Here is a 144179-nt window from a genome sequence, read left to right as displayed (position 1 = left end):
ATTAACTCTAACTAAACCCCTAAAACCCCCAATACAAACTATCCCAAAAGACAGACACCCAAGACATAACAGTACCCTTTACAAAAAACTACACAAATTACACACACAATTGGACACAAAACACACAACTAGGACAGCAGACACAACACAGCTACTCCACAAACTCTCCTGCTCCACACACACCACCACTTCCCAGCACAGACAGATAAACTGTGAATAAATGTGAAAGTAACTTTGCAGTTCCTGATTTCCTGCTTGCAATATCCATTACATCACTTCCTTTACACAAAAAACTACACAAATTACACACACAATTGGACATAACACACAGAACTAGGACAGCAGACACAGGAAAGCAAGTCCACAAACTCTCTTGCTCCACACACACCACCACTCCGAAGCACAGACAGAAAAACTGTGAGTAAATGTGAAAGTAACTTTGCAGTTTCTGAATTCCTGCTTGTAATATCCATTACATTACTTCCTTTACACCATTACATAATTTCCTGTGTGGATGCTGGACGTTTTCAGGCTATGCGTGATTTCTTCCCCCCAATAGCGCACTTTACCACTATTGCACTTAAGGGCTTGCTATGTTTTTCACAGTAGAAATTACGTCTATGTGGCATAATGGCTTTTTTGTGTATAAGCGGCGGGTATAAAAGTTCCTGCAGATTTGCTGAGCGTGATTTTTTTCAGTGCTAGAGCAAATTGCTATAGTAAATTTTCAGTCTGATGTGTCATTCATGCCCCAATGACAGTGCATGTTGTGTGATGTGTGTTGTTGGACTGTTGCCATTGTCAGCTCATGTGTGTAATGTGTGTGAATAATCGTATACATGTGTTTGATCATCCGTGTCATGGTTCCAATATTGAGACATGATCAGACACAATGATAAAACCTTTGCACACTTTTTTATGGACGGTATGTGTGGCTGTTAGCTCAAGCCTACCTATGAATATGTGGTTCCACCTATGAAGCAACTGTCAACCAAGACAATGGCCACCATATAATACATGTATTAAAACTCTTTGCAAGGGAAAAATGGGCCATGTAGCACATTGGAGTCCCAAAGGTGAAAGTGCAGAACGTTTGCCTGTACACACATGTACGGGGGTGTATGGATGGGGCTATGTGAGTTATTGCATGAGTCCCAAATGCGTCTAAAGCCCAAATCCCATACAACAGTGACAGTGTGGACATTTGTGGGCAAAAAGAGCATGAAAAATTGTGTTTGTCACCATAAATGCCTTGGTAAGTTCGAAACTTTTAGATGACAATAAGTCTGCTTACATGTCTCAAGATCTCCAGTATTCAAAGAGATGGTGTATCTTGTGTATTGCATTGGGAGTACAGATGCATCACCGTGGCCTAGGCGACGTTAGATAGTTACCATTCCTCAACATCAATGGAGCTAAATATCTGATCGTGACATGTAAAAAAAAAAGTATCATGAATGGCTGTTGACTGTAGTTGTGTGAGTGTGGTTCCATGCACAACCTATGTGGAATACTGCAATGTACTCCAATTAAAAATGGCCTCTACTGGTAAGCACAAGTAGGAGATCAAACACATGACTAGCAGCTGGGGTGGCATACACACAATTGGGGCCCACCATCTATGTGATGATACAAAGATAATAGTTAGGCTTTCCTGTTTTCAGTTTCTATTTTTAGTAAATTCTGGTGGTGTATTTTCAGTTTTTCCAGTAATTTCAGTACCTTAAAAAAACAGTGTTTATCAGTGGTTACACATTTTCGCGCCATTAAAAACAACAGAAACAGTGTTTTTTCAGTGTTTATGGAACATTTTGCTTTTATAATTGCTTTCTTTCTGCTCTGATAGTGCCTGGTATATAGACAGTGTACATACAGTGTATATGAGGTCCAAATACATTTTTGCAAATCAAACTTATCATGACACACAATACAATACTTCTTCAGTGAGTATTTGGTCATGCTCGTTCGATCTTTCCTTCCCATGCAAACTTTATCCGTGAAAAGGCCCTCTCAACATTGGCACGTGGGACGGGCAACGCCAAAACAGACAGTACACAATTTGCTAACTCTGGCAACTGGCATGGCTTTCTATGCTAATACTGGTGCACCTGAAGATTGTGATTCTCTGAAACAGGTTCTGCAATATATGCATTGAACTGGGCGCATAATCCCTCAGAGTTACTGAAGCGGTCAAAAATTAAGCAGTACTTTTCAAAGTCCAGAGATAATTCTCCTTTATGGAATGGATAAGAACTTGTGCAGAGTACCACAGTGAGACTTCATTGACTGCAAATGCCATGGTTGGTGAAGGGATATTTTTTATGCATCATTGGAAGCCATTTCTCATGCACTGTTAAATAAAATTTCCTGAATTGCTCCTCAACATTTCTTTGCTTACCAAGTGGTAAGCATTCTAACATGGAACATGTTGCAGTGCCAACGTCACTAAAAGTTTTGCCCAGCTCCAGCCTACACTCAGGAGATGTTTCACATCTGGAGTAAAAGGAGGTTGAGTTTTAGATGGAGAGTCGGAATCCTTCTTTGATCTCTTGACTGAAGCAGAGATCTTTTTGGAGATAGCCACAGACGTTGAGGTAGAACCTCTCAATCCGAGTTCACTAGAGCTTTCCATAGGGGCATACAAGGATTTAGTGACAGGGTCCCATTGATGAATTTTAGTACAAGTAAGGAGCTTAGTAGAAGATGATAGAGGTGGGGTGTTGTCCTTCTGACTACAAGATCTGCCCATAAAGTTAAACTGTAAATATGACACCATAAACTAATCAATCTGAGACACCAATCTAGAGGGGCTATTGTGCTGACATTTCCTTAAGGAGACTTGTGTAAGGTTGAAAGCACGTTGAAACAATATATCAGAAGAACCAAAAAGCTTGCCCTAAAACTGATTTGAAAGTTTAAAGAGCTCTGACAGTGTTTGAAGAAGCCAACAGAACACAGTCAATGTGATAAAAACCAATTTGTGGAGATATTTGCTTGAACGACTACACTGGAGAGGGTCAAGCGCACTTAGGAAAGGACCTTGAAGAACACAGAAAACCAATGTCTTTAATCACTTTGAAATTGGTTAAATTTGAAGTGATATAGTCTCCCAGATGGTACATCAATAGAAAAACATCAGGTATTGAAAAAGCCCAGAAAAGTGAATGCTTCCTAACATAAAGAACAGCCTACTTGTATGAATAAAAAGAGCCAGCACAATGCAGCAGAAACAATAGGTACCTCATGCAGAAGAAGAAATATTTGAGGAATTGTCAAAAGGGCAGCCTGGAAACCACATAAGGAGATATACAGGTAATCTTCTCAGCCAGCAGGAATTCTGTCAGCTATATGGTACGTCTATAAATGGCGGCTCTTCACATCACATACAGCTTGCCAGGTAGAAAACATACAAGGAAGGTATGAAAGTTGCTCAAAAAAGGTCTGCTATGTAGCGCCGACCTTCCAACCTAATAATCTGATTGCGGGACATTCATTTATGACAATAAGGCGCTGAGTCTCTGTGAAGATGTCCACGCCAACTGGAAGCTTCAGAGTCCAGCAACCATATTGTGCTGTGCTTGCCACACTGCTCCCTGAAGTGCATACTAATTCAAACACACACACCTCATTTGCACTTATCACCGTTACATTGTCATTCAAGCTCCTCTTTCCATATTTAAGCACTCATTATCACATTTAACTCTCTGTTACACACATACACACAAAAATATGCTGAATTCTGTTCAGTAATACCTACTGGCACTCACTTATACTCACACTAACGTCCATGCATGCTTATTAATGCACACTCATTTGCATGCACTTATTCATACACACCATTTATCGTGCCACATATTCTCATGCTAATGCAGTCATATTCATAACAGTGCAAACATTCACGCTCAAAAGCATGCCTACTTATGCACTTTCCATCACACACACAGATACCCACACAGTCATTCACATACTATCAGTTTCACATTTCCACACACACTCACTCAAATGCACATTCCTGTTACAAATGCAATCTATCTGGCTTTAAGCAGATTTATAAAGTGAATGCTAATCCTCGAGAAGGTCTCTTGTCGGTAATATGCATACGTATTATAATAATATTGACTTTCTTATGCCACGCTTTATACAGCTCTTCTGACATTTACAGATGCTATAAATAATAAGTACTACTATTAGTAATTTAATGGTAATCAATGTAATGACCCACTAACAATGAAAGTCTGGGTTGACCTTGTGGGATTCAAAGTCCTGACCTGCAAGTCAACACAGAAGACAGTAGAAAGTTGCTATTTAACTGAGCAGCCTTGCAAGCTTATATATGTACTAAGGCTCACACAGGAAAATCTGGTGTTAATGTGCTCGCACAGGCATGCATATGAACCATTTGTGCCATCTCTCTCTGCAACCTTTCTCTTTCTGTGCTACCTTCATCTGCCCTATTTTTAGGTTTCACTTGCACAGCCTTTGCACTTTGCTTGTATTAAAAAAAAGAAACCTTAAGAGGGACTTAGAACTATCCCATTATTTACCTTTCCTTACCATTGGCTGACTCCCACGTGGCTCCCACATCACTTTACATACAATTTGCTGGCTCCCACGTGGCTCCTTCTTCCAAGATTGCATTGTAATCATGTATTTGAGTTTGAGCGTGTCCTTATCTGCATTCCAAGCAGCAATAATTTGTTCAATGGATAGAGCTTCTAGTGTGCTTGATCTCACAATGAAGTTGTGATACTCTTCAGCCGCTTTGGACGTTGAACTGTGGCAATGTAGTGGCACTCGTGAAAAGTAGTCAGTGAGGTTTTGACCTTTCTCAGGGTTGTGTACAATCACATAGTCGTACTCTAGTAGACACGATCCCCACCTCTCGATACGAGGGTGCTTCTTAGCTTTCGGATTTCTGAAGATTGCGAGCAACTCCTGGTAGTCTGTGATGATACTGAAACATTTCCCATATGAAACCACAAGAAAATGTTTGCAGGCACACACTGCCAGACTCCCCTTCTCCAAATGAGAGTAGGTACGTTCTGTTTCAAACAGGCTTCTACTGGCACCGGCTACATTGTGTCTCTTGGCATTCGGATGGCCATTGTGTTGAGCAAGGATTGCCTCTGACCCCACCAAGCTCGCATCTACTGTGACCTCAGTATGTAAATCAGGTTCAAAGTAGGTCGTTTCAGTTGCATTCTTAATCACATGCTTTAAGTCTTTGAAACTTTGGTTGCATTCAGGAGACCACTGGGAAGGGACATTTTGCTTTGTTAAGTCTCTCAAGTCACTAATGTATCTTGAGTAATAACTAGCCATGCCTAAGAAGGATCGAAGCATGGTTACATCTTGTAGGGGGCACGCAGATGACAATGCATGCACTTTATCTGGGTCAGGAGGAATTCCCTCATCAGAGCATATGTGCCCAAAGAATTTGAGTTTGGTTTTGTGAATCTCACACATTGCCGCATTCAAAGTGAGATCTGTATGTGTGATAGGTTGCACTACTCAGCTGATGACATCTTGAAATATCTACTCAGTGAAGACACCCCAAAACTCAGTCTTTTGTATCTGATTAAACCAACATGAGTTGAGAAAGTAGTAATGTACCTACAGTTTTCTTTCAGCTTAAGTTGATGGTATCCTTGGTTCAGGTCAAGACGGGAGAAGACTTTGGCTCTGTTCAGCTGCATGATAATGTCTGCGATGTAGGGACAAGGATGACATTCTCCCTCGATTGCTTTGTTGGCCTGGGGCATATCAACACAGATGCACACTGCACCTCCACTGTCCTTTTTGACACCATAACTATGAGCGAAACCCACGGCGTAGGACAGGCAGAGCATTCAGTGAGGTCATGCTTCACCAAGGGGGTATATTTACAAGGGGGTTGTGCCACCAGAATGTCACTTTTTTGACGTTCCGGGGGTGCAATGCCCTGCACCATATTCACAAAGTGATGTTAAGCCACTTTTTGTAGCTTAACGACGCTGTGTAAATATGATACCCATTCACGCTGGTATCTGCGTGAAAGGGGCGTGCAATTGGTGTTGCTGTGGGCATTCCACTGCAACACCCATTGCTTTTTTTTGACGCTTCCCCAGATTTACAAGGAGGTGTAAACTTGAGGCAGCACCAAAAACGAACGTCATGCAATAGCCGGCGTTAGAATGGTACAATGAGGAGAAATACTTTTAATTCTCTTCATTTTGCATTTTGCTTTTCCATGTGTGCCTCATTCTGCAGCACACATTGAAAGAGAAAAATGCCATTAATGATTGTTTATGTGCAGGAAGGTGTTCCTTCCTGAACAAAAACAATCATTAAATAATGCAGATTTGAAAATCGGCATTATTGATTGTTTATGTGCAGGAAGGGGCAACTTCCTGCACATAAACAATTGTTACCTGCAACACAGGCACCCTTGTACTATGGCGCAAGGGTGTCTGCGTTGGTGCTAGGCAGCTATTTTTAGCGCCAGTGCAAGGGAAAAGACAGGGATGCGCTTTATTGTTGTAAATACGGTGCATCCATGCGTTTTGAATATGGTGTAGCGTGGTGATGCTAAATTTGCCGCAGCTCCGCGCTGCATCATACCCTTTTAAATATGCCCCAGTGTTTCTAGTTCTTTCTCAACAGCTTCTTGTAAGTAGAATGCAGCTATTGGGCAGCAGGGCAAATGTCCTCATTAATATGAAGTTGCTCTTTCATTATTTTGTGCCTACCTAGGCCATGAAACAATGGGAACTGATTCACAATTTCATACTGAGTACAAATGTTGTAGTTGAGAGATTTCAGTCCCATGTCAGCAGCAGTGACAAAGCTAAGTAGGCATCCACTTGAACTTCCCTGAAGAACATGAATTGGCACTTGCACTGACTTGTTTTAAGTTACATGGTTGCTGTACATGACCCTTGACTCTGTAATGGTTTAGACACAGCCCACGTGAATACCGTTGTGTTCGACTGGGAAAGGCGTGGCACAGGAGATAAGCTGTTAAATTTCTCTACTGGCATGATATTAATCAATGGACCACTGTCTATAATGAAAGTTATGGGGCAACCGTTCAATTTAATGTAATTTATAGGCAATGTCCAAATGAAATATTTTGCTCCTGTTGATGCTTCTCCTTTGACTTTTGATCTGCTTTGCAAGCAGCTCATTCTACATGTGGATGTCGTTCTTTGGTAGATGTCATCAAGACACATCCGTCTTCTTCACTAGAGTTTGATGGTGACATTGAAGAACTTTTCTATGATGAATTTGATGATGATCAACTTTGTTTTTTTCATACTTGTCGTAACTGGTGTTGCCTTTTGGTCTTATGGGCATGGCAAGAATGCATCTGGAACCTTCTGGCACCCATTTTCTCTTCTCGCTGTGACACATTTGGTTTCTCTTTTCTCTGCAGACCGTTATGAAGTGGTTTTCTTTCCTGCATCCTTTGCATGTCCGCCCCATGGCTGGATATTTACCTTCATAGGGAAATGAGAACCCACATCGTAAACAAGGTGGTGTCTTCAGGAATGTAGCCTTGGTGTATCAGTGAAAACAAAATGAGTCCCTATTCAGATTATATGCATGTATGGATCATGTGTTTCACACGTAACTTTATATTATAACAATGGTTATGCAGTAGACAATGCAGATAGTCAACAAGAATGATAAACAAAGTTAATATGACAGTGTTAAAAATATTTTTTTATTACAATTAAAACAATATGATCACATATGGGTTAAAAACATATCATATACTTAATACATTGTTAATGGTAAACATCACAGGAAAACTAAAAGTGTTGATGCAGCGTTTCGGCGAGTTGTATCTCTTTCACCTTCTTCAGGACAAAGTTTTCTAAGTGGTTAGAAACATTTTATTATTATCACTTTAAACATAAAGTGACCCATCAAACAACAATCAATGTATCCAAAGGACTTAGTTTAAAAAACATACATGTGACTACTATTATACATTGTACTTCATTTAGTGAAAACAAATCAACAGTTCTCTGCAAAATATAATGCACAGAGATATACTGCATTTAATTTAACTAGTACATCACTATTCATCAACACATGATCCAAACAAACATGTAGGGCAACGTCAAAAGACATGACCTACCTAAAAATGCTTTGGCATTTAATCTGTTCAACAACAGAAGGAGAAATATTCTTCTGTGGTACTTTTGTTGATAATATACCCTAAAATAAGGTAAAGAGTAGAGTTTATCGATGGTAAATACATGATATCTCACTAGTTCAAACCAATCGTCCTCATTGCATACCTTGGTATTGATAACCACTCAATGAGAGTTGTATTAGTTGGCGCCACCGATAACAAATCAATCGGGATAAATATTAAAACATGAATCTAGGTAAAAGAAATGAGATGATAATCCTAAATTAATTACCAAATGTGGTATAAGCTCCCATTAGATATACCCAATGTATAGTTGGGCTCACCGTATCTGAACTGCTACATTCATAGAGCAAACAGATGTGCCGTGACTTAGGATACGATTTTATGATGATATCTGAGTTATTCGTCGTTTTCAATAATTGGCGAAGAAGTAAAGCACTAAAGAAAAACATGATGGATTACTAGGCATACTGATCAGAATCACAGCTATTTGATATATAACCGTTAACACCTTGTAATCTGTTTATAATTACCTGATGCGGTTGCTCTGAGAATAATGCAACAGACAGAAAATATAATCTGTAATAACAGAAAAGGCAACGTTTTACTCATACGTGTCATCAAAAGTTCTTGTTTTGACTGAAACCGCCTATTTGGTATTAAGTGAAGGGAATCTACATGGTATAGCCACTAACTTTACCTACATTTTGAAATAGGAGTTATAGTAATAGAATTGGTGGAATAACTAAGGAAATATCCTATATTGCCCCTCAGTTAATCTTTGTCGTATGCGACTACCACTTGTTCCAAATTTAGTAGCCTTTGTCTTCATCTTTGTTATTTATGTGAAATATGTCAGGAAGGTGCTAGAATTTTCAACCAATAATAAATCACACAAAGTACACCATATTTTACTCTCTTACTCATCTCTGTGTCTATGTTTATTTTTTACGCTCAGAAAAGAGAAAAGGAACCGGTAAACAAAAGGCAGTCTTCTTGTATTTACCCCGTATATAGGTCAACAGAAAACTTCAATGCCTAACACCAATGAATGGGGCAGTCAAGTTTGCATTGCTATATCATAACCCTACCAAGGCGGTCAATCTAGTTGATAAACAAAGCCTGCATATTGCGACGAATATCCTGTCGGCCCTCACCTTCTAAAAGCACTTTGGTCTCCCTGCTACCAACAAAGAGCTTCCGGGTCGGGATACACAACAGTGACGACCCGGAAGGTTGTTTGAGTACGTTTTTGACGCACCACGTGATACGCGCTGGGAACAATGAAATTTATTGAAAAACGAGTTTCTCTCTCGAGTACTATTGTTGTTATCAACAAATTGAAGATCAGATGTTTTTTATTTTATAAATTCTAGAAATATCTGTAATTTTAACTATATAAACTAAATGTTAAAGGCCATGAGTCATAGTGAACATGGCGGCCATATTGGAAAAGGAATATAAAAAAACATTAATCCCCAATTTCACCCGGATTACGCTTATCACTTTGTTAGTTTTAATGTTATTCATATAGAATTTACATACGGTTCTTTCTTATATCATACTCCCTTAAGCCAAAGTCATCAGAATACTATGTAACTGCCGTCTGCATGTGGCAGATAGTAACAACCAGGGTAAATTCCTAATTTAAGTACAAATATTCAATGTTCCTATTAAGCGCCCCACATGAAGCGTGCCAAACATAAAAAAAAACATTGGGCATAGAATTAATTTTGCCGCTTGGTTATCAGCCTCTGTGGTGTATCCAGCCTCTGTGTTTTAACCTGGACCATCATGCCCAATCCAAGGTCGTATAGCATTGTCTCCGCACTTGATGATGAGTAAATGTTCTGTTTTTCGTACATGGTTGTCGTAGCCTTTGTCTTCTTGCATCATATGAATAATCGCTTTGTGTTTTGGGTGCGACCCAGTCTCTCTGTCAGCAGCCTTACCAGCAGGTTTCTGGCTGGTTGCTTGAGTGTGCTCCTCTGCAGGGCCTTCAACTTCTTCAATGGACATGTATGGGCTGGAGCAGGGCTTTGACTCCACATACGCCAACCACAGACTGCTTTGCATGGATTTAGGGTCCATGTGGCATGCATGAGCAGTTTGCTATACCATTCCTAACTCTCAGGGAGAGCAGTCTTGTTTCTTTGGGGCATGTATCCATTACTCGTGGTCAGTTGTAGCATCCTCCCCGGCCCGGGAGCATGCAAATGAAATACACCGCACACAGCTCAACATCTAACCACACACTGCACGTATTGTGTCATAACTTTTATAGCCACACCTTAACACCTCCCAGCAGATTACATAATTCCTGTTTAGAGTCTGCTCAGAACCACAAGGTCCTAGCACACTTAATCTCAAGACACTACAGGTGCGTTGATTAAACCGGGTTCATCATAATTACCTCCTTTTGTTTTCTGACGCATCAAAGCTTTTATCACTGTACATTTAGTTGGACACATTTATTGTCAGATGATCCTAACTATTACTGAGGGGCTGCTTTTTGATTCGGATATAACTGGCTAGCTCATTTCTTAAATGAAAACATTATTTTGCAGTGCACCATTTCTGGTGTTTTGATAATCATCTGGGGCGTATTCATTTAATAGGAATTCTCAGTGTCCCAGCACTCACTGGCCATGTTCTGATCTTTTTCCTTGTTCGCGCCTGCAGACTACCAGAGCACGATCTGCAAGCCCCAATGACCATCTAATAACACTATGGTTCCATGAACACTCACAGGGACATCATGAATCCTCACTTTGGTAGCTACAGGAGGGGCGGGGATCTTTATGGGCCTATTCTGTCTGTAACTGGCAGACAAAATCTCATAATTAACACTATGAAGGAATACAGCATTAAACAAGCATTGGCATAGCCAATAGGTCTCGCCTTTGGTACCTTTTAAGTGTTTAGATAGAGCTATTGGCTATGCCAATGTGTTAAAGTTATGGTGTAGAAAAGTTTGGCTGCTGTCTAGCATATTGAAAAATTGTAATAGATAAAAATGTGTTGGTTCCTCTCATCCACTTCGTAAATGGAGACCCTGACATTGTCCTTCTGGCTTATGCTTATGTTACAGTACACTGGTGTACATTAGTGAGAAAATTGATGGTGCAACAGCAAAATTAAATATTGTCTGTTGAAGCGCTCCTTTTAACAAAACAAGCAACCTTTGCAAGACCAAAGAAATTGACATGGACCACCTGTGTGAAGCACTTCGTCATTTCCAGAACTCGGGTCCAGTTCTGGTGAGACCACTGCATTTCTTTGATGTCATAGAACCTAATGTTATTTGTTTTCAAACTGCTGCTCACTGACCTGCCTTTCACTGTGGATTCTGGCTTTGGGAGTAGGCACTGTGATGTGATAACTCAACTCTAATAACTTATTAGAAATAAGCATCTGTGTCAATTTTGTCAGTGCAGATTATTCCTCGACTGGAATAAGGAACTGAGATTTGGATTTATCCAGGAAGTTATGCTCCAGCGAATTATGAAATAAATAAATATTAATAAAACAAATTTGTTGCTTATCGTTAATTAGTATTTGCCAGCGAGATAATATTCTAAGAATGAAATAATTTTTCCATGTTTTTTTACATGTTTATTTATTTTTAAATAGCACAAACTTGACCCGAATCGGGTATCAGAGTGCTTTACATAGCACCAGTTGCGTTACATTAGGACACATTAATTTTTGTTAGGCACGGGGAGATTAAGTGATTTGCCCAGAATCACAGGATGTTCAGAGTCATTGCCGAGACTCAAACCCAGTTCCTAGCCGTTAGGCCAACTCCTCTCCCCTATTATTTATTATTACTAAACTCGATTAAATAGAAGTTTGAAACAAGTCTAAAAAGGCTACAACACATCTGCACTCGAAAAGATTAGTAAAACAAACATTGATTTGGCATTAAACAATGCTTTTCAAACACCAAACTGTAGAATGTTCCAGACTAAGTTGCAGCCAGGAACATTCCTGCGCAGCACCTAGTCTGTCACTTTGGCCATCTTCGGCGGGACACTTGGCTGCAGAAAACATGTGACCGGATATAGGAAACTCCATCATGCCAGGGTGGGAAACGTTGCCAACGTTACTTTGCCAATGTTTCAAAGAAGAACGTTTTCCAACTTTGTGGGTATGTTTTAATTTTGCACAGCCCTGCTAAAGACTAAAGAAGTGAATGACATTTCCTAGAAGAGAAAGAATAAGGCAGAGGTAGCACCTAGGTCAATATCTCAGAGTGTTGCAGCAGAAAGAAAACAGGTATCCTAAAGATAGTGCAACACTTTGGAAATGCGGAGGGCCCGATTCACAGAACTAACTTAAGACAAAATCCTAAACTTACTACCATTTTCGTATTGACAGAAGGCACTTACTCATTTTGGTATTCACAAAAGACACTTACTCACTTCGGTATTCACAGAAGTTAGGAGTCCTAACTTTAGGACTCCTAAATGCCTTCTGTGAATACCGAAAGTCTTAAAATTAGGATTTTTCTCAGTTTAGGAGTCCTAAAGTTAGGACTCCTAACTTTACTACTACTAAACTGAGAAAAATCCTAATTTTAAGGCTTTCGGTATTCACAGAAGGTATTTAGGAGTCCTGAAGTTAGGAGTCCTAAGTTTACTACTACTAAATTGAGAAAAATCCTAATTTTAAGACTTTCGGTAGTCAGAGAAGGCATTTAGGAGTCCTAAAGTTAGGAGTCCTAACTATACTACTACTAAACTGAGAAAAATCCTAATTTTAAGGCTTTCGGTATTCACAGAAGGCATTTAGGAGTCCTAAAGTTAGGAGTCCTAACTTTACTACTACTAAATTGAGAAAAATCCTAATTTTAAGACTTTCGGTATTCACAGAAGGCATTTAGGAGTCCTAAAGTTAGGACTCCTAACTTCTGTGAATACCGAAATGAGTAAGTGCCTTCTGTGAATACCAAAATAAGTAAGTGCCTTCTGTGAATACCAAAATGGTAGTGAGTTTAGGATTTTGTCTTAAGTTAGTTCTGTGAATCGGGCCCGGAGACTTTAATGGGCACCGGGACTGGCTGCATTGGACGATCCATCGTTCACCACTTGAAGTGGCCTCTTGGGAGAAGTCAAGGAAGAGGATCAGAAACATGTAGAAGAAGAGGAGCAGCACCTAGAAGGCCTTAAAGATGAATTAGGCGAAAGCCTATGACATCAACACCATGTGAAATACTTTCCATACAAGAAACAATAAGCCATGGCAGGAGGATGCCAAGACTCGAATGGTCTCCCAGCAGATCCCAGCATGGGAAAGCACGCCGCCTTCTGCACGCCACGAGGACCAATGCAAGACTGGCCCTCTGCATTGTTACGGAAAGCAGGCTACAAGTAACGCGTGACCTGCAGCCTGCAGGTTACAGAAGGTTCTACGCAGCAGCAGCATTAACACACTCGGCTAACAACAGTACTTCTCTTCTATGCAAACTGGCATGCTACTAAGGCGCAGATGGTGGGGTGGGGAGGTTCAAAGGTTGGATGCAGCAGAGAAATGAACTGGTCCTGCACTTGAAGGCCTGCAGTGGGCACGCCGATGTGCCCGAGCTCGCCAGGCGCTGCCAATCGATGACCTCTTGATTGTGGCAGTGTGAAAGGGCAGCTACATCGAAGTGTGGGGGGTAAGACCTGCAAAGCCCGGGCAGTGGCAGGGGGGAGGGCTTGCTTGTATAACAGGAAGCAGCGCACGCTTGTCCCCTTTATTCACACATGTTAGAAATGCAAAACAGGGCCTTTGTCTGGGGATTTTTATCTTCAAGGATGCCTTTGCTTGCCCTGCCACCCGCTGCAGCCTCCTGCAGGAGCTTAAATGGCCCTATCACCACTGCAGTTAATCACAGACGAAATCTCGGCAGCAGCTCACCCACTTCGACACTATCTGCCTTCAGACACCGGGTGCAGAGGGGCTGGCATGGCTGGGGCCCCGGGACTCCAGAAGGAGAAGGGAATGGGTGGGACTAGCTAAGAGTAGTGCCAAAGAGGGCAGAGGTGGGACAGGTTGGGGCACCGGACGCAATGTGATGAGGCAGAGGGGCAGAACTGGAGCTGGGAGGGTGGCCACTGGCCAGACCTTGGAACTGGTAGGAGGAGGGACTCCCAGGTGCAATAGAGCCTTAGTGAAATGGTAGGGGGAAGCATAGTCAAATGAAGAACTGGGGAAAGATGAGTGGTAGAGTTGGGCCTGGCACGCGGCTCGAGAGGGAGCTGAGGCTGTCTGGGGTCACACACCTCCTCTCCAGACACTGCCCAAATGTAAGGTTACTGAGAGGGGGCTGCCCAATGCTAATCGAGCCTGGCATATAGCCTGTTCCCGAGAGCAGTAGTCAGTCCAGAGCTCACTGCTGCCCAGCATACAGGCATCGCCCGGGGAGTGTGTGTGTGGGAGTGGGGGTGGGGTGCACACTGCACCTCATCGGAAAAACTTTGTGCCATACGCTAAAAGGAGGCAGATCTCAAGCTGCACCACACGCACACAGGACAAGAAAACACACACCCTTGCCACAGTCTAGCAGAAGCACACGTGCACAAGACAAACCGTAGTAGCAACCACCCTGGGAGCCAAACAAAACTCGGCAACTTTCTCACATACCTTCAAACAATAAATCAAGCGGCAACGCATTGTAAAACTAAGGGAAACAAGGAGTCACTGCAGCTGCTCGCCCCCACAGGAAAAATGCAGTGGGATGCGAGGAATGAAGCTGCAGCATCCCGCGAGTGGTGCACACACGCTGGTGGAGGCCATGGGAGGAAACCCGCCTTTGGCCAATTGCATACTTTCATTTTTGAAAGCCACATGCAATGGGCAATACAATCTGTGCAAAAAAAACACACACACGAGTTTTCTGAAAAGCTGGAGTGATTCCAAGAGGTCATTTTCTAGAGCAGCGCATGCGTGCTGCGCTAGGCTCGACCTAAAAAGCTAGAGCAAGGAAAACCAAAAGATGTGTTAATAGGGAAAGAAGGAAGGAATTTTGTATAGAAGGAAGGGTGAAAGGAAGGATGGAGAGATGAGTAGGTAGATGAAGGTGTGGGTGGATTAATGTGTGGGTAGATGGATGCATAGTTGAAAGAATGAGTGAATGGATAGGTGGATAAACAGGTTAAAGGATGGCCCAGTGGATGGATGGATGGTTGGATGGTTGGATGGTTGGATGGATGGATGGATGGATGGATGGATGGATGGATGGATGGATGGATGGATGGATGGATGGATGGATGGATGGATGGATGGATGGATGGATGGATGGACGGACGGACGGACATATGAGAGGATGGTAGAATAGAGGGCTGGATGGACGAGAGGGTGAAAGGACGAGCAAATGGATGGCAGTGGACTGATGACAGAAAGGATGGTGGATGAATGGCAGAGTGGATGGATGATGGCAGAGTGGATGGCTGCATGGATGGATGGATGGATAGATGGATGGATGGATGGTACTGTAGATGAATGGATAAGTGGATGGATTAATGGAATGGGGAACGATTGCCTGATGCATGAAAAATGAATGGATGTAAAAATGTAAAGGTGAAATTGTGGCTATCAGATGGAAGGGTGAAAGGATAAATGGAAAAATGTCTGGATGGAAGAGATGAGAAATTTGCATTAAGAAATGGACTATAGAGTGAACATAAGTAGCATCCATTTTGTCTTTGGGTCGACATTTATTTAAATCGAAGCAACCTGAAATTTTCCACTTCACAAGAAATGGTTTTGCCCTTAAGTTTGTTTGTCTCAGCAAAGAGCTTTGTTCGTTTGCAACTTGCTGACATGATGGAAAAATGACCATTGTGCCTCAATTTGCTTATCTGTTTGTGACAAGCAAATGATAACCACAGAACTAGGAGAAGTTCTTATCACTGATGCTAAACACATATCTTGTAAGGTGCAACCTTTGTTATAGTCACAGGTTCGCACGGGGAATTTCCACTGTTAAGCAAATGTGTAGGAAGTCAAGTAGCCCTGCTTTGAGTTTGGTATAAATATAAGAGGCTAAGTGTTGATCTTTGTCCAGTCTACACAGGCCATCTTAAGTGCTGTGTTGTACATTATACCCACTAAGCGTGTAGAAGTGGACATCAGCTAGGCCTACTAGTGCAAGGGGTTCGCCTTTCTCTGCACAGAGTCCTCAGACCAATAGGAAGAAGTTGGCACAGAAATTGGAATAGAAAATACAAAGTTTAATAAACCTCATGAGGTAGAACTACATTCACACAGCACCCTTCGGTAATGAATGAAGTAGCACACCGAACAGAAGGAGCATGGTCCTTTTATACCCACACAGGGGCCCAAAAGAAGGCGGTACAAGTACAGAAGAAGGTTTTAAGTACACATAAGGTCATATAGAAATGCACAGTCGACAAGTAGGAGGAGTTAACAGTTTGCCAATGCTAGTAAACACATCCTGACAGTTACATACTACTAACAGCTGCAAGGACAGCTGCAAACTCAACTGGGCATGTGCGAAGGTGGAAGATGCTAAATATAGTTTGTTTCTAGGCAGATTACAAGAGCAGTCAACACTGAGGGAGGACAGAGCACATGGTGAGCACGTGGCAGCACATGGCAAACAAAATGGCTGCCAGAAATACAAAATGGATTCCACAAAATGGACAAGATAGCCTCTAAATACAAAATGTTTTTCCGCTAATGCTAACCCAATCGCTGCCAATTTACAACAGACGACCCTTTTAGCATTAGCTGAAGACATTCGTTCCTCTGGGGTAATCTAAATATGCATCCCGTACATCTATTAGCATTATTTCGGACACCTCTTTATTCAACATTTGTTGGGCCTTTGTTTCTGCAACATTCCTTTTGACAGGTATACAGACAGAGATGCAAATGGAGCAAAGCATTGGACCACATTGGATACATACACAGCATGTAAAAAGTATCGTAATCATTACACACAGGATAGTCAGTAGCTTCCAGCCCCTAGCAGAAACAAGAGTCCAAAACCATCCAGCAAAAGTCCAAGTACCAGTTTCTGGATGAATTTCTGCAGCAATCTTATGCAGTTTTGATATTGTGTCATATACTGAAGGTGAGTGATCCAGTATGAATACGCAACAGCTGCTACCGATGATGCGACATGCACCACCTCGATCAGCTAGAACCACAACTAGAACCATTCGGTTCTGGAGAGCTACAATCCTTGCAATTTGCAGTTCCTCCGTAATGTTCCTAAGTGCCATAGCTGTCTGATTGGTAACAGCTTCCACAACTCTAGTCAATCGTCTTATTTTCCTACTGTTTATGCAGCACCCACAAAGAGGAACAAACCTAAATTAAAATCGACATATTGTTGCAGAGTGGTATCAGTTTGGTCTACTTTGTCAGCACTTATTGTCCTTTTGTATCTATTTCTAGAGATATCGTCGAATAATTTAAGGTCCCGGTGGTATGATGCAGGTGCCAGAAACACAGGGGGCAATAGAAAGGACACATAGCACACACCTGACCACCCACCAGGTAGTTGATAATATCCTTGGCTACCACAGATAAAGTAAGTATTATGTGAGGCTATAAAACTACTGTTATTTACACCTTCAATAGTCAGAATTACAGTACATTCGCTTTTCCCCACTGGAATTCTCCCAATACTGCTTATACATAGATCTGCTTTAGCTCTAGTAACAGAAATCACAAATTGTTCATTACTGGTAAAAGTTCTCATATTTGTGAAGATATATGGTGTTGAAATATTGTCCGGTTGATACTCTCCCCATTCCCATTTGGTCCCTTTGGCTTGAGCATAACCATCTTTATCTTGGTAGCATACTTTATTAAGGCGAAAAAGAAGCCCGCCTACTGTATGTCTTCCAGATGCAAACAAATGCGCATACCACGCTTGACAAGAACCATTATGAGAAAAAGGAAGAGGAATAAAAGGTGTTCCTCCTTTCTTTTGATGTGCAGGTATCATCCCACACACCCAACAGTTGGTAGTATTTGTGGCATTATGAGTATGATGCAACATCTGGATAAAGGTATTATTTAAGTAGGATTGTGAATGCTTCTGCTCATGGTAGGGAAGCGTAAAGTAGTGGTGTTCAACTGATACTGGAGTAGTGGTGATCAAAAGCTCTCGAGCAGGAGCCATTTTCTCAACGAACCAGGTTATTACTGCTACAGCCACCATAGCAACCTATAGCACAAATGATCTTTCTCTTAGCAACAGTTGATCTCATTGTGGACATGATCAGCTTGTCGTTGGAAACACACGTTGGAGCTCTTATCCCTAGGCAGCCGTTGGTTTCTTCATCGAGGGTCAAGACGGGTGTCGCTACACTATACAGGACTGATCCCCCCCCCCTTGCCACATCGGCATTCAGTTTCACTAACCCAGGGCGGTTGCTCAACCAGTCTATTTCGACGACGCAGGCTCTTTCCGTTGTCTCAGTTGGTATTGGGATACTCCAGGAATCGTGTGGTCCGGGAAGACTTCCCCAGGTTCGTCAGGTGATATGGCTTGGCCTCTCTCTGTATCCAGGATGTCCCAATGGTCGATCAAGGCAGCAGGATCCACCAAGGTAGACGGCACTTTCTTGCAGTGGGAGGAGTGCACCCAGTTCCTCCTGTTCGTCACTCGGACCGCAGTTTTCGTTGAAAGGAGCACCTGCTCCGGGCCGCGCCACCTCGGCTCCAAGCTGCTCGACCTCTGGAAAGATCGGATCATCACCTGGTCTCCAGGTCGAAGTCCATGGCCTTCACCTGCAGACCTATCAGGAAGAGCTTCTCGAACCTGTTGATGAATAGAAATCAAACTGTCAGTCAATTGTGATAGGTAGTCACTCATCAATACACTTGGTACATCATGTATGGGACGTGGTTTAGGAATTCCCCAAATGTTCATAGGCCTTCCGAATAAGGGTGGGCATAGTGGGCGTAGTGGGGCTACGTGAAGCAGCGCGTAGTGTGCCCAAATCTACGCACACTACGTGCTCCGCGTAGCCCCACTACGCGCCACCCGCCTCCCGCCCGCCCTCCTTTTAAAACATACCCTAATTGTAAATTAAATAAAAGTAAAGACACTTACCCGAAGCGCGGCGTCTCCGGGGCTCCCTCTTCCTGGTTTCCAACTTCTTCTGACAAATGCGCATGCACGGGCGTCCGCGCATGCGCATTTGTCAGAAGAAGGTGGATGGAAAGCAGCATGAAATTTCTGCTTGATCCCTAATCCCTTCAGGACATATTCGACAACTTGCCCAATAATATGGGGTCCGTTGTCACTCCATAAAAGTTTACAAATACCAAATCTAGGGAAGACTTCCTTCAAAAGTACCTTTGCTGTAGTGAGAGCTGTATTGTCCTTCGTAGGGTATGCCTCTATCCATTTACTGAAGGCACATACCACTACCAAAACATACTTTAAGTTGTTACAGCGCTCAAGCTGGATGTAATCCATTTGCAAAACTTCAAAAGGTGCGGTTTGTGTCCCTTTACCAGGATTATGCTAAAGACAAATCAGACAAGACTGCACCATCTTTTTAGCTGTGCCGGCAATTTCTGGATGCTCCCAAACATGCGTCAGCAATTTCGTTATCGAGGAGGCTCCAACATGTGCCGGCCCATGTGCCATATGAATCATAGGTTGTAAATAGGCTGTAGGCAATCTCCACTTGCTCATCTCTTTATTCCTCCAACAGCCCTCATCGTCCAATGTTCCCTCCTTAGACCATTGCTCAATTTCTTCTGCAGAAGCAGATCTCTGCATATCTAGCACTTCCTGTCTGGTATCATGCCAGCGTTCAGCCTGTGACTTCACTACGTACATAGACGTGGTGCTTCGCTGCATGGCAGTTTCACGGGCTGTTTGGTCTGCAAAAGCATTGCCTTGTCCTATCTTATCAATTACTTTCTTATGTGCTCTACATTTAACAATTGCTATTCTCTTCGGGTATGTTAAATCAGTCAAGAGATTATGTGCTAATTCTCCATGCATTATTTGCATCCCGTGGGATGTAAGAAAGCCCCTCTCCTTCCAGAGTTGCCCAAAATCATGAGCCACTCCGATGTTCACAGATAAGTCCGTGCTAAGTTCACATGCTCATGTCAAAGCTATTAGCTCAGCTGCCTGAGCTGACTTCTGTGGAATACGAGCTGTCTCAACTACCATCTGAAGTGTTGTAATTGCATATGCAGCTGACGTTGTACCATCTGGTAACTTCAAACAGGACCCATCAACCCATAGTTCCCATCAACACTTGAAAGGGGCGTGTCTTGCAAATCGACACAACCCTTTGTCTGTTCCTCAGTAAGGAATATACAATCATGAGACTCCTGTGACTGAGACTGAGTCACTGGGTATGGCAACAAAGTGGCTGGGTTTAGTGTCGCACATCTCTTCAGTGTAATGTGAGGGGCCAACAATGTCAATTTGTATCCTGTCAGACGAGCACTAGTTAAATGCTGCGTTTTCATCTGATTTAAAAGGGCATCAACCGCATGGGGTACTAGCACCAACAGCTTATGTGACAAAACTATCCCTTCACTCTGACGTATTGACACAGCTGTTGCTGCAACTGAACGGAAGCATCCAGGCAACGCACGAGCAACAGGATCAAGTACTGCTGAAAAATATGCACAGGGACGCTGTTTGTCACCGTGTGTCTGCACTAAAACTGAAAGTGCGCAACCATCTCCTTCGTGTACATAGAGTGTAAAAGCCTTGGTGGAATCCGGAATGCCTAATACTGGTGCAGAACATAGGGCTTGTTGCAATTGTTGGAAAGCATTCTGGCATTCAGTCGTCCATGGAAGGGGCATTGGAGTATCTTTAGTCAAAAGTGCCAACAGAGGTTTAACAATATGTGAAAATACTAATATCCATTGCCTATAAAAAGAAGTAAGACCAACGAATGCATGGACATCTTTCTGAGTATGGGGTACTGGTGTGTCTAAAATAGCTTGAATGCGATCTGGTGTGAGTGCACGTCCCTCCTTAGACAAAAGGTGACCTAAGTAGGTTACCTTCGGTCTACAATATTGCAATTTCTTTTATGACACTTTGTGATGATGGGAAGCAAGATAAGAAAGTAAGGACAAAGTACATTTTTCACACTGTTCAGGGGTATCGGCTGCCAACAAGATGTCATCAACATATTGTATGAGAGCCACACCTTCAGGAAAAATTAAAGAATCAAGTTGTCTTTTTAATGCTTGACTGTAAATACTAGGACTCAGTATAGCCTTGAGGAACTCTACAAAATCTATACGATCGATTATTCAAAGTGAAACCGAACAAATATCGGCTATCAGGATGAATAGGGATCGAAAAGAAAGCATTCTTCAAGTCTATCACAGAGAATGTAGTTGTTGTCGGAGGAACAAAAGTAAGAAGTGTCGTTATGTCAGAAACCACGGGGTATTGTGGGACTACAATCTTGTTAACTTCTCGCAAATCAATAATGAATCAGTAAATCCTAGTGTCAGTATCTTTTTTCAGAATAGGAAGAATCGGACTGTTACAAACATTGTAAGGAACTTCCTCAACAACCACCACGTCAATGAGATCATGGACAATACGTATGAGTGCTTCTTCGCCTTCCTGTGAAATTTTGTATTGAGGCAAACGTGGCAGCACAGCGCCCTACTTGACACTAATATGTACTGGTGGAATAACCATTTGCCCTCTATCAGTGTCTGAAATAGCCCACAAAGTACTAGGGAGTGAAGCTGATGCAATATCCTCTTTAACAAGACAAGCTCTCTCCGTCACAGGATGGTTGTCATTCAAGATAACACGTACACCTTCTGGAGAACATCGTATCATAGCCCTGAAATACTTGAGCATATCAAGACCCACAATATTGTCTGGTGTATTCGGGGAAAGCAAAAATGGACATGGAACAGTAAATTTATCCACATGGAATGCAAGTGGTTGCAACAGTGGGCTAAGGGAAGGGGTTCCATCGAAACCTATCGATGTAATGGTTAAGCCAGACAGGGGAGCCCTTGGAACCAATTGTTTAGACAAGGCGCTACGAGTAGCTCCTGTATCAACCAGTAACTGATCAGTAGAACCCAAAACATGTGCCGTAACATAGGGACCCCTCTGATCTACTGGAACTTCAACGGATTCCTTACCCCATCCTAGGCAATCCTATGCATAAGTAGTATCTTGAAAATCAGACGGCACATAGTCGGACATTTGATATTGGTTCCTTCTATCAAAAGTGTTAAACCCATCCTTCCCACATATATTAGCATTAAACCTAGCACGATCACCTGTGCTTCCTCTAGGCCCTGAATATCCTGAACGATTTCTCATTTGTCCCCGACCACGTGGACACTGCTGAGCACGCAGTGCTGGACAATCGGAAGCCCAATGTCCAAATTTCTTACAGTACGCGCACTGGTCAACAGACAAATTCGAACGAGTATAAGAAGGGAAAGACAAACCATAAGACCCACGTCCACCTCTATCACTACCTCTAAAAGGCGGACCATAAGCCTGAGCCAACATAACCTTTGTTTTTAATTCTTTAGTCTTCTTATCCTCATTACCCTTTGCTTCGAATTCCTGGCGTTCATAATACTGAGCCATAGTCAAGAGAGAAACCGGAGAAGAGGTAGTCCATGAACTCTCACTGGCTTTTAGGCGACTAGCTATTCCTGGCAACAGGTTTGCAACATATTTATCGACAAACAGATGTCTGCCCGTGTCATCTGTCAAGGAATGGCCACTAAAATCGTGGAATGCTTCTTCAAAGCGTGTAAAGAAATCAGAGACCGATTCATCTGCCTTTTGCTTACAAGACGCTAAAACAGTCCAATCTATCTTTTTAGGGGGAATAATCGTTTTTAACTTAACTAATATAGCTGCGGGAAGATCTAAAATTAACTGACATGGCTTCTGTGCGGGTTCCCTTTCTACATCCATTTGTTCTAAGTCTTTCCATAATGCCCCAAAAGCTGCACGATCATCAATTTTACAAACAGTTCTCCACATCAGGTGGTAATATCAATCCGAAAAATAAATCAATATCAGGCAAAGTCATAGTACAAGAGCTAATAGCACCCTCAACTTCCTCATAAAAAGCGGCTGGATTTTTCGGCGGATCAGGCAATGCAGCGTTAAGTGCCATGACATCCGTCCTATTCCAAGGAGTGTAAACCCAATTATAAATAAAATAACCCTTTGCATCGATAGAAGCCTTATCATCACTTGTACCCATTCCTTTAGGAGGAACATACAAAGGCGAGGCCTCCCGCATAGGTTTCGCATGAACTATCATAGTCTTATCTGTCCCGAAGATAGAAGCTCGTGCCATGCCGGTCTGAGATGTCTGTGCAGCTATGTCTGCAGCCTTTTTCTCCTCTCGCAAACGGACTGCATCAACACGCAGTTTAACCAAACGCCTGATTGTATCAGTCACCTGGGAGAAAACAAAAAGACCATCACGGAATTGCTTACAATTATCTGCTACATTTTCGGGCTCTAACTCCTCAGAATATTTCCTAAACAGCTCAAGGACCTCTGCGGCAAGCACCTTAGTAAAATACAGCTGCTCCCTTTCCTGCCACCCTTTCATACTATCTAGAAGTTCAGAGGCGGGGGCAGTGCTATGAACTGCTTTACGAGCAGCAAATCTAGGCTGGGATGCACGCTCAGCGGTCAACATAGAACGAGTTTCTCATGCCTGGTGTTCCTCCGAACCAGAGTCCTCATCTGACTCATGAGGGGCAGAAGGAACAGTATATGGAGGTGGAGGACGATCTAATAACAAGAAATCATCTTGTGGTTTATTAAGTATAGGATAAACGGGCCGTCGAACAGCGTATTGGCCAGTTACCTGTAAATTGCGCTCCCTATCTTCTCTCTCTTTTAACTCTTTTATTTCTTTGTTTTTCAACTCTAATGCTTTCGCATAAATGTTCTTTCACTGTTCTTTTTCAATCAAGGCTTGCTCACGCTTCATTCGTTCACGCACTTCTTTCTCCCACATTCATACACAGTCAAACATATCTTGCCTAGTCTTTCGCTAAAACATACATTGTTCCACATCCTCAATCTTTCGTAAAATAAATGACCCATACATAGGCCAACGCAACTCAGAATCCTTACGAGTGTATTTATTCCATAATGTGCTGTACATTATAGAAGAAAGACCATACTTAATATACATATCCCGATTAGGCGTCCCCACCGGTGGGGCCGGTTGTGCTTCATCGAGTCTCAAATTGGTATCACTACAAAAGCAACACATCCTATGAAGTGTGCTAAAAATTGGCATGCCAAAAATAGTGCAGAATATGCAGTATTATAATCAAAGTAGCACCTAAGGTACCTTTAGTACGATGTGCCGTTCAAATCAATTCAGATAGAGAAAATTCTCCTCATTACCTGCCTATCTAAATTGCTATTTATACATGAATCCCATAGAAATCCAAGTTGGCCAATACAAATTCCAAAATACAAAAGCTGCAATAAGTGTTACTAAACTACCTTACCAATCCCAGGCATAAAAACCAACAGCAAGCGCCGCAGAACGACTCTTACCAATCACTTGGTGTCCAGGTTCCAACTGCCAAGTTCTAAAATCGACCAAATGGTCCCTACACAGCGAATCAACAGAAGAGATCTCAGTTGAGGACCGGCACCACCTGGATGGTCAGATCAGAAAGAAAGGAAAAACGCCGTGGTTGCCAAGACTGGGGTCTCATCGGGCAGCGATCACGTCCAGAGCGAGATTCCAATCCTTCGTCGCGACCAATCCTTCGGGCATCCGAGTCGCTGATGAGCCCCACGTGTCGTGCGCCAATTTGTAGAAGTGGACATCAGCTAGGCCTACCAATGCAAGGGGTTTGCCCTTCTCTCAGACCAATAGGAAGAAGTTGACACAGAAACTGGAATAGAAAATACAAAGTTTAATAAACCTCATGAGGTGGAACTAAATTCACACAGCACCCTTCGGTAATGAAGGAAGTAGCACACCGAACAGAAGGAGCATGGTCCTTTTATACCCACACAGGGGCTCAAAAGAAGGCGGTACAAGTACAGAAGAAGGTTTTAAGTACATATAAGGTCATATAGAAATGCACAGTCGACAAGTAGGAGGAGTTAACAGTTTGCCAATGCTAATAAACACATCCTGACAGTTACATATTACTAACATCTGCAAGGACAGCTGCAAACTCAACTGGGCATGTGCGAAGGTGGAAGATGCTAAATATAGTTCGTTTCTAGGCAGATTACAAGAGCAGTCAACACTATGGGAAGACAGAGCACATGGTGAGCACGTGGCAGCACATGGCAAACAAAATGGCTGCCAGAAATAAAAAATGGATTCCACAAAATGGACATGATAGCCTCTAAATACAAGATGGCTTCCGCTAATGCTAACCCAATCGCTTCCAATTTACAACAAGCGCAATAAATGGCTTTTGTTAAAGCTTGTCTCCGACTACTTACACTTTAACCCCTTGAGTGCCCATGACGAGATGGTCTCGTCATGGGCCGCGGTTGCGCTGTGCCCATGACGAGACTATCTCGTCATGAGCCCCGCCCGCTAATGAAACGCCCGGCACAGGGCGTGGAAAGGGCGGGGCACTCAAGGGGTTAATCATAGATGGACAGAGTGGTATTATCCAGAGCGTAGGGGTACACTTTCCACAGATGGCGACTCCGGTGGGAACTCTACGTGGGACATGCAACAATTCTTGAGTCTGTGGCTGAGGTGACCAACCTGATTGTGGGGGCCCCTGCAAAAGAGAGGCAAGTTTCTCGCAGCTGCCATCTGATGTTTCAAACCATTGTCCCTCAGCAGCAGGATTTTCCTGGTAGAAGTCCCGAACAGGTTGATTGAAGACTGACACATTTGTCCAAGTGCAGGTTGGACGCCCCCACATTAACTTCGTGAGTTTGTTCTGAATGCATATTTGCACAAATTGATTGAATTGAGGAGATAATTGTCGTTTTGGGAGATTGGAGATTGGATTATTCGTTTTCTCATGTATTGAGGGTCTCCAATATTAGGGGACAATGAGTAAACTAAGGAAATGCATTTCTCGTTGTTGTTTTTTTGGAAGTCCATTTTTGGACAGGTTGCTCCACTCCCTACCACTGTGGAAGGGAGCTCGGCTTGGAGAATGTTGGCTTAATTTGGAGTTGGGGTGAATATTTGGAATAAAATAGAAAATTCAGAAAACAATTAAGGATTTAAAGTCTAAAGTGTTATTGCAACAGTCTTTTCCAGATAGGAGAATACAGAGAGGAATGGAAAATATAAGAGGAGCAGAATGTAAAAGAGGTGCTGGTCACGCCTCATCAGCCCCGGCGCAGCAACATAAGGCAGTATTAGGCCAAAATCAGTGCGCCTATTGCTTTCGGAAAGGTCATTGGAAGGATGAATGCCCTAATTTACAGGGCCAAACAACAGTGGCGAAGGGAAGGGGAAATTCATTGACAAGGGGTACAAACAGAGGTGGGGTGAGCAAACAAGATTTTGCCCAATGGTTTAATGACAACAGACGCCAGAACTATTTTGATAGTATACAAACAGAAGCTTTTACAAGGATGACTATACTGACATTGACTATAATACCTTTGAATAATCTCATTAGGACAGTCAAGGAAAGGGCGGAAGGAAGTTCATGATACCAGGCAATGAAGCTGGCCCCTATATTACTGTATAGCTGGGGGGGGGGCAGGAGTTCCTGGTAGATATTGGTGCTACTCGCACCTCTCTGGTTCATAATCACTTTCCTAGGGCTCCCCTCTCAGGTAAATCTAATACATCTGTGGGATATTCTGGCATCCCCATTGGAATCCCTATTTCACAACCACTGACCTGGGTCTCCAACCTTTTCTATAACAAAAGCTACTAGTGATGTCCAAGTGAACACCCTGTCCAAGAGTGTCAGCAGTGATCACATTGGCATATTAGGCAGGGTTTCCAGCATCAATGTAAAAAAAGGCACCCTAAAACAAGGAATAAATATGAGTAATAAATATCTCCAACTCAAATAATAGCTTTAAGCACATTTTGAATATTCAACTCACAGACATCACCTTGTGAGTCATAAAAATACTAACATTTTTGTCTTCAATACACGCTTTTTAATTTTGATATACATATAAAAATTCAACCAAGCACAAGCTTTGATAGTCATAGACTGGGCTGCACACAGGAGAGCTACTTACAAGTACCTGGTGAGCTACGGGTAGCTCACGAGCTACTCGTTGGAGACACACCAATACAGAAGAAGGTTGTAAACAGAATACAGTGAAATTGTTGCATCACTTAGCCTCCTTGGGACATAAAGTCTCTCTTTCCAAAGTACAGTATTGTCAACAGAAGGTTACCTATTTAGGTCATCTCCTGTCGAAGCGGGGTAGGAACCTGCACCCACAAAGGATATGATTGGTGTAGAACATTCAAAGACCATGGACTCAATCTTTTTTTTGTTTGTTTAAAAAAAATATTTTTAATGAGAGTTCATGCAAATTACAAAACTACAGAACTGTCAAGTAAAGTGCATATTGCGAAATAATCAGAATACTCAAGTTGTTTTACCAGTAGACAACGTACAGAGAAAAAATACAGCATTGCATATCAGAAACAAATACCGTATAAAGTGCGAAGTACTAAACATTTAGGAGTAAACATATCTCATCAATCTTTCACATCGCCCTGTTGCAGAAAATAGATACCGTATAAAGTGCAAAGTGCTAAACATTTAGGCGTAAACATAACCCAACAATCTTTCCCAATGCCCTGTTGCAGAAAAGAGACAAAGCAGTCGTGTAAAACAATTACAGATCACAATCGGATAAAGTGCAGAGTGCAAAGTGCTAAATTTTAGGAATGAACATAACCCAACGTTCTTTCAATATCCTTATTGCAACCAAGAAAAAGGGGGCAGCAATATAGTATAAGCTAGAGGATGTATAAAGTGCCTGAGAACGTACGATAGGGTAAGAGTTGGTTGGGGAGCTGACCTTGCGGACTAGGCTTAGCTATTCAAATTGCCACCGCACCTTCTCCTCAATAATAATAAGCATTCAGATAAAAGCCAGTTTTCCCTATCTCTAATCTATATCCCCAGTAAACTCCAGCGTTTCTCGTACTTTTTTATTGAGCCTGATCTTATTGCATATTTTTTTCCTATTATTTGATTTTGCTTAATTTTGCTCTCCATGCTTGAAAGGAAGGTACCCTATCGGTTCACCAGCATTGTAGAATTAGGGATCTTGCTACCAATGCTGCGATGTATAGGCATTGTTCTTGTGTAGAAATATCGGGGGAGCAACCCAGAACTGCAATAGATGCATCAATAGAAATGGAAGGGTCTAAGGTGGATCTGAGATAAATTTCAATTCCTTCCCACAAACTACTAATTTTCGGACATTCCCAAACAATGTGTGACCAGGTGCCACCACCCTATTTTGTGCAGCGGAAACACCCGTTCTCGTTTTGTGGGTATATCTTATGGAGAAAGAAGGGGTCTATTATCATGATAATCAAAACTCCCTCTCATGTTGAATCTGCTCACCCCTTTTGATTCCATTGTAATGGCCACTCGTGTTCATTCACCTAGCTGTGCATGGTTCTCATTTCTCTTGGCATATGTATGCCTTTTAATTTCAGAATGTTGTTAAATATGTGATAAAGCCATTAAAAAATAGCTCAAAACATCAAGAGGTCCATGAGATTGATGGAATAATGTTTATCGTAGTAACGTTTTTTTTTAAAAAGCTGCCAAAATGCATATTTACGTTTAAAATTATTGGTGAAAACACTCTGCACGTTGTTTGAACTAAGACTTGCAAACCACTCCTAATATTCACGTGTGAGGCCTATGCTGGCTCTCACGTTTTAATGGTAAAAATTTGCATTCACATGGAGGATTGCTGCAGGGCTCTCACGTGGCATACGCGAGTGGCTGAGAGTATTTAAAACGCTCGCGTACATCACCCCGTGCTTGGTCTCATCTAGCAGCCATACCTTTTTTTTTTGTTTGAAAACTCTTTTTATTGGCATTTGTAATAAAAACATTGCATACATTATCACAATTGGAAATGCAGTAGGTGTGGGCCCATGAACAGGAGTGTACAGACACTTCATTTGTGGTCAGCGGAACTCGCAGGCCTAGGGTGTTATGATCCCCGCTTTGTCTCTGAGTTATAAACAGGCTACCGATGCCTGGGCCCAACCCACTAGTGTGCACTATGGACGCCATACCATGCGGGGGCTACTAAGTGTATCTATATCCCCTTTGTGGTGTATCACGTAGGTCATAGCAGTGCAGCCACCTGGTAACTGTTAACAAACTAGGGGTATGTAAACTGGGGAGTGCACCATATCTTGAATTAGAAGCAGTGAGAGTCTGGCGTCTAGCAGCCATACCTGTTGTTTCCTCCTTGGATGTTCCTCTGTTCTCCTCCGGGCTATTCGTCTTGTTTCTTCTCCTGACTCCTGACACCGGTCTTAATCTTCCGGAACGCCTGCCTAGTTCCCCATTTACGATTCCTGTACAACAAAGAGATAAACAGATAAGTGAAGGCTCCGTTAGAAGCTCGTATTTAGAAACTGAAAACGACAAAGATCAGTGAGTTATTTTGACAAATAACTTTTTGAAAAAACATCGTTTTATCAAGGCAAAGAAAGACATTTTGCTTTGAACTTGACTTTGTATTAGAAAGCTCGAACTTCCACAGAGGCTTGAGATAATTAAAAAAAAAAATTATTTTGACATTTTACAAAGACTGCGCATTTGTTTTAAAGGACTTGGTTATTACTGTGTGGTAAGAATAATTACCACAAATCAAAGGTAATGAGGTATTATTGAAAAGGCACCGAAAATTCTAAAATCACTTCTAAGATTGTAGAGATTTATTTAAACCGCAATAATTAATTTTTCTACAGGACAAGAAAATTGAGGCAACAAATAAAAGAAGGTGCTTTTACGAATGTAAAAAGACAGTACAATTTTAGGTAACATTCTGGTGTTTACTGTGTATGTATATATATATATATATTATAATATTTTTTGTGACACACTACGGGAACCAGAATCCTTTGCCTATGGTGGGCGTGGTATCGTATTTGAACAGGTGTGTCCCATTTTGCACTCGGATGTCAAGCCTTTGAAAAAGAAGCGACAGGCTTTGAAACGCGTCAGGCGGAATTGACTTTGAAGCTGCAATATCTGTATACGCAACGTGAGTTTGCCATTAAATGATGAAGGACAGTCTGTGTCCGAGTGCGTTCTTAAACCGAAGGGGCAGTTGAGTTGGATGTATGCACGCGGCAGCCCTTGCCGCGAAGGACGCACCACCCCACCAGCATTGGGGGCCATGGGGCTCGGTATGCAACCTAGCCTCTCCCATGGGACATGGACTATGGATTTATCTCACGTCCGTATGCGGAGGCCCATCCATGGGCTTTGAACTTGAGCAGCGGAAACGAGTGCACCCATTCAGGGAACCCATCCAGGGAATATTTTTTGTGACACACTACGGGAACCAGAATCCTTTGCCTATGGTGGGCGTGGTATCGTATTTGAACAGGTGTGTCCCATTTTGCACTCGGATGTCAAGCCTTTGAAAAAGAAGCGACAGGCTTTGAAACGCGTCAGGCGGAATTGACTTTGAAGCTGCAATATCTGTATACGCAACGTGAGTTTGCCATTAAATGATGAAGGACAGTCTGTGTCCGAGTGCGTTCTTAAACCGAAGGGGCAGTTGAGTTGGATATATATAGATATATATATTACCTACTGGCGGTTGCCAGTAGGTAGTTATAGTTAGGACCCTGTTTCCATAGGAAATCCGCAACATTCTATTTGGAATAACTTTGGCGCCGGTCGACGAATCCTCGCGAAATTTTCAAAATAGGTGGGGCGCTACGCTCCGCTCCTACCCTGAAAGTCTCAGGGGGATTCGTCAAGCGGGGGCTGAGAAAAAAGGGGGGTCCCAAAACACGTTTTTCCCATGCATTTTTCCATAGGACCTTTAGACACAGCTACAGCCCGAACGGCCGAACAGAGTTACTTGAAATTTGGCAGAGAGGTAGTCCTCAGGTCAAGGAAGTGCCTTTTGTAGGTCTGGTGTAAATCTGTTCAGTAGATCCTGAGAAAATAGCATTTAAATCAATATATATATCTGAGCCAGCTTACGGTGCGCTTACCGTGCGCTTACGGTAAGCTTACCGTACGCGTACGGTGATGTGCGCGAGCGCGATTCTGATTGGCTGTTAGATCTTAGTAAACATTTGAATCGGTCGAAACCAGGAAGCGGCGGCCGCCATTTTCTCTCTCGCACTCTGAGGGGGGGGAGGAAAAACAAAGGCAAAAAACATGTAAAGGGGCTGTTTAGACAGCTCCTAACCACATAGCCTTGATGAAGGTGTCCCCAAAGAACCCCCAAGGTCAAAAAGACAATTGAATTTTTTTTTTTAAATCACCGATTACGCTTACCGTACGCGTACAGTAAAAATTATTTAAAAAAAATAAATTAGCCACACTCTCCACACCCCGTGTGCAATTGGTGCCCGAAGTGCACCATTAGCGCATGGCATATTTAATGATTAAAAATTTAAAAGATTATCCACACTCTCCCCACCCTCATATTTAACTAATGAAAATTTAAAAGATTACCTTTCACAACGAAGCGCATAATATGTCCTCCATGTGCGCACAGTGCGCGAAGCGCATCGTGCGTACATGGCCCATCCAGCGTAACGTGGGCACGCGGTGTGCGTAGCGCACCGCGTGCCCACCGTGCGTGCACGGCACTAACTGCGTAAAGTGGGCGCGCGGTGCGCAAAGCGCACTGCGTGCTCACTGTGCGCGCACGGTGCGCTTCGCGCACCGTGCGTGCACGGAACGAACTGCGTTAAGTGGGCACGCACGCCACGAATGGCGTAAAGTAACTTAGCATTTAAAAAAACGTACAAATTCACTGAAAAAACCATAGGTTTCAGACACGTTATAGTTAGGAATTAGCACTTAAAAAACCTTGCAAATTCACTGAAAAAACCATAGGTTTCACACATGTTATAGTTAGCTGGACATTTTACTGATAAAAAACCAATGAAATTCCCCCGTTATAGTTAGTGCAGGCAACTATAACTCATGCGACTGCAATCCTCTGCTGATGACATTTGTGTCTTTATGAAAAAAAAATATTATATGTATAGCTAAAATTTAATGGAAGAAGACATGGGCAAATAAGTGTCTAAATACAGTATTAGCATCAGCAGAGGATTGCGGTCGCGTGAGTTATAGTTGCCTGCACTAACTATAACGGGGGAATTTCAATGGTTTTTTATCAGAAAAATGTCCAGCTAACTATAACATGTGTGAAACCTATGGTTTTTTCAGTGAATTTGCAAGGTTTTTTAAATGCTAATTCCTAACTATAACGTGTGTGAAACCTATGGTTTTTTCAGTGAATATATATATATATATATATATATATATATATATATATATATATATATATATATATATTCACTGAAAAAACCATAGTTTTCATGCACGTTATAGTTAGGAACTGGCATTTAAAAAACCTTTGAAATTCACTGAAAAAACCAAAGGTTTCGGGGCGTTATAGTTAGGAATTGGCATTTAAAAAACCTTAGAAATTCACTAAAAAAAACATAGGTTTCAGGGGCGTTATAGTTAGCTGGACATTTCCCTCATACAAAACCCTAGAAATTCCCATTATAGTTATTTCAGCTAACTATAACTCGCGCCCCCGCAATGCACTGCTGATGACGTCACATATTACATCACTCATGACATGGTCAGTGACATCACTGGAGTTGTCCACAATCTGACCCACAGCAATAGTGGTCTTAATATTGCATGTTGATCTGTTCGTTTCATTTTTAGGTCCAGGAAGAGGGGTGTCAATGGGGTATTAATAGATAGTTTTAACAATCCCGTAAGGAACTTGTTCTCAAGGCTTTCAAATGTACTTCTACATACAGGTCCCCATAATTCTGCCCCATATAGTACCGCTGATTGTACCTTGTACTTAAAAATCTCTAGGGCAGGGGTGACTGCCTTGTTCAAGCATTTATTGTGTCTTTCAAGGATTGGGAAACAGTTTTGTTTAAAGACTATCTTGGTCCTTTCTAGCTGTGATCTCCATGCTAAGGATGAATCTATAGATACACCTAAGTAAATAAAATTCTGCACATAATCAAGCTTCTGTCCATTTAACATTAAGTTTTTCCTAAAATTTTTATCCGGGCTCAGAGCCATGTATTTCGCTTTTTTTAATATTAATTTCTAAACCTTTCGAAATACAATAGGACTGAAACCTTTCCAATAGGTTCTGGAGACCCCGTGGTGTTTGGGAAATGAGGATGGTATCGTCCGCAAAAAGGAGGGACGAGACCCGTTCGCCCCCCAATCTTGGTGAATCATTGTCACTATTCTCCATATAAGACGGACAAACAGGGAGAATAGGGTCAGGGCCAGTACACACCCCTGGCGTACTCCCCTCTTTATCGGAATAGCTTTAGTGAGTTCCGCAGTTGGACCCCACCTGACCTTGGCATAATTATCCGTATGTAGCCCCATGACCAATTTTAATAAATCTACTGAAAGTCCCTGGGTTTTCAATGATTCCCACAAAAGTTCTCGGGGGATAAGGTCAAATGCCGCCCGTAAATCAACAAATGCCACATACAAGTGGCCTTTGCGGAGGGTGACATATTTCCAGTACAAACAACAAAACCTTAGGACTTGGTCAATGGTTCCTATTTTTGCTCTGAACCCAGCTTGATATTTTGTTAAAATTGATTCATCTTCCAACCATCTATTAATGCGATTTAATATATGCCTAGCATACATTTTTTGGGTTATGTCTAGAAGACTTATAGGGCGGTAGTTGGCGGGATTGCTTCTGTAGCCCTTTTTAAAAATAGTAATAATTTCCGCTCCATTCCATGTGTCCGGGATTGCTTCCCCAGCTGCAACAATATTACACAAATGATTAAGATATGGTACCCAGACGTCCAATTCATGCTTGATTAGGTCGCCTGGTACTTTGTCAAGCCCTGGAGCCTTCCTGTGTTTGACTGAATTAATTGCTAATTCTGTTTCCTGTAAGTCAAAAACTATTTGTGTGGGTTCGGCATCTACAAGCGACTGAGCGTGCTCTTCCTGTACTACACCTTCGGCCCCTTGAGCGGCATACAAATTCATGAAGTGGTCAATCCAAGTTGCCTCATCAAGAAAGACCTCTCTTGAGCACTTCTCCCTTTTGTTACCCTTAGCCACTGTTTCCCAGAATAACTTTTGGTCCTTCATTTTGGCTGCCGACAGCATACAGGACCATAATTCCTCGTCCCATAAAGACTTTGCGTTGGCCAGCACCTTATTATATAATTTCCTGCTTTCTTTAACTGCCAGTGGGTTTTTGGTTAAGCGTTTCAATCAAGGTAGATTTTGCTATTCGTCATTCTTTACTAAACCATGATTTACCTACAGGCTGAAAATTCACCCGTCCCTTTTTTTGGTCTTTTTGTCATGAGTTCTAATAATTCACTAAAGAACACTTTGTGTAATTTAAGAAATTGACCAGGTTCACTTTTAGAGGGGTTATAAGTATCGAATATGTTGGTAAGGCAGCTATAAATATTTGCCATTAACTCCTCTTGCTCTAGGATATATGCCCATTTAACAGTCCGTCGGTTATTGCTTAGTATAACATTATCTGGGGCTGCTTGATATCCTCCCTCTTTAGCTTCCAACCCCGTTAATAAACTCTTTACAAAACTAATTTCGAGGGGACGATGATCACTGTCAAGTCTTACTTTGACCATCAGGTCTTTTATATATAGCCACAGGTCAGAGGAAACAATAACATAGTCAATTATACTTTGACAGTTATGTCTCAGAAAAGTAGGTGCCTTGGGACTATCAGATGGTAAACGCCCATTGCATGCCCTCAGTCCATGACTTGTCAATACCCTTGTGATTTGGAAAGCTAGGGTAGAACCAGCAGCAACCCCATTACTAGATAAGGATGGTATACCATTAGCATTATCTTCATCCTCATACAAATTGTTCATCCCTACAATGGGCTCAAAGTTGCAATTCATGTCCCCACATATGATCGTACTTGTTTCCGGGTCCAGAGTATCCAGTATTGACTCTAATTTGTCAATACATAGTGACTCCTTATAAAATGGGCACGGTCTGTTATATACGTTAAAGAGGTGGATCACCCGTTTATCATCGGTAACCATTTCCAGTCCGAGTATATCTAATGAGTCAATTCTTAGTTGCTGGATGGCTATGTTAATAGACACACTAACCCATATTATCAACCCTCCTGAAGGACGGCCTCTTACTGATGGAACTGCATCCAACTGGTAGGTTCTATACCCAACCCTATGCATGGATTTTATAGCCCATGTTTCTTGTAGAACACAGATATCAAAAGAATTTATATAATGGTTCCAATCAGGGTCACTTATTTTTGAGCCCACTCCTGCAACATTCCATGAAACAACCTTAGCTAAAGAGGGGCCATGATTTAAGCTGCTACTACCGGCTGGTGAGGCTTTACTTGGCCTACTAGATGCTCCTGGCCTGGTACGGTTCTGTTCACTCAGCTCTACTTGATCTATTCGGTCGGCTCCTAATATTAGCCCTGGAACTTCCATAAGTTCTTTTATAAATAAGTTATTTTCCCCCTGAATACCGGGCGACAGCAATCGAGGCGGGCTATCATGATGATCTAATGGCCTAGGTGGGCTAATAACAGAAGTGACGGAAGTGACCGGTGAGACAGATGGACAAAGAATACATTTATGTTCCTCCCCATGTACAGTGAGTCAATCAACAGCCTCCAATCCACTGAATCTATTGTAACAGGGGATGAAGGGTTGTACAAACTGCGGGCCCATCCATTCTCCACGGTACTGCATACTACCGTATTGAGGCCTCCCTGCCCTACGTTGTATTACAGTCCAGCCGTCATCCCCCCCCACTTCCCAACTATTAGAATTCGAGTCCCTGTACAACTCACGCCCAATTCCGCCCCTAGCTTGGTTTGTGTCCCTGGTCCAGCTCCATCTATTATCGGGCTGTTCCATTGGCGTATAAAAATAAGCCAGGGATCTTGCCACAATCGATGAACCGTTTTTTCTAGGCACCCCTGAGCAAATATGTCCCACTGACCGAGAATCTCCAAATGATACAACCACGCAGTCCCCTTGTGTTCTTTTTCTATTATAACCTACCCAGGGGCCCTCCCTACCATTAAAATATTACTTCTTATTGTTGGTGGTAATGGGTGATTGGTATTTAGCCAATATGACACTTTATTTTTGAGCGCCACATACGGTTCTATAGTTGTAGGGCCTAATTCCGGAACCCCAGTCAGGATGACTACGTAATCACACGCTTCTGGGGGTAGATTAATGTTCTTACGCTTTTCTATGTGCGTTTTATCAGCATTATGTGTAGGTATACTGTGAAGAGCCGGTTTTTTAACCACTATTCCATGTGCCAAGGGAGACTTTGCACTGGCTTTACCTATATCAGTATTGGTAGAATTAGGCGTAGGGACCTTAGGTACTGATTTTCTGCCTTTTCCCCTTTCGTTATCAGGTATTTTTAATGTCTGCACTTTACTAATAGGGGCTGGTACCTGAATTACCTTTTTTGACTGGCTAGTGCAGTGGTTTTTTATCTCTTTCTTCAATTCTGTAAGTTGTTTTTGTATCCCATCTAATCTTACTTCTATAGGAGTGAGTAGGGTCTTCAAAATTTTTGTCAAGGATGGTATGAGTAGATCTTCATTCCCTATACTTATACCTGTACTATCAGCTGTTGGGCTATCTGATAGAATATCAGCTAGGGAATTGTCTATAAGAATATCATCTATACTATTCAGCGGTAATATTTTGGGGCCGGCCCCTTCTTTCCCAGATTCATGGCCCTGACTTTCCCTTGCTGCCCTTACATTGACTATATCCTTTTCATTACACTCCCCTATCTCTGCAACTTTAGTGGTTTTAATAGAGGGATGTTTTTTATAAGTCCGCTTACTTTTATTTTTGGGGATAGCTCCCTCCCTTTTCCCTCTTGTTAGGATATTAGTACTATCTGCCTGAATGTCTAGCTGTGGGGCTAACAAGGTGCTTCCTATGGTTACCAAACCCTGAGGGTCAAGAACACTACAGTCTTGAAATTCAGAATGTGTACCAGTAGTACTATGGACCACCGCATTTATGTGTAAAGTGTTAGAATTGCTTAAAGTGTTATCAGGGGTTCGCACTGGGGTTCGAGCTGTGGCAATGTGACCCATGGAGGATCTCTTAGCTCAAGCGAGGTCTTGAGAGACCCTTCTCTCCATGAGGACAATACCCTGGTCTATTAGTGTGTTAGTGCGTACTATAAAATCGTCTACTGTTCCTGTTAGTTTTGAGCTACCTACCACAGCTTTACTACTTCTTGTTTCACATGAAGTCATATCTATATGATCCAAAAAAAAAAGAGAAAAATAGCAGTGCCAATTACAGTAGTAGCGATAGGGTCCCTGTAGAAGAACGTGGATAGTACACCGATATCTAGTATCCTCTAAACAGTTCTTACCACATCTAAATATAGGCACTAATGAAGAGCCGGTCCTTTATAGAGTTAAAAAGCTTGCTTACAATATCAGGAGATCATGTGATGGAACAACCAGACTCCCTGGCCCAGTCCAGTCTCTTCAGGCCTCTGAGGGCCTAAGAGGGCCCGCCCTTTGCCCGGGCTTTGCCCGGCGCGTTCCCGCGCGCTTCTCACGGTGCGCGTTTCTGGTGCAGATTTAAATCACCTGGTCGGCTCTGGGCGTTGCCGGCGATGTTCAAGGTGCCCCACTGCCTTATGGGAGATGTAGTCAATTTGGAAATGACTACTCGCTGGTCCCGGTGCGAGCATTTCCCGCGGAGCGGGAAACGTGAGGAGTAGCTGCTTGTGGCGTCCAGTGGGGTTTTTAGAAATCAGCCCCTGTTCCAAGGTCCTGCTTTGGCTGCTACTCTCACGATGTGTCTCGGCAGAAAGAAAGCTTTCCCGAAGGTTGTTCCTCCGGTGCAGATTTAAATCACTTGGTCGGCTCTGGGCGTTGCCGGCGATGTTCAAGGTGCCCCACAGCCTTATGGGAGATGTAGTCAATTTGGAAATGACTACTCGCTGGTCCCGGTGCGGACCGCGGGAAACGCGAGGAGTAGCTGCTTGTGGCGTCCAGTGGGGTTTTTAGAAATCAGCCCCTGTTCCAAGGTCCTGCTTTGGCTGCTACTCTCACAATGTGTCTCGGCAGAAAGAAAGGTTTCCCGAAGGTTGTTCCTCCGGTGCAGATTTAAATCACCTGGTCGGCTCTGGGCGTTGCCGGCGATGTTCAAGGTGCCCCACTGCCTTATGAGAGATGTAGTCAATTTGGAAATGACTACTCGCTGGTCCCGGTGCGAGCGTTTCCCGCAGAGCGGGAAACGTGAGGAGTAGCTGCTTGTGGTGTCCAGTGGGGTTTTTAGAAATCAGCCCCTGTTCCAAGGTCCTGCTTTGGCTGCTACTCTCACGATGTGTCTCGGCAGAAAGAAAGGTTTCCCGAAGGTTGTTCCTCCGGTGCAGATTTAAATCACCTGGTTGGCTCTGGGCATTGCCAGCGATGTTCAAGGTGCCCCACTGCCTTATGGGAGATGTAGTCAATTTGGAAATGACTACTTGCTGGTACCGGTGCGAGCGTTTCCCGCGGAGCGGGAAACCCGAGGAGTAGCTGCTTGTGGCGTCCAGTGGGGTTTTTAGAAATCAGCCCCTGTTCCAAGGTCCTGCTTTGGCTGCTACTCTCACGATGTGTCTCGGCAGAAAGAAAGCTTTCCCCTGTGCATAGATGTGTGAGTGGGTGATTCAGTGGGTGCATGGTTTTAAGAGTGCATCTGTAATGGACTATATGGTTGGGTGACTGTATGTAAGGGTGTGTTAGTGATTGAATGTATATCTCAGTTGTACATGTGTCAGTAACTACATATGTGAACCACAGTGTATATGTGTGTAAGAGTATATAACTATTTATATGTGAGAGTGTGTGATTTTGGGAGTGGCTGTATGGATGAGTGTGTGCTTGTATCAGTAATTGTATAAGAGCGTCAGAATTTGTTAGTATTTTTATGAGTAAGTGAACTTGAGTGTGTTTAACTGAATAGGTGAGTAAATTGGACTGTAATTAATTATTTGCATGACTGACTAGGTGTGTCAGTACCTCAATGGATGATTGGCGGTGTGTGAGTGTCTATATAGGTGTATAAATGCATATGATTGTCCTGTACTGAGTTACTGTAAGGATGAGTGACTGTACAGGTGAGTGAGTGGAGGTGTATGTAGACCTAAGAGTCAATGAGTGGGTATGCAATTATTGGTATTGGAGTATCTATGGTTTTCAAAATGACCATCTGAAATTTTGAGTCGGTGTATCAAAGGTTATATTAGGGTGTTTGAAGATGCACTAATTTATCACATGGATGACGTCATCAGTGATGTCATCAGTGATGTCATTTGAGATGTCGTGAGTGATGTCATCGGTGATGTCACTGACCATGTCATGAGTGATGTAATATGTGACGTCATCAGCAGTGTATTGCGGGGGCGCGAGTTATAGTTAGCTGAACTAACTATAACAGGGGAATTTCTAGGGTTTTGTACGAGGGAAATGTCCAGCTAACTATAACGCCCCTGAAACCTATGGTTTATTTAGTGAATTTCTAAGGTTTTTTAAATGTCAATTCCTAACTATAACGCCCCTGAAACCTTTGTTTTTTTCAGTGAATTTCAAAGGTTTTTTAAATGTCAATTCCTAACTATAACGTGCATGAAACATATGTTTTTTTCAGGGAATTTCAAAGGTTTTTTAAATGCTAATTCCTATCTATAACTTATCTCTAAAGATATCATGTTTAATGATTTTCATTCGATTTCTATATTTTTCAAATTCAGTGTGTCAATTTCATGAATTATGTTTTTTTGAAATTCTTTTTTATCACCATTGTTTAAATTAATTTTTTTAATTAATTCTTTTAAAGATTAAAAAATATTATTTGTTTTTATTGGGTTTTTCAAACATATTTTTTTATATTTTTAAAAATATTTCTTTAACTATATGTTCAAAACTTTATTTTATATATATTTTTCCCATGTTTTTGGATCCGCGCACCCTATGCGCACCGTTCTTGATCCCTACGCGTTAGCATCCGCGCATGGTATGTGTTGGGTACGTGTTTAGTGCGCCACCGCAATGCGACAGGTACGCGACTCCCAGCCTATACGCGACACGTTCGATGTACGTAACGCGACGTTTACGCGCTTCGCCAATGCGTCATCTGCGTCTATGACGCGGTAGGTGCGTGGATGCCGCGAAATATTTAACATTAAAAAAACATATATATATGTATTTCATGTGAATATTAATTGAAGACAAACTCTAAACTAGTCTTAAAACTAATATATTTTTACATCTAATCCTATAATTTTTTTTAATTCAATTTCGCGGATGCGCGCTGGGTGCGTGCTGCCTATGCGCAGGGTGCGCGGATCCCATGTGACCTGCAAAAAAAGAAATTTGATTGGTTCATTACACTTCCTCTTCTAACTATTGAAAGACCCCTCCCAATTCAATCATTCTTCTTTGACCTTCTTTGGAGGAGCATCTCTTTGCAGAGAAGAAGATTTTTTTAGACTAAGTTTACACTTAGCTCTAGCTTTTTTAAACTAAAAATGGCTTCAGGGCAGCAGGCATCACCTGCATCTCCTCTGAGGATGAATTTTTGGAGGAGGCACCACGCAAAGAACGTTTTTCTTAAGTGGTGTGGAAATTTTTTACTTTTCCCGAGGGGCAGAATAAGACCAATGCCACCTTGGTCACATGCAAGATTTGCAAAAGAGTGCTGTCGCGAGGGGATCCTAACAAGAAATACTCATGCGGCATGGCTAGTATGATGAAGCACCTAAGGACCCTTCATCCAAACAGTCTTGCACGAGAAGAATGACGACGGATGAGAGACACTCCTGCTCCTGCGCCTTCCACCTCATCGCAGCCGAGCACTTCAAGAGTGCATCCATCAGCCCAAAATTTGGACATCCGTCCTCAATTTCAATTTTTAAAAGTGCTCTGCACTAGGTGCAATGTGACTTTGTGCTACGGTGAGCAGTCGATCGATCTGATCTGCCGCCGGCAAGAAAGTCACATTTGCTAGTTTTTTTTTGTTTTTTTTAGTGTTCCCTGAAGTTCATTGTTTGGTTCCTCCTGTTTTGTTTTTTGTTTTGTTTTTTGCAGAAAAACCCAAAATTCTTAAAAATTGTTCAGAAAACCCCCCAAAAAATATAAAAGAAGAAAGAAGAAAAAACAAAGTTCTTGTAAGAACTAACTTTCCTGGTTTAAAAAAAGAGCTAAATTTCTTTGTTAGTGTGTGAAAGTTTAGATGAATGTATGTGTAGTACGTAATTGACTGAATGAATGCATTAGTAGCGTATGGTGAATATATAAGTGCAGAACTATGAGGAAGTGCTGCAGCATCACACAGTAACCTCTTTAACTACAGTGTGCTGTAGTACTTCCGAAGCACAGGGATGCAACATATGTACATAAATATGTTGCAAATCTATGCTTCTCTCCGCACGGCTGCTTAAACTGCAGCCATGTGGTGACACAGGCACCCTTGCACCATAGTGCAAGGATATCTGTGTCATGTGATGTTTGTTTTTGTGCAGGAAGACACACCTTCCTGCACAAAAACAATCAGTAAAGGCATTTTTCTCCTTCAATGTATGCTGAGCATTGTAGCATGCATTGAAGATATAAAAATGTGGAGAGATGAAAACAATTCTCCTTGTTGTGCTTTCCTACACCAATTTTAGAGTGGTGCAGCATTCACACACATATCGAGATTTATGATTTCTGACGAATCTAGACATCTGTCTTGTTCTATGAGTATTCAGTGCAATCATGCACAACAACACTTATAGAACACCCTTTCAACGCAAACTGGTGTGCATAATGAGGTTGTATTTACATGAAGTATAAAAAGTGCACAGAGTGCCGTGCCTTTTCCTCTCTTTGTAAATATGAAAGTGTCTTGCGCAATAACTATGTTACAAAAAGTGACATATTTCCAGTTTTAAAATTCCTTGCGAATAATAGAAGGCAAGCACAGAGTTTTGTCTGCAAAGATGTTCAAAGAAGAATGATTGAAATGATTGCGGTCCTTCAATAGCTACAATAGGAAGTATTATGAACCCCTCAAATCTCTTTTTTGCAGGTCACGTGATATCTGATTATGGTCAGATTTTAAAACTACATAGGTATAAATAGAGTGTTTTTACAAACGTGTTTCAACTTTGTAGCTTTTTGCAGACCTCCTCATTCTGCATATTGAGACTTAGTTAAACTTACCTTCACAGTAATAGCAATAAAAAATGGTATACATTTTTTTCAGATTTTAATTACAATCTAAATTCATATAAATTGCTTATTTTAAAATTTGGATCTGTGAAAGAAAAGAAAAAAAAAATTATAACATGTAAAAATACATTTTTAACCACACAGCATAATTTCCACAATGTAATTTGTTTGCCTTATTTGCTGTTCTCAGAATATATTGAATTTCACTAGAAATGGTGATTTCAATCGTACTCATCACTTAACAGCGGGCAAAAAAAACACAATCAGAAAGATTGTTAAAAAAAAAACCAACATGCTATTCTCAGTAAAATACCACAAGATACAAATCACAGATATATAAAATGCTTACGGCTAACAAAATTTTATAAGTTTAACTTATAAAAACTGTAAAAATTGCCGCATTAAAATATTCACCAAATCAATGACCACCAAAAAGTCCATAATTCAAAAATATACCTTTCCTTGAGGCCAAATTGTATTTTTGCACTCCTTCTTTATGTACATTGTCCAATGGTAGTCCTATTAAATTATAATAATAAATTCCTCAGAGAGTGAATTATCTTCCTAAAACTTTGACTTTAAAAATATTAGGTAGGAATTTTGTAATTCCCTAGGCAAACGTTGTTTAAAAACCAACTGGGAATCATTACAAAGTGTCCACCCTTTCTCACATTTTAGATAGGCTATGTAATGTCCAGATGTGGTGGAAGGACCATCATGGAAAATTATTGCAATTGCTACAAAAGTCCTTCCAGATATTGATAGTTGTGCTGCTACAAATTGCTTTATTAAAGTATGCAATTTTCTTCCGTCAGCTGTACAACGTTGCATCATTAAAATTATGTATTTTCCATATTTTGTTAAGAATAATGTGGATAACATTTCTGATTTACATTGGCTACACTCCATGTTTTGATTTGCACCTTTAACTAATTTATTGAAAGACACTGATTTACAGTCTGGTAATGTTAAATACAGAAATCTCTCAGTGTCTACATTGGTGCTACAGGTATACATGCAATGTTCACAATGATGCTCCCATTTGTAAGAAAGGCCAAAAATATTTTCTATTTCTACACCTTCATTTTCAAAAATGGTAAGCATATACATTAAAAATTCCTGAGCATCTTGTTGGATATTTTGTGTAAATTGTGTAGAACCAGAACACACATCCAAAAGACTACGAACATCTGAAACAGATTGTATTTTACTTCTATCTGTTGACAATTTTTCACGAACAGAATGCAAAAGAGAACATCTTTTTTCCTGATTCTGCATAATTTGTTCTTGCAAACCTTCCGGATAAAAAACAACATTGACCACTACATTAACATAGCAGTTGACACCAGAACTATTTTCAAACTGATAACCAACAATCTCTTCAACAGTGTCCAATTTCTTTTTACCTGCAATCACAACATTATCTTGTTCTTTTCCCTTCTTCACACCTTCAGAACAGATATTCTCTAACCTTCTTTTTCGACCAACCACACGCTTTTCAAATACAGGATATTGACCTAAATTTGGTGCATACGCACTTCTTAACCTATTATACTCTTTTACACAGTTTGCATCTGCAGTAACCTTTGTCTCATCAAAATCAATCAAAAACAAACCAGATAATGTTCTGACTCGCGACAAAGCAATATATGCCATACCCTCTTTAAATACAGTAGATCCAATGTTCACCAATGCACTGTCTACACTTAATCCTTGAGATTTATGAATAGTCACTGCATATGCCAGAGAAAATGGAAATGGTTTCCTACGGACATATAAATCTTTAACAAGCAAAAAAACAAACTGAACAACTACCAATTTCTTTAACTTCATCAATCTGATCAAATTTAATTTTTAAAAATTCAATTCCTTCTTTTTTCTGATAATTCACAAAATCCACCACTTTACCCATTGCACCATTAACTAAACCTTTCTCTACATCCAAATTACGCCTTAAAATTACCCGACAGTTTACACACGCATATAGGGCCTCATGTAGGTAGCCCAATACCGGTCGGTAACGGCCGATTTTCGGTAAATATACCGTTACCGACCGGTATTTAGGCTTTTGATATGTAGGGGGATCATTTCTGTATTCAGTAATTTACCGAATCGGTAAAATTACCGAATCGGTAATTTTACCGATTCGGTAAATACCGAATACAGAAATGAGATGTAGGGGGAGTGTGTGGTGGGTGTGGGGATTCGTTATTTACCACCAACTGAAAGTTGGTGGTAAATGACGAATGTCTCAGTTAAGGCATTATTTGGCCCTTAGATGTGTGCAATGTGGCAGACACACATGCCCTCAGGGCATGTATGTGTGCCACATGTGCACACATGCAGGAATCAGGGGTGCAACAGGGTGTCAATGTGACACCCTGCCACCCTTGATTGAGCTCCCCCCATTACCGATTCGGTATTTACCGATTCGGTAATGGTAACTGGCTTCCCATTGATTCCTATGGGCCTCCTGGCCCATAGGAATCAATGAGATACAGGTTACCATTACCGAATCGGTAAATACCGATTCTAAAATACCGACACTTACCGAATCGGTATTTTTTTACCTACATTACATTTACCGATTCATAAATACCGAATCGGTAAAATTCGGTATTTAAGAATCGGTAAATGTAATTTACCTACATATGGCCCATAGTGTCTTTTCTAAACCAGCAGTTTTAGATATTTTTTTTTCTAAGCAATCTAGTTTTGATCTCAACTTTTCCGTCAAAATAATAGTGATTCCTTCATGCAGTATTTTATCGATGGCTTCCATTTTTACAATTTCTTCATTTTCCAGTTTCAATAATTCTTCGTTGAATATGGAACACTCACGCAGTGTTGGCATTAAGCAAATCACGTATTTATTTTTAGCAATTTCCACGTACACTTTTGCAGGAACTGCATTTTTATTTGGAAAGACTTTGCAAAGTATTCGACTCTCCAAAGCTTGTTTTCCTTGTTTTGAAATAATTCCAATTCTTATATCTTGAAGAATACTTCCATATTCAGCATCATTTGCCTGTCGCATATTTGTTGTCAGTTCTTTGTATTCAAAATGAGTCCAAATGTTCACATTACCAACACTGCCAAGAGACTTTCTAGTATCTTCATGGGCTAGTGTTTTAAATACCGGTTGTCCTTTTACCGGAGTTAGTTGCAGTAGATCTCCAAAAACGGTGACGTGTTTTCCTCCAAATAACAAGCCATACTCTGTTTTAAGAATTTGCTGCATTCTTAAATGCACAAAGGCAAGCATCAAGTTTGAGACCATGCTCACCTCATCAATAATGAGAAGTTTCATTTTCTTCAGGACTCTTGAAACTTCACAACAAGCTTCTCCAGATAGCTTGTGGTATTCCAATTTGTTCTCATGCTCTACTGGCAGCATTAGTAAACGATGTAAAGTAATTCCTTTAATGTTATGTGCTGTCAACCCAGTTGGAGCAGTGACAACACAAGACAAATGCGAATCAGTTGTTTTCTGTAGATAACTTGTAATTACTTTAATTAAGAAACTTTTTCCTGTTCCAGCTTGACCACTCACATACATTCGGATAGGTTGAAATGATGTACATGAGCACCCTCTCTTTTCATGAAGTAATCCATGGTCAATCTGCTCTTTCACTTGCTGATATATTTGTTTCTGTTCAACATTTAGTTGTTCTTTCAAGTTTCCTAACTGTATTGCATCTTCTTGTGCTTGATACATTGCTGTTTCCACCTCATTCATTGCAATCGCTGCTTCATTTTCAACAATTGGTTGTCCTAGTGGATCTTGACTCAGTGCAGCAGAACTTTGACTGTCTTGAGAACTGTCTCTAGCAATCTCAGCTGCAATTGTAGCTTCTTGATCAATTTCATCATTCAACATTTTGACCTAATTTGCAAAAGCACTGCATTGTATGCTATCTTTAGAAGCATTAAATGAATCTTCATAGCTGGGAAAATCTCCAAGTAATTCCAGTTCTGAACGCCATGGTTTGAACATTTGCAAAAGGGCTAAATAGTAAAATTTCCTTTTGTCAGCAGTGTCGCAACTCAGTTTCCTGTGATTAATTAAATTTCCTTTCCTTTGTTTCACCAGATATCCTTCGAAACCAATAACTGCATATTTTCCATTGTTGATGTTCTCTGTAGTATTCCGTTTAAAAGTGTAGTTTTGCAGCACTTCATAGAGACACATGTTCTCAAGATGATGACTTCTATTTGGGTAGTATGTGTCCAACATATTCGTTTTCAAAATATCTGTACTTTCTGGTTCATTTTCTGCAAAATATTCAATTTCTTGAACAGATTTCAGTACCCGATTTCGCATTCCTGCAAGACCTAGACTCACCCAAATGATTCTTCTACTTTTGGAATACAGACTTGCAGATGATAACCGATCTGAACATTCATATGCTCCCATTTCACGATGCGATAACATCTTCAAACTGAAACTGTATAATTTCTTACTTAGAGTCTTTTCATGAGAAATCTCTTCCCACATTTCTTTCAATTCAGTCTTTTCTGATTTAGTAATGTAAGACGTTACATATCGAGCAACAGCAATGGAATTGTCCACAACATACTGAATATCCATGTTAGCGTTCCACATGGATAAAATAACTGGATTGTAGTCATTTATGTATTTTGATTCTTCGCTTCTTCTTAAGTTGTAGGTGTTTTTCGGAGACTTTCTTGTGATGGTATGTCGAATAGCTGACATAAAACTGTTCACTCTTCCTTTGGATAATACAGGACGTGGAAATCCAAAACGACATTTGGTATAGAACTTATCCTTTGACTTGTACGATCGTCGACAGTATTTTCCACACCTGTGGCTTTGGAATTGTTGTTTTAAGTTCTCTGCTATTGGGAAGAGCACATGTAGCATAATCTTCAATGAAAGACAAAACAGTTTCATCTGAATCTGTTCCAAATTTGGGGGTGTCCTTGATCCACAACAACATATGTATGTGAGGAGCACCTCTTGCTTGATACTCCTTTCTCCAAAAGATATCCACAGCTTCAAACCTATGATTGAAATATCTGCATACATTGACAGGATCCAAAGAGCACAATTCTCCAGGTGTCTTGTATTCAATATTTTTTATATTGGAATTTGCCTCTCGAAGAAATTCAAGTAAATCATCCCAAGCATACTCAGCACAGCTTAGTGTAACAAACCATGTAGGAGTTCCCAAGTTCTGTAGCATACATTTCAGTTCTCCATGTTGACGGTACCAATATTCATTAGTCCCACACTGACATGCCATCAGATTAATCAACTGAGATTCTAAATGATCATCTCTCTGATGCACTTTATCCATAAAATCCTTTGCAGTTCCATTTTGAAGATGCATTCCAGTTTTTAAAATGTGATTTACTGCATATGAAAGTCCAGACAAGTCACTTTCAAACATAAGATGAAACATATAAGGGATACATTGTCGAAATCTTGGATCTTCTGCATATCATCTTGTTGTCCGATATTCAGATGCAGGAATCTGCACAGGACGTTCATCATATCGTCCACCTTTTCCTGTTGGAAACAACTGCGGGAAACAACGAGCTTCCAAGCTCTCTTCCCATACACTCATGGGACTTCCTGTTGCTTTTGTCATTTGAAACAACTCAATTGTATTTCCCATCACCTCTTTGGAATGAAGTGGATGTACACTGTAATGTTCAAAGATCTCTTCACATCTGGACATGTCCACTTTTTCTATTTGTCCACTTATTGTTTCAGTATCTTCTGCTAAATCTATTTCTTCTTCTCCTGCAAACACATTTCTATAGTACTCATTATTTTTTAACAGATACAATGACGCCTTTTGCACTTTTCTAACATCCACTAACTCTTGCCAAATTTTCTTATTCTTAGTAGGAACACCATTAACTAGAATGACTAGTGGCTCATTTTCTGCATGGTCTACACCAATAGTTTCAGTATTTTTCCTTAAATCTAACGGTAAATACACAACTCTTCCTTTCAATCCTCTTTGCAACTCTGATGGAGGTAATTTACCTGTTTTGGGCTCCATACTAACAATAGCCTGAAACGGGTGAACACATTGTATGCGAATAGACTCATACGTATTTAAATCTATCCGCTCTGGAGGAATAGCAACCAACTCTAGATTATTATGAACAGCTCTAGCAGGCATTTTATTCTCATCTAATTTGTTATAACAATATTTGCAAATACACTGCTCAGATCCCAAATCAAAACAATGCTCCACCAACAAATAAGTTGCAAATTCCATCCACTTATCATTATCCTCTATTTCACTTTTTAAATACAGATTGACACACCTAGTCTGATTTTTATAGTGACTTCGCCGACAACAAATACACGAAACATTTGGGTGCCGATTACGATCCGGTAAAAAAACTCCCCGTACGACTCGTATCCGGTCTTTTTACCGTACGAATCGTACAAGTGCCCCTACAAACTGCCAATTACGATTCGCATGGGAAAAAGACCATACGAATCGCATTGGGAATTATTCCCCACAGGTCCTCGGGTCGGAAAATGTGTCCGACACGTCCTCGGACGATTTACTGTACAAATGTGAAAAGTGAAGTCCGACCGCGGAATCACGATCCATCCCGTGCGTCCGATGTTACAACCGTATGGAAAGAACACCGTCCGCACCGAACTCCCATAGCAACCCTGGAGACATGTGCCCGCATACGTGCCCATCACTCCCCCCAGCCCCCGTACGTTCGAGTCGTACCCCCGTGTATGTACACCCCCACCCGTGTATGTACACCCGTGTACGTGTCGTACCCCCCGTGTATGTACACCCGTGTACGTTAGAGTCGTACCCCCCGGGTATGTACACCCGTGTACGTGTCGTACCCCCGTGTATGTACACCCGTGTACGTGTCGTACCCCCCGTGTATGTTCGTGTCGTACCCCCCCGGTATTTACACCCGTGTACGTTCGTGTCGTACCCCCGTGTATGTACACCCGTGTACGTGTCGTACCCTCCCCGTGTACGTTCATGTCGTACCCCCGTGCATGTACACCCGTGTACGTTGGAGTCGTACCCCCCCGGGTATGTACACCCGTGTACGTGTCGTACCCCGTGTATGTACACCCGTGTACATGTCGTACCCCCCGTGTATGTTCGTGTCGTACCCCCGGTATTTACACCCGTGTACGTTCGTGTCGTGCCCCCGTGTATGTACACCCGTGTACGTGTCGTACCCCCTGTGTCTGTACACCCGTGTACGTGTCGTACCCCCATGTACGTTCGTGTCGTACCCCCCCGTGTATGTACACCCGTGTAGGTGTCGTACCCCCGTGCATGTACACCCGTGTACGTTAGAGTCGTACCCCCCCGTGTATGTACACCTGTGTACGTGTTGTACCCCCCGTGTACGTTCGTGTCGTACCCCCCCCGGTATTTACACCCGTGTACGTTTGTGTCGTACCCCCGTGTATGTACACCCGTGTACGTGTCGTACCCCCCGTGTACGTACGTGTCGTACCCCCCGTGTATGTACACCCGTGTACGTAAGAGTCGTACCCCCCCTGTATGTACACCCGTGTACGTGTCGTACCCCCCGTGTATGTACACCCGTGTACGTGTCGTACCTCCCCCTATATGTACACCCGTGTACGTGTCGTACCCCCCGTGTATGTTCGTGTCGTACCCCCGTGTATGTACACCCGTGTACGTGTCGTACCCCCGTGTATGTACACCCGTGTACGTGTCGTACCTCCCCCTGTATGTACACCCGTGTACGTGTCGTACCCCCCGTGTACGTTCGTGTCGTACCCCCCATGTATGTACACCCGTGTACGTGTCGTACCCCCCGTGCATGTACACCCGTGTACGTTAGAGTTGTACCCCCCTGGGTATGTACACCCGTGTATGTGTCGTACCCCCCGTGTATGTACACCCGTGTACGTGTCGTACCCCCCGTGTACGTACGTGTCGTACCCCCCGTGTATGTACACCCGTGTACGTAAGAGTCGTACCCCCCCTGTATGTACACCCGTGTACGTGTCGTACCCCCGTGTATGTACACCCGTGTACGTTAGAGTCGTACCCCCACCCACGTATGCATGGAGCATACCCCCACCCCAACATTCTCAGTACGGAGCGCACCCCAGGCCCCAACATCACCACCTTCACACAACATCGCGCATGTACGAGTCATACCAAGCCACACACAAGAACAGCACTGTACAACAAAATGGCCCATGTACACACCGTACGCACGCTAAAAACGCACGTACACAACCAGGACAAACCAAAACGACACAAGAATACACCATTCGAATGGCACAAAGCCACAAAACATGTCCAACAACTACTAAAACAACACATTCACTGACCTGCAACTGCCAAAAACAAAAACAGAGGCCCAAAACACAACCACTCCTTATAACACACCCACCCAAAGTTCAAACACAGCCACACCCACCAATGGACCAATAAAAAGGGCCCACACACACAAACCATGAGCCTTTGCAACAGACTCACTGCTGCCAGACCCCACAGACAACCTACAGCACGATACTAGAAGCTTTACCACACCTTACACTTGCACACCTTCACACACACACCTTCACAAACACCCCCTCATCACATTCACACACACACCTGCACAACCACACCCACACACCCACAACCATCCACACCCCCCACCATCCACACCCACACCCCTCACCATGCCCACTAACAAGAATCCAAAGTTCACTAGCCGAGAGTTGGAGGTCCTTGTCGATGAAATCCTCAGAGTCGAGCCACACCTCTTTGGAACATTGGTCAGACAGACCAGCACTTCAGCAAAAACAGCCATGTGGCAGACGATCGTCGATGCTGTGAATGCTGTTGCGGACACCAGAAGGAACAAGCAGGAATGCCAAGCCAGGTGGTACAATCTACGGAGGAGGGTCCGAGCCAAGATGACTGATGAACACAACCAGGCCAACGTCACTGCTGGAGGGCCGTCCCGCAGACCAGTACACTACCATCCCTGGGAGGAGAGGGTGATGGCCATACTGCCGGTGGTGGCAGTGGACGGAGTAGATGGACTCCGAGAGCCGGGTGAGTACACAAACAACTCACCTCACATGGGGGGAACGTCATCCACAACCAAACTCACAAACAGGCACACAACCAACCCAAGCTATCGCATGACTCAACCACACTCCATGAACACGCACATGCCACTGGCGCCACCATGCCCCATGCACCCAGCTGGACAATGTCAAGTCACAGGCCACAGAAGACACCAACACATGACACGGTAAGCCGGATGGCGGGAAAGTGGGCCCAAAAAATCACATAGTGCAACTCAGAAGCAGACAACAATGCCCCCTGCCCATATGGCCTAGGTCACAGCCAGACAAACAGTGTGTCCCAACACAGGAATGACTTGCCAGCAAATGGCGGATGCCTTGCATCAACACATGGGGGTGACGGCACGTTCTTCCACATGACAGCAGCTAATGAACAGCCAACACTGTGAAAGAGTGGCAGCACACACCACCACAGCAGCAGTGCAGACACACACACTACACCCAATGGGTGCCTGGAGATCAGAAACAAACTCACATCAACAATCCAAGGGCCATTCAAAGATCTGCTAACAGTGTGTGCACAGTAAGCTGGGCTGAGGTGACAGAGGGTGACACACAGAGGGAGGGAGAGGGGAACAGAGAGGGAGGGAGACACAGGGAGACGGACAGAGGGAGGAGGCTGACACACAGAGGGAGGGAGAGGGGGACAGAGAGGGAGGGAGACACAGGGAGACGGACAGAGGGCGGAGGCTGACACACAGAGGGAGGGAGAGGGGGACAGAGAGGGAGGGAGACATAGGGAGAGCAAATCAGCCTTGTGGTGTGTGGGAATGTCTGCTCGTCAGCAGGTGGACTGCGTGCATGTAGACAAGGGTGGCCAGTGCCAGAACCCCCCCTCTCCTACATGGCAAAACACAGGGCCATGTCACAACCTGTGCACGAGCACAACGACAGCTACCTGCATCATATAAGTGTGTGGAACAACTCCATTTGCCCACGTACAGTGCTACACAGAAGGCGCCAATGCACGGCTCGCCACACCTGCCCACTCCACTGCTGACTGCAGTCACACTTGACGCAGCAAGTAAGACTGTGCCACACATAAGTCGCCAAAGCTGTGCCCAAGGGACATACCCATGCACCAGTGCACTGTGAGTGGAATGCAAGACATACCCAAATTCCCAGAGGAAATGTTCCAACTTTGAAACGAATGAAACATGGATGTTGCATGGAACAAAATTAACATTGTCTCTCTCACACACAGGTCAACGTCGTGGATCACCCCCCAACACTGGGGGGGAAGACTCACAGGACCCGGCTCGGAGGGATGAAGGAGCCACCGGCAGCGACGACTCTCACCACTCTGTGGACGAACCCGACCCGACCAACCTGGCCCCTCTGGTGTCCAACGACCTGCAGCACCTGCGTCAGGTACAACCGGGCCAACCACCACCCCCACTCCCGCCACATCCCAGGAGACACCCAGGATCCCTGCCCCAACACCACAAAGCAGCCAGGCTGGCCAGGAGGGACACGGTGTCCCGGGCACCCAGGAGGAGGCAGGCGACAACGCCAATGCCACCCCTCAGGGGTCCCGGAGACCCGAGGTGCCCACAAGGGCATGCCAGGTGCAAGTGGGCAGGGGTGGTGGGAGTGGAGGACGGCGGAGGCGCCAGCCTGACCAGTTGGCTGGGGAACCGGTATATTCCCATGTACGAAACATCCTGGACACATACCGGCAGGACACCACGGGCATGGCCCAGGTTGTGTCCATCCTCGAGGAGATCAAGACCCAGCAGGCCCAGCAACATGCGGAGCAACATGCCTGTCTACAGCAACACCAACGGCGGATGGAGGACAGACAGGCTGAGCTCGTGACGGTGTTCACAGGAATTCACAGTACACTCCGTCGGATGGCCGACAACATGGGCAACCCTCCCTGTGCCATCAGGCGTAGAACATCACCACCCACAGGGAGGGATCAGGAGGAGGAGGAGGAAACATCCGATGGAGCATCCCAAACATCGTCACGGCCTGCTTCTGAGGGTCCCCGCAGGAGGGCGGGTCGCCCACGTAAAAGACCGTGAGGGTTGGCGCTACAGCACCATCTCCCAGGACACCTGGCCTGGCACCTGGCACACTGGAGCAACAGCAGCACAGCATCAAAAGACATTCTCTGCCACATGGCCTTGCTGGTCACTGTCTGACCAATGTTGACAAAGACTGTGGCATGGACTCTGAGGATTTCAAATGGCAAGGACACCAACTCCCCTAGTGAACTTTGGATTCCACACACCCGGAAAGCCCCTCATGTCAAACCCCCCCCCCCCCACTAAAATAAAAAGTCACACCATGAAGAGAAGATGCCTACTGGTTGCATTAATACCTTACATGTGTCTTGTAAAGTATAACCATGCCTGAGTTCTCATTTGACTTCAACCATCCACACCCTGGGGCCTGAGTCTGGCACAGGACACACGGGTCACAGTGTATTAGGCAAGACAGACATGGAGCACCATACACACCCGTGATGGGCCCAACCAGCTGAGGGGGGGCCGCACAACCGTGCCGACAGACATATTGAGTACAGCGACAGCCATGCGCAGAGGTCAGGGATCATGTGGAGTGTCCTGGGGGCACCCAGGTATGTGTGGACAGGTGGCAGAACCATGTCCTGCAAGCTTGAGTCAGGTGGATGCAGATAATGGTGGCCTGGCCAACGTTGGATGCATGGGGATGGCACATGTCACAATACCCACACAGTCATGGACATCATGCACAATACACAGTCTAATCCCACACAAACAGCTTGCATCTTGCTACTCTACACATAGACACATAGCCACTATCACGGTAAACCATGCCAGACATGCCGTATGCCCCATGGCAACACACCAGCATTGACTGAGAAGAGGCACCTTGGAGGCATAGGGACACCTTTATTAGTCATGTATTTGGGATTGCAGAGGCAACTCGGAGTACACATGAACAGGTCATGTGGAGTAACATGTGGGTCCAACACTGGCACCCCCCTTCTGCACCACAAATGCGTGATATCCATGGAACTGGCACACAAGTGTCGGCTAACAGCTAAACACCCCCTGCTGCTCACGGAGAGCCTGCCATACACCATTGAACCGCTGATGTGGAAGTCCCACACCATGTCAAGCCAATGCAAACCGTATGTGTCCGAGGGCAGTGTAACACACATTGATGCCATCATCACATTCCACAATCCCATCACTGATGACTGTCAACAAGTCTGACCATCTATTCAGGTGTACCCAGATGCATGTCATGTGTACCATGGTGATGCGACATGTCTGCAGAGGAACCAAACATCCACAGGGGCAGTGTGCATACATCGTGAACAACTGCCACACCCAATACACCCCTGATGCATCCCTTACCCTAAGGAGACTTCCAAACTTGTCAGTGCGTGTAACGCTGAGTCAGCACACAATGACGTGTCCATGAGGAATAGCAGTGCCACAACAATGCAAGCAGCAGACGGCATGCGCAAGTACCTGGGGAAGAGAGACACACAAGAAGTCAGCCACAAAAAGCACAGCCACTTGCATGTACATGTACTCGACACATGTATGGATGACTACATGCTAGGTCACAATTATGACTGGGGAAATACACTCATCACTGGCACCATCACTCCAGTGACACATCCACACACACCTCTGACTCACGTGGCATACATGCAGATGGACACACACATCGCAACACATGCCACACGGGGACCAATGCGTGCACACTCAGACACTGGTACTCACCACTAAGCAAAGAAGTCGCGTATGAGCCGAGTCCGGATGTCCTCTTGCGGCTCCACATCCTGCACATCACTAGCCCCATTGCCAAGCCCTTCGTCCTCTACGGGTGGATGGTCCTGATCATCTTGATCCAGGATGAGTGGCACAGCTTTCTCAACTGCCATGTTGTGCAGCATGCAGCAGACCATGAAGATTTTGCAGACCTTCGCCGGGGCATATGGGAGGGCGCCGCCGGTCTTGTGGAGGCATCGGAATCGGCTCTTCAGGAGGTCAAATGTCCTCTCTATCACTCGCCTTGTCCGGCCATGGGCGATGTTGTAGCGGAGCTGGGCTGGCGTGATGGGGTTGCGGAGAGGTGTGATCAGCCATGGCATGTTTGGATAGCCAGCGTCCCCTACATGGAAAGCACATGGACATAAGTAGGACAGGAGAAGCGGTCGTGCTGGAAGTCTACGCAAAATACAGTACAGACAGAGTGCACCCACCAACAACACATGCTCGTTCGTTGCGCAGCTGCGTCATCATTTCAGGCACCCTGCTACGCCTCATGATGTAGGCATCGTGTGCTGATCCTGGAAAACGAGCACAGACAAGTGAAATCACCATGTTGGACAGACACACCACAAGGGCATTGATGGAGTGGTAGTGCTTGCGATTCCTGTACGCTACCTCCTGTGCCTGTGGTGGTACCAAAGCCACATGTGTCCCATCTATGGACCCAATGACATGGGGCATCCCTCCCAGGGCATAGAATCCACGCTTGACCCCAGTCAACATTTCAGGGGTTGGGAAATGGATGAAGTCATCCAGGTGAAGCAACATGGCCTCTAAGAAATCATGCAGCACACGGCAGAACATGCTCTGGGACATGCCACCAACATGAGCTATGGTATTTTGAAAGGTACCCGTGGCAAGAAAATGTAGGGCTGCCATTACCTTCAGCTTGGGTGTCAGTGCCATAGGATACCTGTGCAGCAGTTGTAGGTGTGGTGCCAGTCTCGCCGTCAACTCCAGAATCAACCGTTGGGGGAAGCGGTAGCACCGGATACAGTCATTCTCCCGCATGGCAGCCAAGTCCGGAATTGGTCGGGGAAGAGGCGGCGCTCTGCAGTAATTTGGAAGTGACAAGGAAGAGTGAGTGCACCACAACAACAATTTATTAGTACTGAGCACATGTTAATCTGTCAATACACATATGCTACATACGGAGTCAGGTATGTGCCACATGCCCTGGATACGTATGGCTGCCAGGTGACACTCCTACCAAGACCCAGCTACACACGGAGATTGTGAACCTCCACATGCCATGGCATGGGATTAGCTGTGTCCCAGTGTAAGTGAACAGCCAGACGCAACACAGGAGTGACATACATCCACACATCAGCAGAAGTAGGATGTCGATTGCAGAGACTGGTAGCGGAACACTAGAGCCACAGGTCACATGACATTAGACTAGGACAGCCCACACACCTTGCCATGAAGGTGTACATGTGATGACTCACCACACATTCATAGAGAGGATGCAGACATGTCCTTGTTACGCTACTCCGTGTCCCATGCATACATACGCACCTCACATCCGATACCACATGTGGCATGGTGTGCGGAACAGTGTGCCATGTCAATCTACACACAGACACATGTTGGTTGCTGCAACAGCTGCAGCTTTTGAGGGAGCTCCAACATCAAGCTAATGGAAATCCCCCACACATACATGACATAGTCACATCGTGCACCGTGGGTAGTGACATGTCAGGTGTGATAACCCCTGTACCGGGCCTCAGGGGACACTTCCGTGTGTTGTTGTCCGTGCCATGCCAGTGACGCTCATCCCAAGTGTGCAGTACGACATGCACACATGTCAAAGGAGTCAAGGGCATGCCTGGCACACATTGCACCGTCACACATTACATGTGTACACATCTCATCATACATCTGGTGCCTTCTCGACTCTGGAGTAATGTGGCACATCACAGCCTTTCACACCTGTGCCCCACACATGTAGTACTGCCCAGACAATGCCTTGATGTCCATCCATGGACAAGTATGTCAGCCCTATTCCTTCCTGTGTGCTGCCTGTCACCACTGTGATGTGTGAAAACCACCGTACTTTCGCAAAGAGGGCCTGTGTACGTTCCCGTATCACTATGGGAGTGCTGCCGTATGTGTACCCATAGTGATGGTGAGCGTACAGGCGTGTGTACGGGCCGTACCACCATGAGTACGCATACGCAAGAACTCCCATAGTGGTACGGACCGTACAGGCGTGCGTACGTTCACTTTCACTATGGTTGTTCGCGCGTGTGCGTACTCGTAGTGGTACGGCCCGTACACACGCCTGTACGCTCACTATCACTACGAGTACGCATACGCGAGAACACCCATAGTGGTACGGACCGTACAGGCGTGCGTACGTTCACTATCACTATGGTTGTTCTCGCGTATGCGTACTCGTAGTGGTACAGCCCGTACACACGCCTGTACGCTCACTATCACTACGAGTACGCATACACGAGAACACCCATAGTGATAATGAACGTACGCACGCCTGTACGGTCCGTACCACTATGGGTGTTCTCGCGTATGCGTACTTGTAGTGATAGTGAACGTACAGGTGTGTGTACGGGCCGTACCACTATGAGTACGCATACGCAAGAACACCCATAGTGGTAGGGACTGTACAGGCGTGCGTACGTTCACTATCACTATGGTTGTTCTCGCGTATGTGTACTCGTAGTGATAGTGAACGTACAGGCGTGTGTACGGGCCGTACCACTACGAGTACGCATACGCGAGAACAACCATAGTGATAGTGAACGTACAGGCGTGTGTACGGGCCGTACCACTATGAGTACGCATACGCAAGAACACCCATTGTGGTACGGACCGTACAGGCGTGCGTACGTTCACTATCACTATGGTTGTTCTCGCGTATGCGTACTCGTAGTGATAGTGAGCGTACAGGCGTGTGTACGGGCCGTACCACTACGAGTACGCATACGCGAGAACAACCATAGTGATAGTGAACGTACAGGCGTGTGTACGGGCCATACCACTACGAGTACGCATACGCGAGGACACCCATAGTGATACGGAAGGTACACACGCCTGCACGGGCCGTTGCTATGCATTTGGGGTGCCCTAGGGCCCCGGAACGCACCGTACCTGTGTGTGAAGCTCAAAATTACATAGGGGACACATGAGGGACAAGTATTAAGGCCTACATGCATGCTGGTTGTCATGGAGACCAAGTTTAAAGTTTGAATTTGTTCTGGAAGGTGCACAGCAGAAGTCAGTTGGAATGAATCTACTTTGTTGCAATGTGTTTGTGGGGTTGACATCATGCTGAAGAAAAAACACAATAAGAACCCACTGACTGCTAGGTTTGAAGGGATTGGAGGAAACATAGGATGCAAATGTGAGTGACCAATCACTCTGTACTCCTGTGCATGAAACAGGCCAGCAAGGCAGATATAAGGCAGCCAGGTCCCATGAGGGAGCACTTGCCTGCACATCTCTGGATTCCACGACCCAGCTGCTGCTACTGATTCCCTGGAACCATGTCAAGGTCTGTGGAGAGGTCACAGCCCTTCACCCTGGAGGAGAACCTGGCTTTGCTGGATGTGATCCTCCCACAGTACCCCATGCTGTATGGGCGATCAGGGTATCAGGTGAGTGCAGAGTCCACTAGCACAGACTGTGTCCCTTTTTTGTGACTGTGACTTCTGCCATTGTGTCCAGGTGTCTCACACATGCTATGTACTGTAGGGGGGTCCCAGGGGGGGGAATGCCTGATGTCTCCCAGCCAGAGCATGCAGTGGTGCATGGCTGCCGTCCTCACTTGCATTGTGTTTACTATGACAATCACTGCATGGTGCATGCCACATTCTGCCTGTCTTATCCTCCTGGGAATGTTGCCTCTACACTCCTCATGTGATTATGTGGTCAGCCCAGTGTGACAGGTGACTGTACCCACAGATGTGTTTTAGTTCTGTGTACCTGTGCTGAGAGTGTCCACATGATGTGTTCGTACCCTGGACATCGGTGTGTGTGTAAGTCCCCTGTCATGTGGGTGGGTGCATATGTGGAGTGTGGCACCCGGGCTGCATGAGGGATGGATATACCCTGCCCATGTGATGTGAGCAGGGAGCAGTGCTGTGTGTCTGACGTGCAGAGCCAGCCCCACACCTGTGAGCCCCCCCCCCCCAGTCTAGTGGCACATGTGCAGAGTGAGGTATGTCGCTGCATTTGGCAATGGCAGGTGAATGTCCTGTGCCTGTGTGTGTCTGTGTACTCTGCTGCGGTAGCGTCAGTGGCCTGTGGCATGTGACTGCTTAGAGGTGCTGCACATTATCCTGGTGTAGCTTGTGATGCACAGTGTGAGCCTGGATCATTGATTGTGTTGCACCCCTCATTCCACCTGTGTCCTTTCAATGGCACGTACTGCTTTTGCCCTTCCCCAGAGGATCATGTCCCTATGACAAAGGTGCAATGCGGTGGATGCATACTATGCCTTGTTGTAAACAGCAAATGTGTTCTAATATGTGTCTCTGTGACATGTGCCAGGTGTATTGATGTAGTGTCACTTATTCATCCTCACAGGTAGGCGCCTCTGCCAAGGAGCAGATATGGCTGACCGCCGTCAGCGCCGTGAGGAGTGCAGATGGTCGGAAGCGGCGCCTGTCCCAGGTGAGGAAACGCTGGCAGGATATCCGGTGCTGGACGCGGAGGATCGCACGGGTCCTGCTGGGGGACTCACCTGAGAGCCATAAGAACCGCGGGCGCCGCCGACTGACCCACATCCACAAGCGTGTGCTGCCGGTGGTCTTTCCAGGCTTGGAGAGGCGCTTACAGGAGATGCAGCAGCAGGAAGGGGGTAGGTACATGTGTGCTTGTTGTGTTTCACCAGCATTTGTAAGTGCACAGTTGCATGGATACACTGCCAGGGTTTAAAGGTGCTGTGCAGATCCAGTTACCCACAGTATAGCTGTGCTCTCCTGCCTCCCTTCCCCTCCTTGCAATGTGTTCCCTGGTCTGTGTGTAGTCACTCCTTCACAAGGTAATGTAGGCTGGTGCTTTCTCCACGTGAACTATGCCTGTAGCATCATGTGTGGGGGTGGTGTGTCACAGGTTTAGGGACCTTGCCTGTGCCCTGTCCAGTTCAGTACATGTGGGTTCCATGTCAGTTGGCACTGATGCTGAGTCCAGACATGGGAGTTAGTCTCTCAAGTGTAATGCCTTACAGCGCGCATGTCCTATGTTGTGGCCTGTTACATGATGTGCATGAGTGTGCGATACGCATAGTGCAGGGATGGTGGCGTGTGTTGCAGTCATTCCCATTCAGGACCATGGAGCTGTGTTGCCACTACTGTCCCCTGGGTCATATTTTCCTAGGTGTCATGTGTGTCATCACAAAACGTGGACACTCTCAGTGTCTACAGCATAGGTTGTGCTCTTTGCCATTGTCCCCTGGCACCATGTATATAGACGTGAAATGTAGTACAAGTGTCCACTGTACAGCCTGACCTGATTTTCCTTGTTCATAGTCACAGTGGCCAGTGCCTGTGTGTCTTGTTACAATCATCTGATGATGGCCATTTGTACATGATTATTTGGACAGGCGCACCTCGGGTATTTGGCGTCCAATCTTGCATTTATGCATCCCCTGTGTATTTCACCCGGACTAAGAGATGTAAGTGCCACCTGTGTCTCAACAAATTGTCTCATGTAGGGGGTGGTTGGTGCGGGGCGAGCCTACATGTCAAAACCTGAAATCTCCTTGCTAGTTCTGGCCAGTGTGTGATGTTTGTCTGGACATACACTCAAGGTGCAGTAAGCCAGTCATGTTGGGCATGTTTTCAGTATTACCTATGCAGCATGTGCCTCAAGCTCATGGATTTGGTCCCTCCTCATCCCTATTTTCGGCAACGCTGTGTGGTGCAGATGCAGTACTGTATTGTCCCCAGGGCCTGGCTCCTATGTCAAACTCCATTTCATGTCATTTGCTATTGTGTCATGCTCTCCATGGATTTTCATTGGCATGGTGGGTCAACCAACTGTGTGTTGCATGCCCTACATCTGTACCTTGTTTTGTAGATGTTACTTAACTTTCTTTGCAGGCTATGCACTGTAACCTATGTAGATTGGACTCATGTGACATATGTATACAGGTGTGTGATTAATTGCTGTCTCTTCACCTTGCCCACAGCATCGTCGGGGGACACGGAGGGAGACATGAGCACAGACGGAGCGGAGGGACCGAGCACCAGTGCCAGCGTTGACATCGTGGCTGGCACATTGAGTGGTACAGAGGCGGAGGAGAGTGAGGCCGAGGACCTGTCCACTGGCACCACCGAATATGAAGCCGACGGGTCCGAGGATGATCTCTCCGAGTGGGCGGAGGCTGCACCACCAGCTGACAGCGGAACAACATCGCACCCCGCCCCCTCCATTGCCATCAGCCGCCTCCCACTTGCTCGTGTCCCTTCCCAGCCTGCCCGGTCACCACATGTCTCCTTCCTGCCAGGCACCGCACCCCCTGCCCCTGTCTCCACTGCTGCCGCCAATGCCGCATCTGTGGACATCCAGCGGCAGTTGCAGGTTGGTCAGGCTGCGATCCTGAATGTCCTCCATGGCCACAGCCAAGTGCTGCACAACATGGAGGCATACTTGGAGGGCATTTTTTCGTCGCAGGCTGACCAACGCCAGTTGCTGAGGTCCATAGACTCGACACTGACTGCAGCAGTGGGTCTCCTGCAGTGCTACGTCCCACCCCCTACCCCTGCCCCATCCACACTTCCCACTCCCATGCCTGTCCCACGTACACCCACACATCAGCATGCACCCACCACAACAGACACAGGCACCACACCAGCAGGGAAGGTCATACGCACACCTCCTGGCACACACACACAGGGTGAGGTAGGCACACCCACTGGGTCGGGGGGCAAACGTAAGACACGCAGCCAGAGTGGGAGTCCGCATTCCATCCAATCCACTCCCTCCAAATCCCCTCCCCTCAGCTCTCCTGGCCACATATCGGGCAAGGACTCCTTCATGGCCGCTCTGTCCCTGAGCCCCACTGTGACACCACCCCTCAAGCGGTCAAGGGAGTCCCCGGTCAGGGTGGTTGAGTCCCCCCCCTGTCCACACCCTCCCCCAGTGGCGCTGCGACCCATCCCTCTGCCCCCCCCCCTCCTTGGGGCCTGTGGTTCCTTCGGGTGCAGGGGAGACGCTGGAGGACCTTGCTAAGGTGTGCAGCGAGATCCTGGCCTCCGCCCCTGCCCCACCCCCTGTGGTGGAGTCCTCCATCCCTGCACCCACAACGCCTACCCATCGCCCTCCTGTCCCTGCGGTGCCTGGTCCTTCCCCCCAACATGATGCCCTCCCCGCTGTGGAAGACGAAGGAGTCTGACTGTGCAGGCAAGCTAGGGGACACGCGTCCCACTGTGTCCCCCGTCCAGCTGTGACTCATGGACTGCCCTATGGGCTTTGTAAATATTGGACTTTCTGCGAACACACTATTTAAGATCATGCTGATTAAAGCCATTTTTGTTTCCTTTGAACACTACTGCTTTTCTGATGTTGCTGTTGGTGGGGCTGCTACATGTTTTTGGGTGGTAATCATGTGTTGGGTGTGTGGGAAATGTAGTAGTGTGCTGGTCATAGGGGGGACCCTGGTATCTGTGTGCCATCACACGGTGTTAGCTAGGTTTCTCTGTTCATGTAAGCAGTTACTGCATGGTGAAATTGTCCCAAGGTGTATTCCTTCCTCTGTGTACCCTGCCATCTTCCCTGCAGGGTGTTCCCAATATTTAGCGCTGAGCTGTGTGTACATTAGCTGGGTGTGTGACGGACTCCTTCAAATTTGCACATGCATGCTGAGCGATGTCTCCACCTGCATCATTCGTGGCATCCTTGGTAGTCATTGTACTTGTCTATGTGGACTATTGACATGACTTCATGTGGACATGTTTTCTTTTTGGCGCTATGCATGCGTATACTCCCAGCCACGCGCACAGGTGGCACATGTACTGCAGGGTCTTTGTGCACCTGACTGACATTTGTGGGCATGGTATCTGTGGCTGCTCCACCCTTTGCATTCCATGGGCACTGCTGGGAGTGTTAGGCACCCACCCCTCCTGTGTCTGGGCACTGCTGGGAGGACTCTGCACACACCCCTCTTATGACTGGGCACTGCTGGGAGGACTCTGCACACACCCCTCCTGTCTCTGGGCACTGCTGGGAGGACTCTGCACCCACCCCTCCTGTCTCTGGGCACTGCTGGGAGTGTTAGGCACCCAACCCTCCTGTGTCTGGGCACTGCTGGGAGGACTCTGCACCCACCCCTCCTGTGTCTGGGCACTGCTGGGAGGACTCTGCACACACCCCTCCTGTGTCTGGGCACTGCTGGGAGGACTCTGCACCCACCCCTCCTGTGTCTGGGCACTGCTGGGAGGACTCTGCACACACCCCTCTTATGACTGGGCACTGCTGGGAGGACTCTGCACACACCCCTCCTGTCTCTGGGCACTGCTGGGAGGACTCTGCACTCACCCCTCCTGTCTCTGGGCACTGCTGGGAGTGTTAGGCACCCACCCCTCCTGTGTCTGGGCACTGCTGGGAGGACTCTGCACCCACCCCTTCTGTGTCTGGGCACTGCTGGGAGGACTCTGCACACACCCCTCCTGTGTCTGGGCACTGCTGGGAGGACTCTGCACACACCCCTCCTATTTAACAATATGTACGCTTAGAACATACACGTGTGTGGGTTTGCTCCATGCATACGAGGTGGGGGTACGTGTCGTACATACACGGTTGGGGTGGGGGTACGCTCCATACGTACGCGGGTGGGGTACGGGTCGTACTTACACTGTTGGGGTGGGAGTACGCTCCATACGTACGCGGGTGGGGTACGGGTCGTACTTACACTGTTGGGGTGGGGGTACGCTCCATACGTCCGCGGGTGAGGGTACGGGTCGTACTTACACTGTTGGGGTGGGAGTACGCTCCATACATACGCGGGTGGGGTACGGGTCGTACTTACACTGTTGGGGTGGGGGTACGGTACATACATACACGGTTGGCGTGGGGGTACGGTACGTACATACACGGTTGGGGTGGGGGTACGCTCCATGCATACGCTGGTGAGGGTACGGGTCGTACTTACACTGTTGGGGTGGGGGGTACGCTCCATACGTACGCGGGTGGGGTACGGGTCATACTTACACTGTTGGGGTGGGGGGTACGCTCCATACCTACGCGAGTGGGGTACGGGTCGTACTTACACTGTTGGGGTGGGGGGTACGCTCCATACGTACGCGGGTGTGGTACGGTTCGTACTTACACTGTTGGGGTGGGGGGTACGCTCCAAACGTCCGCGGGTGAGGGTACGGGTCATACTTACACTGTTGGGGTGGGAGTACGCTCCATACGTACGCGGGTGGTGTACGGGTCGTACATACACGGTTGGGGTGGGGGTATGCTCCATGCATACGCTGGTGAGGGTACGGGTCGTACTTACACTGTTGGGGTGGGGGGTACGCTCCATACGTACGCGGGTGGGGTACGGGTCGTACTTACACTGTTGGGGTGGGGGTACGCTCCATACGTACGCGGGTGGGGTACGGGTCGTACTTACACTGTTGGGGTGGGGGGTACGCTCCATACGTATGTGGGTGGGGTACGGGTCATACTTACACTGTTGGGGTGGGGGGTACGCTCCATACGTACGCGGGTGGGGTTACGGGTCGTACTTACACTGTTGGGGTGGGGGGTACGCTCCATACGTCCGCGGGTGGGGTACGGGTCGTACATACACTGTTGGGGTGGGGGTATGCTCCATGCATACGGGGTGGGGGTACGGGTCGTACTTACACTGTTGGAGTAGGGGGTACGCTCCATGCATACGGGGGTGGGGGTACGGTCCGTACATATCCGTACACACGCTATGGTATGCTTGTGCGGCCCGTACCCAGGCCTTTGCCACGTGGATACAGCCGTCCCACCATTGTTGGGGTGACGTAGGTGTGGGCGTGGTACGACACGTACCCACGCTCTTAAGGCGTGGGTACGGGACGTACCTGTATTGTTGTGTTGTCGGTTCGCGTCGTCAGGCACTTCCGTTGTGGCGGACGCTGGCTTTGCTGGACACGCCCCCACCCCCTCGTAGTGACCAGGGCCTGGGGGTCAGGTCAGGTATGTCCAGGGCATGTGTGCTGTGTGACTTTGGTGGGGGTTTTGTGGCCTGCCCCTGGTACTGCCCCCCCCCTTTCCCCCCTCCCTTTGTTGTTCTGACCTTCTGCGGCGTCTGCGTCCGAACCTGTAGAGGAGGTCTACTGCTATGAGGGCCGGGATGACACGTAGGTTCGGGCCCATGTCTGTCCGTCGCGTACAGGTACTCCTTGTTCGCGTCGTCCTGATTTCCCGGCAGTTTTTGGCAGCCGGAAAATATTGTCCGTGCGGGATGACGTCGGTGCGAATCGTATTTCCTGGTTCGTGAATGGCAGGCTGCGTGCGTCCCGACATCACGTCGGCGCTTTCCCGGATCGCATTTGTATGTTTATTTTCGTCGGTCGGGGTTTTGTACGATTCGTACGGAAATGGAGTTTCCGTGCGAATCGTAATTCCATGTTTGTAAGTTTTGACGACCGGGTACGCGTCGGACGGAGAATATGCTCCGTCCGACGGTTCGTACCCGGTTTTTACAGGATCGTGATCGGCACCTTGGTCTTTCACCTGAAATTACCTTAAACTTTGTGATTTCATCCTCACATTTTTCTGTAATTACGGGTTGTACATTGTTTTCAACATTTTGTTCTACTAATGTGTCACTTTCTTCACTCTCTTGCTGAGGACCAAAGTAACAAAACACAATATCATCACAGACCTGCTTCACATCTGATACTGACCCACGCAAAAGAGCACTGTTCAACTCACTTAACTTTAGTGCTGGACTTTTTGCATAATACAACCTTCTCACTAACTTCCGCATTTGAGTATGATGTACTGCCAGCATTCTGAAATGGTGAAAAACACTTTGACAAACTTTCCTAGAAAGACAAGCCAGAGAATGACCTGGCAAACCAGTATGTTTTCTCACTCTGCAAGGGTCTAGTCCTTGCAACAGCTTAATCTTTTGTTTTACACTTTTTTTAGTATAGGCTCGTAAAAAACGACATAATTTTTCAATAGATTCCTGTCGTACACTGCAAGTACTACTGCAATCCCAAGTGTACACAGGGTTTTTAGCACGTCTCCCTAAAACTTCATCAGCTATCACTTCTTCTGCATTTCTTTCAACCATTTTCTCTTTCTCAATTGGACAACCGTCTCTAACCTCATAACCTCTACCACTGGTGTCAACTGCATACAATAATTTTTCGCTCTGTGAATAACTCTCTTCGTTAAAAAAAGGCTCTGAACTGGAACTGTGTTTCCATTCTCCCAAAAAAACATCACAACATTTTTTTTTATTAATAACTCTTTTCCTCCTACTTTTGGCCTTCATTACATGGATTGGTTTATCTAGTGATCGAATTCTGTTTAATACTAAAATAAACAGTTTCCTTTTTATTTCAAAAGCCTTTTCCACAATGTTTTCAATATGCTTCTTCTTTTTATAAAACAAAGCTCTCTTTTTATATTTCTTCACATCTTTCAGCAAATTATGCACTACTCTCTTGTAAAATATTTTTTTGCGTAATTCCTTATACTGATTTTGTCTTCTTTTACCATACATAGGTGCCGATCACGATCCGGTAAAAACCGGGTACGAACCGTCGGACGGAGCATATTCTCCGTCCGACGCGTACCCGGTCGTCAATTTCTACAAACAAGGAATTACGAATCGCACGGGTACACCATGACCGTACGATTCGTAAAAAAGTCCGACCGAACAAAAAAACACCTACCAATGCGATCCGGGAAAGTGCCGACCTGACGTCGGGACGCTCGCAGCCAGCCATTCACGACCCAGGAATCACGATTCGCACCGACGTCACCCCGCACGGTGAATATTTTGCGGCAGCCAAAAACTGCCGGGAAATCAGGACGACGCGAACAAGGACCACCAGTACGCGACGGACAGACGACGACGCGAACAAGGAGGACCAGTACGTGACGGACACACAGGACGACGCCACCAAGGAGGACCCGTACGCGACAGGACGACGCGATTGGAGTACCAGTACGCGACGGACAGACATGGACCCGAACCTACGAGTCATCCCTGCCCTCATAGCAGTCCACCTGCTCTACAGGCACCGACGCAGACGCCGCAGAAGGTCAGAATAACTAAGGGAGGGGGGAAAGTGGGGTGGGGTGGGGGTGGCACGACCAGGGCAGACCACAAAACAACCACATAAGTCACACATGGCCTGGACATACCTGACTCCCATGCCCTGGTCACCACGAGGGGGTGGGGGTGTGTCCTGATAAGCCAGCGACCGCCACAACGGAAGTCCGTCACCACGCGAACCGGCAACACAACCAGACAGGTACGTCCCGTACCCACGCCTCAAGAGCGTGGGTACGAGTCGTACCACGCCCACACACACGTCACCCCAACAATGGCGGGACGGATCGTACCCACGTGGCAAAGGCCTGGGTACGGCCCGCACAAGCATCACATAGCGTGGGGACGGATATGTACGGACCCTACCCCCACCCGCGTATGCATGGAGCGTACCCCCACCCCAACAGTGTAAGTACGACTCGAACCCTCACCCGCGGACGTACGGACCGTACCCCCCATGCCAACAGTGGAAGTACGACCCGTACCCCCACCCGCGTATGCATGGAGCGTACCCCCATGCCAACAGTGTAAGTACGACCCGTACCCCCACCCGCGTATGCATGGAGCGTACCCCCCATGCCAACAGTGTAAGTACGACCCGTACCCCCACCCGCGTATGCATGGAGCGTACCCCCCACCCCAACAGTGTAAGTACGACTCGAACCCTCACCCGCGGACGTACGGACCGTACCCCCACCCCCACCAGTGTAAGTACGACCCGTACCCCCACCCGCGTATGCATGGAGCGTACCCCCCATGCCAACAGTGTAAGTACGACCCGTACCCTCACCCGCGTATGCATGGAGCGTAACCCCCATGCCAACAGTGTAAGTACGACCCGTACCCCCACCCGCGTATGCATGGAGCGTGCCCCCCACCCCAACAGTGTAAGTACGACTCGAACCCTCACCCGCGGACGTACGGACCATACCCCCACCCCCACCAGTGTAAGTACGAGCCGTACCCCCACCCGCGTATGCAAGGAGCGTACCCCCCACCCCAACAGTGTAAGTACGACTCGAACCCTCACCCGCGGACGTACGGACCGTACCCCCACCCCCACCAGTGTAAGTACGACCCGTACCCCCACACACGTATGCAAGGAGCGTACCCCCCACCCCAACAGTGTAAGTACGACTCGAACCCTCACCCGCGGACGTACGGACCGTACCCCCACCCCCACCAGTGTAAGTACGACCCGTACCCCCACCCGCGTATGCATGGAGCGTACCCCCCATGCCAACAGTGTAAGTACGACACGAACCCTCACCCGCGTATGCATGGAGCGTACCCCCCACCCCAACAGTGTAAGTACGACCCGTACCCTCACCTCGAATGCATGGAGCGCACCCACACCGTGTATGTCCCAAGCGTACATATCCAGAAATTGGAGGTGTGTGTGCAGAGTCCTCCCAGCAGTGCCCAGAGACAGGAGGGTGTGTGCAGAGTCCTCCCAGCAGTGCCCTGAGACAGGAGGGGTGGTTGCAGAGTCCTCCCAGCAGTGTCCAGACCCAGGAGGGGTGTGTGCAGAGTCCCCCCAGCAGTGTCCAGACCCAGGAGGGGTGTGTGCAGAGTCCTCCCAGCAGTGCCCAGAGACAGGAGGGGTGGGTGTGGAGTCCTCCCAGCAGTGCCCTGAGACAGGAGGGGTGGGTGCAGAGTCCTCCCAGCAGTGCCCTGAGACAGGAGGGGTGGGTGTGGAGTCCTCCCAGCAGTGTCCAGACCCAGGAGGGGTGTGTGCAGAGTCCTCCCAGCAGTGCCCTGAGACAGGAGGGGTGGGTGCAGAGTCCTCCCAGCAGTGTCCAGACCCAGGAGGGGTGTGTGCAGAGTCCCCCCAGCAGTGTCCAGACCCAGGAGGGGTGTGTGCAGAGTCCTCCCAGCAGTGCCCAGAGACAGGAGGTGTGTGTGCAGAGCCCTCCCAGCAGTGCCCTGAGACAGGAGGGGTGGGTGTGGAGTCCTCCCAGCAGTGCCCTGAGACAGGAGGGGTGGGTGTGGAGTCCTCCCAGCAGTGCCCTGAGACAGGAGGGGTGGGTGTGGAGTCCTCCCAGCAGTGCCCTGAGACAGGAGGGGTGGGTGCAGAGTCCTCCCAGCAGTGCCCTGAGACAGGAGGGGTGGGTGTGGAGTCCTCCCAGCAGTGCCCTGAGACAGGAGGGGTGGGTGCCCATCACTCCCAGCAGTGCCCTGATACAGGAGGGGTGTAACACATGTGTGTGAGGCCAGAATTATCCACATGCATACTGGCTACAAGGGAACATGTCCCCATGAACTCATGTCAACAGACTCCACACACAAGTACAGTGATCACCAAGGATGCCACGATTGTCGCAGGTGGAGACATGGCCCTGCATGCATGGCCAAAGTAGAAGGGCTCCGTCACACACACAGCTCATGTAGACACAGCTCTGCGCTAAACATTGGGAACACCCTGCAGGGAAGAAAGCTGGGTACACAGAGGAAGGAATACACCCTGGGACAAGTGCACCATGCAGTAACTGCTTACATGAACAAAGAAAGTTAGCCAACACCTTGTGATGGCACACAGATCACAGGGTCCCACCAATGAGCAGTACACTACTACACATCCCACACACCCAAACCCTTACACACCACCCAAAACCATGTAGCAGCCCCACCAACACCAATACCAGCATAGCAGTAGTGTGATAATGAAAACAAAATTAAGCTTTATTCAGCATGAGCACAATGTCCGTGGATCGCAGGCAGTTCAATCTTCACAAAGCCCATAGGGCAGTCAATGATTCTCAGCTGGATGGGGGACACAGTGGGATGTGTGTCCCCTACATTGCCTGCACAGTCAAATGGCATCGTCTTCCACACTGGTGAGGGCATCAGGGGGGGGGGAAGCAACAGGCACCGCAGGGACATCAGGGCAAAGGGGCGGCGTTGTGGGTGCAGGGATGGAGGACTCCACCACAGGGGGTGGGTCAGTGCCAAAGGCGGAGGCCAGGATGGCACTACACACCTTTGCAAGGTCCTCCAGGCAGTCCCCTGCACCCGAAGGGACCTCAGGCCCCAAGGAGGGGGGGGGGTCAGAGGGATGGGTCGCAGCGCCACCGGGGGAGGGTGGAGACAGGGGGGGAGACTCAACCACCCTGACCGGGGACCTCCTTGACCGCTTGCGTGGTGGTGTAACTGTGGGGCTCAGGGACAGAGCGGCCATGAAGGTGTCCTTGGGGGAGATGTGGCCAGGAGAGCTGAGGGGAGGGGATTTGGAGGGAGTGGACTGGGTGGAATGCGGACTCCCACTATGGCTGCGTGTCACACGTTTGCCCCCCGACCCAGTGGGTGTGCCTACCTCACCCTGTGTGTGCGTGTCAGGAGGAGTGCGGTGGACCTTCCCTGCTGGTGTGGTGCCCGTGTCTGTTGATGTGGGTGCATGCCGACGTCTGGGTGTACGTGTGACAGGCATGGGAGTGGGAAGTGTGGATGGGGCAGGGGTAGGTGGGGGGAGGTCGCGCTGCAGGAGACCCACTGCTGCAGTCAGTGTGGAGTCGATGGACCTCAGCAAGTTGCGTTGGTCAGCCTGCGATGAATGAATGCCCTCCAAGAAAGCCTCGATGTTGGTGAGGGTTTTGCCGTGGGCATGGAGGACATTAAGGATCGCAGCCTGACCAACCTGCAGTTGCCGCTGGATGTCCACAGACTCTGCATTGGCGGCAGCAGTGGAGACAGGGGCAGGGGGTGCGGTGCCTGGCAGGAAGGAGACATGCTGTGACCGGGCACGCTGGGAAGGGACACGAGCAAGTGGGAGGCGGCTGGTGGAAACTGAGGGGGCGGTGCGAGGTGTTGTTCCGCTGTCAGCTGCTGGTGCAGCCTCCGCCCACTCGGAGACATCGTCCCCGGACCTGTCAGCTTCGTAGTCTGATGTGCCAGTCGACAGGTCCTCGGCCACACTCTCCTCCGCCTCTGTACCACTCGATGTGCCAGACCCGATGTCACGGCTGGCACTGGTGCTCGGTCCCTCCGCCTGGTCTGTGTCCATGTCTCCCTCTGTGTCCCCCGACGATGCTGTGGGCAGGGTGGAGAGACAGAAATAATCAGACATCTGTACACATCTGTCACATGAGTCCAATCCACATAGGTAACATTGCATGGCCTGAAAAGGAAGATCCCTAACATCTACTGAACAGGGTACCGATGTAGGGCATGAAACACACAGTTGGTTGAGCCACCATGCCACTGAAATACCATGGAGAGCATGAGACAATAGCTAAACACAGGAAAAGGAGTCTGACATAGCACCCAGGCCCTGGGGACAATCCAGCACTGCATCTGCACCACACAGCGTTGGCGAAAATACCGATGACCAGGGACCATATCCATGAACTTGAGACACATGCTGCATAGGTAATGCTGAAAACATGCACAACATGACTCTGTCACTGCACATTGCGTGTGTGTCCAGACACATCACACACTGCCCAGACCCAGCAAGTGGTAATCAGGATTTAACACATAGGCATTGCCCGCCCCAACAAGACCCTACACGAGGCAAATTGTTGAGACACAGGTGGCACCAACATCTCATAGTCTGGGTGATACACACAGGGGCAGGCAAAAAGCGAGATTGAACGCCAAACAGCCAAGGTGCGCCTGTACAAATAATGTGGTACCAGTGCCCATCCTCAGATGAGTATAGCAAGACACACAGGCACTGGCAACTGTGAGTATGAAGAAGGACAATCAGGTCAGGCTGCACAGTGGACACCTGTACAAAATAGCACGTCTATATACATGGTGACAGGGGACAATGGCAGAGAGCACAACTTACGCTGTAGACACTGACAGTGGCCACGTTTATGATGACACATACACCACTGAGGAAAAGGTGCCCCAGGGGACAGTAGTGGGCACGCAACTACATGCTACTGAATGGTAATGACTGCAACACACGTCACCATCCCTGCACTATGTGTATCGCACACTCATGCACATCATGTCACAGGCCACTACATGGGACATGCGCGCTGTAAGGCATGACACATGAGAGACCAACTCCCATGTCTGGAGTCAGCATCAGTGCCAACTGATATGGAACCCACATGCAGTGAACTTGACAGTGCACAGGCAATGTCCCACAACCTGTTACACACCACCCCCACACATGATGCTACAGACATTGTTCCCGTGGACAAAGCGCCAGCCTACATTACCCTGTGGAGGAGTGACTACACACAGACCAGGGAACACATTGCAAGGAGGGGAAGGGTGGCAGGGGCACAGCGCTATACTGGGGCAAACAGGATCTGCACAGCACCTTTAAACCCTGCCAGTGAATTCATGCTACTGTGCCCTTACAAATGCCGGTGACACACAACAAACACACATGTACCTACCCCCTTCCGGCTGCTGCATCGCCTGTAAGCGCCTCTCCAGGTCTGGAAAGACCACCGGCGGCACACGCCTGTGGAGGTGGCTCAGACGGCGGCGGCCGCGGTTCTTGTGGCTCTCAGGTGAGTCCCCCAGCAGGAGCCGTGCAATCCTCCGCGTCCAGCACCGGATATCCTGCCAGCGTTTCCTCACCTGGGGCAGGCTCCGCCTCCGACCATCCACACGCCTCACGGCACTGACGGCGGTCAGCCAGATCTGCTCCTTGGCAGTGGCGCCTACCTGTGAGGTAGAACAAGTGACACCACATCAATACACCAGCCACATGTCACAGAGAGACATATGGGTACAAATTAGCTGGTTACAACAAGGCATGTCATGCAGCCAACGCATTGCACCTTTGTCATAGGGACATCATCCCCTGTTGAGGGGAAAAAGCACTACGTGCCACAGTGGGTACACAGGTGGAATGATGGCAATGTCACAATCAATGATCAAGGCTCACACTGTGCATCACACCCACCCCTCCTGTCTCAGGGCACTGCTGTTAGTGATAGGCACACACCCCTCCTGTCTCAGGGCACTGCTGGGAGCACACTGTACCCACCCCTCCTGTCTCAGGGCACTGCTGGGAGCACTCTGTACCCACCCCTCCTGTCTCAGGGCACTGCTGTTAGTGATAGGCACACACCCCTCCTGTCTCAGGGCACTGCTGGGAGCACACTGTACCCACCCCTCCTGTCTCAGGGCACTGCTGGGAGCACTCTGTACCCACCCCTCCTGTCTCAGGGCACTGCTGTTAGTGATAGGCACACACCCCTCCTGTCTCAGGGCACTGCTGGGAGCACACTGTACCCACCCCTCCTGTCTCAGGGCACTGCTGGGAGCACTCTGTACCCACCCCTCCTGTCTCAGGGCACTGCTGTGAGTGATAGGCCCCCACCCCTCCTGTCTCAGGGCACTGCTGGGAGACATCAGGCACCCCCCCCCGGGACCCCCCCGACAGTACATGGCATGTGTGTTACACCTGGACGCAATGGCAGAAGTCACAGTCACAACATAGGGACAGTCTGTGGCAGTGGCCTATGCACTCACCTGATACCCTGGTCGCCCATACAGCATGGTGTACTGTGGGAGGATCACATCCAGCAGAGCCATGTTCTCCTCCAGGGTGAATGGCTGTGTCCTCTCCACAGCCCTTGACATGGTTCCAGGGAATCAGTAGCAGCAGCTGGGTCGACGAATGCAAAGATGTGCAGGCAAGTGCTCCCTCATGGGACCTGGCTGCCTTATATGTGCCCTTCTGCCCAGTCTCATGCACAGGAGTACAGAGAGATTGGTCACTCACATTTGCATCCTATGTTTCCACCAATCCCTACAAACCTAGCAGTCTGTGTGTTCTCTATCGGTTTCATTCTCCTGCATGATGTCAGCCCCACAAACACATTGCAACAAAGTAGACAAATTCCAACTGACTTCTGCTGTGCACCTTCCAGAACAATTTCGAATTTTGAACTTGGTCTCCATGACAACCAGCATGCATGTAGGCCTTAATACTTGTCCCCTATGTAATTTGGAGCATCACACACAGGTACGGTGCGTGTGGGGGCCCTAGGGCACCCCAAATGCATGGCAACGGCCCGTACATGCATGCCTACCCTCTCCATCACTATGGGTCTGCACGCGTATGCGTACCCGTAGTGGTACGGACCGTACACTCGCATCTACGCTCTCCATCACTATGGGTCTGCACGCGTATGCGTACTCGTAGTGATAGTGAGCGTAGATGCGAGTGTATGGTCCGTACCACTACGGGTACGCATACGCGTGCAGACCCATAGTGATAGTGAGCGTAGATGCGAGTGTACGGTCCGTACCACTACGGGTACGCATACGTGTGCAGACCCATAGTGATAGTGAGCGTAGATGCGAGTGTACGGTCCGTACCACTACGGGTACGCATACGCGTGCAGACCCATAGTGATAGTGAGCGTAGATGCGAGTGTACGGTCCGTACCACTACGGGTACGCATACGCGTGCAGACCCATAGTGATAGTGAGCGTAGATGCGAGTGTACGGTCCGTACCACTACGGGTACGCATACGCGTGCAGACCCATAGTGATAGTGAGCGTAGATGCGAGTGTACGGTCCGTACCACTACGGGTACGCATACGCGTGCAGACCCATAGTGATAGTGAGCGTAGATGCGAGTGTACGGTCCGTACCACTACGGGTACGCATACGCGTGCAGACCCATAGTGATAGTGAGCGTAGATGCGAGTGTACGGTCCGTACCACTACGGGTACGCATACGCGTGCAGACCCATAGTGATAGGGCCGTACACTCGCATCTACGCTCTCTATCACTATGGGTCTGCACGCGTATGCGTACCCGTAGTGGTACGGACCGTACACTCACATTTACGCTCTCCATCACTATGGGTCTGCACGCGTATGCGTACCCGTAGTGACACGGACCGTATACTCGCATCTACGCTCGCCATCACGATGGGTACACATACGGCAGCACTCCCACAGTGATTTGGGAACATGCACAGGCCCTCTCAGCAGCAGTACGGCGGATTTTACACATCACTGTGGTGATAGGCGACACACATGTAGGAATAGGGCGGACATACTTGTCCATGGATGGACATACTTGTCCAGGAATGGACATCAAGGCATCGTCTGTGCATTACCACATGTGTGGGGCACAGGTGTCACAGGCTGTGATGTGGAACATGCCTCCTGAGTGGAGAAGGCACCAGATGTATGATGAGATGTGTACATGTGTACTGTGTGAGGGTGCAATGTGTGCCAGGCATGCCCTTGACTCCTTTGACATGTGTGCATGTGGGACTGCGCACTTGGGGTGAGCGTCACTGGCATGGCACCGACACCAACACACGGAAGTGTCCCATGATGCCAGGTACAGGGGTCATGACACATGACTTATCACTACCCACAGTGCACAATGTGACTATGCCATATATGTGTCCGGGATTTACATCAGGTTGATGTTGTAGCACCCTCAAAAGCTGCAGCCGTTGCAGCAACCAACATGTGGCTGTGTGTAGATTGTCATTGCACACTGTTCCCAACACCATGCCACATGTGTTCTCGGATGTGAGGTGCACATGTATGCAAGGGACACGGAGTAGCGTGACAAGGCCATGTCAGCAAACTCACAAGGAATGTGTGGTGAGTCATGACATGTGCACCTTCATGGCAAGGTGTGTGGGCTGGACTAGTGTAATGTCATGTGACCTGTGGCTCAAGTGTTCCGCTGCCAGTCTCTGCAATCGGCATCACACTTCTGCTGATGTGTGGGTGTATGTCACTCCTGTCTTGCGTCGGGCAGTGCACTTGCACTGGGACACAGCTATTTCCATGGCGTGGCATGGGGAGGTTCTCAATCACCGTGTGTAGCTGGGTCTTGGAAGGAGTGTCACCTTGCATCCATACGTGTCCTGGGCATGTAGCACATGCCTGACTCCCTATGTGGCATGTGTGTATTGCCAGATTTACATGTGCTCAGTAGACATGAGTTGTTCTCGTAGTGCACTCACTCTTCCTTGTCACTTCCAAATTACTGCAGAGCGCCTCCTGTTGCCCGAAGAATTCCAGACTTGGCCACCATGCAGGAGAATGACAGGATCCGGCTCTACCGCTTCACCCAACCGTTGATTCTGGAGCTGACGGCGAGACTGGCACCACACCTGCAACCGCAGCACAGGTATCCTACGGCACTGACACCCCAGCTGAAGGTAATGGCTGCCCTACATTTCCTTGCCACGGGTACCCTCCAAAATACCATAGCTCATGTTGGTGGCATGTCCCAGAGCATGTTCAGCGGTGTGCTGCATGATTTCTTGGAGGCCATGTTGATTCACCTGGATGACTTCATCAAGTTCCCAACCCCTGAACAGATGACTGAGGTCAAGCGTGGTTTCTATGCCCTGGGAGGGATGCCCCATGTCATTGGGTCCATAGATGGGACACATGTAGGTTTGGTACCACCACACGCACGGGAGGTGGCGTACCGCAATCGGAAGCACTACCACTCCATCAATGCCCTTGTGGTGTGTCTGTCCAACATGGTGATTTCACATGTCTGTGCTCGTTTCCCAGGATCAGCACACGATGCCTACATCATGAGGCGTAGCGGGATGCCTGATATGATGATGCAGCTGCGCAACGAACGAGCATGTGTTGTTGGTGGGTACAGTCTGTCTGTCCTGTATTCTGTTTGGCCGAGCAGCACTACCGCTTCGCCAGTTCTAACGATATCCATGTGCTTTCCATTTAGGGGACGCTGGCTATCCCAACATGCCTTGGCTGCTGACACCTCTCCGCAACCCCATCACGCCGGCCCAGCTCCGCTACAACACCGCCCATGGCCGGACAAGGCGAGTGATAGAGAGGACGTTTGGCATGCTGAAGAGCCGATTCCGGTGCCTCCACAAGACCGGCGGCGCACTCCCATATGCCCCGGCAAAGGTTTGCAAGATCTTCATGGTCTGCTGCATGCTGCACAACATGGCAGTTGAAAGAGCTGTGCCACTCATCCTGAATCAACATGACGAGGACCATCCACCCGTGGAGGACGAAGGGCTTGGCAATGGGGCTAGTGATGTGGAGGATGTGGAGCCGCAAGAGGACATCCGGACTCGGCTCATACGCGACTTCTTTGCTTAGTGGTGAGTACCAGTGTCTGAGTGTGCACGCCTTGGTCCCCGTGTGGCATGTGTTGTGATGTGTGTGTCCACCTGCATGTATGGCACGTGAGTCAGAGGTGTGTGTGGGTGTGTCACTGGAGTGATGGTGGCAGTGATGGTAGTATTTCCCCAGTCATAATTGTGACCTAGCATGTTGTCATCCATACATGTGTCGAGTCAATGCACATGCAAGTGGCTGTGCTTTTTGTGGCTGACTTCTTGTGTGTCTCTCTTCCCCAGGTACCTGCGCATGCCATCTGCTGGTTGCATTGTTGTGGCACTGCTATTCCTCATGGACATGGCATCGTGGGCTGACTCAGCGTTACAGGCACGGACACGTTTGGAAGTCTCCATGGGGTAAGGGATGCATCTGGGGTGTATTGGGTGTGGCAGTTGTTCACGATGTGTGCACACTGCCCAGGTCGGGGTTTGGTTCCTCTGCAGTCATGTGGCATCCCCATGGGACACGACATGCAGCTGGGTACACCTGAATAGATGGGCTGCCTGGTTGTCAGTCATCAGTGATGGGATAGTGGATTGTGATGAAGGCATCAATGTGTGTGACACTGCCTTCGGACACATACGGTTAACATTGTCTTGACATGGCGTGGGACTTCCACATCAGCGGATGTATGGTGTATGGCAGTCTCTCCGTGAGCAGCTGTGGGTATTTAGCTGTTAGCCGACACTTGTGTGCCAGTTCCATGGCTATCACGCATTTGTGCTGCAGAAGGGGGGTGCCAGTGTTTGAGCCACATGTTACTCCACATGATGTGTTCATGTGTACTTCAAGTTGCCTCTGCAATCCCAAAAACATGACTATTAAAGGTGTCCCTATGCCTCCAAGGTGCCTCTGCTCAGTCAATGCTGGTGTGTTGGCACGGTGCATCCTGCATGTCTGGCATGGTATTCCCAGATTGTGGCTATGTGTCAATGTGTCGAGTGGCAAGATGCAAGCTGTGTGTGTGTGCTGAGACTGTGTATTGGGCATGATGTCCATGACTGTGTGGGTAGTGTGACATGTGCCATCCCCATGCATCCAACGTTGTCCAGGCCCCCATTCTCTGCATCCACCGGACTCAAGCTTGCAGGACATGGTTCTGCCACCTGTCTACACGTACCTGGGTGCCCCCCAGGACACGGGCCAGGTTCCCTGACCTCTGCGCATGACTGTTGCTGTACTCAATGTGTCTGTCAGCACGGTTGTTCGGCCACCCCCTCAGCTGGTTCTGACCATCACGGGTGTGTATGGTGCTCCATGTCTGTCTTGCCTAATAAACTGTGACCCATGTGTCCTGTGCCAGACTCAGGCCCCAGGGTGTGGATGGTTGAAGTGAACAGATGACTCAGGCATGTTTAGACTGTACAAGACACATGTTAGGTAATAATGCTACCAGCAGGCATCTACTCTTAATAGTGTGATTTATTATGGGGGGGGGGACAAAGTGAGGGGCTTTCCGGGATTAGGGAATCCAAAGTTCAGTAGGGGAGTTGGTGTCCTTGCCATTGGAAATCCTCAGAGTCCATGCCACAGTCTTTGTCAACATTGGTCAGCCAGTGACCAGCAGGGCCATGTGGCAGAGAATGTCTCTTGATGCTGTGATGCTGTTGCTCCAGTGGGCCAGGTGCCAGGCCAGGTGTCCTGGGAGATGGTGATGTAGCAGCCACCCTCACGGTCCTTTCCGTGGACGACCCGGCTTCCTGCGGGGAACCTCAGCAGCAGGCCGTGACGACGTCTGGGATGCTCCGTCGTATGTTTCCTCCTCCTCCTCATGATCCCTCCCTGTGGGTGGTGATGTTCTCCGCCTTCTGGCACAGGGAGGGTCGGCCATGGTGTCGGCCATCCGACGGAGTTCAGCGTGAATCCCCTGGGACGCCGTCACTTGCTCAGCCTGTCTGTCCTCCATCCTCCGTTGGTGTAGCTGTAGACAGGCTATTAGCTCCGCATGTTGCTGGGCCTGCTGGACCTTGATCCCCTCGAGGACGGACACAACCTGGGCCATGCCCGTGGTGTCCTGCCGGTATGAGTCCAGGATGTTACGGACATGTGAAAATACCGGATCCCCAGCCAACTGGTCAGGCTCGCGCCTCCGCCGTCCTCCACTCCCACCACCCCTGCCCACTTGCGTCTGGCCTGCACTTGTGGGCACATCGGGTCTCCGGGACCCCTGAGGGGTGGCATTGGCGTTGTCGCCTGCCTCCTCCTGGGTGCCCGGGACACCGTGTCCCTCCTGGCGAGCCTGGCTGCATTGTGGTGTTGGGGCAGGGATCCTGGGTGTCTCCTGGGATGTGGCAGGAGTGGGGGTGGTGGTTGGCACGGTTGTACCTGACGCAGGTGCTGCAGGTGGTTGGACACCAGAGGGGCCAGGTCGGTCGGGGTCGTCCGCAGAGTGGTGAGAGTGGTCGCTGCCGGTGGGATCGGTCTCCTGCAGATCCGGGTCCTGTGAGTGTTCCCCCCCAATGTTGAGGGGTGCAGCACGACGTTGACCTGTGTGTGAGAGAGAAAATGTTAATTTTGATCCATGCAACATCCATGTTTCATCCGTTACAAAGTTGGCACATTTCCTCTTGGAATTAGGATCTGTCTTGCATTCCACTCACAGTGCACTTGTGCATGTGTGTGTCCCTTGGGCACCAATTTGGCCCCTTTAACTATGTGTGGCACAGTCTTACTTGCTGCGTCAAGTGTGACTGCAGTCAGCAGTGGAGTGTGCATGTGTGCCGAGCTATGCATTTGCGCCTTCCTTGTAGCACTGTACATGTGCACATGGAGTGGATCCACACACTCATATGATGCAGGTGGCTGTCCTTGTGCTCGTGTACAGGTTGTGACATGGCCCTGCGTTTTGCCATGATGAAAAGGGGGGGTTCTGGCACTGGCCACCCTTGTCTACATGCACGCAGTCCACCTGCTGACGAGCAGACATTCCCACACACCACAGGACTGATTTGCTCTCCCTGTGTCTCCCTCCTTCTCTGTCCCCCTCTCCCTCCCTCTCTGTCCCCCTCTCCCTCCCTCTGTGTCCCCCTCTCCCTCCCTCTGTGTCCCCCTCTCCCTCCCTCTCTGTCCCCCTCTCCCTCCCTCTGTGTGTCAGCCTCCTCCCTCTGTCCATCTTCCTGTGTCTCCCTCCCTCTGTGTCCCCCTCTCCCTCCCTCTGTGTGTCAGCCTCCTCCCTCTGTCCATCTTCCTGTGTCTCCCTCCCTCTGTGTCCCCCTCTCCCTCCCTCTGTGTGTCAGCCTCCTCCCTCTGTCCATCTTCCTGTGTCTCCCTCCCTCTCTGTCCCCCTCTCCCTCCCTCTCTGTCCCCCTCTCCCTCCCTCTGTGTGTCAGCCTCCTCCCTCTGTCCGTCTCCCTCCCTCTCAGTCCCCCTCTCCCTCCCTCTGTGTCCCCCTCTCCCTCCCTCTCTGTCCCCCTCTCCCTCCCTCTGTGTGTCAGCCTCCTCCCTCTGTCCGTCTCCCTCCCTCTCAGTCCCCCTCTCCCTCCCTCTGTGTCCCCCTCTCCCTCCCTCCGTGTGTCACCCTCTGTCACCTTGGCCCAGCTTCCTGGGCACACACTGTTAGCAGATCTTTGAGTGGCCCTTGGCCTGTTGATGTGAGTTTGTTTCTGATCTCCAGGCACCCATTTTGTCTGCTGTGTGTCTGTGCGCTGCTGCTGTGGTGGTGTGTGCTGCCACTCTTTCACACTGTTGGCTGTTCATTAGCTGCTGGCATGTGCAAAACAGTGCCTTCACCCCCATGTGTTGATGCAAGGCATCCGCCATTTGCTGGCAAGTCATTCCTGTGTTGGGACACAGTGTTTGTCTGGCTGTGACCTAGGCCATATGGGCAGAGGGCATTGTTGTCTGCTTTGGAGTCGCACTATGTGATTCTTGGTGCCCAGCCTCCCGCCATCCGGGTTACCGTGTCATGTGTTGTTGTCTTCTGTGGCCTGTGACTTGACATTGTCCAGCTGGGTGCATGGGGCATGGTGGCAGCAGTGGCATGTGCCTGCTCATGGAGTGTGGTTGAGTAATGCGATGGCTTGTGGTGGTTGCGTGCCTGTTATTAATTTTGGTTGTGGTTGCAGTTCCCCCCATGTGAGGTGCGTTGTTTGTGTACTCACCCGGGTCTCGGAGTCCTTCTACTCCTTCAACTGCCTCCACCGGCAGTATGGCCATCACCCTCTCCTCCCAGGGATGGTACTGTACGGGTCTGCGGGAGGGCCCTCCTCCGGTGGCGTTGGCCTGGTCGTGTTCCTCCTGTCTCTTGGCTCTGACCCTCCTCCGCAGATCGTACCACCTGTTCTGGCAATCCTGCTTGGTCCTCCTGGTGTCCACAACAGCATTCACAGCATCGACGATGGTCTGCCACATGGCTGTTTTGGCTGCCTGGCTGATGCTTCTGACCAATGTTCCAAAGATCTGTGGCTCGACTCTGAGGATTTGATCAACAAGGACCTCCAACTCTCGGTGACTGAACTTTGGATTCTTGGTAGTGGGCATGGTGAGGGGTGTGGGTGGGGATGGTGTGGGTGTGGGGGGTGTGTGGATGTTGGGGGGGGTGTGGATGGTTGTGTGTGTGTGTGAATGTGATGAGAGGGTGTTTGTGAGGGTGGTCGTGTGAAGGTGTGCAAGTGTAAGATGTGGTGTCGCTTGTAGTCTGGTTCTGTGGTGTCTGGCAGCAGTGGGTCTGTTGCAAAGGCTCATGGTTTGTGTGTGTGGGCCCTTTTTATTGGTCCATGGGTGGGTGTGGCAGTGTTTGAATTTTGGGTGGGTGTGTTATAAGGAGTGGTGGTGTATTGGGCCTCTGTTTGTTTTTGACAGTTGCAGGTCAGTGATTGTGTTATTTTAGTGGTTGTTGGCCATGTTTAGTGGCTGTGTGCCTTTCGAATGGTGTATTGTTGAGTTGTTTTGTTTTGTCCTTGTTGTGTACGTGCGTTTTGAGCGTGTGTACGGTGTGTACATGGGCCATTTGGTTGTACGATTTGGTCCTTGTGTGTGGCTTTGTACGACTCGTACATGCGGTTGTGATGTTGGGGCATGGGGTGCGCTCCGTACTTAGGAGGTTGTGTTGGGGGTGCGCCAGGAACGTACTGGGGTGGGGGTACGACTGGAACGTACTGGGGTGTACATAGACGGTGGTACGACACGTACAGGGGTGGGGGGGTGTACATAGACGGTGGTACGACACGTACAGGGGTGGGGGGGTGTACATTGACGGTGGTACGACACGTACTGGGGTGGGGGTACGACTGGAACGTACTGGGGTGTACATAGACGGTGGTACGACACGTACAGGGGTGGGGGGGTGTACATAGACGGTGTTACGACACGTACAGGGGTGGGGGGGTGTACATTGACGGTGGTACGACACGTACTGGGGTGGGGGTACGACTGGAACGTACTGGGGTGTACATAGACGGTGGTACGACACGTACAGGGGTGGGGGGGTGTACATAGACGGTGGTACGACACGTACAGGGGTGGGGGGGTGTACATTGACGGTGGTACGACACGTACTGGGGTGGGGGTACGACTGGAACGTACTGGGGTGTACATAGACGGTGGTACGACACGTACAGGGGTGGGGGGGTGTACATAGACGGTGTTACGACACGTACAGGGGTGGGGGGGTGTACATTGACGGTGGTACGACACGTACTGGGGTGGGGGTACGACTGGAACGTACTGGGGTGTACATAGACGGTGGTACGACACGTACAGGGGTGGGGGGGTGTACATAGACGGTGGTACGACACGTACAGGGGTGGGGGGTGTACATTGACGGTGGTACGACACGTACTGGGGTGGGGGTACGACTGGAACGTACTGGGGTGTACATAGACGGTGGTACAACACGTACAGGGGTGGGGGGGTGTACATAGACGGTGTTACGACACGTACAGGGGTGGGGGGGTGTACATTGATGGTGGTACGACACGTACTGGGGTGGGGGTACGACTGGAACGTACTGGGGTGTACATAGACGGTGGTACGACACGTACAGGGGTGGGGGGGTGTACATAGACGGTGGTACGACACGTACAGGGGTGGGGGGGTGTACATTGACGGTGGTACGACACGTACTGGGGTGGGGGTACGACTGGAACGTACTGGGGTGTACATAGACGGTGGTACGACACGTACAGGGGTGGGGGGGTGTACATAGACGGTGTTACGACACGTACAGGGGTGGGGGGGTGTACATTGACGGTGGTACGACACGTACTGGGGTGGGGGTACGACTGGAACGTACTGGGGTGTACATAGACGGTGGTACGACACGTACAGGGGTGGGGGGGTGTACATAGACGGTGGTACGACATGTACAGGGGTGGGGGGGTGTACATTGACGGTGGTACGACACGTACTGGGGTGGGGGTACGACTGGAACGTACTGGGGTGTACATAGACGGTGGTACGACACGTACAGGGGTGGGGGGGTGTACATAGACGGTGTTACGACACGTACAGGGGTGGGGGGGTGTACATTGACGGTGGTACGACACGTACTGGGGTGGGGGTACGACTGGAACGTACTGGGGTGTACATAGACGGTGGTACGACACGTACAGGGGTGGGGGGGTGTACATTGACGGTGGTACGACACGTACAGGGGTGGGGGGGTGTACATTGACGGTGGTACGACACGTACAGGGGTGGGGGGGTGTACATTGACGGTGGTACGACACGTACTGGGGTGGGGGTACGACTGGAACGTACTGGGGTGTAGGTAGACGGGGCTATGACACGTACTGGGGTGGGGGTGTGGCTCGAACGTACTGGGGTGTAGGTACACGGGGGGTACGACACGTACTGGGGTGGGGGTACGACTGGAACGTACTGGGGTGTAGGTAGACGGGGCTGTGACACGTACTGGGGTGGGGGTGTGGCTCGAACGTACTGGGGTGTAGGTACACGGGGGGTACGACACGTACTGGGGTGGGGGTGCGACTGGAACGTACTGGGGTGTACATAGACGGTGGTACGACACGTACAGGGGTGGGGGGGTGTACATTGACGGTGGTACGACACGTACTGGGGTGGGGGTACGACTGGTACGTACTGGGGTGTACATAGACGGGTGGGGGTATACATATACGGGGGGTACGTGTCGGACGTACGGGGGCTGGGGGGAGTGTTGGGCGCGTATGCGGGCACATGTCTCCATGGTTGCTATTGGTGTTCGGTGCGGACGGTGTTTTTTCCATACGGTTGTAGGCTCGGACGCACGGGATGGATCGTGATTCCTCGGTCGGACTTGGATTTTTACGTTTGTAAGGTAAATCGTCCGAGGACGTGTCGGACACATTTTCCGACCCGAGGACGTGTGGGGAATGATTCCCGGTGCGGTTCGTATGGACTTTTTACCATGCGAATCGTGATTGCCAGTTCGTACGGCACTTGTACGATTCGTACGGTAAAAAGACCCGATACGAGTCGCACGGGGGAATTTTTTACCGGATCGTGATCGGCACCATAGTCTCCTTTGACTGACCATTTGCTTTTTTGCTTTTCCTCTTATTTTGAATTTTTTTCTTACTTGAAAAATTCTCAGTAGTTCCAGCATTATGTACATTCTGTTTGCTCCTACAAACATTTTTAACAAATTGCTTTGTGATCTTACCAGAAGATTTTTTCCTTTTAGCCACATTATCTTGTACATTCAATACTTGTGGTTGATGTTTCTTCAAGTAATCCTCCTGTCTCTGTTCATTTTCTTTTTTTTTCTGGCATGATTTCTCTATTTTAACGTTGAAAAACAGTATCTGTAAAAAGAATCACAAATAAAAGTATATTAATAACCTTCAAATTTATACTATTCTATTACTGTAGAAAGACTTTTTATATAAAAACTGACTAAGAAACTATAGCCCTGAAGCACAAGTGGGACAATGGTTAAAACACTACATGCATAGTGCATACTACTTTGAAGCAGTTCATACCCTAATGCCTACCTCACTAAAAGACTACATGCTAACTGACTGAATGATTACAGTACTATAAGGAAACACACTGGGTGAGTGACAGGGTGTTTGCTAGAAGTGTATGAATACTGACTGGGGAATTGAAGGTGTGAACGACAAGTATGTAGGTGGTTAGAGGACTGCATGCATAGTGGATACGCGTTTGAAGCAGTCCATGTGGTAATGTATGGTTCAGTGCATGAATACTTGGGAACTGACTGAATGATTAGAGTACTGCAAGGAGAGTGCCTTGGTGAATTTATAAGTGTTTGGGTTTTGTCACAGTGAATGGATTAGTACATGGTGCTGAATGGGTCACTAGAGGAGTACAAAAGGAGAGACAGGGTATTTGCTGGAAGTGAATGAATACTTACTGAAGAATTGAAGGTGTGAAAAACAACCGTGTAGGTGATTAGAGGACTGCATCCATAGTGAATAAGCATTTGAAGCAGTCTATGTGCTAAGGCCTGGCTCACTGCATGAATACTTGGGTACTGACTGAATGATTAGAGTACAGCAAGGAGAGTGCCTTGGTGAATTTATAAGTGTTTGGGTTTTGGCACAGTGAATGGATTAGTACATGGTGCTGAATCGGTCACTAGAGGAGTACAAAAGGAGTGACAGGTTGTTTGCTGGACTGTATGGATACTGACTAGAGAATTGAAGGTGTGAAAGACAAGTGTATAGGTGGTTAGAGGACTGCATGCATAGTGGATAGGGGTTTGAAGCAGTCCATGTGCTAAGGTCTGGGTTGCTGAATGAGTACTTGGGTACTGACTGAATGATTACAGTACTGCACGGAGAGTGCATGGGTGAATTTATAAATGTTTGGGTTTTGGCGCAGTGAATGGATTAGTACATGGTACTGAATGGGTCACTAGAGAAGTGCAAGGGGAGTGACAGGGTGTTTGCTGGAGTGTATATACACTGACTGGGGAATTGAAGGTGTGAAAGACAAGTATGTAGGTGGTTAGAGGACTGCATGCATAATGGATACGCATTTGAAGCAGTCTATGTGCTAAGGCCTGGCTCAGTGCATGAATACTTGTTCACTTACTGAATGATTAGAGTACTGCAAGGAGAGTGTCTTGGTGAATTTATAAGTGTTTGGGTTTTGGCACAGTGAATGGATTAGTACATGGTGCTGAATGGGTCACTAGAGGAGTACAAAAGGAGTGACAGGGTGTTTGCTGGAAGTGAATGAATACTGACTGAAGAATTGAAGGTGTGAAAAACAACCGTGTAGGTGATTAGAGGACTGCATCCATAGTGAATAAGCATTTGAAGCAGTCTACGTGCTAAGGCCTAGCTCACTTCATGAATACTTGGGTACTGAATGAATGATTAGAGTACAGCAAGGAGAGTGCCTGGGTGAATTTATAAGTGGTGGTCTTTTGACACAGTGAATGGATTAGTACTTGGTACTGAATGGGTCACTAGAGGAGTGCAAAGGGAGTGACAGGATGTTTGCTGGACTATATGGATACTGACTAGGGAATTGAAGGTGTGAAAGACAAGTGTATAGTATGTTAGAAGACTGCATGCATACTGCATAGACATTTGAAGCACTCTATGTGGTAATGTATGGTTTACAACATGAGTACTTGGAAACTGACTAAATCATCAGACTACTGCTAGGACAGTGCCTGGGTAAAACTTTTACATTTTCAGTTCTGGTGCAGTGAAGAGAATACCACATGGTACTGCACTTTAGTATCAACCCCTCACTCATTTTATAAATGCATAAGCAAAGACAGGCTTCTAATGCTACTAAAACTTGACAACATGGCAGGTTTTAAAACAGTTATCTGTCACCAAATACACAATGTTACCAAATGCTTCTCTCACAGTGGTTCCCAAATGCACACAGACTCACAGTATGATTCTAGACAAGCACCACTATCCCTAGGAGTTTACCAAACTCATTCACTACTGTGGAAGTGGTAAGGGAACTGCACACAATCTACATATTTCAGGACTGCACTTTTGTGTCAAAGCCTGACTCATTTAATCAAAGCATAAGCAAAAACTACCTTCTAATGCTACTAAAACTTGACAACAAGACAGGTTTTAAAACAGTTATCTGTCAGCAAATACACGATGTTACCAAATGCTTCTCTCACAGTGGTTCCCAAATGCCCACAGACTCACAGTGTGATTCTAGACGGTAAACACCCAAAATATCGATTCCAAAATATCTACTGCCCAGAATATCGAAGTTAAAATATAGAGTGGACAGAATATCGACTCTACAAAATATAGATAGGGCAGAATATCGAAATTGGGGTACAAAATATCGATTACCAAAATATAGACCTTAAAAATATAGATTACCAAAATATAGACCTTAAAAATATCGAATACCATAATATCGAATTTTAAAATATAGATTACCATAGTATCGAAAAAAAATTGTGTTATGTATGTTAATATATGTGTTAAAATGATGTATTATTGTTGTAATGTATGTTTAATTTATTTAAACAAATAAATGTTATGTAATTTAATTATTGCGTAATTTAATTCCGTAGCGGGTTGTGGGTTTATAGGGGAATAGGGTGGGAAGTAATTTAATTATGGTTAATTAAATGTTAATTATATTTATATGTTTTGATAATTAATTAATTGATAAATAATTATTAATTGGTAATTTATTTTTATTAATTGGTAATTAATTTTTATTAATTGATTAATTGATAATTATGTTAATTGTATTTGTTAATAATAGGAGCGGGTTGTGGGTTTGTAGGGGAATTGGGTGGGAAGTAAATTAATTGTAATAAAGTAAATAATTTATTTTTTATTTATGTGTATTGATAATTAATTGATATTTCATTTATTATTTTGTAATAAATTTGTATTAATGGGTAAATAATTTGTATGAATTGCTAAATAATTTTTATTATTAGCAAAAATATTTTTATTAATTGATTAATTGATAATAATGTGAATTGTATTTTTTATTATTGGGAGTGGGTTGTGGGTTTGTAGGGGAATTGGGTGGGAAGTAAATTAATTGTAATAAAGTAAATATTAATTTTTTTATTTATGTGTATTGATAATTGATAATTAATTTGTAATTGGTAATTAATTATTATTAATTGGTATTACATTTTTATCAATTGATAATTAATATTTTTAAATGGTAATTAATTGTTATTAATTGGTAATTATTTTTAATTAACTTTTTATCAGTATTGATAATTAATGTCATCTTATATTTAATTTAAATCATTACTTTTCCTACTATTGCACTCTCTGGAGTTGGAATAGTAATTTTTACCCCTACGCTATCCAACGTTTTCCCTACTATTGCACTCACTGGAGTGGGAATAGTAATTTTTACCTCTACGCTATCCAACGCTTTCCCTACTGTTGCACTCTCTGGAGTGGGAATAGTAATTTTTACCCCTACGCTATCCAACGTTTTCCCTACTGTTGCACTCACTGGAGTGGGAATAGTAATTTTTACCCCTACGCTATCCAACGCTTTCCCTACTGTTGCACTCTCTGGAGTGGGAATAGTAATTTTTACCGTTACGCTATCCAACGTTTTCCCTACTGTTGCACTCACTGGAGTGGGAATAGTAATTTTTACCCCTACGCTATCCAACGCTTTCCCTACTGTTGCACTCTCTGGAGTGGGAATAGTAATTTTTACCCCTATGCTATCCAACGTTTTCCCTACTGTTGCACTCACTGGAGTGGGAATAGTAATTTTTACCCCTACGCTATCCAACACTTTCCCTACTGTTGCACTCACTGGAGTGGGAATAGTAATTTTTACGCTCTCAGTATCCAACAAAATCTCAACTTTTTAAAATTACTTATATTATGTTTACTTTTTAAGCTATTTTATATTATATTATGTAGGTTTTATTTAATTGTTTTTAATATTTAATTAATTTTATATTATTTTTAATACATTTAAAAAAAATCGATATTTTGGCTAACTATATTTTGACAGTCTATATTTTGGAATCGATATTTTAGTACTTACCTGTTTGTAGATAGGGAGTCGATATTCTGTCCCTCGATATTTTAGTGTCGATTTTTTGTATAGTCGATATTTTGTCCCTCGATATTTAGTCATTGAACCATTCTAGACAAGCAACACTATCCCTAGCAGCTTACCAAAACTCATTCACTACTGTGCAAGGGGTAAGGAGACTACACACAATGTATATATTAAAGTACAGCACATTAGTGTCAAAGCATGACTCATTTTATCAATGCATAAGCAAAAACTGGCTTCTAATGCTACTAAAACTTGACAACATGACAGGTTTTAAAACAGATATCTGTCAGCAAATACCAAATGCTTCTCTCACAGTGGTTCCCAAATGCACACAGAATCACTGTGTGATTCTAGACAAACAACACTATCAGTTGCACTATACCAAAACGCATTTCTTCATCTAGAAGGAGTACTACATTTTAGTGTAGAAACATAACTCACTTCACAAATTCATAAACAATGACTGGTTTCTAATTCTACCAACAGCACAGTTATCTGTCTGCAACCACATGAAAAACACAAATGCTTATCACAGAATGGTTTCTACATGCACACAACCTGTCAATAAGATTGTAGAGAAAATAAGTACTCCTTACCCTTTAGCAGGAGAATTACATTAGTCTGATTAAAATCAAAATAGTCTACATACATCCCCTCACAATTAAATAACTCACCTTTCAAGTTGTTTTGTAGATTAAGAAGTATATCAGTCACACACCAGATATCAGTCACAAGTTCAGCACACAATGTTGCTAATCAAGACAGCAAGTGTGCTTGACTTTTCAACATATCAGCTTATCATATATAATGTTCCTTACAATCAGTTTTTGTTAACCAATAAGAATCATACGTTTAAAAAACTGAAATATGCACCCTACCTTTCAGTGTAGAAGGTTGTCAAACAACCAATGATTACTTGTCTTTTTTCAAAACTGCATCTTAGCCACCATTTTAGAAAAATCTTACTTTCCAAACTGCCATTTCATTTACAGAGACCATCTGAGTGCATCCAGACCTCCTTTCAAGATGCTTAGAGTGTGGATTGTGGGACACAGCTATGTTTTCTGGAGCCAAAGGTATGCAGAAAACAAAGGCCTTCACAAAGACCTAGGTTTGCCAAATGTAGACATTAAATGGATTGGACAGAGAGGGTTAAAGTGGCACCAATTGATGCCATTGGTGAAATCCTTCATGCATATCCAACACACTGACCTCATAATAGTGCACTGTGGTGGCAATGACCTAGGCACTTTGACTGGGGTAGGTCTGGAAATGCTTATGAAGGACACATTTGCAGAACTGATTTCACTTTTTCCCAAAACTGCCTTTGTGTATTCTAACATATGCCAAAGACAGAAATGGAACTGCTCCGATCATTTTTGTCACACAAATTGAGAAAGCTAGGAAACATGGGAATAAATCTGTTTCTGCTTTTCTCCGAGACTATAGAACGGGGTCCATTTACAATAACAATTTGCGCTTTCATATGCAAGAGATGTATAGGAGAGATGGAGTACACTTTACTGATGAAGGAAACAGAGTCTTCCTCAACAACTTTAGACTCTGTATAGGTGCTTACTTATAAGTACCAAAAACTCTCAATGAACACAACAGCTCTTTTTAGAGCCACTCAAGAACAAAACACTTAAGCTTGATCTTTATCTCCCAAAAATGTAATTTTTTTTTTCCTTGGATCCGCACACCCAACGCGAGAGAATCCGTGCACCCAACGTGATAGGATGCGCGCACCGTGCGCGCATTTCGCCATTTAAAAAAAAAAAAGGGGGCCCCAGGGGGTCCTTCTGGGACCCCCTAAGCACCTCTAGAGGGTCAGAGTATTTCCACTCTGCCCCCTTTCTATGTTTTACACACTTATTCCCCTTGCTTCTTTAGCCTCGCTTCGACCGAGGCAGAAAATGGCCGCCAACAGTTCCTGGTTTCGAATGTAGACAGACACTCGATAGCCAATTAGCATTCAGCGCGCGATCGGGAGGGTGCGCGCTCGGTTCGGGGAGGGTGCGCTTATGGTGCGGGTAGGTTCTGCGGATCCTCCCCGGCCATAGATATCACTAACTTTTTTACCCTAATTTTCTCAGGAACTACTGAACAGATTCACACCATTTATGCAAAAGGCACGAGTCTGAACTGAGGACAACCTCTTTGCCAAATTTGGTGTCATTCCATTCAGCGGTTCAGGCTGTAGCTGCAACAACAGATCCTATGGGAATGAGGAAAACGCGTTTTGGGACCCCCCTTTTTTCTCGGCCCCCGCTTGATGGATCACCGCGAAACTTTCAGGGTAGGAGCGGAGCGGAGCGGAGCTGGGCAAAAGTTTGGAAAATTTCGCGAGGATTCATCAACCGGCGCCAGACTTATTGGGAATAGAATGTTGCAGATTTCCTATGGAAAATAGGTCCTAACATTAACGACCGCCAGTAGATAATATATATATATATATAATCTACTGGCGGTCGCCAGTAGATAGTTATAGTTAGGGCCGAGTTCCCATAGGAAATCTGAAAATTCTATTTTGAATAACTGTGGCGCCGGTTGACTTATGTTCGTAAAATTTTCAAAACTAATGGGGCGCTCTGCTCAGCTCCTACCCTGAAAGTCTCAGGGTGATTCGTCAAGCGGGGGATGAGAAAAAAGGGGGGTCCCAAAACGACCTTTAGTCGAAGGTACAGCCCGAACGGCTGAACAGAATTACTTGAAATTTGGCAAAGAGGTAGTCTTCAGGTCAGGCATGTGCCTTTTGCATATATGGTGTAAATCCGTTCAGTAGTTCCTGAGAAAATCAAAAGTAAAATCATATACATATCTGGGCGGAGCCTAACCACACATCTCATTGTGAGATCTGATTGGCTGTCAGCACTTCATCCAAGAAGTGTTGGCAGCCATCTTGGGACCAAAATACATGATAGCACCTCATTAAAAAGCATTGCAGTTAATAGAAGGTTTTAAGACTTTAGTTACATTATAAATCATTTGTTGATGGTACCATACTCATTTTAGGAATTGTGGTATGTTCTAAGATGATTTTACCATGTGAAAAAGCCTTCTGCTGGGATATCATGAATCATCTTTGAGAGAAAACTATTTTCACATGCTTTTCCCACAGAGGTTTGGAAGGTGATCTATAAGCTAAACTGAGAGCATATTTTCTGTAAATTCACATTATCTTTCTCAGTCATGTGAGAATGAAGTCTGACATTCTCAGTAAAAAATGTACATCCAACAAGGGCAGAGACTGTCAGTTGATTCCTTTGTGTTCTACTGCAGCTTCCCAGAGTGTTCCAAAGAACAGCTAGAGCGCTAACAGTCTTACTTATGACAAAGGTATGGCACACCTGAAGCCATCTTGATTGGAATAAAGTGGTAACATTTAAAACATTTAATTTAAAAAGGAACAAAATGAGAGGGTTCATTTTGCCATAGAATGTATGATTAGTGCTGCAGAAAGAAAAATTAGAGCACATTTTGAGTGACTTCTCAAATCCTCTTCTATTTCATTAAAGAATTCTGACATGCAGACTGAAACATGCACTTTCAATACCAGCAGCAGACTTCCCTGGTGAGCAGTAGCTTTACTACAGTGATCTAATGAGCAACTAGAGTGCTAACATTCTGAATTTATGGCAAATGTGTGACACATCTGAATGCCTTCTTCATTGAATAAAAGTAAAAAACTGACAGTATGCCTACTGAGGAGACTGCAGTAAATGAGGAAATTAGGAAACTTCATAACAAGTCTCCCAAGATGGCCACCAGAGACAAAAGAGCCCAAATGTAGCACAAATATCACCGAGATGTAGCCCAAGTATAGCCCAATGACAGAAATCCCAGAGTGTTTTAAAGAACAACTAGAGCGCTAACAGTCTTACTTATGACAAAGGTATGGCACACCTGAAGCCATCTTGATAGGAATAAAGTGGTAACATTTAAAACATTTAATTTGCAAAGGAACAAAATGAGGGGGTTCATTTTGCCATAGAAATTGTGATTAGTGCTGCAGAAAGAAAACTTGGGGCACATATTGACTTCTCAAATCCTCTTCTATTTCATTAAAAAGTTCTGACATGCAGACTGAAACGTGCACTTTGAATACCAGCAGCAGACTTCCCTGGTGAGCAGTAGCTTTGCTACAGTGATCTAATGAGGAACTAGAGTGCTACCATTCAGAATTTATGGCAAATGTGTCACATCTGAATGCCTCCTTTAAGTTAAAGCAATTCTGTTTGTAATTAGGTGGCTTTTTAGCTTTGCTTTTCTTAGTGTTTTTCAAAATTTCATGTACATAACATGCATATATGTATATGTATGCATGCATTTATATTTGTATTTATATAGATATGCAGATTATATATATGTTTATATATGTATGTATATATATATATATATACACCTACATATATATAAATGCATATGCATATATGTGCATATGTGTGCGTGTAGAGAGAGGTGTAGAGAGGTAGAGGTGTAGAGGTAGAGACGCAGAGGTAGAGAGGTAGAGAGTAGTAGAGAGAGAGGTAGAGAAAGGTAGAGGGGTAGAGAGTAGAGGATGAGTAATAGACAGTAGAGAGAGAGTAGTAGAGAGTAGCAGAGAGAGTAGCAGAGAGTGAGTAGGAGAGAGTAGTAGAGTGAGTAGTAGAGAGTGAGTAGTAGAGAGTAGTAGAGAGTGAGAAGTAGAGAGTAGTAGAGAGTAGTAGTAGAGGGAGTAGTAGAGAGTAGTAGAGAGTGAGTAGTAGAGAGTAGTAGTAGAGAGTAGTAGAGAGTGAGTAGTAGAGAGTGAGTAGTGGAGACTGAGTAGCAGAGAGTGAGTAGTAGAGAATGTGTAGTAGAGAATGAGTAGTAGAGTGAGTAGTAGAGAGTAGTAGGGAGAGTAGTAGAGAGTGAGTAATAGAGAGTAGTAGAGAGTGAGTAGTATAGAGTAGTAGAGAGTAGTAGAGAGAGAGTAGTAGAGAGTGAGTAGGAGAGAGTGAGTAGTAGAGAGAGTAGTATAGAGTAGTAGAGAGTAGTAGAGAGTGAGTAGTAGAGAGAGAGTAGTAGAGAGTGAGTAGTAGAGAGTAGTAGAGAGTGAGTAGTAGAGAGTAGTACAGAGTGAGTAGTAGAGAGTGATTAGTAGAGAGAAGTGGAGTAGTAGAGAGTGAGTAGTAGAGAGTAGTAGAGCGTGAGTATTAGAGTGAGTAGTAGGGAGTAGTAGAGAGTGAGTAGTAGAGTGAGTAGTAGAGAGTGTAGTAGAGAGAGAGTAGTAGAGAGTAGTAGAGAGTGAGTAGTAGAGAGTGAGTAGTAGAGAGAGTAGTAGAGAGTAGTAGAGTAGTAGAGAGTAGTAGAGTAGTAGAGAGTGAGTAGTAGAGAGTAGTAGAGAGTGAGTAGCAGAGAGAGTAGTAGAGTGAGTAGTAGAGAGAGAGAGTAGTAGAGAGTGAGTGGTAGAGAGTAGTAGAGTGAGTAGTGGAGAATAGTAGAGAGTGAGTAGTAGAGAGAGTAGTAGAGTAAGTAGTTGAGAGTGAGTAGTTGAGAGTGAGTAGTAGAGAGTGAGTAGTAGAGAGTAGTAGAGAGTAGTAGAGTAGTAGAGAGTGAGTAGTAGAGAGTGTGTAGTAGAGAGTAGTAGAGTGAGTAGTAGAGAGGGAGTAGTAGAGAGAGAGTAGTAGAGAGAGAGTAGTAGAGAGTGAGTAGTAGAGAAGTAGAGAGTGAGTGGTAGAGAGTAGTAGAGAGTGAGTAGTAGAGAGTGAGTAGTAGAGAGTAGTAGTAGAGAGTAGTAGAGTACTAGAGAATAGTAGAAAGTGAGTAGTAGAGAGTGAGTAGTAGAAAGTAGTAGCGAGTGAGTAGTAGAGAGTGAGTAGTTTAATTTGAAAGGAACACAATGAGGAGGTTCATTTTGCCATAGAAATTATGATCAGTGAGGAAAAAAGAAAAATTAGGGCACATTTTGAGTGACTTCTCAAATCCTCTTCTATTTCATTAAAAAATTCTGCCATGCAGACTGAAACATGCACTTTCAATACCAGCAGCAGACTTCCCTGGTGAGCAGTAGCTTTACTACAGTGATCTAATGAGCAACTAAAATGCTACCATTCAGAATTTATGGAAAATGTGTGACACATCTTAATGCCTTCTTGATGGAATCAAAGTAAACAAGCATTGAAAATGCAATAGGTCTCGCCCTCGTTTAAGTTAAAGCAATTCTGTTTGTAATTAGGTGGCTTTTTAGCTTTGCTTGTATTAGAGTTTTTCAAACTTTCATATACATACCATGCTATGTATGCATATATGTATATGTTTGCATGAATTTATATTTATATAGATATGCAGATTATATTTATATGTATATATATTTATATATATATATATATATATATATATACACATACATATATATAAATGCATATGCATATATATGCATATATATATGTGCATATGTGTGCATGTACAGAGAGGTAGAGAGGTAGAGGTGTATAGGTAGAGGTGTAGAGGTAGAGAGGTAGAGGTAGAGAGGTAGAGAGTAGTAGAGAGAGAGGTAGAGAGGTAGAGAGTAGAGAGCGAGTCATAGAGAGTAGAGAGTGAGTAGTAGAGAGTAGTAGAGAGTAGTAGAGAAAGTATCAGAGAGTGAGTAGTAGAGAGTGGTAGAGTGAGTAGTAGAGAGTGAGTAGTAGAGAGTGAGTATTAGAGAGTGAGTAGTTGAGAGTGGTAGAGAGTGAGTAGTAGAGAGTAGTAGAGAGTGAGTAGTAGAGAGTGAGTAGTAGAGAGTAGTAGAGAGTGAGTAGCAGAGTGAGTAGTAGAGAGTAGTAGAGAGAGAGTAGTAGAGAGTGAGTAGTAGAGAGTAGTAGAGAGTGAGTAGTAGAGAGTTGTAGAGAGAGTAGTAGAGAGTGAGTAGTAGAGAGTGAGTAGTAGAGAGAGCGTAGTAGAGAGAGAGTAGTAGAGTGTGAGTAGTAGAGAGTGAGTAGTAGAGAGTAGTGGAGTAGTAGAGAGTGAGTAGTAGAGAGTAGTAGAGAGTGAGTATTAGAATGAGTACTAGAGAGTAGTAGAGAGCGAGTAGCAGAGAGCAAGTAGTAGAGAGTGTGTGGTAGAGAGTGAGTAGTAGAGAGTGAGTAGTAGAGAGTGAGTAGTAGAGAGAGTAGTAGAGTAGTAGAGAGAGTAGTAGAGTAGTAGAGAGTGAGCAGTAGAGAGTAGTAGAGAGTGAGTAGTAGAGAGTGAGTATTAGAGAGTGAGTAGTTGAGAGTGGTAGAGAGTGAGTAGTAGAGAGTAGTAGAGAGTGAGTAGTAGAGAGTGAGTAGTAGAGAGTAGTAGAGAGTGAGTAGCAGAGTGAGTAGTAGAGAGTAGTAGAGAGAGAGTAGTAGAGAGTGAGTAGTAGAGAGTAGTAGAGAGTGAGTAGTAGAGAGTTGTAGAGAGAGTAGTAGAGAGTGAGTAGTAGAGAGTGAGTAGTAGAGAGAGCGTAGTAGAGAGAGAGTAGTAGAGTGTGAGTAGTAGAGAGTGAGTAGTAGAGAGTAGTGGAGTAGTAGAGAGTGAGTAGTAGAGAGTAGTAGAGAGTGAGTATTAGAATGAGTACTAGAGAGTAGTAGAGAGCGAGTAGCAGAGAGCAGGTAGTAGAGAGTGTGTAGTAGAGAGTGAGTAGTAGAGAGTGAGTAGTAGAGAGTGAGTAGTAGAGAGAGTAGTAGAGTAGTAGAGAGAGTAGTAGAGTAGTAGAGAGTGAGCAGTAGAGAGTAGTAGAGAGTGAGTAGTACAGAGTGAGTAGTACAGAGTGAGTAGTATAGAGTAGTAGAGTGAGTAGTAGAGAGTGAGTAGTAGAGAGAGAGTAGTAGAGAGTGAGTAGTAGAGTAGTAGAGAGTGAGTGGTAGAGAGTAGGAGAGAGTAGTAGAGTGAGTAGTAGAGAATAGTAGAGTAGTAGAGAGTGAGTAGTAGAGAGTGAGTAGCAGAGAGAGTAGTAGAGAGTAGTAGAGAGTGAGTAGTAGAGAGTGAGTTGTAGAGAGTAGTAGAGAGCGAGTAGTAGAGAGTGAGTAGTGGAGAGTGAGTAGTAGAGAGCGAGTAGTAGAGATTGAGTAGTAGAGAGTGCATATTAGAGAGTGAGTAGTAGAGAGAGAGCAGTAGAGAGTGAGTAGTAGAGAGTAGTAGAGTGAGTAGTAGAGAGTGAGTAGTAGAGAGTAGTAGAGAGTAGTAGAGAGAGAGTAGTAGACAGTGAGTAGTAGAGAGAGAGTAGTAGAGTAGTAGAGAGTGAGTGCTAGAGAGCAGCAGAGAGTAGTAGAGTGAGTAGTAGTGAGTAGTAGAGTGAGTAGTAGAGAGTGAATAGTAGAGAGTGTAGTAGAGAGTGAGTAGTAGAGAGTAGTAGCGAGTGAGTAGTAGAGAGTAGTAGAGAGTGAGTAGTAGAGTAGTAGAGAGTGAGTGGTAGAGAGTAGTAGAAAGTAGTAGAGTGAGTAGTAGAGAGTGAGTAGTAGAGAGTGAGTAGTAGAGAGTGAGTAGTAGAGAGAGTAGTATAGAGTAGTAGAGAGTAGTAGAGAGTGAGTAGTAGAGAGAGAGTGGTAGAGAGTGAGTAGTAGAGAGTAGTAGAGAGTGAGTAGTAGAGAGTAGTAGAGAGTGATTAGTAGAGAGTAGTGGAGTAGTAGAGAGTGAGTAGTAGAGAGTAGTAGAGCGTGAGTATTAGAGTGAGTAGTAGAGAGTGAGTAGTAGAGTGAGTAGTAGAGTGAGTAGTAGAGTGAGTAGTAGAGTGAGTAGTATTGAGTGTAGTAGAGAGAGAGTAGTAGAGAGTAGTAGAGAGTGAGTAGTAGAGAGTGAGTAGTAGAGAGAGTAGTAGAGAGTAGTAGAGTAGTAGAGAGTGAGTAGTAGAGAGTAGTAGAGAGTGAGTAGCAGAGAGAGTAGTAGAGAGTAGTAGAGTGAGTAGTAGAGAGTGAGTAGTAGAGAGAGAGAGAGTAGTAGAGAGTGAGTGGTAGAGAGTAGTAGAGTGAGTAGTGGAGAGTAGTAGAGAGTGAGAAGTAGAGAGAGTAGTAGAGTGAGTAGTTGAGAGTGAGTAGTTGAGAGTGAGTATTAGAGAGTGAGCAGTAGAGAGTAGTAGAGAGTAGTAGAGTAGTAGGGAGTGAGTAGTAGAGAGTGAGTAGTAGAGAGTAGTAGAGTGAGTAGTAGAGAGGGAGTAGTAGAGAGAGAGTAGTAGAGAGAGAGTAGTAGAGAGTGAGTAGTAGAGTAGTAGAGAGTGAGTGGCAGAGAGTAGTAGAGAGTAGTAGAGAGTGAGTAGTAGAGAGTGAGTAGTAGAGAGTAGTAGTAGAGAGTAGTAGAGTACTAGAGAATAGTAGAAAGTGAGTAGTAGAGAGTGAGTAGTAGAAAGTAGTAGAGAGTGAGTAGTTTAATTTAAAAGGAACACAATGAGGAGGTTCATTTTGCCATAGAAATTATGATTAGTGAGGAAAAAAGAAAAATTAGGGCACATTTTGAGTGACTTCTCAAATCCTCTTCTATTTCATTAAAAAATTCTGCCATGCAGACTGAAACATGCACTTTCAATACCAGCAGCAGACTTCCCTGGTGAGCAGTAGCTTTACTACAGTGATCTAATGAGCAACTAGAGTGCTACCATTCAGAATTTATGGAAAATGTGTGACATATCTTAATGCCTTCTTGATGGAATCAAAGTAAACAAGCATTGAAAATGCAATAGGTCTCGCCCTCGTTTAAGTTAAAGCAATTCTGTTTATAATTAGGTGGCTTTTTAGCTTTGCTTGTATTAGAGTTTTTCAAACTTTCATATACATACCATGCATATGTATGCATATATGTATATGTTTGCATGAATTTATATTTATATAGATATGCAGATTATATTTATATGTTTATATATGTATATATATATATATATATACACATACATATATATAAATGCATATGCATATATATGCATATATATATATGTGCATATGTGTGCATGTACAGAGAGGTAGAGAGGTAGAGGTGTATAGGTAGAGGTGTAGAGGTAGAGAGGTAGAGGTAGAGAGGTAGAGAGTAGTAGAGAGAGAGGTACAGAGTAGAGAGCGAGTAATAGAGAGTAGAGAGTGAGTAGTAGAGAGTAGTAGAGAAAGTATCAGAGAGTGAGTAGTAGAGAGTAGTAGAGTGAGTACTCGAGAGTGAGTAGTAGAGAGTGAGTATTAGAGAGTGAGTAGTTGAGAGTAGTGGAGAGTGAGTAGTAGAGAGTAGTAGAGAGTGAGTAGTAGAGAGTGAGTAGTAGAGAGTAGTAGAGAGTGAGTAGCAGAGTGAGTAGTAGAGAGTAGTAGAGAGAGAGTAGTAGAGAGTGAGTAGTAGAGAGTAGTAGAGAGTGAGTAGTTGAGAGTGGTAGAGAGAGTAGTAGAGAGTGAGTAGTAGAGAGTGAGTAGTAGAGAGAGAGTAGTAGAGAGAGAGTAGTAGAGTGTGAGTAGTAGAGAGTGAGCAGTAGAGAGTAGTGGAGTAGTAGAGAGTGAGTAGTAGAGAGTAGTAGAGAGTGAGTATTAGAGTGAGTACTAGAGAGTAGTAGAGAGCGAGTAGCAGAGAGCAAGTAGTAGAGAGTGTGTAGTAGAGAGTGAGTAGTAGAGAGTGAGTAGTAGAGAGAGTAGTAGAGAGTGAGAAGTAGAGAGAGTAGTAGAGTAGTAGAGAGTGAGTAGTAGAGTGAGTAGTAGAGAGTAGTTGAGAGCGAGTAGTAGAGAATCAGTAGTGGAGAGTGAGCAGTAGAGAGTAGTAGAGAGTGAGTAGTAGAGAGTGAGTAGTAGAGAGTGAGTAGTACAGAGTGAGTAAAAGAGAGTAGTACCGAGTGAGTAGTATAGAGTAGTAGAGTGAGTAGTAGAGAGTGAGTAGTAGAGAGAGAGTAGTAGAGAGTGAGTAGTAGAGAGTGAGTAGTAGAGAGAGCGTAGTAGAGAGAGAGTAGTAGAGTGTGAGTAGTAGAGAGTGAGTAGTAGAGAGTAGTGGAGTAGTAGAGAGTGAGTAGTAGAGAGTAGTAGAGAGTGAGTAGTAGAGAGTGAGTAGTAGAGAGTAGTAGAGAGTGAGTAGCAGAGTGAGTAGTAGAGAGTAGTAGAGAGAGAGTAGTAGAGAGTGAGTAGTAGAGAGTAGTAGAGAGTGAGTAGTAGAGAGTTGTAGAGAGAGTAGTAGAGAGTGAGTAGTAGAGAGTGAGTAGTAGAGAGAGCGTAGTAGAGAGAGAGTAGTAGAGTGTGAGTAGTAGAGAGTGAGTAGTAGAGAGTAGTGGAGTAGTAGAGAGTGAGTAGTAGAGAGTAGTAGAGAGTGAGTATTAGAATGAGTACTAGAGAGTAGTAGAGAGCGAGTAGCAGAGAGCAGGTAGTAGAGAGTGTGTAGTAGAGAGTGAGTAGTAGAGAGTGAGTAGTAGAGAGTGAGTAGTAGAGAGAGTAGTAGAGTAGTAGAGAGAGTAGTAGAGTAGTAGAGAGTGAGCAGTAGAGAGTAGTAGAGAGTGAGTAGTACAGAGTGAGTAGTACAGAGTGAGTAGTATAGAGTAGTAGAGTGAGTAGTAGAGAGTGAGTAGTAGAGAGAGAGTAGTAGAGAGTGAGTAGTAGAGTAGTAGAGAGTGAGTGGTAGAGAGTAGGAGAGAGTAGTAGAGTGAGTAGTAGAGAATAGTAGAGTAGTAGAGAGTGAGTAGTAGAGAGTGAGTAGCAGAGAGAGTAGTAGAGAGTAGTAGAGAGTGAGTAGTAGAGAGTGAGTTGTAGAGAGTAGTAGAGAGCGAGTAGTAGAGAGTGAGTAGTGGAGAGTGAGTAGTAGAGAGCGAGTAGTAGAGATTGAGTAGTAGAGAGTGCATATTAGAGAGTGAGTAGTAGAGAGAGAGCAGTAGAGAGTGAGTAGTAGAGAGTAGTAGAGTGAGTAGTAGAGAGTGAGTAGTAGAGAGTAGTAGAGAGTAGTAGAGAGAGAGTAGTAGACAGTGAGTAGTAGAGAGAGAGTAGTAGAGTAGTAGAGAGTGAGTGCTAGAGAGCAGCAGAGAGTAGTAGAGTGAGTAGTAGTGAGTAGTAGAGTGAGTAGTAGAGAGTGAATAGTAGAGAGTGTAGTAGAGAGTGAGTAGTAGAGAGTAGTAGCGAGTGAGTAGTAGAGAGTAGTAGAGAGTGAGTAGTAGAGTAGTAGAGAGTGAGTGGTAGAGAGTAGTAGAAAGTAGTAGAGTGAGTAGTAGAGAGTGAGTAGTAGAGAGTGAGTAGTAGAGAGTGAGTAGTAGAGAGAGTAGTATAGAGTAGTAGAGAGTAGTAGAGAGTGAGTAGTAGAGAGAGAGTGGTAGAGAGTGAGTAGTAGAGAGTAGTAGAGAGTGAGTAGTAGAGAGTAGTAGAGAGTGATTAGTAGAGAGTAGTGGAGTAGTAGAGAGTGAGTAGTAGAGAGTAGTAGAGCGTGAGTATTAGAGTGAGTAGTAGAGAGTGAGTAGTAGAGTGAGTAGTAGAGTGAGTAGTAGAGTGAGTAGTAGAGTGAGTAGTATTGAGTGTAGTAGAGAGAGAGTAGTAGAGAGTAGTAGAGAGTGAGTAGTAGAGAGTGAGTAGTAGAGAGAGTAGTAGAGAGTAGTAGAGTAGTAGAGAGTGAGTAGTAGAGAGTAGTAGAGAGTGAGTAGCAGAGAGAGTAGTAGAGAGTAGTAGAGTGAGTAGTAGAGAGTGAGTAGTAGAGAGAGAGAGAGTAGTAGAGAGTGAGTGGTAGAGAGTAGTAGAGTGAGTAGTGGAGAGTAGTAGAGAGTGAGAAGTAGAGAGAGTAGTAGAGTGAGTAGTTGAGAGTGAGTAGTTGAGAGTGAGTATTAGAGAGTGAGCAGTAGAGAGTAGTAGAGAGTAGTAGAGTAGTAGGGAGTGAGTAGTAGAGAGTGAGTAGTAGAGAGTAGTAGAGTGAGTAGTAGAGAGGGAGTAGTAGAGAGAGAGTAGTAGAGAGAGAGTAGTAGAGAGTGAGTAGTAGAGTAGTAGAGAGTGAGTGGCAGAGAGTAGTAGAGAGTAGTAGAGAGTGAGTAGTAGAGAGTGAGTAGTAGAGAGTAGTAGTAGAGAGTAGTAGAGTACTAGAGAATAGTAGAAAGTGAGTAGTAGAGAGTGAGTAGTAGAAAGTAGTAGAGAGTGAGTAGTTTAATTTAAAAGGAACACAATGAGGAGGTTCATTTTGCCATAGAAATTATGATTAGTGAGGAAAAAAGAAAAATTAGGGCACATTTTGAGTGACTTCTCAAATCCTCTTCTATTTCATTAAAAAATTCTGCCATGCAGACTGAAACATGCACTTTCAATACCAGCAGCAGACTTCCCTGGTGAGCAGTAGCTTTACTACAGTGATCTAATGAGCAACTAGAGTGCTACCATTCAGAATTTATGGAAAATGTGTGACATATCTTAATGCCTTCTTGATGGAATCAAAGTAAACAAGCATTGAAAATGCAATAGGTCTCGCCCTCGTTTAAGTTAAAGCAATTCTGTTTATAATTAGGTGGCTTTTTAGCTTTGCTTGTATTAGAGTTTTTCAAACTTTCATATACATACCATGCATATGTATGCATATATGTATATGTTTGCATGAATTTATATTTATATAGATATGCAGATTATATTTATATGTTTATATATGTATATATATATATATATATATACACATACATATATATAAATGCATATGCATATATATGCATATATATATATGTGCATATGTGTGCATGTACAGAGAGGTAGAGAGGTAGAGGTGTATAGGTAGAGGTGTAGAGGTAGAGAGGTAGAGGTAGAGAGGTAGAGAGTAGTAGAGAGAGAGGTACAGAGTAGAGAGCGAGTAATAGAGAGTAGAGAGTGAGTAGTAGAGAGTAGTAGAGAAAGTATCAGAGAGTGAGTAGTAGAGAGTAGTAGAGTGAGTACTCGAGAGTGAGTAGTAGAGAGTGAGTATTAGAGAGTGAGTAGTTGAGAGTAGTGGAGAGTGAGTAGTAGAGAGTAGTAGAGAGTGAGTAGTAGAGAGTGAGTAGTAGAGAGTAGTAGAGAGTGAGTAGCAGAGTGAGTAGTAGAGAGTAGTAGAGAGAGAGTAGTAGAGAGTGAGTAGTAGAGAGTAGTAGAGAGTGAGTAGTTGAGAGTGGTAGAGAGAGTAGTAGAGAGTGAGTAGTAGAGAGTGAGTAGTAGAGAGAGAGTAGTAGAGAGAGAGTAGTAGAGTGTGAGTAGTAGAGAGTGAGCAGTAGAGAGTAGTGGAGTAGTAGAGAGTGAGTAGTAGAGAGTAGTAGAGAGTGAGTATTAGAGTGAGTACTAGAGAGTAGTAGAGAGCGAGTAGCAGAGAGCAAGTAGTAGAGAGTGTGTAGTAGAGAGTGAGTAGTAGAGAGTGAGTAGTAGAGAGAGTAGTAGAGAGTGAGAAGTAGAGAGAGTAGTAGAGTAGTAGAGAGTGAGTAGTAGAGTGAGTAGTAGAGAGTAGTTGAGAGCGAGTAGTAGAGAATCAGTAGTGGAGAGTGAGCAGTAGAGAGTAGTAGAGAGTGAGTAGTAGAGAGTGAGTAGTAGAGAGTGAGTAGTACAGAGTGAGTAAAAGAGAGTAGTACCGAGTGAGTAGTATAGAGTAGTAGAGTGAGTAGTAGAGAGTGAGTAGTAGAGAGAGAGTAGTAGAGAGTGAGTAGTAGAGAGTGAGTAGTAGAGAGAGCGTAGTAGAGAGAGAGTAGTAGAGTGTGAGTAGTAGAGAGTGAGTAGTAGAGAGTAGTGGAGTAGTAGAGAGTGAGTAGTAGAGAGTAGTAGAGAGTGAGTATTAGAATGAGTACTAGAGAGTAGTAGAGAGCGAGTAGCAGAGAGCAAGTAGTAGAGAGTGTGTAGTAGAGAGTGAGTAGTAGAGTGTGAGTAGTAGAGAGTGAGTAGTAGAGAGAGTAGTAGAGTAGTAGAGAGAGTAGTAGAGTAGTAGAGAGTGAGCAGTAGAGAGTAGTAGAGAGTGAGTAGTAGAGAGTGAGTAGTATAGAGTGAGTAGTAGAGAGTAGTACAGAGTGAGTAGTATAGAGTAGTAGAGTGAGTAGTAGAGAGTGAGTAGTAGAGAGAGAGTAGTAGAGAGTGAGTAGTAGAGTAGTAGAGAGTGAGTGGTAGAGAGTAGGAGAGAGTAGTAGAGTGAGTAGTAGAGAATAGTAGAGTAGTAGAGAGTGAGTAGTAGAGAGTGAGTAGCAGAGAGAGTAGTAGAGAGTAGTAGAGAGTGAGTAGTAGAGAGTGAGTTGTAGAGAGTAGTAGAGAGCGAGTAGTAGAGAGTGAGTAGTGGAGAGTGAGTAGTAGAGAGCGAGTAGTAGAGAGTGAGTAGTAGAGAGTGCATATTAGAGAGTGAGTAGTAGAGAGAGAGCAGTAGAGAGTGAGTAGTAGAGAGTAGTAGAGTGAGTAGTAGAGAGTGAGTAGTAGAGAGTAGTAGAGAGTAGTAGAGAGAGAGTAGTAGAGAGTGAGTAGTAGAGAGAGAGTAGTAGAGTAGTAGAGAGTGAGTGCTAGAGAGCAGCAGAGAGTAGTAGAGTGAGTAGTAGTGAGTAGTAGAGTGAGTAGTAGAGAGTGAATAGTAGAGAGTGTAGTAGAGAGTGAGTAGTAGAGAGTAGTAGCGAGTGAGTAGTAGAGAGTAGTAGAGAGTGAGTAGTAGAGTAGTAGAGAGTGAGTGGTAGAGAGTAGTAGAAAGTAGTAGAGTGAGTAGTAGAGAGTGAGTAGTAGAGAGTGAGTAGTAGAGAGTGAGTAGTAGAGAGAGTAGTATAGAGTAGTAGAGATTAGTAGAGAGTGAGTAGTAGAGAGAGAGTGGTAGAGAGTGAGTAGTAGAGAGTAGTAGAGAGTGAGTAGTAGAGAGTAGTAGAGAGTGATTAGTAGAGAGTAGTGGAGTAGTAGAGAGTGAGTAGTAGAGAGTAGTAGAGCGTGAGTATTAGAGTGAGTAGTAGAGAGTGAGTAGTAGAGTGAGTAGTAGAGTGAGTAGTAGAGTGAGTAGTAGAGTGAGTAGTATTGAGTGTAGTAGAGAGAGAGTAGTAGAGAGTAGTAGAGAGTGAGTAGTAGAGAGTGAGTAGTAGAGAGAGTAGTAGAGAGTAGTAGAGTAGTAGAGAGTGAGTAGCAGAGAGTAGTAGAGAGTGAGTAGCAGAGAGAGTAGTAGAGAGTAGTAGAGTGAGTAGTAGAGAGTGAGTAGTAGAGAGAGAGAGAGTAGTAGAGAGTGAGTGGTAGAGAGTAGTAGAGTGAGTAGTGGAGAGTAGTAGAGAGTGAGAAGTAGAGAGAGTAGTAGAGTGAGTAGTTGAGAGTGAGTAGTTGAGAGTGAGTATTAGAGAGTGAGCAGTAGAGAGTAGTAGAGAGTAGTAGAGTAGTAGAGAGTGAGTAGTAGAGAGTGAGTAGTAGAGAGTAGTAGAGTGAGTAGTAGAGAGGGAGTAGTAGAGAGAGAGTAGTAGAGAGAGAGTAGTAGAGAGTGAGTAGTAGAGTAGTAGAGAGTGAGTGGCAGAGAGTAGTAGAGAGTAGTAGAGAGTGAGTAGTAGAGAGTGAGTAGTAGAGAGTAGTAGTAGAGAGTAGTAGAGTACTAGAGAATAGTAGAAAGTGAGTAGTAGAGAGTGAGTAGTAGAAAGTAGTAGAGAGTGAGTAGTTTAATTTAAAAGGAACACAATGAGGAGGTTCATTTTGCCATAGAAATTATGATTAGTGAGGAAAAAAGAAAAATTAGGGCACATTTTGAGTGACTTCTCAAATCCTCTTCTATTTCATTAAAAAATTCTGCCATGCAGACTGAAACATGCACTTTCAATACCAGCAGCAGACTTCCCTGGTGAGCAGTAGCTTTACTACAGTGATCTAATGAGCAACTAGAGTGCTACCATTCAGAATTTATGGAAAATGTGTGACATATCTTAATGCCTTCTTGATGGAATCAAAGTAAACAAGCATTGAAAATGCAATAGGTCTCGCCTTCGTTTAAGTTAAAGCAATTCTGTTTATAATTAGGTGGCTTTTTAGCTTTGCTTGTATTAGAGTTTTTCAAACTTTCATATACATACCATGCATATGTATGCATATATGTATATGTTTGCATGAATTTATATTTATATAGATATGCAGATTATATTTATATGTTTATATATGTATATATATATATATATATATATATACACATACATATATATAAATGCATATGCATATATATGCATATATATATGTGCATATGTGTGCATGTACAGAGAGGTAGAGAGGTAGAGGTGTATAGGTAGAGGTGTAGAGGTAGAGAGGTAGAGGTAGAGAGGTAGAGAGTAGTAGAGAGAGAGGTACAGAGTAGAGAGCGAGTAATAGAGAGTAGAGAGTGAGTAGTAGAGAGTAGTAGAGAGTAGTAGAGAAAGTATCAGAGAGTGAGTAGTAGAGAGTAGTAGAGTGAGTACTCGAGAGTGAGTAGTAGAGAGTGAGTATTAGAGAGTGAGTAGTTGAGAGTAGTGGAGAGTGAGTAGTAGAGAGTAGTAGAGAGTGAGTAGTAGAGAGTGAGTAGTAGAGAGTAGTAGAGAGTGAGTAGCAGAGTGAGTAGTAGAGAGTAGTAGAGAGAGAGTAGTAGAGAGTGAGTAGTAGAGAGTAGTAGAGAGTGAGTAGTTGAGAGTGGTAGAGAGAGTAGTAGAGAGTGAGTAGTAGAGAGTGAGTAGTAGAGAGAGAGTAGTAGAGAGAGAGTAGTAGAGTGTGAGTAGTAGAGAGTGAGCAGTAGAGAGTAGTGGAGTAGTAGAGAGTGAGTAGTAGAGAGTAGTAGAGAGTGAGTATTAGAGTGAGTACTAGAGAGTAGTAGAGAGCGAGTAGCAGAGAGCAAGTAGTAGAGAGTGTGTAGTAGAGAGTGAGTAGTAGAGAGTGAGTAGTAGAGAGAGTAGTAGAGAGTGAGAAGTAGAGAGAGTAGTAGAGTAGTAGAGAGTGAGTAGTAGAGTGAGTAGTAGAGAGTAGTTGAGAGCGAGTAGTAGAGAATCAGTAGTGGAGAGTGAGCAGTAGAGAGTAGTAGAGAGTGAGTAGTAGAGAGTAGTAGAGAGTGATTAGTAGAGAGTAGTGGAGTAGTAGAGAGTGAGTAGTAGAGAGTAGTAGAGCGTGAGTATTAGAGTGAGTAGTAGAGAGTGAGTAGTAGAGTGAGTAGTAGAGTGAGTAGTAGAGTGAGTAGTAGAGTGAGTAGTATTGAGTGTAGTAGAGAGAGAGTAGTAGAGAGTAGTAGAGAGTGAGTAGTAGAGAGTGAGTAGTAGAGAGAGTAGTAGAGAGTAGTAGAGTAGTAGAGAGTGAGTAGTAGAGAGTAGTAGAGAGTGAGTAGCAGAGAGAGTAGTAGAGAGTAGTAGAGTGAGTAGTAGAGAGTGAGTAGTAGAGAGAGAGAGAGTAGTAGAGAGTGAGTGGTAGAGAGTAGTAGAGTGAGTAGTGGAGAGTAGTAGAGAGTGAGAAGTAGAGAGAGTAGTAGAGTGAGTAGTTGAGAGTGAGTAGTTGAGAGTGAGTATTAGAGAGTGAGCAGTAGAGAGTAGTAGAGAGTAGTAGAGTAGTAGAGAGTGAGTAGTAGAGAGTGAGTAGTAGAGAGTAGTAGAGTGAGTAGTAGAGAGGGAGTAGTAGAGAGAGAGTAGTAGAGAGAGAGTAGTAGAGAGTGAGTAGTAGAGTAGTAGAGAGTGAGTGGCAGAGAGTAGTAGAGAGTAGTAGAGAGTGAGTAGTAGAGAGTGAGTAGTAGAGAGTAGTAGTAGAGAGTAGTAGAGTACTAGAGAATAGTAGAAAGTGAGTAGTAGAGAGTGAGTAGTAGAAAGTAGTAGAGAGTGAGTAGTTTAATTTAAAAGGAACACAATGAGGAGGTTCATTTTGCCATAGAAATTATGATTAGTGAGGAAAAAAGAAAAATTAGGGCACATTTTGAGTGACTTCTCAAATCCTCTTCTATTTCATTAAAAAATTCTGCCATGCAGACTGAAACATGCACTTTCAATACCAGCAGCAGACTTCCCTGGTGAGCAGTAGCTTTACTACAGTGATCTAATGAGCAACTAGAGTGCTACCATTCAGAATTTATGGAAAATGTGTGACATATCTTAATGCCTTCTTGATGGAATCAAAGTAAACAAGCATTGAAAATGCAATAGGTCTCGCCTTCGTTTAAGTTAAAGCAATTCTGTTTATAATTAGGTGGCTTTTTAGCTTTGCTTGTATTAGAGTTTTTCAAACTTTCATATACATACCATGCATATGTATGCATATATGTATATGTTTGCATGAATTTATATTTATATAGATATGCAGATTATATTTATATGTTTATATATGTATATATATATATATATATATATATATACACATACATATATATAAATGCATATGCATATATATGCATATATATATGTGCATATGTGTGCATGTACAGAGAGGTAGAGAGGTAGAGGTGTATAGGTAGAGGTGTAGAGGTAGAGAGGTAGAGGTAGAGAGGTAGAGAGTAGTAGAGAGAGAGGTACAGAGTAGAGAGCGAGTAATAGAGAGTAGAGAGTGAGTAGTAGAGAGTAGTAGAGAGTAGTAGAGAAAGTATCAGAGAGTGAGTAGTAGAGAGTAGTAGAGTGAGTACTCGAGAGTGAGTAGTAGAGAGTGAGTATTAGAGAGTGAGTAGTTGAGAGTAGTGGAGAGTGAGTAGTAGAGAGTAGTAGAGAGTGAGTAGTAGAGAGTGAGTAGTAGAGAGTAGTAGAGAGTGAGTAGCAGAGTGAGTAGTAGAGAGTAGTAGAGAGAGAGTAGTAGAGAGTGAGTAGTAGAGAGTAGTAGAGAGTGAGTAGTTGAGAGTGGTAGAGAGAGTAGTAGAGAGTGAGTAGTAGAGAGTGAGTAGTAGAGAGAGAGTAGTAGAGAGAGAGTAGTAGAGTGTGAGTAGTAGAGAGTGAGCAGTAGAGAGTAGTGGAGTAGTAGAGAGTGAGTAGTAGAGAGTAGTAGAGAGTGAGTATTAGAGTGAGTACTAGAGAGTAGTAGAGAGCGAGTAGCAGAGAGCAAGTAGTAGAGAGTGTGTAGTAGAGAGTGAGTAGTAGAGAGTGAGTAGTAGAGAGAGTAGTAGAGAGTGAGAAGTAGAGAGAGTAGGAGAGTGAGTAGTAGAGTGAGTAGTAGAGAGTAGTTGAGAGCGAGTAGTAGAGAATCAGTAGTGGAGAGTGAGCAGAGTGAGCAGTAGAGAGTAGTAGAGAGTGAGTAGTAGAGAGTGAGTAGTACAGAGTGAGTAATAGAGAGTAGTACAGAGTGAGTAGTATAGAGTAGTGGAGTGAGTAGTAGAGAGTGGGTAGTAGAGAGAGAGTAGTAGAGAGTGAGTAGTAGAGTAGTAGAGAGTGAGTGGTAGAGAGTAGGAGAGTAGTAGAGTGAGTAGTAGAGAATAGTAGAGTAGTAGAGAGTGAGTAGTAGAGAGTGAGTAGCAGAGAGAGTAGTAGAGAGTAGTAGAGAGTGAGTAGTAGAGAGTAGTAGAGAGCGAGTAGTAGAGAGTGAGTAGTGGAGAGTGAGTAGTAGAGAGCGAGTAGTAGAGAGTGAGTAGTAGAGAGTGAATATTAGAGAGTGAGTAGTAGAGAGAGAGTAGTAGAGAGTGAGTAGTAGAGAGTAGTAGAGTGAGTAGTAGAGAGTGAGTAGTAGAGAGTAGTAGAGAGTAGTAGAGAGAGAGTAGTAGAGAGAGAGTGAGTAGTAGAGAGAGAGTAGTAGAGTAGTAGAGAGTGAGTGCTAGAGAGCAGCAGAGAGTAGTATAGTGAGTAGTAGTGAGTAGTAGAGAGTGAATGGTAGAGAGTGTAGTAGAGAGTGAGTAGTAGAGAGTAGTAGCGAGTGAGTAGTAGAGAGTAGTAGAGAGTGAGTAGTAGAGTAGTAGAGAGTGAGTGGTAGAGAGTAGTAGAAAGTAGTAGAGTAAGTAGTAGAGAGTGAGTAGTAGAGAGTGAATAGTAGAGAGTAGTAGAGAGTGAGTAGTAGAGAGTAGTAGAGCGTGAGTAGTAGAGAGTGAGTAGTAGAGAGTGAGTAGTAGAGAGTAGTAGAGAGTGAGTAGTAGAGAGTGAGTAGTAGAGTAGTAGAGAGTGAGTAGTTGAGAGTGAGTAGTAGAGAGTGAGTAGTAGAGAGTAGTAGAGTAGTAGAGAGTAGTAGAGTAGTAGAGAGTGAGTAGTAGAGAGTAGTAGAGAGTGAGTAGTAGAGAGTGAGTAGTAGAGAGAGAGTAGTAGAGTACTAGAGAGTCAGTAGTAGAGTAGTAGAGAGTAGTCAGTCAGTGTCAGTCAGTCTGTCAGTGTCAGTCAGTGCCAGTCAATCAGTGTCAGTCAGTCAGTGTCAGTCAATCAGTGTCAGTCAGTCAGTGTCAGTCAGTGTCAATCAGTGTCAGTCAGTGTCAATCAGTCAGTCAGTGTCAGTCAGTCAGTGTCAGCTCTGCTGGCCTAGTTCTTATGCTACAGAGCAGCTCTGCTGATCTAGTTCTCTGGCTCTACAACAGCTCTGCAGACCTGGTTCTCTGGCTCTAAAGCAGCTCCGTTGACCCAGTTCTATGGCTCTGAAGCAGTTCTGCTGACATGGTTCACTGGCTCTATAGAAGCTCTGCTGACCTGGTTCTCTCCCTCTAAAGCAGCTCTACTGACCTGGTTTCTCTGGCTCTGCAGCAGCTCTGCTGACCTGGTTCTCTGGCTCTAGAGCAGCTCTGTTGACCTGGTTCTTAGGCTCTAGACCAGCTCTACTGACCTGGTTCTCTGGCTCTAAAGCAGCTCTGCTGACCTGGTTCTATAGCTCTAAAGCAGCTCTGCTGATTTGGTTCTCTGGCTCTAGAGTAGCTCTGCTGACCTGGTTCTCTGGCTCTAAAGCAGCTCTGCTAACCTGGTTATCTAGCTCTAAAGCAGCTCTGCTGGCCTAGTTCTCTGGCTCTAAAGCAGCTCTGCTGACCTTGTTCTCTCCCTCTAAAGCAGCTCTGCTGACCTGGTTTCTCTGGCTCTACAGCAGCTCTGCTGACCTGGTTCTCTGACTCTAGAGCAGCTCTGCTGACCTAGTTCTTAGGCTCTAGAGCAGCTCTGCTGACCTGGTTCTCTGGCTCTACGGCAGCTCTGCTGACCTGGTTTTCTGCACTCACGACGCACGCACCCGACTTCGCGAAAATATATTTAAAAATAATATAAGTTTCTTATAAGTACAAATATATTATTTTGATGAATATCTTACATAATCTCTTGCCTTAATATGTATATTAAAGACACATACATATCATTTTGGAACATAATTTTTTTTTGCAGGAGTCGCGCACCCAGCGCGCCCCAGGACGTATATGATGTCACGCGGGACCCGCAAGCGTGCAAACATCTCGTACCGTAATGCGCATGTGTCGCAAATGCGCGGGAGCAGGAGTCGCAGACTGGTCGCATACCAATCGCGCATATCACGTGATATTAAATGTATATGATGTAACTGAAAAACACGCAGAGTCGCACACCATACACGGATCCTTCATGACTTTTCTAAAATGGCGGCTAGAATGCACGCACCCACCGTGATGTGTAAACTTTGAGTGCGCGACTGCGAAAAAAATTGGATTTTTTTTTTAAGAAAATGATATAAATATATTAAAATAAAAAATGAAAACAAGGAAATTAATCAATATTTCAGTTTTAATTAAAAAATGTTTTTTTGCAATTTTCAGAAAAATATATAATGTTATTTAATGAATAAAATATTTATAAATAAACAGTTTAAAAAACTGTAGAAAATCAGTACAAAAAATAGATATAACTACTATCACACTTAAAAGTTAGCATTTAAAAAACCTTTGAAATTCACTGAAAAAAAACATAGGTTTCAGAGACGTTATAGTTAGAAATTAGCATTTAAAAAACCTTAGAAATTCACAGAAAAAACCATAGGTTTCAGGGGTGTTATAGTTAGCTGCCCATTTCACTCGTACAAAACCATAGAAATTCCTCCGTTATAGTTAGTTCTGCTAACTATAACTCACGCGCCCGCAATGCACTGCTGATGATGTCACATATTGCATCATTCATGACATGGTCAGTGACATCACTGATGACATCACTGATGACATCTCAAATGACATCACTGATGACATCATCCACTTGACAATCCGATACACCACATCATACACTAGTATAACCTTTCATCACTCACTGTAAAATACAGAGTACCATATTTGAAACCATTGACACACCAATACCAGTTACTACATACCCACTCACTGATTCCTAAGTCTACACACACAACTACCCATTCAACAACAGAATCATCTATACATGCAGTCATTAATTAATAGAACACTATCAAATGCACTTATACACATATATAGACATTGACACATCAGCAGTCATCTTAGTCGGTTATGCAGTCATCCTACTCACTCATGAAAAAAATGTATCGCACTTAAATTTACTCACTTACACAATTATCCAACGACACCTCATTTATTCAAACACATAGTAACTCATTGTTAATATGTTAAAAAAGCACCATTACAATTATACACTCATTCATATATTTGCTCTCACAATCACTGACTCTTACACAAACTTATTTATATACACCAACTCTCACATACAATGCCTTTTATTTTTTTACTTTGTTGAAGATGTACAACTAAAACATATATTCGCTCACCAACACACAAATAAATACACTCAGTCACCCAAACAACTGTTTCCACATGCACTCTTAAACCCATACACCTAGTCAATCAACCATTCACACATCTATGCATAGAGTTACACACACCCCATCCAACCACACACAAACTCAGTGTCCCATACAAATACTCACCCAACTAATCAATAACTAATATGCACACTCATGTAGTTAGTGACCAACTGAGGCAGCATGTTATACAACAACAGAGACAGTGCTGCACACATTCACATAGTTTAGTTACTAATCCATGTATTAAGTGAGACACTTTTAATTACTCACTTAAAAAGACAGTCAGACAGCTACTAAATCCTCCATCCAGACAGTTATATATCCACTCAATCTTCAATACAGATTGGTATATATATAATACATATTTAAATTTCAAACTAAACCACATTCAGTGGATGATGTCATCAGTGATGTCATCAGTGATGTCATTTGAGATGTCATCAGTGATGTAATCAGTGATGTCACTGACCATGTCATGAATGATGCAATATGTGACATCATCAGCAGTGCATTGCGGGCGCGTGAGTTATAGTTAGCAGAACTAACTAAAACGGAGGAATTTCTATGGTTTTGTACGAGTGAAATGGGCAGCTAACTATAACACCCCTGAAACCTATTGTTTTTTCTGTGAATATATATATATATATATATATAAATATATATATATATATATATATATATATACACATATATATTATCTACTGGCGGTCGCCAGTAGATAGTTATAGTTAGGACCGTGTTTCCATAGGAAATCTGAAAATTCTATTTTGAATAACTCTGGCTCCGGTTCACGAATCCTCGCGAAATTTTCAAAACTAATGGGGCGCTTCGCTCAGCTCCTACCCTGAAAGTTTCGGGGTGATTCGTCAAGCGGGGGCCAAGAAAAAAGGGGGGTCCCAAAACGAGTTTTCCCCATGCATTTTTCCATAGGACCTTTAGTCGAAGGTACAGCCCGAACGGCTGAACAGAATTACTTGAAATTTGGCAGAGAGGTAGTCCTCAGGTCAGGCATGTGCCTTTTGCATGTGTGGAGTCAATCTGTTCAGTATTTCCTGAGAAAATTGCATTTAAAAGCACATACATATCTATAGCCGCGCACCGTCCGCGCACCGTACGCGCACGGTGCGCGCACCCTAACGTGCGTGAGCGTAATTCTGATTGGTGGTTACATGACAGTCAACGTTCGAATCGGTCGAAATCAGGAAGTGTTGGCCGCCATTTTGTTTGTTGTGGGTGCGAGAGTGAAAAAGAGAGGTGGCGAACGTGAAAAGGGGGCAGGGTAGAGAGTTCCTGACCCCCTAGCCTTTGTCAGGGGGTCCCTAAAGGACCCCGAAGGGTGAAAAAACATTTTTTTTTTTTTTTTAATCGCGGGGTGCGCGCACGGTGAAAAACCTTAAAAAAAAAAACATACATAACTTAGCATTTAAAAAAACGTACAAATTCACTTAAAAAACCTTAGGTTTTACACACGTTATAGTTAGGAATTAGCATTTAAAAAACCTTGCAAATTCACTTAAAAAACCATAGGTTTCACACATGTTATAGTTAGCTGGACATTTCACTCGTAAAAAACCAATGAAATTCCCCCGTTATAGTTAGTTCAGATAACTATAACTCGCGCGACCGCCATTCTATCACAAGGATGATGTCATCAGTGATGTCATGAGTGATGCCACTGTCCATGTCAAGAGTAATGTAATATGTGACGTCATCAACAGTGGATTGCGGGCGCGCGAGTTATAGTTATCTGAACTAACTATAACGGGGGAATTTCATTGTTTTTTTACGAGTGAAATGTCCAGCTTACTATAACATGTGTGAAACCTATGGTTTTTTTAGTGAATTTGCAAGGTTTTTTAAATGCTAATTCCTAACTATAACGTGTGTGAAACCTATGGTTTTTTAAGTGAATATATATATATATATATATTCACTGAAAAAACCAGAGGTTTCACACATGTTATAGTTAGCTGGACATTTCACTGGTACAAAACCATTGAAATTCCCCCGTTATAGTTAGTTCAGCTAACTATAACTCGCGCGCCCGCAATCCACTGCTGATGACGTCACATATTACATCACTTATGACATGGTCAGTGACATCACTGATGACCTCATCCATTGAGTATGTGTTCAGAACAATTTTAATATGTTTAATATATATAGGGAAAGGCCTGTTGAAGAATGAGTGGGTGTACAAGTGTGTAAATGGATGATTTTCTGTGGTGCGTAACAAGATTCTATAAGTGAGTCATTAAATGTATCTTACTGCAGACGAGTGACTAAACTGTGTAAATGTCTGTATGTGTCTGTATGTTGGTGTATAAGTGGCTGCATGGTTTTGTGAATAGCTATATGAGTGTCTATATAAGTTATTGATTGCTTGTCTCAGTATCTGTATGGATTCCTGAGTGTTTGTGTGGGTAGGGTGTGTGTGACTCTATGCATAGATGTGTGAGTGGGTGATTCTATGGGTGCATGGTTTTGTACGAGTGAAATGTCCAGCTAACTATAATATGTGTGAAACCTCTGGTTTTTTCAGTGAATTTGCAAGGTTTTTAAAATGCTAATTCCTAACTATAACGTGTGTGAAACCTATGGTTTTTTCAGTGAATTTGCAAGGTTTTTTAAATGCTAATTCCTAACTATAACGTGTGTGAAACCTATGATTTTTTAGGAGAATTTGTAAGGTTTTTTTAAATCCTTTTTTTTTCTTTTTCTTTTTTCTTTTCTTTTTTTTTTTAAACAATATGCTACCTATGTATATAATCATTGATTTAATGTATCCTGCAATATAGAAAGGTTCACCTGTTTTTAAATAAATGGTTAGATATAGTTGAATAACATAGTTAATATCTTCTACAAACCTTTATTTATTTTATTTATTGTTTTTTAGGATTTTTTACCGTGCGCGTATGATAAGCTTACCGTACGCGCACGGTACGCTTTATGTATGGTGCGCGTACGTAATATTTATGCTCCGTGGGCGCATGCGTACGCGATTTACGTACGCGTCCGTACTTCCTGTGCGACGCGTAAGTGCTTGCTTCCAACACCACACCCATTCCCCTCATTACTGCTTGTGATTCCCTAGGAGAAGGAGCTGAATTGTCTTTGGGATACAATGGCAGAGCAGCAGTCCTCTTCTGGGAGTGAGCAGGGCAGCAGCATCATCAGACAGAGAAGGAGGAAACAGAAGAATTATTTTGTCTGGGAATATTTCACATTTCCAGAGGGGCAGAAAAAGGTAAATGCTCCATTAGTCACTTGCTCACTTTGTGAGCGTGTCTTATCTAGAGGAAATCCAAGGAAGAAGTATTCCTTTGGAAATTACTCTATGTTTAGACACAGTAGGGATGTACATCCCCGGACGTTTGCTCGACATACTGAAGCAAACCCTCCAGTAAGTCACCCGAGCACATCCGCAGAAGCTCAGCCGAGTACATCTTCGGCAGCTCAGCTGAGCACTTCCTCTGCGGTGGGAGCATCACCCTCTTCTGCTCCTCTGGACATGTACCCTCGGTTTCAGAGAGTACATATAAGGTGCAACACTTGTTACTCTCCTATTGCTATGGGGGAATCTAGTATTCCTCTAATAGATAATAAGATTGAGCAGCACAAGTGCGGTCCCTTCTAATATTCCCATTCTTTCTTTCCTCTGTCCCTGTATTAACACAAGGGCTCTTTTAAGAGCAACCCTACCTCACAATTTTTTTAAAATTTATTTTATCAGTTTTAAAAAAAATAATTTTTACCGTGCGCACCTTATTTTTTATTTTTTTTTTTTTAAATAAAATATTTATTTCACCCTTCAATGTACTTGAGGGACCACAAGGGAAATGACAAAAGCAGAGTGAGGAGAAGTGAAAACAAGGGACTACGAAAGTAAATGTGTGATAAATACAGATATTTCAAACTTACCTGAGCAACTTAATTATCATTAAATGTTTTTTTAATTGCTAGAAAAAAGGATTAATTTTCCTAAAATTTCTTTCTCAATCTGTAACAAAAGAAAAAAAGTATTAATATTTAACAATACATTTTAGAATACAGTACACATATTTTCATATTTAACAAAGACATGTTTTGCCCTTTTTTTGCTGTTTTCAGATTATATTGAATTTCACTGCAAATTGTGAAACCAATTGCATTCATCACTTAACAGCGGGCAAAAAAATTAACAATCTGAAAGATTGTTTAAAAAAAGCCCTGAATCTCTTCTCAGTAAAACATACCTTGATAGAAATATAATATATATAATAAAAATATCATCTAACAACAATAACTATTTGCAATAAATAACGTCTGTAAATCTTGTTGCTTAAGCTCATACACCCAAATAATATCTGTCAAAAAAGTCCACAAGAGAAATTTTTACCTTTCCATGAGGCCAAATTCTTTTTGGATGAAATATCCAAAGGTAATCCAATAAAATAGCAAAAAATGATTTGTTCAGATGTTGCAATTTGTATCTAAAATTTTGGTTTTAGAAAAAATAAATAGGGATTTGGTAATTCTGCAGGCAAACGTTGCTTGAAAATCAATTGAGAATCATTACACAGTGTCCAGCCTTTTTCACATTTAAGATAAACTGTGTAATGACCAGAAGTTATCGAAGGTCCATCATGGAAAATTATTGCAACTGCAACAAAAGTTTTTCCTGATATTGATAATTGATTTCCTACAAACTTCTTTATAGAAGTGTCCAATTTTGTTCCATCAGCTCTACAACGTTGCATCATTAAAATTACATACTGTCCATATTTCTTTAAAAATAACGTTGAAAACATGTCTGATTTACATTTAGAAAATTCCATGCTGTGGTTGGCATCTTTAACTAATTTACTAAAAGTGACTGATTGACTCTCTGGTAATGTTAAATATATGAACCTTTCAGAATCAACATTAGAGCTGCATGTGTTGAAACAGTTTTCACAACTATGTTCCCATTTATAAGAGAGACCAAACATATTTTCTATTTCTACCCCTTCTTCTTCCAGTACCATAAGAATATACATCAATTATTCCTGTGCATCTTGCTGGACATTTTGAGTAAACTGTGTACTTCCTGAACATACATCTAAAAGTTTTCTAACATCAGAGGCACTTTCTATTTTAGTTTTATCATTACTCAGCTTCTCAAAAAGAAAACTCAGCAGAGAACAGAATCTTTTTTCATGATTTAGTATTATCTGCTCTTGCAAACTTTCAAGATAAAATACAACATTCAGCACTACATTAGCGTAGCAGTTGACACCAGAGCTATTTTCAAAATGACAATCAACAACCTCTTCAGCATTGTCCTTTTTCTTTTTGCTTGCAATCACATCACTCTCCTTTTGTTTTCTCTTCTGTACATCCTCATTACAGATATTCTCAATTCTCCTTTTCCGACAAACAACACGTTTTTCAAACACAGGATACTGACCTAAATGAGGAGCATAGCTTCTTCTTAATCTATTATATTCCTTTACACAGTTTGCATCAGCACTAACTTTTGAGTCATCAAAGTCTATCATGAATAGACCAGATAATGTTTTCACTCGTGACAAAGCAACATATGCCATACCTTCTTTGAACACAGTTGAACCAATGTTTACAAACGCACTATCTACAGTTAATCCTTGAGATTTGTGAATAGTTACAGCATATGCTAGAGAAAACGGAAACTGCTTCCTACGTACATATAAGTCTTTCACAAGCAAGAAACGAACTGAACAACGAGAAATGTCTTTAACCTCTTCAATCTGATCAAATTTTATTTTTAAAAATTCAATTCCATCTTTTTTCTGGTATTTCACAAAACCCACAACTTTACCCATAGCTCCATTCACTAAACCTTTTTCTACATCCAAATTTCTTCTTAAAAATACTCGACAGTTCATACAAACATAAAGATTTTTTTCTAATCCAGCTGTTTTCGAAATGTTCTTCTCTAGAGAATCCAATTTATTTTTCAGTTTGCCTGTTAATGTAATAGTAATTCCTTCATGCTGAATTTTGTCCACTGCTTGCATTTTCTTAATCTCTTCCTTTTCCAATTTCAAAAGTTCCTCATTGAATATCGAGCATTCACGTAGTGTTGGCATTAAGCAGATTACAGTATTTTTTTCTGCGATGTTCTGGTATATTTTCTCTGCAACTATTTCTTCATTTGGAAATAAATTATGTAGCATCCGACTCTGTAATGCTTCTCTGCCAACTTCTGTAAGTAGTCCAATTCTGATATCTTTCAGAATACTTGCATAATCTTCATCGTTTGCTTGCCTCATATTGGTAGTGAGTTCTTTGTACTCAAAGAATGACCAAATATTCGCATTACCAATACTTCCTAATGACTTCTTTGTGTCTTCATATGTGACAGTATTAAACACTGGTTGTCCTTTAACTGGAGTGAGCTGCAGAAGATCCCCAAAAACTATAACATGTTTTCCTCCAAATAACACGTCATAGTCTCTCTTTAGAGTTTGCTGCATTCTTAAATGCACAAAGGCAAGCATTAAGTTTGATACCATGCTTACCTCATCAATAATGAGAACTTGCATCTTCTTCAACACTCTTGAAACTTCGAATTATGCTTCTCCTGTTAACTTGTGATATTCTATTTTGTTCTCATGCTCCACTGGTAACATTAGCAAGCGATGTAAGGTATTTCCTTTTATGTTATATGCTGCTAACCCAGTTGGAGCAGTAACAACACAAGACAAAGTTAAATCTGTTTTCTGCTGTAGGTAGCTTCGGATGACTTTAATTAAGAAACTTTTTCCAGTTCCAGCTTGTCCACTCACATACATCCTGATTGGTTCAAATGATGCACATGAGCACTCTTTCTTTTCATGTAGTAATCCATGATCAAATTTTTTTGTGACTTCTTCATAAATTTGTTTTTGTTCTTCATTCAGTTTCTGTTCCAAATATGTTAAGTCTACTAAATCTTCCTGAGCTTGATTCATAGCTGTTTCCTCTTCAGTCATTGCTATTGCAGCTTCATTTTCTACGATTGGTTGTCCTAGGGGATCTTGACTGAGTGTTCCAGAACTTTGGCTGTCTTGAGAACTGTCTCTAGCTACTTCAGCTGCAATTGTAGCTTCCTGTTCAATTTCTTCATTTAACATTTGCACATAATTTGTGAAAGTACTGCATTCAATCGTATCTTTACATGCATTAAAGGAATCTTCATAGCTGTGAAAATCTCCAACTAATTCATCCTCTGAACGCCATGGTTTAAACAGCTGTAAAAGTGCTAAGTAGTAAAATTCCTTTTTGTCAGGAGTGTCGCAACTCAGCTTCATGTGATTAATCAAACTTCCTTTTGTTTGCTTCACCAAACATCCTTCCTCACCAATGACTTTATATTTTCCATTGTTGATGTCTTCTGTGGCTTTCCGTGTAAAAATGTAGTTCTGCAGCACTTCATAGAGACACATGTTCTCAAGATGACGACTTCTTTTTGGGTAATATGTGTCCAACATGTTTGATTTCAAAATATCTGTACTTTCTGGGTCATTCTCTGCCAAATATTCAATTTCTCCAACAGATTTCAGTACCCGATTTCGCATTCCTGCAAGGCCTAAACTTACCCAAATTATTCTTCTGGATTTGGAGTACAGACTTGCAGATGATAACCTATCTGAGCATTCGTAGGATCCAATTTCACGATGCGATAACATCTTTAAACTGAAACTGTATAGCTTTTTATTGACAGTCTTCTCGTGAGAAATCTCTTCCCACATTTCTTTCAATTCCGTTTTCTCAGATTTAGTGATGTAAGATGTGACATACCGAGCAACAGCAATAGAATTGTCAGCTACATACTGAATATCCATGTTAGCATTCCACATGGATAAAATGACTGGGTTGTAGTCATTTATATATTTTGACTCTTCTTTTCTTCTTAGGTTGTAGGTATTTTTAGGCGATTTTCTTGTAATAGTATGTCGCACAGCTGACATAAAACTGTTGACTCTTCCTTTTGAAAGAACAGGTCGTGGAAATCCAAATCGACATTTTGTGTAGAATTTTTCTTTACTCTTGTACTTTCGTCGACAGTATTTTCCACACCGATGACTTTGGAAACGTAAAACTTGCTCTTTTAAGTGTTTCTCTTCTGTGCTTTTAGGTATAGCACATGTTGCAAATCCTTCGATGAAACTTAAAACTGCATCATCAGAATCTGTTCCAAAATTTTGGGGCATCCTTGATCCAGAACAGCATATGAATATGAGGAGCACCTCTTGCTTGGTACTCTTTTCTCCAAAAGAAATCCACAACTTCTCCAAGAGGTGGATTTTTTTTATTGCAGATGAAGGACATCATAGCCTCAAATCTATGACTGAAATATCTGCAAACATTAACCGGATCCAATGAGCACAATTCTCCTGCTGTCTTGTATTGGATGTTTTCAATATTTGAATTTGCCTCTCGAAAAAAATCCAGAAGATCATCCCAAGCGTACTCAGCACAGCTTAGGGTGAGAAACCATGTAGGAGTTCCTAAATTCTGTTACATACACTTCAATTCTCCATGGCGTCGGTACCAATATTCATTTGTCCCACGCTGACAAGCCATTAGATTAATCAATTGAGATTCCAAATGATCATCTCGCTGTTGCACTTTGTTCATAAAATCCTTTGCAGACACATTACGTAGATGTACTCCAGTTTTCAAAATGTGATTTACTGCATAAGATAGTGCTGACAAGTCACTTTCAAATAAAAGATGGAACAAATAAGGAATACTTTGACGAAATCTGGGATCTTCTGCATATAATCTTGTAGTCCGATACTCAGAAGCAGGAATCTGTACTGGACGTTCATCATATCGTCCACTTTTTCCTGTAGGAAACAGCTGGGGAAAACAACGAGCTTCCAAGCTCTCCTCCCATACACTCACGGGAGTTCCTTGTGCTTTTTTCATCTGAAACAGATCAATAGTGTTTGCCATAACTTCTTTTGAATGAAGAGGATGTATGCTGAAATGTTCATAAATTTCTTCTTCTTTTGACTTATCCACTTTTTCAATTTGCCCAGCTGGTATTCCTGAGGCTGGTAGTAAAACTTCTTCATCTTCATCCATATAAATTGTTTCATACCATTTATTATTTCTTTTCAAATATAAATTTGCTCCTTGTACTTTTCGTACATCTACCAACTCCTGCCAAATTTTCTTGTTATTTGTTGGTACTCCATTAACCAAAATAACTAATGGTTCAGTTTCCAATCTATCTACATCAATAGTTTCCATATTTTTTTTCAAATCCAATGGCAAATAGACAACTCTTCCTTTTAAACCTCTTTGTAAATCCGAAGGAGGTAATTTGCCTGTTTTGGGCTCCATACGAACTATAGTCTGAAAAGGATGGACACATTGAATGAGTATAGACTCATACGTATTTAAATCACTAAGTTCTGCAGGAATTTCAACCAATTCTAAATTATTATGTACAGCTCTTGCTGGCATTTTATTTTCTTCTAACTTGTTATAACAGTATTTACAAATACGGTGATATTCACCCAAATCAAAACAATTTTCCAGAAATAAATATGTAGCAAAATCCAACCACTTAGTATTATTTTCTTTTTCACTTTTTTTATAGAGATCAACATACCTTGTTTGATTTTTATAATGGCTTCTCCGGCAACAAATACAAGTAATATTTGGTCTTTCATTAGAGATGATAGTAAATTTTGTCATTTGATCTTCAAAATTTTTACTAATAGTAGGTTCTACATTCTCTTCCACATTTTCTTCAATTACTGTGTCATTATCTGCACTTTCTTGTTCTGGACCAAAGTGACAAAACTGAATTTCATCAGTAACCTTCTCTACATCTGATACAGATCCACGGAACAGAGCCCTATTCAACTCATTTAACTTTAGTGCTGGACTTTTAGCAAAATACAATCTTCTCACAAACTTTCTCATTTCAGTATGATGAACTGCCAGCATCCTAAAATGGTGAAAAACACTTTGGCAAACTTTCCTAGAAAGACAAGCCAGAGAATGTCCTTGCAAACCAGTATTCTCTCTCACTCTACATGGATCTAGTCTTTGAAGCACCTTAATCTTCTGTTTAACACTTTTTTTTACTATATTCTCTTAGAAATTCACGTAATTTATCAATAGATTCCTGTCGTACAGTACAAATACTACTACAATTCCAAGTGTACACTGGGGCTTTAGGACGTCTCCCCATAACCTCATCAGCTATCACTTCTTCCTCATTTCTTGGAACCATTTTCTCCTTTTCCATTATACAACCATCTTTCACTTCATAAGCACGATCTCTGGTGTCAACTGCATGCAGCAAACTATTACTTTGAAGATAACTCTCTTCATTAAAAGATGGTTCAGTACTTGAACTATGCATCCATTCTCCTAAAAACACTTTACAAAAGTTATTTCTTTTCACTACTCTTTTCGTTTTGCTTTGTGACTTCATTACATTGACCATTTTATCTAATGTACGGATCCTGTTCAAAATTAAAATGAATAGTTTTCTTTTTAAATCTAAAGCCTTAGCTACAATTGATTCAATATCTTTTTTTCGCTTATAAAATTTTGCTTTCTTCTTATATTTTTTCACATCCTTTAGCAAATTGGACATCACTCTTCTCTAAAACATTTTTCTACGAATGTCTTTAAATGCTGTTTTTCTTTTTAAGTCAATCTTTATTGCTTCTAATTGTACATTAGCATTTTGTAATTTCTCACTTTTGTTCTGTTGTTTTCTACTTGAAACTCTATTTGCAGTGGGGACATTTTTCAAATTTGTTCTTTTTTTGAAGATATTTTTTAAAAAATCCTTTGTTTGCTTACCAGAAGACTTTTTCTTTTTTCCAACATGAGGATCTTCAACTAATTTGGGTCTTCCAGTTGTCTTCAAATATAAATGTTTTTTCTGTTCTTTTCTCTTCCTTGATTTTATAGGCATCTTTAATAACTTATTTCACTGTTGCTCAGCAATACCTGAAAGAAACTAAAAAAAAATACCTTTATGTAATTTAAATTTATTACTATATTTTTTTGTGCTTTTCAAATCTTATAAAACTATCTACCCCTTTCCTACAAGTGAAAAACACAATAAAACCATCACGAATTAAAGCTTCCCCTTTCCTACGAATGGAATTCTAAAAGAACCAGAATACCACAAATTAAAACTCAGACAACAATTCCTGTGTGCGCACAGACTCATGTTGTGATTCTAGGCAGAAAATGAAATTTGATTTGAAATTTGAAAGCACACTTACTATTGTGGTAGAGCAAGTGATAATTACTGTAACAGTCTGACACATTTTCATTATATTTTTCAGAAACAGAAAACAGCACATGCCCAAACTGCTTTTTGAAACCATGAACATGTGCAACCTGAATGACATACTACACTCTAGCAAAGGTAATGAGCCTTGGTGAGGTTCAATGCATTAGCGTTACTCACTGCTATCTGAAACACTACACAGCACTGAATAGTAAGATTGACTGTACATGAGAAACAGCTTGCTCTCTGCTAAGAGTGTGCTTCTGGAGACTGTCTACTGTCAAGTGCAAAAGAGATCTGCATTGATCCTTGCGCAACTGCATAAACATTGGAGACATGTATGTAACACTACATGTGTGGTAAGGGTTAATTGGACTTTTGAACATGTACAAACTACATGACCCATTGCAGGAGTGCAAGGAAAATCTACCATGTTGATGTCAAATGTGTTTGCATTGCCCTCTCATTTGGGACATATTAATTTGGGCTCAATGGTAGCCATCACAGTTCAATAAAACAAGCTTCCCCTTTCCTACAAATATAATTCTGAAAGAATCAGAGTAACACGAATTGAATCTCTGAGAACAATTCCTGTGTGTGCACAGACTCATGGTGTGATTCTAGGCAGAAAACGAAATTTGATTTGCAATTTGAAGGCACACTTACGACTGTGGTAGAGCAAGTGATAATTACTCTAACAGTCTGACACATTTTCATTATATTTTTCAGAAACAGAAAACAGCACATGCCCAAACTGCTTTTTGAGACCATGAACATGTGCAACCTGAATGACATACTACACTCTAGCAAAGGAAATGAGCCTTGGTGAGGTTCAATGTATTAGCGTTACTCACTGCTATCTGAAACACCACACAGCACTGAATAGTAAGCTTGACTGTACATGAGAAACAGCTTGCTCTCTGCTAAGAGTGTGCTTCTGGAGACTGTCTACTGTCAAGTGCAAAAGAGATCTGCATTGATCCTTGCGCAACTGCATAAACATTGGAGACATGTATGTAACACTACATGTGTGGTAAGGGTTAATTGGACTTTTGAACATGTACAAACTACATGACCCATTGCAGGAGTGGAAGGAAAATCTACCATGTTGATGTCAAATGTGTTTGCATTGCCCTCTCATTTGTGACATATTAATTTGGGCTCAATGCTAGCCATCACAGTTCAATAAAACAAGCTGCCCCTTTCCTATGAATGCAATTCTAAAAGAACCAGAGTAACACAAATTGAATCTCTGAGAACAATTTCTGTGTGTGCACAGACTCATGGTGTGATTATAGGCAGAAAACGAAATTTAATTTGCAATTTGAAAGCACACTTACTACTGTGGTAGAGCAAGTGATAATTACTCTAACAGTCTGACACATTTTCATTTTATTTTTCAGAAACAGAAAATAGCACATGCCCAAATAGCTTTTTTATGCTGAATACAAACCATCACAATTCCAAAAAACAAGCTGCCCCTTTCCTGCGAGTGCAAGGCTAACAGAGCAAGAGCAACACGAATTAAATCTCTGATAACAATTCCTGTGTGCCCACTGTCTCATGGTGTGATTCTAGGCAGAAAACAGTATTCCTGGGTGATACCACTACACCTTAATTTATGGTGAACACATACTCCATAATATCTAACATGTTCAAGGCACTTAAATATCTTCCTTAACATAAAATGTAAAACACAACTTTTAAAGTGGTAGGAAAATGTACCAGGCTATTTTCAAATGTGTTTGCATTTGCCTCTCATTTGTGAGAAAGTGATTTCTACTGAATGCTAACCATCACACTTCAAGAAAACAAACTGCCCCTTTCCTGCGAGTGCAAGGCTAACAGAGCAAGAGCAACACAAATTAAATCTCTGACAACAATTCCTGTGTGCACACACACTCATGGTGTAATTCTAGGCAGAAAACATTATTCCTGGGTGATACCAGTACACCTTAACTTATGGTGAAGACATACTCAATAATATCTCACAACTTCAAGACAGTTAAATATCTCACAAAACACAAAATGTGAAAAACAACTTTAAAAGAAGAATCACATTTCTATTATTTATATCAAAATGCTCCACATACATTCCCTCTCAAATTCATAACTCACCTTTAAAAGTAGTTAGTTTAGAAATAAATGTGGCACTAAAACAGCAGATTATCAGAGCCAAAATCTCTGAGCTGTACACCTCTCACCAGAACCAGTTAATGGCAATGTTTCCCTCTCTTTTTCCACACATATACATGTTAACTCCAAATCACAGTGCTTCCCACAATTTTTTCAAATGGAAACACACATTTCTATTGGTTGCAAATTTCAACCCTTTCCAAATGATCCCTTCCCCCAACATGACTTCTGACTGCTACCATAGCAACAGATCATGGAACACTGGTGTGAGCAGAGAGGTCAGAAGTTCAGCACACAATGTTTCTAATCCAAAGAGCAAGATTGCTTGACTTTTCAAACCTAACAGCAAATCCAAAGTAATGTTCTGTGGGTACACATTTTTCTGAGCCAATACAAAACATGCTTGTAAAAATCTAAACATACAGCCTAGTTTTAACTGTAAAATGGTTTGAATCAGCCAATCAGTTCTTTTTTTTTAAAAAAAAGTATGTTAGCCTCCATTCTATCTTTCTTTTCATATTGCCATTCTACTGAAAGACACCTTCTGAGTGCATCCAGATCTCCTTGAAAGATGTTCACAGTGTGGATTGTAGGTCATAGCTATGTCTTCTGGAGTGAAAAGTTTGCAGAAAAAAGAGGTATTGTGAAAGACCTTGCTTTGCCAAATGTAGACATTAAATGGATTGGTCAGAGAGGGTTAAAGTGGCACCAATTAATGCCTTTGGTCAAAACCTTTCTACATCTCTCACAGCCTAACCTTATTATTGTGCACTGTGGTGGAAATGACCTAGGCACTTTAACTGGGGTAGGTCTGGAAATGCTTATTAAGGACACCTTTGTGCAATTGATGTCACTTTTTCCACAAACTGCCTTTGTATATTCTAATATATGCCAAAGGCAAAAGTGGAACTGGTCCAACCAATTTTGTCCGCAGATTGACAAAGCAAGAAAGCACGTCAATAAGTCTGTTTCTGCTTTCCTCAGAGACTATGGTATGGGTTCTATATACCACAACAACTTGCGTTACAACATGCAAGACATTTCTAGAGGAGACTGTGTACATTTCAAGATGAAGGGAACAGAGTCTTCCTCTTGAACTTTAGACTCTGCATCGGTACTTACTTGTAGGTACCAAAAAAACACTCAATGAACACAACGGCTCTTTTTAGAGCCAACCAACATCCAAACATTTCATTTTGATTTTTAATTCTATTTTTTTTTTTTTTTCTTACCGCCTTACGCATACCGTACGCGCAAGGTACACGTACGCCGCGATTTTTTTAAAGAAAATAAAAATTTATTTTTCACACTTCTGGGTCCTTTTTGGACCCCCTGACACAGGCTAGGGGGTCTGCAACTCTCTACCTTGCCCCCTTTTCACGTTCTCCACATTTGTTTTTTAGTGTGAGACACACAAAATGGCGGCCGACACTTCCTGATTTCGACCGACTGGAATGTTTACTGTCATGTAACCACCAATCAGAATTACGCTTGCGCACGGCAGCGTGCGCGTACGGTATGCTTACCGTACGCGCACGGTGCGCGACTATAGATATATATGTACTTTTAACTGAAATTTTCTCAGGAACTACTGAACAGATTGACTCCAGATATTCAAAAGGCACATCCCTGACCTGGTGACTACCTCTTTCCCAAATTTCAAATAATTCTGTTCAGCCGTTCGGGCTGTACCTTGGACTAAAGGTCCCTATGGAAAAATGCATGGGGAAAATGCGTTTTGGGACCCCCCTTTTTTCTCGGCCCCCGCTTGACTAATCACCCCGAGACTTTCAGGGTAGGAGCGGAGCGGAGCGCCCCACCTATTTTGAAAAATTCGCGAGGATTCGTCAACCGGCGCCAAAGTTATTCAAAATAGAATTTTCAGATTTCCTATGGAAACACGGTCCTAACTATAACTATCTACTGGCGACCGCCAGTAGATAATATATATATATATATATATATATATATATATCAGCAGAACGCTCGCTCCACTTCTCCTTGCTGGACTGCTGGAAAAAGCGAGAATGGACCCAATTTGGTGCTTATTAGGTTTTATTTCGCAAGCACAAGCACACCTTCCACCATGACGCGTTTCGGCAGCTCCTCTGCCTTGATCACATGACAGCGCTTACACGGGGAGGATACGTTTTTAAAGTGAAATTACATGGTCACATGATGAGTAAACATGGAAAACATTGAAACGTTACTGCAATGTCTAATTTAAAAGACAGACCTATAGGTTTCACAATTTCTATCACTGACAAACCTTTTGTAAGAATACGTTTTTGACATGTCAATTATTGATAAACTCATACAACTTTGTGTTCATAGAGTCATATCAAACAATTAAATAATGGCTTAAATGCCTAGTGACTGTATGTTTTCCGATTGTTTGCTTAGATTGTTTTACATGGGACCTGTGTGAAACTAAAATAAACCCGTGTAATAATTATTTTAAAAATATTAGTGAAGGAACCGGTGTATAAAAGAAATAATTTAAGTGAAAATATGTGCAAAAAGTGCTAAAAAACTTGTGCTGAGGGGCTGTGAAACTATATGACCTCCCTCAGTCTTTAATTGTAATAACGATAACAAGGATTATTTACTTATGTCCCAGACTATTCAATGTCTGAGCTGGATCTTCTGATAGAATGTATCATGGACTGGAGATATTCATGTGCCATGCGTTTGCTAGTTGAGACCGGTGTGGTATTATGGACAGACAACGTATGTAATGCGGGAGATTAAATGACTGCCAAATGCATCAGATCTCTGTTTGGGTATACTTTGCCAAAGAGCAGTCAAAATCACACATGTGTGGAATTTAGAAATATACAAATATATACATAATTAAATAAGAGTATAATAAATAAATAAATTCCAAAATATAAACATGTGATCCGTTTAAAAAAACACACCTTCTCCTTGCATAATAGGTAAAATACCAGCATTGCCAATCCATCATTGTTGTTTGTACCAATTTAAATGAATCAACCAACATTAAGACATAAACTCTAAAATCAATGAGGTAAAAAGGAGAGACATAGATTCCTGTGCTGGTGGTAAAATATGCAGAACATAAAATGTAGGTATTTAAAAAGAGTATCTTTCATATAAATATTAAATATTAAATAAAATACAATAAATATTAAATATTAAATGTTTAAATATTAAATATTAAATATTAATTACCAATTACTACACAATCATGATGTATAAAATCAATGGTTCATACCTACAATTCCATATTCTAACAGATGTCACCACCTACCCACTAGTTAATATTCATTTCTTAATATTACCTGCAGAAGCAACTAGAGCACCAATATCTGAATAATGCGCACTTTCTAGTCAAGGTATGTGTGTAGATCCTCACTAGTATTCAGACCCCCTGGAAATTTGGTATCTAGCTCCAAAATATATATATATATATATATATTCCAAAGAAGCACAAGGCGTTCCCCTGTTACCGGAGCTCCTGGCCCTTCAGGGTGGCCTCACAGATGGGCACGGGGCAGCCCATTAAATTCTCTTCGCAAGACACACAAGGTGAGGCCCAATACAGATGGGAATGATTTTATTCGAAATTTACAAGCGCATGTTTCCATTAGTCCAACGTTTCGGCGTGTTGCCTTGTTCACGGACTGGATTACAGGCGCCCAGGTGCGCTTGAGCCTGCTTTTAAATTAGTGCAACACGTGACTGTTGTTTTCAAGACTACCAATCCCATAGTGCTTTGTGCGTGATGTTGTTCTGCTTGGTGAAAATCACGCCTGTACTCATCCTTGGTGGTATAATCAATCTCTTCGCACAAGCGCACTATTGTAGTGGAATTATTTTGCCAAACAGTCAGGTGAATAAAACTTTACCGCTGCTCTCATGTAGTTATTTACAATTAGGAAAAAGTCATCCTCATACTGCACGATCTTGACAGCATGTAACTCTGCCAGAAACCCTTCCACGCACCGACCTTTTTTGCTCAGTGGCGATCCTGTTGTAGGCTGGGGGGTGCGAGTGGACCAAGCTCCTCATTAAACATTCCAAAGAAGCACAAGGCGTTCCCCTGTTACCGGAGCTCCTGGCCCTTCAGGGTGGCCTCACAGATGGGCACGGGGCAGCCCATTAAATTCTCTTCGCAAGACACACAAGGTGAGGCCCAATACAGATGGGAATGATTTTATTCGAAATTTACAAGCGCATGTTTCCATTAGTCCAACGTTTCGGCGTGTTGCCTTGTTCACGGACTGGATTACAGGCGCCCAGGTGCGCTTGAGCCTGCTTTTAAATTAGTGCAACACGTGACTGTTGTTTTCAAGACTACCAATCCCATAGTGCTTTGTGCGTGATGTTGTTCTGCTTGGTGAAAATCACGCCTGTACTCATCCTTGGTGGTATAATCAATCTCTTCGCACAAGCGCACTATTGTAGTGGAATTATTTTGCCAAACAGTCAGGTGAATAAAACTTTACTGCTGCTCTCATGTAGTTATTTACAATTAGGAAAAAGTCATCCTCATACTGCACGATCTTGACAGCATGTAACTCTGCCAGAAACCCTTCCACGCACCGACCTTTTTTGCTCAGTGGCGATCCTGTTGTAGGCTGGGGGGTGCGAGTGGACCAAGCTCCTCATTAAACATTCCAAAGAAGCACAAGGCGTTCCCCTGTTACCGGAGCTCCTGGCCCTTCAGGGTGGCCTCACAGATGGGCACGGGGCAGCCCATTAAATTCTCTTCGCAAGACACACAAGGTGAGGCCCAATACAGATGGGAATGATTTTATTCGAAATTTACAAGCGCATGTTTCCATTAGTCCAACGTTTCGGCGTGTTGCCTTGTTCACGGACTGGATTACAGGCGCCCAGGTGCGCTTGAGCCTGCTTTTAAATTAGTGCAACACGTGACTGTTGTTTTCAAGACTACCAATCCCATAGTGCTTTGTGCGTGATGTTGTTCTGCTTGGTGAAAATCACGCCTGTACTCATCCTTGGTGGTATAATCAATCTCTTCGCACAAGCGCACTATTGTAGTGGAATTATTTTGCCAAACAGTCAGGTGAATAAAACTTTACCGCTGCTCTCATGTAGTTATTTACAATTAGGAAAAAGTCATCCTCATACTGCACGATCTTGACAGCATGTAACTCTGCCAGAAACCCTTCCACGCACCGACCTTTTTTGCTCAGTGGCGATCCTGTTGTAGGCTGGGGGGTGCGAGTGGACCAAGCTCCTCATTAAACATTCCAAAGAAGCACAAGGCGTTCCCCTGTTACCGGAGCTCCTGGCCCTTCAGGGTGGCCTCACAGATGGGCACGGGGCAGCCCATTAAATTCTCTTCGCAAGACACACAAGGTGAGGCCCAATACAGATGGGAATGATTTTATTCGAAATTTACAAGCGCATGTTTCCATTAGTCCAACGTTTCGGCGTGTTGCCTTGTTCACGGACTGGATTACAGGCGCCCAGGTGCGCTTGAGCCTGCTTTTAAATTAGTGCAACACGTGACTGTTGTTTTCAAGACTACCAATCCCATAGTGCTTTGTGCGTGATGTTGTTCTGCTTGGTGAAAATCACGCCTGTACTCATCCTTGGTGGTATAATCAATCTCTTCGCACAAGCGCACTATTGTAGTGGAATTATTTTGCCAAACAGTCAGGTGAATAAAACTTTACCGCTGCTCTCATGTAGTTATTTACAATTAGGAAAAAGTCATCCTCATACTGCACGATCTTGACAGCATGTAACTCTGCCATATATGTATATATATATATAGAACAGAATGTATTAGAGTTTCTATGATTGATACTGTGGCTAATGTTAGTTATTGTTATTTATTTAGGTAATTGAAGGTTGCCAATTTAGAAACCATAACCATTTACACAGGTCCAAGACGCGATTGTGAATGACCAGGTTCCCTTCAGTGCAGCAGTGGAACAAGTGTCTCTTTCTTGTCTCGTTGATTCCCATTCCCTTTCCCTTTGGGAAGTACTCTAACTTCAGAGTATCCTGCACTCTGCTGTTGGAGGAGTTTCTGAGGAGACTGGGGTTCGGACCTCGTTAAAGAAGAACCAGGAGATAACAGGTTTGTGGCTTCCATGACACCTATAGATCAACCATTTTGAGTAGAATTGCATACGCTTAAAATTTGCGCCTGTGAGTGTTGATGCATTAGGTTTGTTATTTCTGTTCCAGGTTGATTTTGAGACCTGCATCCCTTCCGTTTTCCACCATCTATCACTGATTTTTTCATATAGCAAGAGAGGCTTGTTTTCGTCAAATTTTTTAAACCAGGCACTGATCCTCCGTTGTGTCGGGGAATCAAAGGCTTCACTGATACTTGCTCTAGCGGATACATTTTGTATATCGAATTTTCCCAACAGGGGTTTTATTCTGATAAATGACCATTTTAGTATTGTTTTAGTGTGAGAGCTCCATTTCGATTTCTGGCCATGACTTCCAACAATTACCAATAATAAAATCCTGAATCTGTACATACCCATTTCCTTCCCATTTTAAAAAAATACTAGTCTCTAAAAAACATCTTTCCCCCGTGTAAAAATGTTAAGAATTGAGATTTTTGCTTAAGTACCCATTGGAGAGTCTTATAACGTACTTTCATAGGGTACTTAGTTATTTTTGTGGGGTCAACAATATTATATTCCTTTAAGATCTTTTTAGAAGTTGTCTGCCTCCTAAAGGTCCAAAAAGAAAAATCTGAAGCTATAGTGTGCAAAGCTCACATGATAGTAGTTCCTAATATTTGGAAGAGACAGCCCTCCTTCTGCAACAGGGTAGCTTAAAGTGCTAAGTGCCAGTCTTGGTATCTTATTAGACCATAAAAAAGAAGAAAACATGGTATCTCTTTAAAAAAAACTGCTTGTAGTGCGCACGGAGCGGCGCTAAAAAGGAAATTAAAGAGTGGTAGAATATACATACGAATTAGTGCCACTCGACCTAATATTAATAGTGGGAGCTGGTTCCATCGTGCTAACAGGCATTTCACTTTTTTCAGCAACGGGGTATAGTATAGTTTTTCTCCGTCACAAAGATCCCTAAATATCTCTTTGGGCGAGTGTTATATACAGGCCTGAATTCTGGCAATAGAGAGTCGATAGAGTCAACAGAATTGCACAATATGATCTCTGTTTTGAACTTGTTTATTTTATAGCCTCATATCGCTTGGAAATCTGAGAAAATCCTAATGATTTCCTCCTGTGTCTCTGTTTTTCAACCTAAAAAAAGGACAATGTCATCGGCATAGAGTTTTATATTTGTCATCCCTTGAACAGGGACCTTGTACGCTTTTTTCTGTCTAATTGCTATTGCTAGGGGCTCTATAAATAAAGCAAATAAAATCATAGAGAGAGGACACCCTTGTCTAGTGCCTCTGTTTATTTGACATGTGCCTATATTCACAGAATTGATTCAAATTTGCACCTGTGAGTTCGTATAGAGCCGTCTTATTAAATGTATAAACTCCTCTGGAAAGCCACATTTTTCTAAAATCAAAAACACGACCGACGCCAACTCCGCAGCCAAAGAACTACACTGCTGGATCTCCAGCTGTGCAGACAAGCTTTCACCCCTCCGCAACTCTGTCAAACAACACCCCCTGAAGGCCGCCTGGTTCACCACCGACCTCCAAGAAGCCAGGCACTCCTGCAGCCGCCTCGAGAAACTTTGGAGGAACAGGAAAACCACCGAAGACCAGAACACCTACAGGAACGCCATGACTGAATACCACCAGCGCATTAGAGCCACCAAGCATACCTTTATCAAGAACAAAATCCACACCAATGCCAGTAACGCAAAGGAACTCTTCACGTCATACAGCAGTTCACCAAACCCCCCAGTGAAGCCACGGACGTCACACCATCCCAGGACCTCTGCAACAGGCTCAGCACCTACTTCCACCTGAAAATCAAGCCCCTCTATGACAACTTCAGTGAACAGACTCCAGACACCACCCCCTCTCCACCACCAACAACCAGCCCACCATCACCACCTGGAAACCTGCTACCACTGAAGACACCGTCACAACCATGAAGAACACCCACTCAGGAGCCCCCACAGACCCCTACCCACCGCACATCTACCACAGAGCCGCCGCCTCCATAGTACCCGAACTAGGCCCGACCATTAACGCCTCCCTCGAATCTGGCATCTTTCCCAACGACTAGAAGCAGGCAGAGGTCAAGCCCCTCCTCAAGAAACCCTCGGCTGACCCGACGGACCTGAAAAACTACTGGCCAATCTCTCTCCTTCCCTGCACAGCCAAAGTCACCAAGAGATTTGTCAACTTCCAGCTGACCACCTTCAGCAAAGAGAACGCCATCCTCGACTCTTCCCAGGCTGGATTCCACAGCAACGACAGCACAGAGACCGCCCTCCTCACCGCCACCGATGACATCCGCATGCTACCCAACCAGGGCCACACTGCGGCCCTCATCCTACTAGACCTCTCAGCAACTTTCGACACCATCTCACACAGCACTCTCGCAGCCAGACTCCAGGACATCAGTATATGAGGAACCGCCCTCGACTGGATCCGCTCCTTTCTCTCCGGCAGAACCCAAAGGATCAGACTCCCACCCGTCGTCTCCAAACCCACAGAGATGAACTGTAGAGTACCACAATGATCCTCACTCAGCCCCACGCTCTTCAACATCTACTTGGCCCCCCTCGCCGCCATCGTCAGACAGCATGGGCTCAGCATAGCATCCTATGCCGACGACACCCAGCTCATCCTCTCCCTCAAGAAGAATCCCAAAGACACCAGACTCTGCTTCCAGGAAGAAATTAAGGACGTCGCAGCCTGGATGAACAACAGCTGCCTGAGGCTCAACTCGGAGAAGACAGAGGTCCTTGTCCTCTGACCCTCCACCACCGCCTGGGACAACACCTGGTGGCTTTCCACCCTCAGAAACAACACCCACTCCATCAGACCACGCCGGAAACCTTGGCATCATCCTAGACTCATCCCTCACCATGACCCGCCAGATCAATGCCGTCGCCTCCACCTGCTTCAACTCCCTCCGCATCCTCCGCAAGACCTTCAAGTGGATCCCCCCGAATGCAGAAAGACCGTCACCCACACACTCATCACCAGCAGACTGGACTACAGCAACGCCCTCTATGCTGGAATCAACAGAACCCTGCTACACAAGCTCCAAACCATCCAGAACACCGCAGCCAGACTCGTCCTCAGAACCCCACGACACGAGCACATGACCCAGCACCTACTGGCTCCCCGTCGAGAAGAGTGTAACCTTCAAGCTACTCACCCACGCCTTGAAATCCCTACACAACATTGGACCCAAATACCTCAACGAGAGAGTCTCCTTCCACGTACCCAAAAGGAACCTCCACTCTGCCGACCTCACCCTGGAAGAGACCCCACACATCCGCAGAACCAGAGCAGGTGGAAGAGCCTTCTCCTACGTCACAGCAAAGACCTGGAACGGGCTCCCAGTCAACATCAGACGCTCACCTACTCTACACACCGTCAGGAAGAGCCTCAAGACCTGGCTGTTCAACTGATATGGAGCTGCACCCTCCCCCCCCCAAGCGCCTTGAGACCTTCACAGGTGAGTAGCGTGCTATATAAAACCCGGATTGATTGATTGATTGAATGTTCTTTGATAGTGTAGTGAGGGAATTTTGGAGAATTTTGATTACATTGCTCTGTTTCTGCCTGATCGTTAAGCTACTCTTTGTTCCCTTAGAAATTACACAACAAATACGTATAGGAAGAGGAAGGAAAGGTAAGAAACAACATAGGTTGAATATAAAGACCAGTAAAAGGAATAGTTTTAGGTGTTCTTCTAAAACAGGTATTTGTATATAGATTAGGTTGAAATGGGTGAACTTGTGGACCTGTTGTTAAGGCCCTTTGGGAAGGTATCTTCTGACCTATTAGGATAAAGAGATGTACTTGCCCCAAATCCCCCTACTAAAAGCTGGTAGTTTGGGACTAAAAGGAGTAAAATAAGAATACTTGAAGGTTCCCTATTGCTAGTATTGGAATTTTGGGGCCTATTTTGGTGGCTTGAAACATATTCCCCTGTATAAACAGTGCCTCCCACTCCTACCGCATCTGAACATTATCACTTCACCTTGTCCCCTTTTAAGGATTTGCTCCACCAAACGTATAAAAATAATACCTTGTTCAAATGTTACATAAAACGCTCCTAATGTTATTTTAGTCACACAAAAACGACATCGCTTAGCTGCTGAAATTAAACCAGGACAATGGAGATTGAACTTGGTCAGGATGTTTTTGGGGCCTAGCAAACCACTTGCGGTTGGAAACTGTTCACTATAGTGTGAATAAGTGGGAGGAGTTGTAGTAGGGTTATGTTTATGCATAAATTGCCTCCAATGTGTTGCCAATGTGTGTGTCATTCTGCGGACCTGCACCTACTTCTATTCACAAGACAAATGCCATGCTGATGCAACAAAAGGAAATATCTGATTTAATGAATATTGAGATTACATAAACCAAAAATAAATGGAGTTTTCGTTCAAGGGCAGATTGAGAAATTCGCTTTAAGTAATAGACTATAGAGTGAACATAAGTAGCATCCATTTTATCTTTGGAAATACATTTATTTAAATCAAAGCAACTTGAAAGTTACCACTTTACAAGAAATGGTTTTGTTTATCTCAGCGAAGAGCTTTGTTTGTTTTGCAACTCACTGACATGATGGAAAAATTATTGCTGCGCCTCAATTTGCTTATCTGTTTGTGACATTTAACTGATAACCACAGAACTAAGAGAAGGTCTCATCACTGATGCTAAATGCTTATCTTGTAAGGTGCAAGATATAGTGGTATTATCTAGAGCCGTGGTACTCATAGTACAGCCCGCGGGCCGCCAGCTGCCCGGCAGGCCTTCATTGGCAGCCCGCGGACCTTGCAGGTAATGTATCCATGGCCCCCTAGAGAGAGAGAGAGAGAGAAAGTGGAGAGAGGGAAAGTGGAGAGAGGGAGAGGGAGAGAGGAGAGAGAGAGAGGGGAGAAAGTGGAGAGACGGAGTGGGGAGAGAGAGAGTGGCGAGAGAGTGGAGAGAGAGAGAGAGAGAGATAGAAAGACAGTGGAGAGCGAGAGTGAGAGAGTGGAGAGAGAGTGGAGAGAGAAAGACAGTGGAGAGAGAGTGGAGAGAGCAGAGAGAGAGACTGACTGACTGAGAGACTGACTGACAGAGAGACTGACTGACTGAGAGAGAGAGACTGACTGAAAGACCGACTGAGAGCGAGAGAGATACTAACAGAGAGAGACACTGACTGACTGAAAGAGACTGACTGACAGAAAGAGAGACTGACTAACTGACAGAGAGACTGACGGAGAGAGACTGACTGACGGAGAGAGACTGGCTGACAGAGAGAGACTGACTGACAGAGAGAGAGAGACTGACAGAGAGAGACTGACAGAGAGACTGACAGAGAGAGAGACTGACTGAAGGAGAGAGAGACTGACTGACAGAGAGAGAAGGGCTGAGAGAGACTGACAGATACTGACAGAGAGAGAGACTGACAGAGAGAGAGAGAGAGAGACTGACTGACAGAAAGAGAGAGACTGACAGAGACGACTGACTAAGAGAGACTGACTGACAGAGAGAGAGACTGACTGACAGAGAGAGACTGACTGACTGACTGACAGAGAGACTAACTGACTGAGAGAGACTTACTGACTGAAAGAGCGAGACTGACTGACAGAGAGAGAGACTGACAGATAGAGACTGACTGACAGAGAGAGAGAGGGAGAGACTGACAGAGAGAGAGATACTGACTGACAGAGAGAGAGAGAGACTGACTGAGAGAGAGAGAGTGACAGAGATTGCTATTGTCTGCTAATAAAAATGTATTATCAAAATGTGCTCTTTGTAGTTACATCTGCTTTTGAAATACAGCATTGACGCATTGTCTAATGTTTTGAAACAAATTAGATTTTTTTTAACTCTAGCCCTGCCCCCCTGCTAACTCTGCCCCCACCCCCTACCGGTGCGGCCCTCGGCCACAAACCACACAGTAATTTTTGCCCCCGACAGAAAGTTTGTGAGTACCCATGATCTAGAGTGTAGGGTATGCTTTTATGCTTTCAACAGAGGCAGGGGAGTTCTTATAGGGAGGGGTCGGCTCACTTGGTTCGCTTGCTTTGTGTGCCATTTGAGCGTTCATTTCAAAGTGGGGGGGTTATTTAAATGTCATCTTACAAAGACGAGGTTCAGAGCGCACTGATGCCTTTTTAGAGAGATCACCATTGATAAGGTGACATTATGGAAAATAAGATTTGAGTGGCTTACGTATGTACAATGAGGTTATAGTATTTTGGGTGTTTGACTATTGCTGCAATGATTCGTAAGGATTTGTTCCAAGCATTTTTCTGGTTGCGATTGTTTACTTTTGGTCCGCTTCAGGGAGTCTATTTTACGCAATATGTTTACAAGTTACATGTTGTGTAATGAAACCACAATTTATATGAGGTTTTAACACAGCAGGCAAGATTGCTCAGCATACTGAGAATTCCTCTGTGTAACGTTGATAATCTCTAGGTCACAAGTGGTAGCCCTTATTTTCAGGGCTTTCTGGTGGGGGCCGGTAATTGTAGGAGGGGGCCGGGGTGGGCAAACACGTACACATACACACACACACTCATTCATTCACAACACTTATTCACTCAAATACATATGCATACATACGCGTAAGCACCAAACATCCAAAACCAAGACTTACCTTCTCTGAAGTTCTCCAGGAGGAAAGCCTCAATGTCCCAGGAGGGTTGGGACTGCTGACTTCTCTCATTGGATGACCTAAGGACAGCCAGTAAGGGAAAGCAGCAGTCCCTCACTCGTCATAGAGTGAGATGGGTTCAGTGAAACTGCTGACCCCACCCCACTTAGTGAGATGGTGTATCTGATTGACACTCGGCCTTGGGCACTTCAGGGCTTAAAACTGAAGTGCCAAGGTCCAAGGCAATCAGTGACGTTCCCCCTCATTAAAAGGGGGAGGGCCTCGAGGCAATTTTGCCAGGCAGAGAAGGTTACGCCCACAGGGCTGTGAAACCCTCAGCCTGGCAAAGTTCAGCTCAGGCAGCCAGGAGTCTGTGCATTTAGCTCTTGTCTAGCTCCTGGCTGCCTGACCTTAGCAAGAAGTGTGGCTGTCAGGTTGACCTGTGTTCAGCATGACAGACACTATTCTTGTCGTGAAAAAGGTTGGGTGCATGGCTCCTCAGCCCATACGAACGGGCCGATGCTGGTGTTTTAAATATGCAATATACAACGGAGCAGATGTGGTCTAACATCATATTCTGCCCATTTTGCAACAGAGGAAACAGATTTGAACCCTGCCATCCACTCAACATTCTGTGATTCTCGGCAAAGCACTTAATCTCCCCCTGCCCTAACATCTGACCTTGTGTGGTATAATCGGGCGAATGTAAAGCGCTCTTTTGCACTGGCACAAAGTTCGAGCTACATCATTTGCTTTGAAATGGCTGTGAAATTTCTTCTACTTTAGAGCACAGATGTGTTATGTTAAATACTCTTTGTGCTGATACATAGAATATTTGCTATTTTTAATGCATATTTTGTTTGACAGCTCTTTGGCTGAGATGGATGACTGTAATCAAGGTCTTATCCATCCAGTCATGTTAAAAGCTCAAAGAACCACCACGATCTGGTTGGAAAACCAGGGGCTTTCAGCAAGTAGCAGGGATGCATGCAGGCAATGCATTTATAGGTACATCTGTTTATTTTATATATTACTGAAGGGCTATTAAAAGTTACATTCTGGATGACTGTCCCTGTTAAAACTTAAACTTAAATGTAATTGCTTACCATACAGTATAGCCAAAAAGCTTCCATAACTAACGTTAAATAAAGACTTTAGTTAAACTTAAAAGTGTCTAATTTCCTAATGCTGAAGAAGTGGATTGTTCTACCAGATACGACTTATTATTACAGAAGGTAAAATTTAGTTAATTTGGACGTGCTGAGCCTGTAAAAGCAAATGTGTATCCTACGTTAATTTACCAAAATTCATGTGCATGTATTACTACTATATTTCTGAACAACATTCCATTTGGCATATGATATGGTCACCAGGTTGCCATAAATAATAGATTTACTGCAGTATTGTGGGAGTATTCGCAAATTATTAATGTCTTTATGTATCTCAAGCTGGCCACTCTTAGGAGACGGTGTAGTGGTTAAGGCCTCAAACTCACCACTTCAGTATGAAGGGTTTTAGTCCCATTGTATTGCAGGGCACGGGCATCGCGACCTATTACAAAACCTAATTATTTACTGCGCTACCTTTGATCTTTTGAACAGCCGTGCCTTAAGCATTGGGGTCTTCTTTCTGTGCATATTCTAATCATCTCCGGAATTGCTCGCTTCGGTTGCTTTAGATTTCAACCACGCTTCCCACTGAGTCTGAGCTGTCCATTTTGTCCAGAGGGCCCCTGGTTATGGGCATGTTTTAGCATCTAAGCGTTAACCGAATGGTCAAATCAAGTCAAATTTATAAGCATAGTTACTTAATTCATTGCATAAAAGGTACCACATATAAAAATCACCTAAAATAATAAAATATTGTTTAGACCAATTGTGAACCATTGTAAATTACAAGTTAAGTTTTTGAGTGTGAGTCAGTTCAAAATTGTGCGTCCTTGTAGGAGTACCCCTTAACAAAGAGCCCTCTTCCGACGAGGATTGATTTAATTTTGTGCCTATAGTGACACAGAGAGAAGTATGTTGTGTGAATGAGATGGTTTCTTCAAGATTGCTTTAAGTTAGCTATCAGCTGTTTTGGCAGAGCGTCCCTGAAAGGAACTTCACTTGAAAGGGAAGTCACGGTTTTAAAGATACATCTAGCGGTACAAAAAGTAGTTGTTATTGTAATCATGCGCTTTCACTTTAGCAGGAGCTAGGATCCCATTTTGTCTCTTGCCTATTTCAGGCAAGGTATTTGCTTACTCTCTGTATGTGTTTACTTAAACTTGAGCTCACATCTTTGGCAGTCAGTGTCCTAAGCTTTTCATTATCAGGTTAAAAGTAGGCCTGGGCAAAAATTTCGTTCCGTTCGCGGAAATTGCGATAATTTGACATTTTCGCGTTCCGCGGAGAGCGCGAAAATGTCAAAATTTCCGCTTGGCGATAATTTGTTTCTTGCTCGCGCTGTAAAATAATACATTCTCGCGCGCGCGCGATCGCCTTACCTGAATCCCTGCGTTCGCCGACAAGTTTTCTTGATCCGGTCGCGTTCTCCATGAGATGTTGGATTGTTTTTAGCCATTTGCGCTGTCTCGCGACAGTTCGCGCCCGCAGTGACGTCATGCGTCGCACGATCACGTCTTTCTTCTCGCGATCATGCACCGCGAGACAACTCAAAACAAGATGGCCGCGCCCGCGAGCAACCACATGGGTAAGTTGGCGACCCGCAACCATGCAGAAAATCTCGCGAACATGCGGGGAAAAAAAATCTGCATCTTCGCGATATTTCCGCTTGTTTGCGATAATTTTAAACATTTTCGCGATAATTTGCAAAAGTGGATTTCGCAAATTCCGCCCACCCCTAGTTAAAAGCTGCCCGGACGGCTATTTCACTTTCTAAATGCTACTGAAAAGCTGATGGATGCAGACACATGTCATGCAGAGACCTCCTGGGGTTGACTCTGCAAGACTACAAAACCATGCAGTGCCCTTGGCCAGGTTTCGTGTATCCCTAATTCATTTAGTCAGTCCACCTCTGGGAGGTGAAGCACGTGAACAGCACACACCAGCAAATAACTTATTTGATTTACAGATAAACAGGAGTAATAATCAAACTGGGCTTCCAAGGGAGTTCAGTACATCTATTCCACTACGCATTTTTGCTCCTTCTGTTCGTATGTCTCTCCTCAGTGCATGACATGGGAATCACCCGGCATGAGCATGTTTCTCAATACGAGTGCAACAGGGTTCCAAGAAGTGAGTTGTGTTTTATGACTGTAGTCCCCTGCGGAGATCCACAACCAGCCTCCTCCGTTATGTCATTTTCAGTATTTCTGAGTACTACATAGAGCGAGTACTTTCAGTGACCCTCAGTCTCTCCTATTGGACAAAATAAAGTGGAGCATTTGGATTTACTTAATTTAAGCCATGTTGCACAGCAGCCGTGCTGCTGTGCAACATCTTAAAGACAAACATTGACAACGCCAATAGGTCTCGCATAGGCAATATCTCTTGGCTTTGTCAATGCCTGTTCCTATTTCTCTCATTTGCTACACTGGGGCTTTTTGTTCTCCAAGCTTGTGGTTTTTTTTGGGAGGGGGTTTGTTAAAACCCATGCAGTCTTATTTGCACTTTTCTCTCTCTTTTTGCCTTTTTCCTTTTTCCTTTTTCAGACCGTTTTTCCCCGCCGCTGCTGTCCCCGCGGCCAGTGCAACCGGCCCAATCTAGCTCCCCTCCCCACTCCCACCTCCCAGCTATCCAGCCCTCCCCAACCTCTACTTAATGGCACCCGCACCGCTGGCGCGCCAAAGGCAAGCCCATCTGCGCTTGTCCGCGACCCGACTGCAACCAGCGCCAGGAACCCTGGATCTCTGCACCACCAACGCTACGACCCAGCAGCACTCCACGCTCTCAACCCAGGCCACAACAACAACTGCAGGCTAGCATCACCAGCATCACCCACGGATCCTTCAGCTGTCACTGCTGCCGGCACACCTGCAGCACCGCCAAGACCACAGACCCAGCGCAACCCGCCCACAAGAACACAACCAAACCGAAGACCTTGCAATGCATCCTCCTCAACGTCCGATCCCTCCACAAACACGCCACCGAAATCTGGGACCTCCTCGACAGCACCACCCAGGACGTAGCATTCTTTACCGAAACCTGGACCAATACCACCTCGGGACCGGACATCGCCATCGCCACTCCCCAAGGATACAAGATCTCCAGGAAGGACCACACCACCCGCCCGGGAGGAGGATTCACCATCGTCCACAAATCCATCCTCCGCCTGAGCACACTCCTCAACGAGCCCACAGACCTGATGGAACACCTTCACTTCAAGATACTGGCCAGCCCTATCTCCACCCTCTGAGGAACCCTCATCTACCGACCCCCTGAGCCCCGCGGACTTTTCGACAACTCCATCACGGACATCATCTCCCTGCATGCCATCGCGTCCACCAACTGCACCCTTCTGGGCGACCTCAACTTCCACATCGACAACCAACTGGACCCCAGCACCACATCCCTCCTGGACAACCTCCACAACATTGGACTCCACCAGATCATGACCGAACCCAAGCACTCAGCAGGACACACCCTGGACCCACTCCTCACAACAAGAAACTCCATCACCTTCAGCCACACCACCGAACTCCCATGGACTGATCATTGATGCGTTCACTTCACCTTCAGAACACCCACCATCCACAGACACCAGCACCTGCTCCCACGAAGAAACTGGACCAGAATCACCGACGACCAGCTAACCTCATCACTCAGCAACTCCACCCCAACCATCGCGGAAAACGACGACCACAACACCGCAGCCCGAACCTTGCACAGATGAATCTCTGACAGCCAAAAACACAATTTAT

Source organism: Triturus cristatus, chromosome 4_1, assembly GCF_964204655.1.
Source record: "Triturus cristatus chromosome 4_1, aTriCri1.1, whole genome shotgun sequence".
Classification (NCBI taxonomy): domain Eukaryota; kingdom Metazoa; phylum Chordata; class Amphibia; order Caudata; family Salamandridae; genus Triturus; species Triturus cristatus.
This window is presented reverse-complemented; position numbering follows the sequence as displayed.